Source organism: Melospiza melodia, chromosome 13, assembly GCF_035770615.1.
Source record: "Melospiza melodia melodia isolate bMelMel2 chromosome 13, bMelMel2.pri, whole genome shotgun sequence".
Lineage (NCBI taxonomy): Eukaryota > Metazoa > Chordata > Aves > Passeriformes > Passerellidae > Melospiza > Melospiza melodia.
The window spans coordinates 7,065,886-7,210,064 of NC_086206.1; the positions used below are offsets into that span (position 1 = coordinate 7,065,886).

A 144,179-nucleotide genomic window follows, 5' to 3' on the forward strand; every position below is an offset into this window, starting at 1 on the left:
TGCGCTGTGTGTGAGGGCACAGCACGACGGCGCCATCCCGGAGTGTGTGAGGGAACAGCGGGACGGGCACGGTCCCGCTGGGCTGCTGGAACACCGAGGCTCTGCCGTGTCCCCTTGTGCCAGTGACTGCTACAAATGTCACCATGGTCTGGTGGCCTGGGCTCTGAGTCTGCCACGGGCCCTCCGATTTCCCCTAAAAAGCAGCCCTGGGGACGCGATTCGGTGGATATCCCACGGGAGCAGCAGGGAATGGCGCTGCCCCCAGCTCTCCTCTGCGTTTCGGGGCTCCCCAAAAGCGCCTCGTTGTGCTGAGCCCCCCGCTCCGCAGCTCGGTCCACAGTCTGCAATGGGGACTAAATCCTGACCTGCAGCCACGGCCCTGTCTCTGGAATCAAATAGAAAAAAAAACAACCCGCACTCCCCCAAAAAGCTGACAAAGGTACTGGCCTTCATCAGACTAGGTACAAAGACGCTTTAAGCGTCAAAACAGCAATGCAACTATTACTGGCACTCTCATTTAATAGCTTCAATCACGTTAAAAAAGGAACTTCCACACCTCAAATTTCAGCCTTTGTTGTTGATTGGTCACACTCTTATTACAGGCTGTAGGTTTTCCATTCGTACTTTAAGATTTAATTTACCTGAAGAAAAACCCCAAAAGCTGCTCTGTAAAGATGAATAAGCCACAGCTCCCTTATCACAGGGAAAATAAATATTTTTTTTACCAAATATTTCTGGTCTAGTTTTAAACAGTAACAAAATGTGTCAAGTGCTTACTTCTTTAACAACTTTGGCAGCGAATGCAGAAAAAATTAGCGGAGTGGAGTTAATTTATTTATTTTGGATTTTTCTATGTCGCACAGGAGCCCATCCGTCCTGCCTGAAACCCTCGCATCCACCCTCGTGTTCTGAGAAGCGTGTTCAGAGCGATTGAAAATCTGGGCTATTTCGGGATCACGTATTTAGCGGTTCAGAAGGTAGGATTTGGTTTGTCCTTCTCCGTGGGCAGCAGAGGGAGCCCTTGTTCTACACAACAGCAGCTGTGCTCCTCGTTAAACCAGAAAACAAAACAAAAAATTGTTTGGGTTATTTTTTGGGGTTTTTTGTTAGGTGTTTTTTGTTCTGTTTTGATTTTTTTTTTTTTTTGCCGAGCAGTATGTTCTCCCAGATGAAGCTTTAATCTATATCGTACATCTCTGCTGCTGTAAATTCATGCTCCATTATGCCACCATATGCTTGGCCTCGCTCAGAGAAAGCTGCAGTAATCCTAATACTTCATCTCGCTTTATAGACATTTGTGGTGCGGCTTTCACTGCATATTGTTTGCTCACACACTTAAAGGTTATGTCTTAATAAGTTGTTCTGGGTGAGTTTATTAGCAGGGAGCTGGCAGCTGATGAGTTTTTGTGTTTTGAGAAGGTGTCGTAGTTATTGCCAATTACGATGTGAGGCTCAGGGAGCAAAAGAGTTTGTGGTTCATTAAAGAAATCTGGAGGCAACAGTGCTTTAAGTTGTGTGTTGTTTTTGGCTCCTCAGATGCCTGGTTTGTTTTTCAGCTGCTCCCAGGTACAGATAATTTCCTCTGCAAACAGGGCAGCTCTAACTGCAAAAGCATGGAAGGATGGACCAAGGCTTTTCAGAGTCAGTTGAACCATTTATTCTGCTCAGGACCTTTAGTTGTAATGCAGAAATAGTGGATTCCTGAAAATTCTCAACATTTTTGATATATCCACAGAATTCTGTGTGTCATTCATATCGATGAAGGATGATAAACAGAAAAGAGATGCTTTAAAAAGACTGGTTTTTCTACTTTTTAAACTTATACTCTGTATTATTTAGGAATGTCAGCTGTCAAAAATGCTCAGTATGTATTGGTTTGCAAGTAATAATGCCCTATGTGTAGATTATTAATTCAGCAGAGTGCTCAGGACTACTTGAGATATGTAAAAATCTCCAGGAGATCACTTTCAATAAGCAGGATCCTCCACAAGTCCTTTGAGACTCAATTTCAAACACTAGAGGGATCAAGAAAAGCTGCTGATTTTCCCCCCAGGTTTTAATCACTATAAATGGTGTCTTTATTTAAGTAATGCTCACATTGACCTCGTTATCACCCTTGGAATGACACCACATTAGAGTCATAACAGAATGCATGAAAAACTCATGAACAAAATGTCTCATTCCTCAAGCAATTGTAAATAAAGCAAAATCTTGTTGTGACAGCACTCTGCAAACTCTGGGTTTGGCACTTCTGCTTGGAAGATACACTGGAAATCCTTGCTTGATGAAATCCTTGCTTAGTCATCTCTGGCCTAAATTAAAATTTTAAAATTATTAACAGAAACATTGCTATAAAACAGACATTGCAATGTCTTCAAAAAAAAAAACATTGCAAGATTTTTCCACCTTACAGAAGCTGAAGTAAGATACTATAAGAAAAGTAATATTAAAAAAAAAAGAAAATTGAATTGTATTTGATGAGAAAGAGATTAAGAAAAATTCACAGCAAGAGTAGAAACTACAATCTTCAATAATTAACAGTGGTTTTAAAGCATCTAATTAGTAATTATACAATAACAGTGTGCCTGTTCCAAATCCTACTGAAGCCATAGAAGATTTCCCCTTTAATTTCCATTGTCCCACAAACAAACACACCAATGCAGACAAAGATTATTTACATTGCAACACTCTGAATGATGCCTCAGCAGTGGGCTCTAATAAATAAATAAATGTGTCCTGAGAATCATTGTGCCCAGGCTGGATCATGGTTTTACAAAGTGTTGTATGCAATAATAGCAAAATACAGTAGAATGGATTTGGAAATGGAATGATGTCCATATGTGAAGAGATGTCAGATTGTAGAAGACAGGAGTGAGAAAAGGAAAAATATTACTCTTTACAGTTACATTTATTTTCAAAGACTAAATAGCAAATGTTTTGTAGGAACATAATCCATATATTGCCATCAGATGTGAGGAGCACATTCAGGTGTTTCCTTATGCTATATATATATATTATATATATATATATATATATATATATATATTTAAAGTGGGATACAGAAGCTGTGATTGTATCTTACAGATTTCAGCAGGAACTGAATTGGGGTCTAAGTTCAACCTGCAAACTACTTGAGTTCATGTGTGATTTTCAGTCCACTGAAATAACTACACACACATATATATATATATATACACTATATATATATATTAGTTTGCCATCACTCGTGGATTTGCTCTGCTACACAGGTGTCCATGGTTATTTTAACCTGGCTGAAGCCATTAATGGGATTTTTATTGCTATATAGATATATGCTCTGACATCCTAATTTTTTAGAAACATCTGGTTTGAGGTTTTTGTTGCATTAATAAGAAGTAGAACATGAAAGCCTTTGAATTTTTTGGCTAAAATCTTATACTTCAGGTTGTTAATTGTCCTTCTGTGCATTGTACTTGTCCCGTGGGAAGCAGCTGTGTGTAATGAGCTGGAGCACAGCAAAGCAAATGAAACAGGAACTCTGCATTATCAGCACATACATGAAGTGAGAATGGGCTGTGGCTTAAACCAGTTCCTGGTTTTCTTTTGGAATTGTGATATTTTCCTCTGAAAATATTTACTATATTGTTAAATTTCTATAGGATTAAGCACTTAGTCACTTGTTTGTTCGTTTGGTTAATGAGGAATGTTGACTGTATTGCTTTACTGTCCCTTCTTAAAGACTTTTTTCCCATATTTCAGTTCAGAGTAGGAATTAACTTGAACGGGCCAACTGTAACTGTATTAACACTTTAGAACCATTGATTCAGCTGAGCAGGTTCAGCACTGCCTGTAAGAGATCAGAATTGTCTTTTTTCCTTAGCTCTCCATGCAGCTGGACATTGCTTGTTCTGAAACACGTTTCCCAGCTCCCCAAAAAATTTGAACTATGGATTACAGGGAGCAGACAATTTAGAAATATCCCTCTAAGTTTAAAGGAGAGCTGTTGCTGTTTCCAGTAGTATTATTTTATTTGATCTAGTACACAGATCTAGTAGTACATAGATACACTAGTAGTACATAGATACACATAGATCTAGTACATAGATATCTAGTACAATTAGATACTCTCAGTTTTAAAGAAGTGTTCATTTAGTAGTTTTAGAACTGTCCCTACATATAGATGTGGAAGTTTACCCTTGTTGTCCACGAGAATTACTTTTGCTTAAAAAAAAAATCAAAACAATCTGAAATTAACCCTTCTGTAATATTCTGTAAACTACATTAATTTGAAGCATGGGTCTATTAAAAGATATTACTGTGGAAAAAAGAGATGCACTAAGCCAGCAGTTCTCTCCTGGTAGGAACAGACATGAACTAGGGCTGGTTTTTTACTTATTTTTGGAAATGACACAGGTATGAGATGCACTAGATAATTTTTTTCACTGTTAAGTATTTATTGCATTCCAGCTATGAAATTTTGCTGTAGCTTATGGAAAAATGCCTGCTTTAAAAGGTCTGCAACACTATTGGTTTCAATTATTTATTTAGGAGACCATGGAATAAAAGAAGCACATTGATATTGAAATTTCCCACTTTATCTCACTCTTTCTCCTTTTAGCTGCTGTTTCAATGAGATAAAAAGAGAGAGGAATAAATGGAGGGCAGATTGCACAGAAAGCTAGAGGGGGGTGATTGAAAGACTAGAACAGGGAGAGAAAATGTGAGACTGGGGTAAAAGGAAGTGTTTGCTCTTGTTTTCTTTTGTCATTTGCCTTTGCTGAAGTCAAGGTGTGCTGAGAAGGCCTCAGCTGACCTTGCAGAGCTTTGGCTGTTCCACAATGCTGAGAGCTGTTATGGGAGAGAGGAGTGGAGTCAGACAGAATGGAATATCCTGAGTGTGTTGTGAGAAAAGCAAGGATCTGCTGCCTGAGCCCTGCTTCACATGCACTTATTTCCAACAGCACTAAACAAGAGGTAGAATGGCAGCCTTCAACTTTTATCAGTACACATTCATAGCAAAGGCTGCTTTTACTGCTCTACCTAGGGTTAAGGTTAGAGTTATGAAAACCACAAAGCCCAGAGCCCCAGGCACACTGCAGCTGAAAAAGGCATCTCATGGGGAACAAAATCCTGCAACAACATGGCTTCCACCACAGCGTTTTGATTGGAACTGAGCCTTCGAATGAGTGGCCGGCCGGCACCTGAAATTCTGCATTGTGCAGGTGCCTCCCAGAGCCAAGCTGGCACCAGTGCCAACTCAGGCTGGTTTCACAGTGCCAAGTGGCTCCTGCAATCTGCCATTAGGAACTTGGACTTGTGAGTTTTGTTTGCCAGAGAAAAGGAGTTGGTGGAGGGGGGCTGTGGCCCGGAGTGGCCGTCTGGCCCCTGAAGTCCCGCATTGCACAGGACGCCTCACAAGCTTGCACCAGTGCCAACTCGGGCTGGTTTGTCAGTGCCAAGTGGCTCCTGCAATCTGCCATTAGGAACCTGGCCTGGTGAGTTTTGTTTGCCAGGGAAAGAGGCTGGAGTTTGTGTTCAGTTTCCTGTGCTGCTAAGTGCCTGGCTGTCTGCTGGGGTTCTGCAATCAAGGTCACCCCTGCCCCATCCCTCTCTTTCCTCACCCCCGCCAATGACTCCCTGCAGCTGCATGTGGGTGCCCAAACAGGGGCTTTGGGGTGACACACAGACATTGCAGGCTGAGGGGCAAAGATGGGGGGCACTTACAGGTGGAGAGCTGACACTGAATGTGAGGGGTGCAAAGGACACTGGGTACCAGTGGGGTTAGGGTACAGGTGCCACCCTAATGGTGGGACTGCCCCAGAACCCTCCCAGCAGTTATGCCAATTAATAGGTAGGAATGATGTTTAGAGGCCACAGAGTTACAGGTAAGGGTTGAGCAGTTTTTTAGGGGTTTTTTTAGGTTTTTTCAGGGATTTTCAAGGATATTTGAAGGGTTTTTTTTTTCAGGAATTTTTTAGGAATTCTCTGGGAATGTTTAGGATCCCTTTAGGGCTTTTTCATGGCTTTAAAAATAACTTTTAGGGTGTTTAAGGGCTGTCTTACTACTAATTGGAATTGTTAGGGGTGGAATTGTTAGGGTGTTCTTGGGGCTTTTTTAAGACAACTTAAAAGTTTTTAGGGCTTTTTGAGGACTATTGAGTCCTTTTTTAGGACTAGGGTATTTCTAGGATTTTTGAGGGAATTTTTAAGCTTTTTTAGGGTCTTATCAGGGCATTTGAAAGATTTTAGGGGTATTCTCAGAGCTCTTTTAGGACTATTTAGAGATTTTTTAAAGGTGCTTTGGGGATTTTTGGGGGTGTTTTAGGGGCTTTTAAAAAGCAGGGTATTTTTAGTGTATTCTGAGGCTATTTTTAGGTTTTTGTGGGGTGTTTAGGACACTTTGAAAATGAGGGCTTTTTTAGGGTCCTTTCAGGGTGTGACAGAGACTGAGGGACAGCTTGAGGGGCATTGTGGGGGCTTGAGGGGGGCAGAGGCTGGGAGCTGAGGGAGGAGCAGGGAGAGGGGACAGTGGGTGACACACAGAGCTGCTGAGGGTGGCAGGGGCAGCTGGAGGGTGACACTGAGAAGCTGGGGCTGAGGGGCAAAGGAGAGGGACTAAGGGTGACACACTGGAGCTGAGGGGCAGCTGAGAGGGGCCTTGAGGGGCACAGGGGGGGCTTGAGGGTGACAGAGCCTGAGAGCTGGGGGGCAGAGGGAGGGCTTGAGGGCTGGGCAGTGCCCTGGAGATCAGGGCTACAGGGCACAGCTTAGGAGGCAGGTTAGGGTACAGGTGCAGCACCCCCAGCCCAGCCAGCCCCCCTAAGAACAGCCTTGTCCCCAACAGCAGCACAACACAGCAACCCTGCCAGTGACACCCGACTGGAACCCACCCAATGAGACAGCACAGCAACCCTCACACCAGGACAGTGACAGAACTCTCAGAGCACATCAAGATCCATTGCAAAAAGGTAGGGAAGACATCAGAGGGTGAGAGAAACAGGTGGGGTGTGGAGGCTGGGCAGGTTTTTTTCAGGATTTTTCCACAGCTTCAAGGATATTTAGGGGATTCTTGAAGGCTTCTTAGGACAATTTTGGCTTAGCCTTAGCCTAAGGCAGCCTTTGCTGCCTAGGGTTACACCTAGGGTTAAGGTTTTGTAAACCACAAAGCCCAGAGCTCCAGGCACACTGCAGCTGCAAAAGGCATCCCAAGGGGAGCACAGAACAGCCAAAAGATCTTCCTCCATGGCTTTCTTGTTTTAACAGCCTTAGACCACAAGAGTGAGGAAGCTTTCACAGAGGTATTGTGCCTCACTGATTCCTTGGCTGTACAAACAATATTTTCTCTGTATCCCCTTTACAGCAGCTGCAAGCTTTGGTTCCTAAATTTTCAGCATTAATATGCTTGAGTATTTTTAACGTGTAAGTGCACAAAATAGACATTAGATAAATCAGAACGTTTGCTTAGGTTTGTGTCACTGTTGCACTTCTTGAATTTTCAAAGATGAAGGTGAGATAATTACTTGAAAGGTGGTTTCTCCCCTTGTTGGTAATATATTAGTCTTTATCACTGAGTAAACCAGAATATTTCTTACAATAACTGTTCTGATTGCCACCCTTGTAATTGTGATGTAGTATAAGATACCTCAAATGAACCACACACCAGGACATTGTACTGTTACAGTGTTTGGAGATATGTATACAAATGTTATTTTCAAAGGACTGTTTACAGAAACCTCTTGTTTGTACCTTTCTGTTAAATGTGCTGATGTGTAATACTTTACAGTTTGCTTCCTCCTGCCTGGGAGCAAACCCCTCTCAAGCCCAGGCAGTCTCTGTGGAGGAGGGTTGCACTGGACCCTGGATCTGGGTCAGTCCATCTGTGGCTTTCAGAGCTGCTGCCCTTGGCAGATGTGGGCTCTCTGATTTTGTAGCAGTTATCTGCTCCAGACCCTGGGAGCCCTCACATCCCACAGGGCTGCAGTCCAGTGATGTCCTCCCAGAACTGGGCAATCTGGAATGCCAGGTTCTCAGCAGCCCTTTAGGCCAGATGCTGAGCAGCTCACAATAAGCCTGCCTGGCTTCTGCTGAAAGCTGGGCAGAATGGAATCAGAGGCATTTTCTTTGCCAAATCTGCACATTCTGACCATGTAATTTGTTCTTCTGATATGTTTTGCTGAGTCAAAAATAATTTGGGTTTCACACATAGAGAAACATGATGACCAAAACAAAAGATACTGAAGTAGTGGAGAATTACACTTGTGAATAAGAAAGAGAAGCAAGAATGAATGGGTTCTTTATGGTTATTGCAAGATACAAATAATTGAAAAAAATCAGAACAAGATTTACTAAAATTTAGTGTTTGGCATATGTGTTTGTTGTATTTTATGTGTTGAATGTGAAAACAGCAGTCTGCTTCTCACAGACATTTTGTTAAGGCACTATGGGGATGGAACAGAGTCTTGAGAAAAATGAGCATTTAGAGAATAGGATAAAGTCATGCAAAAATCATTATTTTTAAAAATTTTTTAAAATATTTTTTTCTGTGTTAGTCACAAGTCAAAAAAACTTTATCATGTGCAGACTTAGGGGCTTAAGAAAAGCTTTTCTGTAAAGGTTTGCAAACTGTTTAGGGACATTATTAATGATGTGCTTCTACTGGTAAGCAGAAAGGCACCAGCCAGGGAAAGCAGAGAATACCTTTAGAGTGTGATTAGTGACAATTGATTGTGGCTGTCTTGTCAGATTTCACCACACCTCAGGTTTCCCTTCTTGCTGTGGTGGTACAGCTGATTTAATGTCATTATAAGTCATGTAGGAGGTGTTTCCAGCTGTATTTGTATGTTATTGTAATTAAAACATTTGCTCTAAACTTGGATTTGTACATAGCACACCATGCTAACAGCAGAAAGGGTCTTCCAGCTGGTTGAAATAAACTGGAAAGTAATTGTTATAAAATAATGAAAGATACTGAAAAAGTCACTAGCTTTTCCCTATTGGATGAAGAATTCTGCTTTTAGCATGACAGAAGGTGTTTCTTGCACTTATTTCAGCACTAGATTGCAAGAAAAATTTGTGACTTATAGACAGAAAGCTGCATAAAGAACTAGGAAGGATTACACAACAACAGCTGCACTTCTGAATAATTTAGGTTTAATTTGCAAAATTATACAGGAAAGGATTAGGGCTTGTACTTGCATTTGGGAAAATGGAGCTACAAGTGTTGCTATGAAAAGTGGCAATGTACAAAGCATCTCAAATTGCACAGGGGCTGTTGTGTCACTCTGGGCTGGCTCCTGCAGACCTGCTTGCCAGGACACTTGTAGAATCCTGCCTGGGGAGTAAATAGTGCAGGAAGAGCTTCCTTTGGCTGCCATGCAGCAGAGCAGAGCCCTTCCTGAGGGTTTAAACTTGTGCTTGACGGGAATGTCTGGCAGGTGCACCTGGTGCCACACACATCTTGCTCCAGAGGGGTCAATTAATTCTGTTAGGATTATATATTTACAGTTATTTATAGTAAAAGATCTTAGGGGACTTCCAGCCCCTTTCTTCTCCAGGAAAGCCAGCTATTGAGTATGTGGCAGTCAAGAGCACTCACTGCTTCAGGCATATTCTCCTTTTGATCAAAAGCAAAGTTGATTGTCCCACTTTTCCCAAAGCCATCCAGCTCTTCAGCTACAAGGTATATGTAACCCAGGGAGAATGTCTTGTTCTTCTCTCCTGCCTCAATATTGACACTGCAGTCCCAGAAGGTTAAGGCAAGGTTTTCCTCAGAATGTTTCCTGCTCATATTTCAGAGGAATTTTGATTTGTAAACTGCAAATTCTCCATCAAATGCTTGTCATGATGTTTCTGTAAAAAAATTATGTTTATATATAAATCACTAACACGAATTCATAACATTGACAGAGCTTATGATTTTGTCTTGGCTTTGCCATTACCTGGTCACATAGATGAACCTCAGTAAGCAGCAGGTTGGTTTTGCCTGATGCTGTGTGTGACCAGGAGAGATCTGTGGTCATGTGAAATCTCTGGAAATGATGCTCACCTGCACTCCAGGCTTGCAAGAATCTGCAGCCCCTGAGCCTGGGCAGGAGGTTTACTCTCAGGTATGTAGGTGTACCCTGAGGGTTGTAAATCCTGAATTTTACAGAGAGAAAAGAGGGAAACTTCAAGTTACTGTAATAAAAGATGCACACAGGTAATTCAAGGCAGGACCAAAACATTTCTTGCTTTAATGCAAGAACTGGTGCATTTTGACAAATCCAAATTTAGAAATAAGAGAAATAAAAGATTTTGTAAATGGGAGGATGGTCTGGAACATTGAGAGAACCTGATGGGACTGCAGAGAGTGCTGTTCAGCAGTCAGGGAAAGGAAGCAAATGATATGTGAATGATGTATTCTAGATCTCAACAGACTTGTGAAGCAGAAGACCTGAGGAGCTTGTGCTGTAAAGGCACCGTGGTCAGGAGTTCTGGAGGCGGGCTGAAGTCAGGAGGACTCTGACTATTCAACATCCAGGGCACCAATTCACATTCCCACTGATTTGCAGGGTTGGTAATAGGATTAGAGAGTCTCAAGTATTTCTCTGTGATTACCATAGGGCAGTGAACTATAAAACAACATACTTTTATTTTTTTAATAAACAATGGTATAAGGTCTCTATTTTTTCTAAAAAACCTTGTGCAATCTCCCAGTTTCATGTCTACATGCTGATTAGGATAACATAGTTTGAGTTCTGCATTTGAAATCACGAATGAGGCTCATCTTTAGTCTGTTGAAACCACATATGTGTTTAAATTACTTCTCTGTGGAACTTCTGATGCAGAAGTGAAAGACCTTGCAAAACATAGCACTGTTCCTGTATGTTTTTACAGAGGTAAATCCTAGTGGATGTAGAAAACAGAACTCACTAAAACGCTCTCACAAAATGTTTTGATCAAAATTTGATGTAATAGTAATTGTAGATTCCTTGTAGTATCCTACTACCAAGGAAACTCTTGGGAAAATCCTTTCATCTTGAAGCCACATAAATCTTTGTGACCAAATTATGGGTTCTTCCTATCCCATTCCATTCTTTATTGCCCTTTGCTCTGTACACATCCACAAGTGTAAAATTTTCTATTTTAAGGCCAAAAAAGAGCCCCGACAAAAGCACTGAAGATAACATCCCATATAGGAGGTGCTTTTATAGAGACATTTCAATGTGAGGCATAAATGGAGAGATTGTGTGAAGCTGATGATTTGTTTCTCCCTAATTGCTTGCAGGACAAAATGGAGAAGGTCACTCCCTGTTGAGCACTTGGATTTTTCATTCTGAGTCTCCCATAGGTTCCTACTTGATCCTGGACTGCCAATTCCCCAAAAAGACAACCAGTTTCTCCAAAAGGCTTACAGGAAAGAACAATTTTGTGTCCGTGAACTTTTTCACAGTCTTGAGTGGTATACATATACATTGTTTTATGAGAAATGTAAACATTATTCATACTCATGAAATTTGAGTAATGTGACCAATACAGAGTATCTTTTATTATTTTGCTGTTCTTTAATCTCAGAATGATTCTTAATCTTAAATGATTCATGTAGTACATAAACATAGCCAATACCCATTTTGTATTGTTTTGGACTTTATTCTTGAAAGCACTGATCTGTTTTGAAGAGGAATTGCATAATCTAGTGACTTTTTCTACAACATCCCTGATTTATGTAGTCATAACATGGCGAAATTTACTTTTATTGGGTTTTTAGTTTTACTCTAAAAATCCAAACAGGCAAATAAATGTTGGGTTATATTTCTCTCTGGTTATCACCAGTATCATTCTTTAGTCAAGCTACATTTCATCAAGAATTTGTTTACCTTCACAAATCCGGAGATATAAGGGAGCTGATTAATTGTGACCAAAGATGTGACTTCAGGTCAGTGACAGCCCTCAAGTACAAGCTGAGAGCAAAACTGGCATACCTACAATAGGTAGCTGTCTAGAAATCAGCAATTAAATGTTTTCAGGGGACACCGGGGTGCTAGGAGGGCTTGCTTGACATGTGAGAGACTGCAGGACATCACCTGCGCGCTGCTGCCCGCGGCCGCCGGAGGAGGAGAAGCGAGCGGCGGCGTGTTCCATCAGCGGCATCGTTCGGGCAGCGCCCGGCGGGGACATCCTGCGGCCGGCGCACGGGACGCTTCGCTCCGAGCGCTCCCGGAGCGGGGGAAGGCAGGGCGGGGGCGGGAGCGGCCCCGTGTGCCCCGGCCCCTCCCCGCCCGCCCACTGCGGGGAGCGGCAGCGGGGCCGGGCAGCGCGGGGAGCGCCGCGCACCCGCCCGCCCGCAGCCGCCGCCGCTCGCAGCCGGCATGGGCCCCCGCGGAGCGCGGCGCGCCGCCGGCTGCCTGCTGCTCTGCTGGGCTCTGGCCGCCGCCCGCGCCGCCCCGCGCAGGACACCCTCGTTCGACGGGCACGTCGCGGAGAACCGGCCGGCGGGCACGCGGGTGCGCGGGCTCAGCATCCCCCTGACGCGGCTGGGGCCCGAGCCCTGGTGCGCCAAGGTGCAGGGGCGCCGCTGGCACCTGCAGCTGCTGGGCGAGGGACACTCGCACTTCCAGGTGTCGCTGGACGCGCGCACGGCCCGCGTGTGGCTGCGCACCCGCCGCCCGCTGGACCGCGAGGCGCGGGCGCTCTACTCGCTCCGCCTGGGGCTGTGCTGCAAGCGCTGCGCGCCCCAGGGCGCCGCGCCCGCCGAGCTGGCCGCGCTCACCGTGCGCGTCCTGGACGACAACGACAACGCGCCGCGCTTCGTGGGGCCCGGCTCCGCGCAGCTCCGCGTGGAGGAGACGCTGGCGCTTAAATCCCAGGTGTGGCAGGCGCGGGCCGAGGACGCGGATGCGGGCGTCAACGCGGAGCTGCGCTACTTCGCCCTCCCGCGCAGCGCGCACTTCTTCGTGGTGCCACGCAGCGGCCGCGTGGTGCTGGTGAGCTCCCTGCTCCACCTGCGCGCTCCCATCCCGCTGCGCGTCTACGCGCGGGACCGCGGCCGGCCCGCGCTGCTCAGCGAGCCCCTGGAGCTGGAGGTGCTGCCGCAGCCCAAGCGCCTCCCGCCGCCGCCGCCCCGCCGCCGCCGGGCCGCGCTGCCGCCCGCCGCGCCCCTGGCGCTCGCCCTGCCCGAGGACGCCCGGCCGGGCACCCGCCTGGCCACCCTGGCCCCGGCGCGCTTCGCCTCCGCCTGGTTCGAGCTGCTGTCGCCGCCCGTCGAGGAATCGCCGGTGAGCGTGGAGCGAGAGAGCGGCGAGGTGACGCTGCGCGCCGCCCTGGACAGGGAGGCCGTGGCCGCCTGGGAACTCGTCGTCCGCGTCCAGGAGCGCCGAGGTGCGTGTTAGGCAAAGTCTTAGACGGAGTAGTGGTCTGGTCCCATCGGGGAGGCTGAGGACAGCTTGTCTCCAGGTGACAACAGTTTGTCTCCAGGTGACTGCAGACTAAGCATCTAACTTAGGTGGTTTAGCATCAGGTGTCATATGCAGTGTTGTGGAATGTACTTTTGGTCTTTTAAATCTGTAAACTATTATCATTAAAAACACTAGAAGTGACAAGAGGCACTATGTAGCTTAGGAAAAGTGGACTGTACAGCTGTGTGAAAATGCTTGGAGCAGTAAGGTGTTTAGCAGAGTTTAAGTGTTTCACCGGTAAGAATTCTTAGTTGTTAGTGAGTGGTCAAGACACAGTACAGGGGTTTGTTATTAAAATATTCTCTGTAGCGCTCATCCTGTAAGTGCCTAATTTGCAGCATGCAGCTGAAGCCATTGAGTTTTGAGTCATTATTAAAGTTGAGCGTGTTTGACTCACAAGCATGATGTGGGGTTTTGCAGGACTGGAGTCCTTGTGTTTAGGTAGCTGTTCTTTTAAAAAATACCTCAGGAGTTCAATGTACACCATTAAAATGGCATGTCTGTGACTTATACTGTCATTTTTCACAAGCTCTTACTCAAATTAAATGGAATAGCTAATTTCATTTGCTGATTACATATATTGCTTTTTAAAATTCTCTTTTCCTTTTAAATTGTGATGTTGGCTAATATTTTTCACCTATGAAAATACCGATTAGTTTAAGCATATTTTTAATTTATGAATGGTGGATATCTCTGCCCATTCACCATGTCGCTTTTTTAATTTTTATGTTACTTGCGATTGTAACAATATTGCAGAGATTGCCCAGAACGAGTATTCTGGAGAAAATCTTATCAGAAGACATGAGTTGCTTGGCCTGATTTCATCTTGGAGGGGTCCAGGAAGGGTTTGGCTCGATGGGACTTTTAGTGCTTGTGAGAGCGATGAAGTGCTCGGCAGTGCAGCTGCTCAGGGTGATTTCCCTCAGCCACAGAGCAGCGCGGGCGGGAGAGATGAAAAGCTTCCCACGCGATTGCTCTCCCTTATCTCGCTGCCTTTGGCTGAGGGGCAGCCCATAGGAGTGAGGCAGTTTATTCCTCGGTGCCTGGCAGTCCCTGAGGATGCCTGCAGGGCTCTAATTAGCGCCGGCAGTTTCGGTGACACGGATCCTTCCCCCTGTGAGGCGAGGCTACCCCGGCAGCTCCTTTCGCTCGGCTCTGAGGAGCCGCTCTCAGATCCTCCTCGCCTCCTCCCTGGGGTTTTGTCGCGCCTGTCGCTGTCGCGTGTTGGTGTCAGTCACTCGCACCGGCTTTGTGCTGTGTTCCAGCCTGAGCTTTGGCTGCAGACCAAGAGCTTGACAGACCAATTTCCAAACCGCAGCGCTTTGTGTGTCCTACCCCCGCTAGTCACTCTTGAGCAAGGCCGCCTGCCGAGGGGAATGTCATTGCTCCGAGGCAGTGACAGAACCCATCGGGTCAATCCGAGCGTGCTGCTGGGCTGTTCACCGCTCTGTCATGGAGCTCAAGTTCCAGCCCTTTGCTGGTGTCAGTTCCCTCTGTCAGGATCACGAAGATGTTGTTGGAGCAGTGGTAGCTAACCTTGCCCCGGGTTAATGCTGGTCTCACCTTTGTGATCGGTTTTTCCCCTACCTAGTCTGAATATAGAAGTCTGAGATTGCCTGGAACAGAGCTTGTCATTCTGTCATGCCTGAGATTTCACTTCCAGGGCAAGGCTTGCTAATGGAGTTTAAAAAAGTCTGAAACAAGTTTTAACTTAATTTCAGGGACTTTTTTTTTTAACCATCATGTACTTTCACTAAGTACTTTGGGGCATTTTCCACTAGCCTAATGTATTAGTGCTGGTAGTATGTAGTAGTAAGAGAATAAATCTCTAAGAAATATGTAGGACTAAGTTCTGACTCAGATTAGTTAGACAGCAATTAATTGTGGACAGACAAATGCCATACTTTAGGTAGTGATGATTTTAAGTTTCTTGGTTCAAAGGAGACCAAATTCAAAATACATTTAATACTACTGTTTTAATCAGTTAAAGGTTAATAAAAACTTGGTACTTTCAAAACTCTTTCAAGTTGCAGAATGCTTTCATACTCCTTTCATACTACGTTAAAGCACATTTAACATAATCTTTGAAACAGATTTAGAAAGTTCTGTCTCTCTGCTTGCTCACAGTCCAAACTGCAGTAATCTGTAGAAAGAAAACCAAAAGGAAGGGATAGGAGAAAAGATGCCTACCATAACTATGTGTTTTTCTTAGTCTAAAACAGGTGCAAAATATTGCAAAAGCTCCAGGAGAAAACACAAGTTTTTAAGTATTTACAGAAGTGAACTTTCAGGATGAACTAAAGTGTGGAGATGGCTACACTGAATTTTGTTGTGAATAAAAGTGCATGTTCAGGTTCTTTCTCCAGTTTATTTACTTTGCTTTTAGCATTTGTGGTCACTTATTTTACATTACACATAACCATAAACATTTCAGTAGCTGTGGGTTTCTAGCATTAGAGTTTATGATATCAGGTGTCTATTTATTCTCAAGTGGTATAAAGTTGTATTAATTTCTTCAAATTTTTTTTTTTACTTTCCACTCTTCTTGCTGCCTGGTAACTGTGAACTGTAATGAACCAATAATGAATTCTGTCATTACTCTCTTCTTTAACCCAGGCAATGACGTTGAGGATAAGACAAGATGTTTAAATACTTTAGCATATAAAGTCTACCCTCTTTTGCTTTATCTTTTCAGTGTAGTTTATTGAGATTCATATGTAATGTGCACTTCATGACTTACAGCAGTAAAAAGTGCTTAAAAGCATTGTGCCACAAGTGATCCTAATGCATCTCTGGGCACAACTGTAGTTTTGGTTTGGTTTTTTCTTTTTTGGCTGATGGACCATTCTCAAATTAGTAGCAGGAAGATGGGTATATGGTAATAAAGCAACATTGAGCAGTTTATTCCTAGTTTGTGACAGCCCCCACTCTTTAGCTCATAAATGGGACTGTGTAGATGTCCTTTGCCTGAATTCAGTTTTCTTCAAGTGGCATGTAACAGGCTGTATGTTTCTTTATTTTCCCCCTTTAGCTAAAAGAGAATTTGGAATGTTTTTCTGTTTACTTCCTCTCAATTCTGTCCTGGATAATCAGCACAGCAGTGTGTGCAGGGCTGGGGTTCCAGATGCAGCCAGACCTTTAGTATCTCAATATCCAGATTTCTCCCACATGTTGATGACAAGGAGGGGTTTTCTCTCCCTGAGTTGCATTTTGTTGAAGGTATGAGCTAAGGGAGCTCACTGTGCTTGGCCTGGCAGATGCCTACCAGGGTAACACACTCACTCATCACTGCCTGGGTATCTCTTGGTAGACCACAGACTTTGTGCTGGTTCACCCATGTCAGGGGTAGATTTAAGGGGGTTTTGCAGTCTGAAGAACTTTTCAGCATCCAGGGTAGAGGTTTTTTGGCAAAGCTGCAGTTGAGCTCTAAGATTTTTGTTAGTGATGTGCACAAATCACTACCATAATTATTATCATTACCAGTGCATTACATGCTGAGGTTGCTTTGTGACCAGACATATTTTGCTTATCAATGTAATGGTTTTATTTTAATGTAGATGCCTGAAAACAATCCTTTTTTTATTCTTTGAAATAACAATTTGGTCTGTTTTACTGCTACAGTAAAATTAACTGCAATCTGTAGAGGAAATACTATGTTACTAGTTCTGCTTATTCATTGTGTGATTAATTCTCTCTTTTTTTGATACATTGTAGATTTAGTTTTATCATACTTTTTGTTTTCTGAAGGCAGCAATTAGTCACTAAAAGTAGCAACAGAAAAATCTGGACTTTTGAATGGATGGGTTTTGTTTGGTTTCTGTTTTTTGTTTGAGTTTTTTTTTGTTTGTTGTGGGTTTGTTTTGTTTTGGTTTTTTTTTTAATGGAATGGGTTCTCCTGTGCCTGTGGAGGAGTTTCAGGGCCTGGACAAGAGAGGACATAGTGCCTTGGTTGGTGTTTCAGCTTCAGGTGAGCTCTTACCCAACCTAAACTTGAACAGTGCCAGGCTGGGATCACCCACAACCTCCCTGAGACACCTCTTCAAGTCTCTCACCAGTCTCACAGTAAAAGATTTCTTCCTAACATCCTAACCTAAATTTCCTCTCTTCAAATTTGTACCCATGACTCCTTTTCTTGTCACTGCACTTCCTGACAAAGGGTGTCCCACTGGCTTCCCTGCAGAGTCCTTCAGATACTGGAACGTGCTGTGAGGTTCTGCCTTGGCACCAGACAGAAAAATCAATCTCAAGAGCTGAAAACACTTGAAATTGAAGAATGGCCTGGCAATATTTATGTTTTTTGTAATTAGCAAACATTTCATCCAAAAGAAAATAAACCAAAGCACAAACTTTACAATCTCAAACCAAAGGGAAACACCAGGAACACCCAATGCATTAGTTTGTGCCATGAAATGCTAAAGAGAATGGCAGAATTTCAGGGCTTAATGTGTTTTTTGGCACATGGTCCTTGAGGAGGAGGAGTTTCCTCTGGTGACCCCACTGATCACTCAGCCCTGGGTTAAATTCTTCAGTTAACCTTGCCTGGAAGAACTGATGGTTATGCTCACATTTTTTGGTGGCATTTCAGGATTTTATGCCATTCAATTTATTGGGACATGATTTACTCTTTGCAAATGCATAATGCTATTTTAAGTTTCTGCCCAGTGAGCAGAAGGTAAAATTTCTTAGACTGTCATACACATTAATATTTCAACATGGGGTAGCATTTAATTTGAGAAGGAGCCATTATTATTCCATTAGTGCTTGGGGGAAGTGCATTAAAGATCCCACCTCTCTAATCCTGCTGTCTCAAGCTCCCTTGACCTTACTTGATCCATGAGCTTTAGCTTTGTAATCTCCTGTCATTCATTTTTTCTCATCAGGGGATTCACTGAGGGTGATGTTTGACATGCCTTCCAACAGTTCACAGCATCTCTTGTATGTTAAATATGTTTATCCTGTTTAAATCAACATAGAGAGTGGAGATCCCAATTTTGGAATATTTCCACCTTGAAGGATTTTGTGCTTGGAAGTCAAGGATCATCTGTTTTAATTTTATCTGAGGCCTTATTCCCCTACTAGCTGTACTGATTCTGGGGGGATCATTCCTAAGAATTAAGTAGCTTCTGGGTGATGTTTTGCCTTTTACATTTCTTATTACCTCTTTCATGAATTACAGCTGTCAACAGTTGCACTTCAAGCTGAGCTTAAGTTGAAATCATTATCTATTATCCAGCAGATGGGTTTCATTAAACAGCAGTGGGTTTCATGCACTTAAGTAAAAAAAAGTGTGTTTTGTGAGCATTCAGGACAGCTCTGGGTGTTTACAGGCTTGGAGTGTTACTGATCTGTGGCAGAAAGGAATGTCTGAGGAAGCTGTGGAGCACCATCTTGGTGTTTGATCAGTCTGAATATTTTGAAATTTCCTGCTTTTTATTCCAAGCAGTCAGATTAAAAATATCTTTCTGAGACTGCTGTGACTTGAACACCAAAGCTGTTTAGATCTTCTGGCGGTTTATCATCTCAAACATTCAGTTTCTACAAAGGAAATGAACTTCTTTTTTTCTCAAAATCCAACTAAATTTCAGCACAAATTTGACCATTTGATAGAATAAATAAATTATAGAACATCCAGGCCAGGCTGGATGGGGCCTGGAGCAGCTTGGTTTAGGGTGAGGTGTCCCGCCCATGGCAGGAGGTTGGAAGGAGATGAGCTCTAAGGTCCTTTCCAACCCAAATCATTCTAGGATTCCACAGTGATCCAAGGATGTACAGCAGGCTCTGTTGGTGAAGCTACTGATTGTGGTGGCATTTTTACTTTTTTTTCCCCTTTTTTAAAATTTTTTCCTCCTTGCCCATGAAAGACTATGGAAAAACAAGCTGGATTTTCCCCAAGAACCTCTAAGGAAGATTTCATCAGAACTTGCCATCTCACAGTGGCACAGAGGCTGCTCCTGCTTTAGCCAAGTCCTCTATTTATGATAATGCTTTTTGCAATCAATAGTAATTCATTAAGACACATGTTTTGTTATTTAAGGATGTCTCTTGTGATTATTAATTTGCAGTCATTATTTCACATCTGGGCACGCTTGGTTTCCCCGACTGCCACTGTCAGAAGATTGATGCCACACTGGCAGTCCCTGATAACATGGTCATCACCTTAATGTCTTTTAATTGATTATTTATGCTAATATCCTTTCTGCCTGATCATTGAGCTCCTCTGGTGCTTTCTTTACTTTTGTTTTCTGGTTTGCTTTAACTTTTATTTTAAAAGCTGTATGATGGTAAGGAGCAGAGACATGCCAGGCTGTCATTATTCTGTCTGCAAAAAAGATGAGGCATATTAGGAGAGAACATGGGCTGTCCCCAGCTTGAGCCCATCAAAGTTATCTCTTTAGAAGGTTTATGTTTTATGAATGAGCAAACTACTGTACTTAAAAGTAGCCCATCATATACCTCAGGAATTTTCAGAAATGACAGTAGAGAAATGTTTGTGCATAATTGTCCTATTTTTTGAAGGATATACAGTAGGACTGGGTACAATAACCAGTAGCTTTTATCTCATGTTATGGTATGAAAATGGGAAAAGAGATTTCTCCTGATTGCAGCTAGAGGCTTAGGGCATTAAGATTTTTTTCTGAAGATGTGTCTTCCCAAACTCTATACTCAGTAGGTATTTTACATGAAGACATATTGTAGAGTAAGGTTTTAAAATAACACAATATGATATTTGCTGAGGGTCTTCAAAACCTCAATATCCCCTCAACCAACTCCAAACATTTAACTTGGAGTAACCCAAATAAAACCCCCAAGTTTTTAAAAAACATTTGCCTATTTAGGGTAAAAAGTGGGAGCAACCTAAAAAAACCCACAAGCCATAAAGAAAAATCCCAGCTTGAATACTTAATTTGCTGATGGATTTAGGGTAGTATGTAATAGCAGTAGTAACCTCAAGGCTTGCAAGACTTTTAACACTCTCATAATCTTCTTTTAAAAGTAAATTGTAATGACCTGAAAATGCCAGGAGCAGCCTAGCTTCTCACCCATTGTGGTTTAATCATGATAATATAATACCTCTTCCCTCAGAACATTCAAGGAATGTATAATGTTTGTCCACAATTGCAGAGACATGTTCAGTCAACTACATATTCTCTATTGTCAGATTTTTAGAAATCAGAATGTCTGGCATTGTCAGTTTTATCAATTACACTGATGCAGAGAAGCCTACATTTTGCATGAATATAAGGATTTTATTTCCAAGTCTCGTCTTATAGAATTATCCATTGGATTTTTGAGAGAAAAGACAGTCATATAATCCTAATGCAATCAGAAGTCTGAGAATACATAGGATTTCACAGATTGACAGCATCTTTTAAAATGACATGGTGAAAAGAGATGGGTTTAGAGGCAGCTCTGACCTACAGTGTTTGAAATGCAGTCAGCTTCAGCAGGCTTGATTTTCAGGGCTTGGTTTAACCAGAAAAGCCCAGAGAAGTTGCTGTTAACTGAATGATTAAGTATTAAATCCTTTGTCTTCTTCCTGCCACCTTTGGTGTAACTTCATTGGTAGGTGGGGGAATATTTTTTCCAGTTGCTGTCTGAAATGACAGGATGTATCAGTTTGCAATATCTCTCTGCAATCCAAGGAGCCTTTATAACCAGCTGCAACAGCAGGTTGGAGCAACTGGTTTGTGTTACTTTATGTTAAAATCACCTCCCAGAAAACTAATGGTGAACATCACAGAAGAGATTTTTTAAATAAGCCTGGATTCAGTAAAGCTGTAAAAACCTAAAGCAGAAGAGAACCATTATCCCATCAAGATACTCGATTGGTTTTTGTAATTTTCAGTATGTTCTTCCATTCTGACAAGTCTTTAAGTTGAACTGTCCCAAAAAGTTCATGATTTTGAGAGGGCTTTCCCTTCCTTAGTTCCTCTGTATGTCTTCAATTTGATGTGGGAAGTGTAACCCAGTCTTCATAGTGTATGAGTATTAAGGCTTTTCCCTGTTTTGTTTGGTTGTTGTTATTGCAGTTTAAATATTTTAGAGACTTTCCCTGTTTTTTACTGACTCATCACCATTTATTTCCATTTTTACTATGATTAAACTTCCCAGCAAGTTATTTAATTTTTTGTTTGTTTTTCTTTTTTCTCCAAGGGATGAAAATGATGACTGATGATCTATAATATATTTCCTGTGAGCAGAAAGGTGGCCAGCTATAGTGTATTACCTCACCTAATGTGGTTGGATTTCAGAGCAAGGCAGTATAATAAATCCTTCTGTTTATCAGTTTTCAACCACAGATAGGCATGAAAAATAAGCAATTACAGATAGATACCTATGATGAAGTTTCAGCAGTGGATTATGAAGATTGATTTTGGTGATAGGGAATGAATTTCAGTGCTACAGCTTTTGTCAGTAATATGAAGTTAAAAGGAAGTAACTCCAACTGGAGGGAATATCAGAGAGGAAAAAAGCAGACTTCAGGATGAGCTGCCCTAAGAAGGATTTTTGATGATACACGAATTGACTCTAATAGGGAATTAAGCAGCTAAAGTAGGAAAAACCTCTGGACTAGAGTTTATAATTTTAGTTTTAGTTTCCTGTATAAATTGAAAAGAGAGCTGTGGAGGGGGCTTAGATTTGATACTGCAAAGGGCAAATAAATGGTGTTTGCAAATATGTGGGAAAAGCAATCTGCTTATAGAACCTGTTTTTGCTATTTTCCATGTTGAAGAAAAATAAGAGGAAATATACTTTCTGATTAAATAAAAAGATGATTTTACCCTTTTGAATAGGAAGCATTATTTTCTCTATGACTTTTAAAAATACTCATTTTTGACATAAGATATTCCAGTGTTATGTTCCTGTCATGTTCATGAGCAGCAAGGGCCATTTTGTGTTTTATCTCCTCTTGCTCAGTATCTGTGAGAAAGCAATTTAAATTTTTCTGTTGTCTGAAGCTAGGGAAGAAAATCTGTCAAATGCAAAATCTGTGTATGCCAACAGTCTAATTAGCAGAACCATTCTTTGAGTAGGATTTCTTTTGAATGGATGACATTGTGTAAGTATCTATGGTGTGCCTGGCTTAAAAGTCAAACATCTAGCATTTAATATTGAGACAGCTGTAATTGCTATTGTGTTACACAAAAGTTTGAAAATTCTTTTTGGGAAAATGAAGCCTGGGTCAGATTTCTGACTTAGGATCTCAGTAGTGGCTGACTTGCACTGCTGGATGTAGTGGCAGATATCTCCACTGCTTGTCAGGGCCTGGTATTGGGAACAGATAATTTCAGTAGAACCTCTCTGTGTGTTTGTAGGACTTAACCCAAATCCACAGAGGATTATCAGTTTTAAGCTGTTTCTGCTAAGATTTGAGTGGAATTGTAACATATTTTATTCTTCTATAATGTAGCAATATTGCTGCACATATAGTACTAATAAACTACATTAACCATAGCATATGAATGCAGATTCATGTTCATGTACTGTTACTTTTATGTACTGAGGTACATATTTAATTAATGTATCTGTAAGGTACATATGGGGATGTTTTGATGGACAGAGGCATTGAGACACCTGAACTATATGGAGGTATGTATTTCTAAAATTTCTATCCATCCACTGTCTTAAAGCACGAAAAATTTTCATAAGTAAGGGAGAAAATTAATTTTATGTACCTTATTCAAAATAAGTTGAAAATCTGGTTTAAGGTCTGTTCTGCAGGCAAGCAGCTGTGTCAGTTACAAAACACAAGAGCCTGCCTTTTGTGTGTGCCATGGTAATTACAGTCAAACAAAAACCTGGAAATACTTGCTGTGCTAATTAGAATGTGGAGTTATGCTTAAAAAAAATCATGTACTTTGAAATCCTTAATGCATTGTCCTGCTGGACACCCACATGTTACCCAGACATTATTGTTGCTGTCAGTCTCTTCATCACAGTGGCTGTCCCCTGGCAAGCCCTTGTCCCATCATGCTTCGCTGGGCACCCTGATGTTGTTTCCACAAGTTGTCAGGTCACATTTGGAGGTCTCTGCAGAGAGGTCCAGTCCTGGTCGGTGTTTCTGCTGCAGTTTTTCCTTTGATATATGGTATGCAGTCAAGGGAAAACTCACTTGCAGTCATTTTCCCCCAGACTGCCTTTATCTGGGAAATCATGATGATTTATTCAGCATTTTTTCTTACGAATCAGATTGTCTGGGGTTGATGGTGGAGGATAATATACCAATAAGAACTGTGGAGGCATATGCAGTGGAAATGGATGCTGGTCAAGAGAGGCACTTAAATGTCTCTTCCATTACCTGCACTGCAGTTCCTGCTGACTGTCCTGATAGTCCCAACAACATTCTTTAGGTTATTCACATGTTTTAGAAGTAACCAACATATTGCTGAAAGCTTTGGTCTTGCCAAGATGTCAGACCAACACTAAGGTCTCCTAAATGCTAAAATACAAGTAGCTGGAAGAATGTGCCCAAGTCCTTTGAGTTTTTGAATAATAAAGTTTTCTAGAGCATGTGAGGATTAAGCTTGGTGCTTATGCACTTCTGCACAGTTTTCTTACAACTGTTTCTCAGTTATTAATATGTTCTAAGTATCAGCATATTGATTTTCAGTGAATTGGCATTGGTTAAGTGATGAAAGTGGGATTTGTAACCAAATTTATTACTGCTTCTTCAATAAAAATGAATTATTCTTAAATTGGGACTTACTTTTGGACAGAGGAATACATAATACATGCATGTTAGGAACTCTAGCAGGACTTGAACCCGAGTGAGTTCAGGGGCTGATTAGGAGAATGATTTCCAGACAGCAGAGAGACAAACATCAGTAACCTTTCTACTCCTAGCAGGGTTACCAAGGTAGCATTCAAATCCTCAGTAGGTCTTGCTATTATAGGGGCAGATTTTCAGAGGTTCTTAACCCAGCTTCTAATTTAGTGCTGCTACTTTAAGCCCACAGTGTGCCCAGGCAAACTAGGCTAATGTGGGTATTTACAAACTTGGGGCAGCTTCCACCAGAGCTGTTCTTTGGAGAAGAGACTGGCAACTTTGACATTAACTTCTCTCTTTTGCAGCTTCTCTGTTTGGACACCTTTTAATTAAAATATTAGGAATGTTCAAGCAGTCACTGACTGCATTTGGCACTTCTCATGTAGAGCTCACCCTGCTGTGTGCTGCTGTGGTGTATTTTAGCTTTGGATCAATGTCCAGCACGTTCCCTCCTCTGCATTTTCTTCAGGCGTCTTGGACTGGCTGACCTGGGACTTTTGGGACACACATTCTGACATGAGAACACAAATATTTAAAACACATCTGGTACTATTTAGTATGGTAGTGAGAAGTAATATACATGCTGCTGCTTTTGACATATTTGAGGGTTTTTAAAAGGTTTTTCAGCTTCTTGTGGCTTTTTTTGTGCTACACCCAGGAGAAAGCAAAGCAGCTGCTTTCAGAGTCTGTCTGAATGCTGAAGGGAATTAAACCTGGGTGACTGCAAGGGAAGTGCAACACCAGAGTGGGCAACTGTGCTCTCACCTCAGTGCCAGCTGTGTTTTGTGGTGAGGCAGTTTGAGTTTGTCTTTGGAAACTTTGGTTCACAGGCACTGTTTTAAAGAACATCTGCCTACAGAAGCTGAATTGAGCATCCTCTCACTGGGCCTCGCAACACTTCTGTCTGCAGAGGTACAGATACCTAACACACAGAGGGTCCCACAGTCAGGAAGGCTTTGCAAGACTTGGATGTACATGGGAATTGGGAATTTTGCCATGAAAATGTCAGAACACATGTTGCATGTATCCATGTTCTACAGTGGTGCATGTTTAATGGGCAAACCCAATGCAGCTTCTCTTTCAGGAAACTGTTCACTTCTGTAATTTGCTGTTTGATAAATTAGATATTGGGTTTTGCTGTAGGCAGTGTTTTTTTATATGTGCTACTGTAAAACTTATATTCCCTAGAACATTAGATTCTGGGTATAGGATATAATTATATAGAAATTAATTTGGCTTTAACAAGTTACTGTCAATATACATTTTGTTGCTCTTAAGAGAAACAAAAAAAGGCCATGTACTCACTCACAGGTTTAAAATACAGATGAATTAATACAATTTTACAAGGTGAACTCAAGACAGCCTCAGTGATTATCCTGGGTGACTGCTGATTTTTTCTGTTAAGAGAATTTTCTGGGTAAAAATAGATGTACTCAAAGGTCATGATGGATTAAGTCTCAGGAATCTAAACTAAGAAACTTCTGTCTGACTTTGCCAGTCACAACACCAAGGAGTTTTCTTTACAACAGCCCACGAGCTGCTTGCTCACAGATGGCAGGCCCTGGTGTGCTGTGCTGAACTTGCCACATGCCAGCAGACAGGAACTCCTGAGTGTGGAAAGCTGAGGCTGCAGGAGGTGCTTCTGTGGGAGTGAAGGGAGAATGTCTGTACCTCACACAAAGGGACAGAATTTAGTTGGAATAGGGATGGTTTTTGTAGAGGGATATCACACTGCAGTAGAGAGGGAGAATGAGTACAGCAGTTCAGCCTAAGTGAACTTCCTGGGAGAACAGGCTTCCTTAGCCTGTCTGCAATATTAGATATTTTGGCAGCACCTTCTACTTCAATATATACTTAAATACTAAGGTCTTTGTATTATTAATCAGCTTTAAATTAAAACTGGTAGTTTTAGATGTTCCTTTTAGCATGTTGTTTCAATTCCCATAGAGCTGTTTTGAAAATAAATGCTTGTCTGTATGTTTTCATGTATGTATAAATAATAAATCAACACTGAAATCAAGTATTAACACCATCAACTTTAGAAACTCTTCACATCCATTATTAAGCTTGTGGCTAAGTGATGCTGTCAGTGTAGATGGCAGCTTTGGCCTGGGCCATGTTCAAGGAGCACAGTGCAGTGCCAGTGCAGTTCTGTTAGGAGCTTTGCTATTTCATGATTTAATTTAATAATGGTAAAAGTATAATAAATATTTTTTTCCCAATTTTTAAGGATCTTAAGGTGTTGATTTTTGGAAAATTTTAAATTTCCATTTTGTGGTGATTTGTTCTTCTGGATTTTGATTGGTATTTAATAATATTTCAACTTAAATAAGAGTGAAAACTATATTAGGATTTCAGTGAACTTTGCAGAAGGGCAGATCATTGGTTAGAGTAGATTAGAATTTTTTGGCAACAAGTATTTAACTTTCAAAATTCATAGTTGCTGCAACTTTGCATGAACAAAACACTTGATGCTTTTTTTTCCTTCTTCAGAAAGAGAAAACACTTTTTAGAAAAAAGGTATTTAAAGTTTGAAAATGTAAGAATGTATGACGTTTCCTAGGAAGAGATCTCAGAAGAATGTGATATGGGTGGCCCCAGTGTTGCAGTGCTTGTGCTGGTTATTTCTTCCCCACATTGTTCCTGGGTGCTGTTCATTCCAGAAGAACTTCAGACTCCAGGTGTTTCTGGCCTGTGTGCCAGCAGCATTGCAGGAGGTGCACACTCAGGTCCTGAGAGCTTCCTGTTACTCTCAGTGCCATGAAGGAGCTGTCTAATGATTTCTCCTTTTGCTGTGCCCTTCAGGGAAGGACTGGTACCTGGTGCACGTGGCACTTACTGTGACAGACGTGAATGACAACGTCCCTGAGTGGGCCATGGAGCCTTTCCCCTTCCTGGCTGTGGTTTCCCCCGAGGCTGCAGCAGGCACTGAGGTGTACAAGCTGCTTGCTGTGGATGCAGATGAAGGGATCCATGGAACTGTGGAATATTTTCTCTTGGAAGGTAAATTTTAACCCTCCCATTGCCTGAGTATTATGTCTCACTATTACGACTTTTTTAGCTTCAGTTTTATTTTCCCTTCCTCCTGCAAAAAGTTCATAAACCTTCACCTCTGTGTGTGAGAAAAAGAAACTTTTTGGATGGATATATTTCTTTGTATGGATATATTTCTTTGCAAAGTTGAATTCTTGCCCATATATATCCCTGGGTATAATGGGGACAGGAGCAGTCAGTTAATGCCAAGGCTTTGGCAAGGGGTAACAATGGGGACTGTATTTATGAGACAGTCTGTGGAGGAGTAGTTTGTTGGGTAGAGAGGAGGGTTAATGATCCTATCCCTTGTAGGAGTCATGCTTCTGGTTCATTTGTAAAGAACTTGTAAAGGTCTGGGTTGTGCAAATCTTGTACAAACTCAGTGATAGTATTTTGTGTGTCTCCTTTTAAGAAACTTTAGTAATAATTCAAAAATGTCTGAGCAGATGAGGAGCAACAATACCTCTCCAGTGGAGTATTTTCTGGTAAGGGATACTTGGGGTCAAGCAACAGCAAAGTTTTGGAGGATAAAAGATGGAGAGAGACTATTCAGAAGAGCCTGGAGTGACAGGACAAGGGGGAATGGCTTAAACTGACAGAGAATAGGTTTAGGTGGAATACTGGGAAGAAATTCCTCCCTGTGAGGGTGGGGATGCCCAGCCACAGAAGCTGTGGCTGCCCCTGGATCCCTGGAAGTGTCCAAGGCCAGGTTGGACAGGGCTTGGAGCAGGCTGGTCTTGTAAGAAGTACCCCTGCCCATGGTAGGGGGTAGAATGAGATGGACTTTCAGGTCCCGCCCAATCTAGACTATTTTATAGTTCAGTGATAAAGAAGAGTGATAATTGTCCAGAGAGTGAAATAGAATTTTGAAATGCAGTCATGAATGATGAATGTAATGACTGATTTGTAAGTTCCAAACAAACTTTTCAAGGTTAGTGTGAATGCTGATCCTAAGACAAAGCCAACTTGGGAATTAGCACTGTATTCTCCTAATTTTAATCAAATAAAAATATTCGAATAGATGACAATTTGTGGACATGTTCCTTTCAGGTGGTGAAGACAGATTTGAAGTTGAGAAGGACACTGGCTGGATTAAAAGCACAGGTTTGCCACTGGTGAGGGACAAGGAGTATTTGCTGACTGTACTAGCAGCAGACAAGCTTGGCAGCAGAGGGTCCCCAGCCTCTGTGTCTGTGATTGCCGGGTTCCGGCCGCCGCAGTTCACCAACATCTCGTACTGCGTGTACGTTCCTGAGAGCACCCTGCCAGGAGAAGTGTAAGTAACAGCTCACAGCAGGGCAGGGAGGTTCTGTCCTGCTTTGGACTTCTCTCTGATCTCCCCAGAGCCTTGGTATTGTTTGTGAATCATAAATAAATACTGTGAGAAGCAATTCAGGTCTCTTAATAGAAGTGATCCCAGCACAGTTTGGTGTTGTATTGTTTTAGTCACCCTTTTACAGGGAGAGGTGCTATTGAATAGTTGTGCTTTCTTACTTTTTGAAATGATATGGAAAGGATTAGAAGTTGATTGTTTCTTAACTTTCAAACAAAATGCAGAATAGAAATTAGTACTGTTACATCATGAAGAAAGATATCCTGTGTGAAAGAATACATTAACTTTACATGTCAAATTTGGAAAAGTGCCTTCACTCCCAAGAGAAAATTGGAAAAACCAAGATTCTTTTTCCTGTCTTCATCACAATGACAAACTGAGCTAAAATGAAGATGCCACAGTACTCCCTATTTTATTTCTCCATCCTTTGTATCTCCATGTCAATTGAAATTTCACAGAAAATGTTAGTAACATAAGTCCATCTGAATGCTCAATCCCTTCTTTTCCAAACTGTTTTTTTTTCTTACAACAAACATTTTCTCTTCCACTTGAATAGAGAATACTTTTGTCCAGTCAATGTGTTCCTTCTGTGGCAGTTCAAATATTATTATTATTATATTATCTGTGGTGCTAATGTTCAGTCTGGAGCATTCAGCTTTACAGTGTCCAAATAACCAAGGACTGTTAAGATTTAAAACAAAATCTTAGTAGATAACAAAGTTTTTTTTTTAAAGCTGCAATAAAATTAAATTGCACAGGCATAAAAGAAATGGAATAACTGCAAAATACTATAATGTCCAACTGGTACCTGTTGTATTGGGTTCAATAATGTTTAGAATTAAAAATAAAATTATTCATAACTTTTTTATCACTATTACAAATAGGTTTGCACACCTTAGATGATAGTAAATTAGTCAGCTGATCAAATGACTTGGCAATATCCAAAAAGAATGAAGTATTTTGTGTGGTTATTGCATCTACAAAGGTCTACAAAGGTTTGAATATACACAATGAAAGTGTGAAAGTTGTTTCTGTAATGTGTTGTCCAGAAATAGCCATGAAAATCCATCTGGAATCCTAAAATTCTCTTATTTAAATTGGGCCAATTACTCAAGTATGAAGGTGTAGTGGTTTTAGTTTGCCAAACCAGAGCAGAGTTGCTGTTGTGCACTGAACTTCTGGGTTTAGGATTTCCTAATTAGAGCCTGATTTAAGGCTGCTGCTGAGCAGAGGATCATTACCAAATCTTTCCCTTCCTTTGGTCTGCCTGTCACACCAACGAGCTACAGCTGCACAGGCAGCCTGAGATGAGCAGGTACAAAGATAAAAAAGTTTTCAGTTGGGTTGTTAAATGTGCTCCCAGCATGGCCTTGAGATTTTCAGTGCTGGCAGGAGAGGAGAGGTGGCTTGAACATCTAGTTAGGGCAGGGAGCTGGAAGGAGAGCAAAATAATTCCTGTGGGCAGGAATGCAGTCGTGCACCAGCTGAAACTGCCTGTGAGACCTCAGCACTGGAAAATAGGGGAGAAAACTGAAGAGAGATGATGACCCACAGCAGTGCTGTCCATTGGTTCAGCAGTGCACCAGAGGGAAGTGAGGCACAGCAGCATGGCAGTGCAGGGGGGGAAAGGAGTTTACACAAAATGAGTTTGTGTGTTTTTGACTGTAATTACCACAGGATCATGTTGGTGTGTGTGTTCTCCTGGGAGATGGAATTGTTTTTCCTAAGAAACTTGCATGTTAAAGCAAAAGAACTTGAGGAGTTAATTTTCTGGTTTAAATATTTTAAAAATATTTAGTTTTAAATTTCTTCTTTTAGTTCTTATTGTGGGTGTTTCCACTTGAAGGCTTTAAATTCATTGCACTTCAGTGGAAAAAAGATAGTGTCAGATGAGCTAAAAATATATGTCCAGTGTAAGCTGTAACACACACTGCTGTGAGGGCCTGGCTTTTATCCTTTTGCTGTTATCTATTGGAACTTTAGGATGGTATGACTGCAGCAAACTTACTGTGCTGTTATTAAAACAAATCTTTTTCATCTTGCTTTATCTTTTAGTTTCCTGCCTGAAAACCATCACTACCACAGAAGGAAGTTGAAGTAGGCAAATTCAGTTGCAGCAAAATTTAAATCCTCTGTTCCTGCATTTTTAATCCTTACTGTGTTCTGCTTCCAAGAATCTTTATCTGTTTAACCCCAAGGTGATAGAAGCTCTATGTAACAAAATGCTTGAATTTGGTGTTTAGATACAGCTGTCACTGCCTTCATTGAGGATACCTCTGAGCAAACCTGCAGGGTTGCACCATCACTACTGATATGCATTGCTTTTGTCATATTTTTCAGAATGTCATGTTATGTCCTTGAGTCCTCTCTTTTTATTTCTTTTAATGCAGCTTTCTTACAGTCACTGCTGTGTCCTATCAAAAGAAATCCCTGAGCTACAGTTTGCTCACTAATCCTGGGGGTCTGTTCAGCATTGATGGGGCCACAGGAGAGCTCAGTCTAACTCGGAGTGTGGATTATGAAGGAGACCCCCACCAGTTCCTCCTTTTGGTCAGGGCAGAGGAGAGTGAGGAGCAGTTCAGCACTGCTGCTGAGGTAGGTGTTCCCCTCCAGCAGCCTGGCTGCAGTTCCACTTTCCTTCATCCTTTGGAATCTGGGCAGATTCACCAGGAGCTCCCATTTCCCCATGCTGGCTATTCTGCTGTCCATTTCAAAAGTCTTTCTGTCTCTGGGGAGATGTTGAGGAGTGGTTTAGATGCTGTTGGATTTCACTCTTGCAGATGCTCTAAAGGCTGTTTCTGAGGGATCAGTATGCCATCCCATCACAGACCTCAAGTTTTATCTGGTAACACATGGAGATGGGTGTGGCCAAGCCAGACATGAGGTTTTGTCTTACTCTACTTTCATCAAGTATGAGGTACATTTGAGATTATTCCACTCTGAAACAAAGGCAAATCAAAGAATTACTTGTTTTGTATCAAGAACACAAAGTGAACTCGTAAAACAAGAAAGTAATATAAATTCACTGATACTAAAAGCTGAGGGTTTGTGGTATTTTAGAAAGCTGTTTGACAGCAAAAATATTTCTTAATATAGTTATTACAGTTATTGTAATAATTCAGAGATTCACTGAGCTAGGAAAGGCATACTGTATGAGTTTGTTCCTGCTTCAGGAAATAAGAGAGGGAGCTGGAGACAGAATTATTAGGATCAAGTGTGAGGACACAGAGAGGCAGGAAGCAGTGTGCCAGTGTAGCAAACACTGGCTCTAGCACACCAGAGCCTGATAGTTTCAGTTGACCCTTGTATACTACAAGATGAAGAATGGTAAAGTATGACTCAAAAGAGCATTATGAGATGATTTTAAAATATGTTTAGCCTAGAGGTACTTTAACTTGTACCTGCTTTACACTGATACAACCTCAATAGTTGAGAGAGCAGCTCTAGTTCATGCATAACTCTGCAAGGCTCATGGAATACAGCTCTGCTTGATGCTCTTTAGTGCAGAATGCCTCCAATGACTGCATAAAGTGCAGCATGAGCCACTAGAAAAGCTCCTTTACACACCCCTTACTGTTGGGAGTGTAAACTGTGGACTTAAATTTGACCCAGGAATAAGAAAGCATTTGTAAAGATGTTAGAGGCAAAATTGTATCTCTTACTTGGTTTTCCAGAACCATAGAATATCCAGAGTTGGAAGGGACCCACAAGGATTGAGTCCAGCTCCTGGCCCTGCACAGACACCCCAACAATCCCACCCTGTGCCTCAGAGCATTGTCCAAGCACTCCTTGAGCCCTGTCAGGCTTGGGGCTGTGATCACTTCCCTGGAGATCAGTTCCACTTATATCTGATTTGTGCTGCTGTAATTAAATTCAGAACTTGGCCTTAGAGATTTATAATGCTAAAATGTAATATGCTTGGCAGTAGAGTTTTTAGTGTTACAAATCACAGAAGTATTGCAAGATAAGATAATGGAAAAAGGGTGCTTGGCAAGCAGATGGTGCATTTTCCTTTAAACTAGTAATAAGGAATAATCAGTGGAGATGAAGGGTGAGTGGAAAACACTGCTGCAGGGTCAGGGACTTGGCAATTGCTAGTATCTTGGAATGTAATATTTCAGTGGCACTCAGCAGAAAAAGAGCAATCTAAGAAAAATGTCTCATCCTATGGCTGCTGAAGACTTCAAGGATGTTTTGGGGAAATTCTTCCATGTGGTATTTCAAGGATGTTTTTGGGAAATCCTTCCATGTGGTATTTCCAGAGCAGTGAGGTTGTTCCCTTGATTCACTTTGCTGTTTAACATTCCCCTCTTCCCCATTTAGGTTTTCGTTGTAATCACAGATGTGAATGACTGTGCCCCCGAATTTCATCAGTCGATTTACAGCAAAGTTGGTGTTCCTGAAACAGTTCCTATGACAACTGCCCTTCTCCAAGGTTAGTGCTCCTGGAGCCATTTATTATGTTCACTGTGTTTTTCTCCCTTGCACCACTTAGAATTCAGTTCAGAAAGCAAAATTACTTGTCCCAGCGTGGGTTGTTGCAGCTCTCTGAAGGCAAATGACACCTTGTAGATTCATGTCAGAGTTATTTACTGGTGCCACAGCCCAAACAATTCTGGGGGACAGGAATGCAAAGGAAACGGATTTTCTTTGTGGAGTTTTGAAGTATCAGAACTTTGTTGTGGCTGGTATTACAGCAGCAGGCTCATAGTAGCAGTCTTGCCACATTTCTTGAAGGAAGAGAGTGATCCTGGATCAGAATTTATGGACACCTCAGCTCTCCTTCTCTGCCTGTCTCTGAGAGTCCTGTGTGAGCTTGCTGTAGGAGTTCTGCTCTCCTGCACTAACAGCTTCTTGCACACTTTAACTGTTCTGTGTGAGCTTTTGTTTGGATGCTTGACAAGAAGACTTTGCTTCTTCCCAGGGAGACCAAGAACTTGAGCTTCAAGTAGTGGTGCTCTGTAAAGTGTGGCAAGGAAACAAATTTGTGTCTATTAAGATGTACAAAGGCCTTGTATTAGTTTTTAACCCTTACATAAAGTTTCTCTAAATCTTGAGGGGGGGGAAAGGAAATTAAACTGCTGGAAAACTGCTTTTCCCTAGTAAACAGGCTTTTATAACCTCCTATTGTGCTGCTTAGTGATTTATCCTATACTAATGGTATTTTATTTGTTACTGGTCTGGTAAATGTGTTTTTAGGTTATGAATAGGATCTGACAAACACATAATGGGCATCAGTTGAATAATATATGTAAATATCCATCTTTAATTTCCCAGTGTATGATCTGAGTGATTTTGAGTCAGCAGTGAAGGTCAGGTGGACATGAGAATATACTTCTCTATGTGAGAATGCATTCTTGATGGCACAGGACTCTTCAACAAAGTCAAGATCTAGCATCTTAACTTTTGGTTTTTTAAATTACCTATTTTTGAGTAAGGGTTAGTTCACTAAAAAGCACAAGGGACAGCAGAGTTCTTCACTGATTTCAAACACCACATGCCAAGGCAAATCCTGTCACAGTACCAGTAAATGCAATTACCATTCCAATTCACTAACTTGGATGTACACAATGTCTTTCTCTCCTCTTCTGCCAGTGACAGCCACTGACTGTGACTCCAAGGAGAATGCCCAGCTGCTGTATTACACTCTGAGCCAAGATTTCAGCATTACCTCTCATGGCACTGTTTTCCCAGCCACAAGGTTGGACTATGAGCGCCCCAACCACCTCTATGAGTTCATCATTATGGCTGTGGATCAGGGGGAAGAGCCCAGGACTGGCACAGCAACTGTTAGGATCCATGTCTCCAATGTGAATGATGAAGCACCTGAGTTTTCTCAGACTATGTAAATACATATTCCTCAGACTCTGTTATCTTTTACTGTTGCTTTTTGTGTTTTGGTTGCATGGCTGATCACAGAATGGCAATTGGCTTTGGTTCAATCCAAGCTGAGAGCTGGTCTCACAATTGTGGGGTGATATTTTGACTCTGAAATTTGTAACAAAAAAAAAAAGGTACCATATAAACAATATATCTTATTACATTTTATTTATTATTATTTATTATATCTCTTTAATGCACTTTTATTTTTTCCAGTGTGTACTGAAAGATATGGTGCAATAATTTCAGATTATACAGTTCAGGAGCACCTCTCCACCACCAAAGGAAATCAGGCAGAAAAAACAGGCAACAGAGTTGTTGCCATCAGCCCTCATCTAAAGGCATGGGGGAATTCTGCCTTTTAATTAGGCAGTTTAAACTTAGAGTCAGCAGTCTGCATCCTTGGTTTATAGCTGTCAAAGAAAAATGCTAAGATGACACAATCCTAAATGGCAAATGAATTACAAAACCCACAAGATAAGTGCCATTAAGTGGAGTTCACTTAATTTCGCTTTCCATCCCCTACAAATTGTATGTATATATTTTTTTCTTCTAAATACATGTGAGCACTTTTCTTCCATAGCTGGGACTCAGCAGCATCCAAAGCAATGCCAGAAGTGCTAAAGACTTGCACTGAGGCTTAGTAATAGAATTTCCAGTCAGTTTCTGCACCAACTTCTACTCTTAAAAGTAGAAGTTGCCCAGAACAAAACCAAAGCAAAGATTTCAGTGATGTTAAGCTTGGGGTTTAGCTGAACAAAACATCAAAGCTTTCTGACAGGCCTTGTTTTATGTGCAGATAACCTCTGGCTTCAAAATCTTGCTCCTTTCTTTCCTTTCTAAACATTGCTGAAGAGATATGACTTGGAAAATTTGATCTTCTGGAATTTATTATTGGATTTATCTATATTTTCAAATGAACCAGGTTATGTTTCTCCCTCTTCCTATTTTTCATTTAATTTATTTTACTTTTCAGAGATATTGAATATTTATCTGCATCTGTTCCTAATATTTTAATCAAAAGCCAGTGATACTGTTTAAAATGCTGTAAACATCTCTAACAAATTGGAAACAGAAAACGAAGTTTAAAAAAAATCCCCGCCAGCTTTTGTACTTAAAGTTTACTGAAGAATATGATTAAAATTAATATTATTTGAAATTATCAAACCTTCACAAGAAGCTTTTTTGTTCTCTGTGCAATAGCAGGGAAACTACTGTTGTGTGTATGTGTAGATAGGCATTGGAATTGAATTAATCTCCTGGAATACAAATTATCTCTAAGTTTTGGTTAACTGGGCTTTGATTTTGCTTTATCTTTCCTGTTATGAAAAAAATCCTCAACCCAGAGGTAAATTTCAAACATAATTTAGAATTTAGTTGAAATTTTCCATGAATTGGAATCATTGTGAACAAATGTAAATTGGGGCCTGTTGAGAGACTGTTTGCAGTTAGTGCTGTGCTCTGTGGCAGACTAATACAAATCTAGGTGATGATGTTGTCCTTCTGGCCCTTTGTTCAAACAGATTTACAGCCCAGTATAAACCCATGATTCCTTGCCATGGGCTCTCTTTCATCACAGTTATTCTTTAGCTCAGTTAGGAAATGCTTAAGGCTACCACTCTCTTTCATGCTGTCAGTTTTTACTTTCTCTTTTTTAAGAGATCTCTTCTGAACTCCACTCTCCCTGTATTTCATGTAAAAAATTATCAGTATTATTGTTCATTTGCTATTGAGATGCACAGTTAAGACAGTGTGTTGAGGTTTGTGACTGAGCTAAACCAGAATGATTTACTTCTCTTACTCCATTGCATATAAAACTGGGGGAAGAAAAGAAGCTGTTTCTATGGAGGTTTCATAGAAAACACACAAATCTCTACAACAAAAGTGAAGCAAAAGGTTTTCTGTGCATCCATTTTCTTTTCCTTTCAATTTTTTGCTGTGCTCAGCATCTGGCCAGTGTGTCCATGAGCACTAACCCAGTGGTGCATCTGTGTTCTGGTGGATCCAGTCAGCTGCAGTTCCTCTTACAGCTGAGCTTTGGGATATCTCCTGTGGACAGCCCTGCTGGGTGCTTAGTCTGCCACTGCTCAGTGCAGGCAGATAAAATAATAAATATTTGGGACTTTGCTAAAGCAGGGGCTTTTCTACTCCAGAGAGCATTAAGCTTAGGCTGATAATGCCTCTTAAGAGCTTACAATGTCAGTGATGTGTCTGGACTTGAGCAGAGATTTTTGTAAAACTGACATTATGCACATATCCTCTACATCTCACTCTCATCTTAGTCCTGCTGGGGCAAGGACTGCACTGAGAGTCTTTTGAGGGCTTCTGTCAGAAAGTGCTGTGATGGGAACTGCTTTAACTTAGCAAATGTTAGCTTGGAGTCTGTGCATCAGGAAGCTCATTTTTTAAAATTAATAAAACCCAAGTGAATTCTTCATTTAGCACAAGTCTTGTTGCACAGCTCATCTTCAAGGCTGTTGCAAGTTTGGAGGGAAATATGGGGGTAACAACAGAAGGATGTGGATGGCTGGATAGATCATCAATGCTATCATTTCACTGCTTAACAAAAAAGCATCATATCACTGTAATTGTATTAGAAAATTACAAATTCCTGCAGTGCCCTTTGAACTGCTAGTAAGTGTTGTAAAGCTTAGTTCTGTACATATTATATCCTGGTTAAATTAATGAGTGTGCTGTTGTCTGGGTTTTTTAACAGCTACAGGAGCTTTGTTTCTGAAGATGCAGGCCCAAACACACTGATTGCCACAGTTAATGCTGTTGATCCTGATGGAGATGGTGTGACATATGATATTCTGTCTGGGAATGAGAGAGGGAACTTTGTTATTGACCCTAAGAAAGGTAATTGTGTGTTAGCTCTTTGCTGCTGTGGTCATAATGTTGGTTCTGTTGTGATGCACCTTGAATTTGGTCTTATTATCTGAATAAATTGAATACCATATGCTATCTTTGAAGCCTAATTTTAAAAAGGGCAAGAGAAGAATGTATATACTCTCTTATAATGATAAAAAATTATATAATTTCCTCAAATCTGTGTATAATTGACCTCTCTTACCTGTTCAGTGTTTGCTTTCAGTCAGTAACTTAATAGAGGGCATTATTATAGATAACAGGTCACTTAAGAAACAGTAAATTAATAGAGAATGCTATTATTGATAACAGGATGACATTCCAAAATGTCAGACAAGTATCTGAATAGAATTTAATATAAGAAACTGGTCATCTGGGATTTTAAATGAGGCTTTTCCCACCCCATGCTTGTGTCAATGTCCTGATTATGCTGGTGAGAGCAAACATTTCTTGGCTGAACTTATCTACGTTGTGCTGACACAAAATGAAGTGTTTGTAGGTGGAATGAAGTGTCTGTAGGTGGAATGAGATTACCACTGTTTTATTTATATAAAATCTGAACTAACCAAGTATATTTTTCATTTAACATTAATCATTCACATGACCAGTGTTGTTTAGCCAAGAACACTGCATGCATAAGAAAAAAAGATGTGTGGAGAAATACTTTGCAGTTTAAGGCACTTGTTCTGAAACGCCAATATTTACATCTTTTTACTTCTTTTCAATAGTCACATATTTTCAAAACAAGAGAAGAAAAAAGGTTCCCACCACATTGGTGTCCTCATTAGAAAAAAAAAGTAAATAAAATAAGTGCACAAACACCAACATCTGAGTAGGTTGGCATATCCCTTTAAATTAATAGGATTTATTTCCCGTTGATTGCTTGAAAAAACAGAAGAGGATGTTTTGAGATTGAAACAGGCAAACAAATTGAAATCCTATTGAAGGATTGAAGTAACTTAATTAACTTCAGTTAAACTACTTTGTATTTTGAACTGCAATCAAAATCTGAACTTAGATTTTCTAAAGCAGAAGCATTGAATACATAGGAAGGATCAAGCTGCCCTTACTTATTCCTTCACTTTACTTCATAGAGTTCACTTAACATGAAATTTTAATTTCAATGCAATCATGGTTTTTGCAATATTAATGTTAGATGCTGAAACATTCCCAAAAATACAGTCTGCAGGTAACTTGCAAACATTGAATCATGACTCTGAGTTTACTATGAGCTCCTTCACTTCCTTTCTGACTTAAAAATAGAGTTGCAGGTTCCAAGAGTTAAATTTCTACAGATGCTTTGGCATCTGAAGAGGAACAAAGGTTTTGAAAATGTCTAAAAGCTACAGCATTAATATACATGACACTTCTGAAGACCTTTTTTGTGAGAAATAGATTTTTTTGGTCAAAGCATTTCAATATTTGATTGATAGCATCTCTAGGGATTAGCTCCACAGTTTTAATATAGAAAATCATGTATAAGTACTTTTTTGCCAATTAATTCTATAGTATTTGAAACTTAGTATTTGAACATTAGCATTTTTTCCAGAACACTTTTAGGCTGTTGTTGCTGAATAAACCAGTAAAGGTTTATAGAGTGGCTTACAGCAGTTTCTTTTCAGGAGTGATGTCAGGGGAGTAGTCTGTACCCTCTTGTAGAAATATGGAGGTACAGTGGAGAAGTGTCAAAGAAAAGTGCTGCAACTAAAACAATACATTTTCAAGCAAATTTAGTGACATTGATGCTGTGAAAATACTCTGCTGTGATGACAATTGTGATTATTCCTGATGAATAACAGATGTGATGGATGGTGGAGGAAAAGAATGGCAGCCCCTCTCTGCAGGATCTCAGGCAGCTGTGGTCCCTTCTGCAATGTAGCACCTCTTTCTGGCAGTGCCTGTGTGTCCCACCCAGCAGGCTGTGTCCTGGGGGAATTCAGAGGTTTCTCAGCCTGTGTCTCTGTAGCTCAGTGCTGCTGTGACTGAGCTGCAGGAAGGTAAACTTGAAGGAGTCTCAGCTGAGCTGTCCATGGCAGCTGCAGATGGATGAAAGCCATTATGTGCAGGGCAGCTGAGCTGTGGCTGTGGGCTCAGTTTGCTCTGTAGGCAAACCTGCAGACAAACCTGTTGTGATGTCTTTATTTTGTTTTAATGTGGGACTGCAGTAAAAATACTGTCGTTAAATTAAACAGCACAACCTTATGCTTTATTGGTGAATAGGAAATCCAGAATGCTTTGTTGCCATGTTCACTAGTGAGGATAATGGGAATGGGTTAATGCAGCAAAACCCACAGCCTGTTGTTTTCACAGGGCTGGTTAGACTTCGTGCAAGCCCATTTCCTGAGCTGCAGGGGACAGAATATGTGCTGAATGTCACAGCTACTGATGATAATGCCTCTGGAGGGCCCCATCCTCTCACAAGTACTGCCCAGGTTGTTGTGAAAATTGATGATGTCAACAACAACAAACCTGTCTTTCAGAAGGTAAATATATGAGCCTCTGGCATTTGAACTGGACTGTGCTGAATGTTTTAGCACTGTTGGCACTGCAGGTGTGCAGCTGATGAGCTGGTCAGGAGGTGCTCTCCTTCCCTCTGGGCCCTGTCTTCTTCTTTTCCATCCCCCCCTAAGGCTTTCAGGGTCTATTCTGCTCTTGTGGCAGAACAGCTTCTATGAGCTCCTGTCTGTTCCCTGGGCCAAAGCTCATCCCTGGCATTTCAGAGGGTGAGGCCAAGTGAAACACTTCTGGAGATCCCATGTGAGCAGGAGTCCACAGGGATAGCTGCCTGTGCAGTGGGCTTGTTCACAATACTCCAGAACACCTCTCTAAATTACACAGGCTTCCTTTGCTGATTGTGTGTCTGCAACTAAAGAAAGAGAGAAGAATGAGAATTTTAGCTTAAAGAGTGAAAAATCAATTAGCTGAATTGTGCAAAATCAATGCTTGAATTTGGTTTAATATGAATGTTAATTCATATTAAAGATCTGTTTTCTATATTCAGGTGTGGTACTGATGGCTCAGATGTTGATGAGCAATGTTGCGTATTTTGAAAAGTCAGCAACTATTCATGTCAGTCTTAGAAATTCTCAGTAGCCTCTCCTTGACAAAATTAATTTGTGTAGAAATCCCTTTTTGAGCAAAACAATTCTGTGGTTTGGGCAAGTGTATGCCCTCTTTTTAAATTAGACCTTTGCTAATATAGAAAAATATTTGCATTTGGAAGCAACTTTAACTTTTTCTCCAAATATTTGCATTAGCTGGAGATGCTCGGTGGTCTCATGTTTTGTGTTGTTTGTATAACTACAAAATAGCAAGGGAAATTTAAATTAGTTGTGGTAAGATAAAGCTTTAACAGCTGAGCATGGCAGTGCAAGTGTAGCTAAATAATTATTTTTTCCTCTGCTAGTATACCTTTGAATCAAATGGCAAGGGAAGTCCTGGATTTTTCTCTTTTTAAAATTGTTCTTTCTTTCTTTTCCTCCCCTCTCTTAGTGCCAGTATTATCGGGAACATGCTTCTGTCCTGGAAAATCAGCCTGCAGGGACTGTTGTTCTGCAGGTTGAAGCCACTGATGCTGATGAAGGGGTCAATGGAATAGTGAAATATGGCTTGATGCACAGAGATGGTGTCCTACCAGCATTTAGTATCCACCCTGACACAGGTAAAGCAAATGTCAGTGCTGATAATGGCACAGATAAACCATCTGGTGACACTGTTGGGGAAAGCCTTAGATAAAATTAGACTTCATGTTTTTCATTTAGTGTTTTGACTGCAGACCAAATACAAACTGTATTAACTGCATGAACAAGACTTCCATGAAACTAAGTTTCATACATGTCCAGTACTGAACTAAAACTGATGCTTTCCTTGAAATGTGGAAGTTCTGCTTTGTGAAGTTACTTGTGTGCTTTTGTAACTGGATTTAAAAACCAAAACAAACCTATTTTATGTGTACATTATCTTGCAGCATTGCTAATGGGATATAAGTGATTTATCCAAATGACAGCAGTCTTACAAACAGCAAAGGAATTAAATCTTAGAAGGCCAAAACTAAGTTCAGGCTGAATTTCTGGAGGATAAAAGATATGAAACATTCCTTTACCCTGTACTTACTAATTTTTTGAGAAACTCATTCTCTTAGCTTGTACTTACCTCCATTTTCTAAACTTAAATTACACTTCCATTCTAATTCAAATTCCTCTGGTGTGTGGATGCAAATGTAACTAAAGTTTGAGTCTGTCTGAGCAGTAAAATGTCAGCTGTTGCAACTGTTAAATCTCAGGGTTGGATCCTTGCACCTGATGTTATAGGTGTACATAACCTACTGCATTGTATCCCAATGTATTGACAGAAATAAAACATCTGCTTGAAGAATGTTGCCAGAAGCACAGAATTTTAACTCTTTGATATTTAATTTGTTTTCAGGAGTTCTGACAACTGTTCAGGTATTTGATCGAGAAAAGCAGAGGGAATATCCCATCACTGTGACAGCAACAGATCAGGCAGCGGAGCCACTCATTGGGATATGTCAGATCAATATTGTCATCCTGGACCAAAATGACAATGACCCCAGATTTGAAAACACCCACTATGAATGTAATTGAGAGTCATTGGATAGAGTTTCAGTGCCCTGAGTGTGAGCGTACCCCATGTCTCTGATTTTTGGGTTTTTGCCTGTCCTGGCAGTAGAACATGTGACAAATTTGATGCATCCAGAGATGCACTTTGCTTATTTATTGCAGAGCTGCTACTCACTGTAATATGTGTTGTGTAACATATAGAGCCTTGGCTCATAGGCCTGCATTATGGGAAAGTTCCTTGAAACAATAGCCATGTCATTCATACAGAGCAATTATTCTCTGGGTTAAAATACAGTTAAAAGAAGTATCTGATAAGAAATAAGAATTCCAGGTTATGAATGGGGTGATATGAAGTTTAGATATGATCTGTAGCTCTGGAGTGATAGCAGCTCTTTAAAATACTCAGTGTATGTGGCTATTGTTACAAGGAAGAGAAAATGATACTAGACTAATAATGTATGGCATTTATTTCTTAATGACTTACTAAAATGTCCATGGTAGTTTAGCAAATTGATGATCAATTTGAAATATCCTTCCCTTCCATCAGATTTCCTTAGAGAGGACACAAGAGTTGGGACCAGCTTCCTGCGTGTTGCAGCCCGTGATGATGACTACAGCTCAAATGCTGCTATCACATATTCCATAGCAAGTGATGAACCAAATTATTTACAGATTAACCCTACCACAGGCTGGGTGTTTGTGAACCAACCCATATCTCAGGTATGATGCTTTCTTTCTTTTTTAAGCTGAATATTTCAATATATCATAGGAGGGACTGAGGTCATGAGTTTGAGTTACCCCTCAGGTTAAAGGATCAATATATCTGTTTAAATTAAACATGAGCCTAAGGCTTTTAGCTGCTGAGTTCATGGGCTGTGAATTGGATATGAGCAAGCCCTGCTTTCATCTGGGAAGCAGCAGCCCCAGCACTGCCTCTGAGACTTGCTCTTCCCATTTCCCTGGCTCTGGCATGCTGATTCCAAGGGTTGGGGGGCTGAGGTCAGAAGCAGAGGAGCAAGGACCCAGGTGTAGCACTTTGTTGTGTTTACAGGCATTAAGTCTAGACACAAACCTGAATGGGAAGAAGTGTGAAATGTTGGTCCTGATATAGATTTCCAAATTGACATATGTCAATTGTGGTGCATTAAGCATAGCTGTCCCTCAGGAAGGTGAAAGCATCATTCATGTAGTTATCTAAAACTGATCAGTTTCAGCTATTTCTAAATACCTACACAAGCAGTTTGAAATTTTCAGGTTTTAAAGTAATTTGTTTTGAAACTGAACTGTTGTTGTAGATGTCAGTCTTTAAATAGATACTTTTACTACTGAAATTGAACTTCTAAATAACTGACACACAAAAGTTTGGTGAAGGTGTATCCTTTTTAATGTATTTTCTTTAATGAATCTAAGAACCCTACAGACCTAATAACAAGAACTGTTAATAGGCAAGTTTAACAGTTTGCAACAGGTCCTTCACAAGGAGATTTTTTGGTTTTGTTTGGTTTTAAATTTTGTGTCACATTTGCTTCGTTTTTTTGAGACACATAGCAAAATCTTCCAACCCTCCTAAGTAAAGTAAATAGAATTTTTCATCAAATTTACACCTAGTCCATCTTCAGATCTTTTTCTTCTGTGAAGGCTATTTTTAAGTGTACCTTTAATTGTGTGTATTAATTTATTTTGGAGGCCTGCTGAAAACCTTCTGTAATGAAACCTTTTTTACTGTTCAGAAGTCATCTATAATTCGAGAGATTACTGCTACAGATGGAGGCAACAGGAGCAGTAAAGTTGAACTTGCTGTAACTGTAACCAGTGCAAAAAACCAGCCTCCACAGTGGGAAAGAGACAGCTATGAAGTTGTTATTCCAGAGAACACGACACGGGATGCCTCAATTTTGGTAAGGTTGTTTGTCTGTCTGTAGCTCTCAGGATGCAGAGTAACTGAACATTGTTTATTTGCTTAAATAGTGAGCTTTTATAGGAGTTTTGTGTTTTGTAGCTGAATATCTGGGAGAATGAAAGCACAAAAGCTTTTAGAAATGTTGCTGTACTTGCAGAAGGGTTGATTACCCACACTTTTTGAACTGTGCAGACAATCAAAGCAACTTCTCCCCTTGGAGATCCCCGTGTCACTTACAACCTGGAAGAGGGGCTTGTCCCAGAGACCAACATGCCAGTGCGTTTCTACCTGACTCCAAACAGACACGATGGCTCTGCTTCCATCCTGGTAGCTGAGCCCCTGGATTATGAAACAACAAAGAGCTTCCAGCTGCGGGTGCGAGCTCAGAACGTGGCTGCAGTTCCTCTGGCAGCATTCACCACGGTCCATGTCAATGTCACAGGTGTGTGAGCTGCTCAGTGGTGCCACAGTATAATCCTGCACTGTTTGCCTTTAAAGTTTTATAGTTTTCTCTCTGTGTGCTCTTTTTGATGTTCTAGATGTCAATGACAATGTGCCATTCTTCACTTCATCCATTTATGAAGCCTCAGTAACAGAGGGAGCTGAGGTGGGGACGTTTGTCACTCAGGTGTCTGCCACCGACCTCGACCTTGGTCAGCATGGGGAGGTAAGAAAGTGGGCACCTTCCTCTCCCCTGATGAAAGCTGTGGAATGATTTCTGCAGGAGCAATGGCTAAATACTCTAGAAATCTTCAGCCTAGAAAAGGGATGACTAATAGGGAAATGTAGAATGAAATAAAGTAGATAATTACATGCTTCTCTGTGTTGCCAGGTGAAAAATGCAACTAAAACTAGTAGGTGTGAGGCAGAAAACAAAGAGGAAATATTTACACAGCCTGTAGCTTAGTTGAAATGCTTGCTGTAGAATTCCCTTGTGTGGAAAATTCTACACAGACCTACAATGAGATTGGATAAATGGATGGAAGAAAAGCTGTGTTAAAAGCTTCTGTGAGTTGGAAATCATTGGCAGTACTGCAAACTGAATCCTTACAAAATATGGGAAGTTAATACCCAAAGAGGATGTATTCCTCGGTGAATAAACAAATTGAAAATAGATACATCCTTAGAACAAGAGTGCTAACTGAAGTCAAGTCACAAAACCATGCAGATAATAGAGGGTAGAACATGGTCTGTGGTCCTGAGCAGGTTCAAATGCAGCTCACCTGTGGATGTTGTAGAAATACTTGGGAACTTCAGCTGAACTTTAGTACTGCAGCACAAGTGAAATCATGCTAGTGAAATCAGGAGCTGATTAGACAAATTATTTTCCTTACAGATCAGCAGTCAAGGAAGTTAATTGGCTTTAGACCAGATTGCTGAAGCTGCAGTTTTACCCAGCTTCCTTGGCCTGATCAAGTACTTGGACATGGGACAGTTCTTCCTCTCTTTAAGTGCTATTCTAGTTGTGACCTATTCATCAACAGGAAAGTATATATTAACAACTTCTTTTCAATCCTGTAGATAACTTACTCCCTGTTACATGACAGTGGCAGAGACTACACCTGTTTTCGCTTGGACCCCCAGACAGGCTCCATTTACACCACCTCAGTGTTTGACAGAGAGGAGAAGGGCTCCTACCTCCTGGAAGTCAAGTCAGTGGATGGCTCTGAGTCAGCTCGACCTGGAAAGCATGGGAAGCCAAACTCTGGTAAGGGACAGATGGCTGTGGTAAGTGTGATATTACTTGGATTGTATCTGAAAACAGAAGCTCTGGAATACAAGATTAAATGGTAATTTCCTTTTTTTTCATGTCTTGTGGAAGAGTGCCTGTTCTGATTTCATGGTGGCTTTTTTACTGTTTAGCTGTGCAACAGTTGTGTCAGAGCTGGAAGATAAGCTTTGCATGATGATCAAGCAAGCTTTTTGTTCTGAAATTAAAAAAAAAACTATAGACCTTCTTATTTAGAGTTTAGAGAGTGTTTTCTAGCTGGCAAAGATGTGCCATTATCTGTAGGATGCAAATCTTTGGGCAGGGCAAGTGTTTCTCAAAGCACTGCATATGTATGGTACTTAGTTAAAAGTAATTATGGAGCAGGAATATGCAAGATAGAAAATCCTTTTTTCAACTGATTGCCCTGCTTAAATAAAAAGTTAAAATTTTGTGGCTTCAGGACAAAAAAATTATGACTAAACACTGTACAACTGTCATATTAGGCATCAATGACTCAATTATTCATGTAGCATGTGTTTGAACAAATTGGATGTGACATTTATTTGATACCCCGTGCTTTTGAGTACTGTTGGTATACAGGCAGCCCACGGCCCTAAGGGATTGTTTCTGTGCTGCCTGCACATTTGTCCCATTGAAGGTGAAGGGATTGCAGGTGGCAGCAGTGGCACAGCTGGGGTGAGTGTGTGGCTCTTGTCCCTGCAGACACGGCGTACGTGCGCGTGTCCGTCAGCGACGTCAACGACAACCAGCCCGTGTTCGCGCAGAGCGTCTACGAGCTGAGCGTGGACGAGGACCAGGACGTGGGCTCCACCATCCTCACAGTCACTGCCAACGATGAGGATGAAGGTACAGCACTGCCATCCCCCACAGCTCTCTCCAAAATATGGATCAGTTTCATTCATCTCAGCACTCCAAGGTGGTGTGAGAAAAGGCAATGTCCTTCTGTCCCCAGATTTTAAAACTTCTTTAAGTGTGCCCTGCTCAGCATGAACATTAGTTCATAACTGTGAGCTGTGAGGCACGATCTCTTATTTCAGGAGACGTGCACTAATGTGAGATAATAGGAGATAATTTCTGTGCCCACAGATACAAATTTTTTATAGATCAGATAATTTTCTTACAAATAAGTGCCAATAAAAATGTCCTGGTTAGCTACAATAAGTCAGACTTCATTTCAGTGAGATTCATTTGCTTCCTCTATGATGGACAGTATAGTTTGTATTTGCTTTGTTTGTTTGTTTTATTTTAATCTAGACTTCCTAAATGCATATGATGAATTTTAGCTACACTGTTTTATCCACAAATCAGCCAGAAATTCAGCCACTAATCATGTAAAAGTACATAACCAGTGCTTATAAAAGAGAGACAGATTAGTAAATGCTTCCATCTTTTGACCCTGGAGCACTGCTAATTCAGCTTCCCTATACGGTGAAACATTGCTTTTTTTTGTTGTTGCACAAGTCCCATGTGTGTCCGTAAAATGCAAGGAAATCCTGACTGCACTGGATTCCTCCCACTCTGTAGGAGGCTGAGGCAAATGTAGTGAAGATGTGCTGCAGAAGGATTTACTACTCAAGGAACTTTTAGTTTGGGACTTAGGCTGCCTGTGAATCTGCTCTGTAGTGTTGGACAGGGGGCCTGATGTGATGGATATATGGCACTTAATTTCTGCCCTCTAAATAAAGTTAAAACAGAATTATTACTTCATTGCATAGACACATTTTGTAGAGACAAACTCCAGTTAGACACACCAGAACTGAAAATGCTGCTTAGTAATCTGACATCTGCATGTTTTAAAAGACCACAAAAATGATAAAATAAAAATAATACCACTAATCAGTTATTGTGTGATTTGTACTTCATCTCACCATCAGCCTACTTCAAGAAATGTGTGTTTTCTGACACTGTTGGTAATTGACAGGAACAAATGCTAAACTGCGGTATCAGATCACAGCTGGAAACACAGGAGGAGTGCTGGATGTAGATCCAGAAACAGGAGCCATTGTCATTGCCCAGCCACTGGACTATGAAGAAACAAAAATGTATGAGATCCACTTGTTGGCCTCTGATGGGAAATGGGAGGATTATGCAGTTATCATCATCAACATCATGAATAAGAATGATGAGGCTCCAGTTTTTTCTATCAATGAATACTATGGAAGTATAATTGAGGAACTGGATTCGCTGCCTGTCTTCGTTCTTCAGGTAGTGTATGCAGTTCCACAGATTATAATATTTCAATGAGAAAGCACAGATTACTATGGTACAATTATGTTAAAAATAACTCAGCACATAGGTATTAATGAAGTTTATTTTGACTAAGTTTTTGTCACTGAAGAGAAGAAATGGACTTTTGTGGGAGAAAAAAAAATGGGGATTATAAGTGGGATAAACAGGATAGATAATTTGTTAATCCTGAAAAGCAAATAATGGACAACTTAAAGTAGCTATCAGAATGTAATATTTAAATTACATATATGAGTATGAAGATTATAATATTATTTTAGTACTAAACTTGTTAACATTGTTAAAAATGCATATTTCCCTGCCCTGAATTGTCCCTGGATTTGCTATTTGCTGGCATGCACATGTTATTACCAAGTCATATGCTTTTGCTTGAACTCCTTTAGACTGGAGCAGCATATAGGATGTGATGCAGTCACTGCATATTTCACACTTTCTATGTTTGTTTCTTTTTCAAAACTATTGCAGGTTATGGCCAGTGATCCTGATAGTGGTGTTGATGGAGGAGATTTGAGATATTCCTTGCATGGGTATGGTGCAGGTGACATTTTCACAATAGATGAGAAAACAGGCAGCATTTACTCCCACAAGAGGCTGGACCGGGAAGAGAGAGCCCTGTGGAGGTTCATTGTGCTGGCCACTGATGAAGGTGGAGGAGGACTCACAGGCTTTGCTGATGTGATCATCAACGTGTGGGATATAAATGACAATGCACCCACGTTCTCGTGCATGCCTGATGACTGCAATGGGAATGTCTTTGAAAACTCTCCTGCAGACACCTTGGTCATGGAGATGGCTGCAGTGGATCGTGATGACCCAAACGTTGGTGTGAACGCTGTCCTGACCTACAGGATAACAGAGAATGTGAAGAACGAGTTTGGTACTGACATGTTTAACATCAATCCCAGTACTGGGACCATCCATGTGGCAGGGGGGCTGCTAGACAGGGAGAGGACTGAAAGTTACTTCCTTACTGTTGAAGCAAGAGATGGGGGAGGGCTAACAGGAACTGGCACTGCCACTGTCTGGGTTGCAGATGTCAATGATAATGTCCCCAAATTCACAAAGAAACTGTGGCAGGCAGCAATTCCTGAGAACAGTGCCATTGACTCAGAAGTCCTGCAGGTGTGTGCTACAGATGCAGACATTGGGGAAAATGCAGATTTAATGTTCAGTATCATCGGGGGAGACCCAGATGAGAAGTTCTACATTGAGAATGACAAAGAATGGCAATGTGGCACTGTTCGACTGAAAAAAAAGTTGGATTTTGAGAATGCCCGTGAAAGACAGTTTAATCTTACTGTTACTGTGGAAGATCTGGATTTTTCCAGTGTTGCAGTGTGTCTGATTGAAGTTGAAGACTCAAATGACCACAGCCCAGCTTTCCCTTCTCAGTTTATTCAGACAAACCCTGTGTTTGAAGATGTGCCTGTAGGTACTACAGTAACCACAGTGAGGGCTACAGACAAGGACTCTGATTTGAATGGGAAGATTATCTATTCTATAAAGTCAGACTCAGACCCCTTGAGACAGTTTGTGGTTGACCAGTTTGGTCACGTGGTTGTGGCAAACGCCCTTGATCGTGAGACCATTCAGAAATACGCTTTGATTGTCCAAGCTGCAGATCAGGGGACGCCTGCCCGCACTGGAAGTGTCACAGTGTTAATTAACTTGCTTGACATTAATGACAATGGACCAAGGTTTGAAGCACCATACATGCCTGTAGTTTGGGAAAATACACTGAAGCCTGAGGTAGTGCATATGAACCACACCTCAAAGCTGCTTCATGCGTTTGATCCGGATGCTGAGGAAAATGGGCCACCATTTACCTTTTCATTGCCACCAGAATATCAGAATTCATTGGACTTTTCTCTTACTGACAACAGAAATAACACAGCAACTATAACAGCTTTGAGGTCCTTTGACAGAGAAAAGCAGAAGGTGTTTCACCTGCCAATAATTATAACAGATAGTGGGATTCCAGCCATGAGCTCCACAACCACCCTGACTATAACAATTGGTGATGAGAATGACAACTGCCATGAGTCTGGCCACAAGGAGGTCTATGTGTACAGCTACAAAGGTAAGGGCTAGCTGGATGTGATTCTGGATATTAGATCAGATTCATGAAATAGTGGAGTTTTACACTAAATTTCTTTCTTGCAGTCTGTTAATTTGTTTCTTTAATGGTTTGCATACTTCAAAACTGCAGCTGCTGTTCTGTAAACTACTAAGTAAGGTGGAGTAAATGAACTGTATTTCACTTAGTCCACTTGTTAAACTTAGACCTTAGTGTGTAGAAGATTATCTGCCAAAGAACTGTTAGCTGCAGACAGGTATATATTGAGCTTGCAGTAAAAGCAGTGTTTTTATAAACCCATAAGATCTATTTTCCATTAGTGAGTGTTCACCTCCAGAAGGTATTTTGCAGTTACATTTTCTGAGTTTAGTATGCCTAAATTACAAAAAAGATATGACCAGATCATACTGTAGAAATGAGAGAATGAAGCATCCAGGTTGGCTTGGCTCCAGATTTGAACCTTAAAAATCTCCCATGTTGCTGAACATGGATTATGGATTTCAAAAGTCTCTTTCCCTGGATTTGTTCCTCTTGCTGTTTTAGAGAAAATAGTTGTAAATTCCACTTCTGTGCCAGCCTCCAAGGGCCTGGAAAAATCACCAAGACCTGGCCCAGCTTGGTGTCTTCCTGCCCTTTTCCTTTTCCCAATCATGTCCTTCTCTCCCAGCTGTACCCCATAAGATGCTCTCCCTCTTTTGCTGGGTTCCACTTGTGTGCTCTTCAAAATAAGAGAGTAGCATGAAACATTTGGAATTAACTCCTTATGTTGTGATTTTTAATTTTTCTTTTGTCTGAGAGTTTTTAGAGAGTTGTATTTATCTATGATTCTAGTGCTGTTTTGTGCTGTTTCCAGCTTTTCTTCTTTCATGTGGCATCTCCAGTGTGCTCACATTGCCAGAACTGGCAGAAATCATATGACAGGCTATGCATTGTTTTAAGAATCTTGGATCATAACCATCACTAAATCGAGCAGGAGTCTGAAAATAATAAATGCAGTAATGAATGTCACAGAATATAAAGTGCACTGAAAAGCAAAAATTAAATGCAGATTTATTATAATTTATCTCAACAGGAAAATGGTCAACAACAGTGCTTGGGGAAGTGTTTGCACCAGATCAGGATGACTGGGACAATAAAACATTTCTCTCTGAAGGAAAACTGCTCAAGTGAGGATTGTATTTCTGTCAAAATGAGTAATATTTATGATTCTGTAATTATTTTCTCACCATGTATTTCTCTGTGTTCAGGATGTGCATAAAGCCAGTATTATTGAGTGTAGTAAGGGATGTACCTTTTGAATATTCTTTTTCTTTTTCACTTGAGTTACTAGGTATTGAGAAATTTTTGCATTAAATATTTTTTCCAAGACAATGCAAGATCACACCATGATGTTGATTTTTTGTCAGATGTCATAGTTAATTTACTTTAAAATGCATGTTCTGTAAGCTCCAATTTAAAAATAGACAGAGTCCTAATGCTTGCTTTCAGATGTTAGGGTTGTTGGAATACAAATCCTGAATTTAAAAGCAAAGAATGGAGTAATTTCATCAAAAGTGGAAGGGAATTTGGTGCTCTCCTTTGATGGCTAAATTTACAATTGCATGTGAAAACCATGACTCAGATTAGTGGAGGTTTTTTTCTGTTAATTGAAATGTTGAATTGGACCCTTAATTCCTACTTAGATATTATTTGTTCGTATCATAAAGTGAGATGGTTTATGGTATAACTGTATGCTGTCTGGAAGGGAAAAAATGGATGTGAAGTGAATTTTAGTCTGTGCTGTGACTAAAAGTTTACAGCTTTATGCAGCCCAGAATTAAAGACTTTCTGTCCATCAGCAGCCCCTGGCCTGTTTCCATGCTAAGAGGTCACTGTTCCATAATAATGGTCATGGAATATTTCCATAACTGCTGATTACTGGTCCTTTGAGGTGTCCAATGAAGATGCTGTGAGAGATTTTATACAGACTTACCCTGTTCCAGATAAAGATGTGAGAACATGGAATGATCAGAGTGGGTTTGTTTTTACCCCTATTACTGACCTCAGAGGCTTGCCCATGATGACTGTGCTGAACCACCTGGTTCAACTGCACACTGCTTTTGTTCAAATCTGGGAAAGCTGAGTGGCAGGAACATCTCTTTATAAGATCTGCAGTTGTCATTTCTCAGTTAAGGTGGCTGAGCTGCCTTTCTGAGGTTGTTGGCTAATTCCCTTAAGTTTTGGCCCTACAACCTTCACAGTAACATTTAAGGCCTTCTGAATGGTGTTAATGAATAAAGTGAGTCCTCAACTTTGATTTGTTAAGATTTCCTAACTGAAGGTTTCTGTCTAGATCTTTCAGATTAAATCAGAGGACTGGGTCTTTGCTGATGGTGGATAACACTCCTCAGGGAATATACAACTTAAAAGTTAGAGTTTCTGATGGAATTTGCCCAGATGTTATATCTACAGTACAAATCCATGTCAGAGACCTGGAAAATGAAGCCATACAAAACTCAGCCACTGTGCGTTTCTCAGGTTGGTTTTATTTTCTGGTGAGGCTTTAGATCAGCTGCTTCTCTAACTGAATGTTTATGTGGTGTAGGCATTATTACATCAATACTTGATTTGCTTATCACTGTAGGCTACTTTCTGGTATGTTTCCATATTGTTAAGTAAGAAATAAATTGAGAAATTAACCCATGAGCTCCCAGGTTCAGGTTTGTCTATTTTTGAATCCCCTGACCAGGTGTCACAGCAGAGGAGTTCATAAGGAGAGATGAACATGGCAAAACGAGACATGGAGAGTTCAAGGAGTTCCTTGCAAAGCTGTTGCCTGCCAAGCTGAGTGATGTGATTGTGTTCAGTGTGATGGGCAGGGATGGACAACAGACAGATGTGAGGTTTGCAGTCCGTGCTGGCTCAGCCTATTACACACCTGAGAAGCTGCATGCGGAGATGGCAGCGTTCAGAACTGAGGTTGGTTCTCACCTGTGCAACTCGGCCAAACACTGAGATTGCAGGGTGTACATCCCAAACCTCAGTGGAAAACTACACTGCATCTACAGATAAGGGTTTTATTGCTTCACTCAGGACAAAAACAAGTGTTTAATTCAGGATTTCTCCCTTTTTAGTGCCATACATACCGGTATGGTGTGGTTGTACTAACTTCTGGTTCAATGAATAGTCACTGCAGAGCTGCAGAATAATGGGTCTGCAGTGCTGCCATGGGGCAGATAGTGTGTTTTCTCCAGTCAGTGTTCCATTGTGTCATCCCCAAATCCCCACATCAGCTTGTGTTTGGACACTTAGAATGGAGGCTTGATGTCACCCGAGCAGAAATTCTGCAGTACAAAAAGGTGACACTTCAGAGAAAAAGTACTGCCGGAAGGAATGTGTGCCTTAGGGAACACTTGCAACAGGTGAGATGGAGACAACCAGTCCAGTGGGTTGCACTTATCTCACCAAAGGACAGCTTCAAATACAAAGTGACACTGTCCCCCAACTTCTTTTACTGTTTTCAAGGAAAATATTTTTGTATGGAAGATGTTTTCCTCCCCTTCTTGGTGTTCCCTAACTGTCCTGCTCTCAGTTACAAACACAGTCTGTCTTGGCCATGGCTGTATTTTTCTGTAGCCCTGCACAAAGGCAAAGTGACTCTGCTCAGCTTTTCACTTGCCCTGGCCATATTTGGGTTTTATACATGGTACATCATATGGATGATTTTTCCAAACAGAAATCAGCACTTTCCATTTGTGTGAGTATGGTGGGGTCTGCCTGAGTCTGGGAAACAAACAGGGCTGTCTTAACTTACTACCTGCCTCCTCCTTGGTGTATCTTGAATGGCTCTGTGGATTATGAGAGTCTTCAGAGTGACCAAATAAGAAATGCCAGAGACAGAGAGTATTCATGAAGGGTAATGACTGCTTCTTTTGCATATTTATTGAATTACTGCTACAATAATACAGAAAATCCTATAGATTTCAAATATTATCTGCCATAATACACGACACCTGAATTCATCAAAGTGGTAACAAGGGGATTGCTTCACGTATTTTAATGAAAAAATATGTTTTTGTTAATTATATACCACCTTTCAATATTTAATGAATAGTTCTAGTGAGTAATCACCAATAGTTTACAGAAAACCAATCATAGCTGGAGAATTCATCCAGTAGTTTTTCTGTGTGCATAACTATAAATATAGAAAATAAGTAATTAGCACTGGAATTATTCATTGAATTTCTACATAAATAATATGTTTGCATTACCTCCTGGGGGTATAGTTTTACAACAGCAATTTTTATTTAGCAAAAAAATAATCCATCCTAATACTTCAAAGGAGCCAAAGTTGTTTTTATACAGTTTTTTAATAACAGTATTACATAGATGTCTAAATGTGCATTACAGACTCTCCAGTGATGGTGATAAACGTGGGCAGCAGACACAGACCTGCATTGACAGGATGCATCATGTCATTACAAAGTACACTCTGTGCCTTTGGGGCAGGGCATCAACACATGTTATGATGTTTGAGAATATAGAGACAAAGCATTATAAAGATCAAAGTTCTTGCAGTGGTGAACTGAGATGTCTACACAAATGAGAAAAAAATAGAAGCACTTGAGTATTTATGTATTTGTTTTGATCTTTTCAAAGCTTATTTTTAAGATATTTGTCATATGTTTTACCATTTGGGAAAAAAAACCTCCACATTCAAGCTCCAGTGTTGTTAGTTTTACATTTTTATACCTTGTTCATTTGTGTACCACTGTCAGAGTAGTGAGGTCTTTTACCTCACTAACCCAAACTCAGGTTTTGGGTACACATTTCAGTGTATTTGAATCATCAAATACAGATGAAATTCTGAAGCTTTATAACAGACACCTGTGCAAAATTCCCAAATAAGTGGAAGGAACAAACTGTGATAATTTAGGGGTGCAGGCTGAAGGACAAAAAGCCAGGACTGATGACAGCTCTGTTCTGGCCTCACACTGTGAGCTCCCTTCCCTCCCTCCCTGCCAGTGCTTCCTTGCTCCATTTGGAATGGAAGTTGTGCTCTCAGAGTCACCATTCCTACATTACCAGAGCTGTGGTTACACAGAGGCTCTTTTTATTTGATACTTGGCTTTCAGGTGCAAGCCAAATGAACAATAAAAACAGTGAACCAACAAAGATGAATGTAGCATAGAATACAGTATCCAGTATGCTGAACTGTGTTTTGTTGCAGACAGCTTGACATGAAATGTAAATTTATGGGACACAAATCATTAGACTAAATCCAAGTTGCTACACAGTTGTCTTGTCAGGTCACTGTCTGTGGACATGATTATTGAAAGCAGCTCAGCTGTTTGCTGTGTCTGTATCCTTTTGTGTGAGAGAATGTAAGGAATGATATCTGAGTGTTACTGCTGAGGAAGGATTTATCCTGGCTTGAGCTGAAACACTCCTGTTGCTGCTGTTGAAGTGCAGAGAGGTGTGATGCAGATGCTGCAGCTCAGAAGGTGGAGTTTCACTGCTCTCAGAGCTTTGGAAATAATGTAATTAGACCAGTACAGATGGTCTAATAATGTCTAATAATGGTCTTGGAAATAATGTTGTTAGACCAGTATATGTTCACGCTTAGTCATATCAGTGATCAAGTTTTTAGGAAATGCCACTGCTGTAATTTTTTAATGAAATGTTTCCTGAATTTTTCAAATTATTTTTCTTCCCTGTATAATCAGGGATGTTAGTAAGTAATGCTCAAGAAACTTAACACTGCATTAAGTCTCTGGTGGCTCCGATTTTTCAGAATTGAGGCGAAAGCCTTCATTAGGGTAACAGTGGTGCTGTCTTTTCTCTCAGATGCAGTCAGCTCTGCAACTGAACATTTCCCAGATCGACGTTGACGAGTGCAGGAGTGCCAACTGCAGTGAGGGCTGTACAAACCACCTGAGTGTGAGTGACATTCCCACAGTGCTGGACACAGGGAGTGTGTCCTTTGTGTCCCTGAGCACCTCCAGCCACGGGCTGTGCTCCTGCTCCGCCCGCGAGCGCCTGCACCAGCCCTGCTCCTCGTACCCCCGCAGCCCCTGCCTCAACGGGGGCCTTTGTGTCGACACTCTGAACGGCTACAGGTGAGCCAGCCTGCTCTGCACATCATTTCTGCCCTCTGGTTTTAAGGTGTTGAGTGGTACCTGCCTCAAATAACCATAAAGATATGTCTGACTGGAGAAGAAAGAGAAAAACCCCACACGTGCATTGGGGTGTAAACCTAACAGCAACAGGGGCTTCATGATGGCCCCCATGGGGCTGTGGTCCCAAAAAGTGCATGAGGAACAAAGAAAACCCTGGGAACACAGAATTAACACTTGTCATTTGTTAAGAGCACCTAATTCAGGATGAAGGCATGTGTGCCCTGTTTTTTTTTCTCTTTTCCAGCAGAGTAATAATAGAAGTGAGTATCAATGGCAACAGCAGGGATGTAGGAGTGAAATATAGTTCAAACAATGGGTAATAAGGAGCCTAAAAAGCATTAGATTGGAAATTTGCTTTATTATAGCATCACCTGGCATGCAGCAGTATTCCCTTAGTGAAATGAATTCCAGCTAGGAATTAACCTCCCCAAGGTTACTCTGTAATAAATTGATGTTTGATGTTCTGTGTTATTTAGGAAAAAAAAGTTTGTTGTTCTCAAAAACTTGGCCTCAAAAATACTTTTTGTTTGAGGGGGTTAGTATAAGGAACAAAAATACTTTGTACTCTTAGAGCATTTTAATAATTGCCAAACAAACCTAATATTCCGCTAAAATCTTTGTTTTGCTGATTTTTTAAATGTGATTTAAGTTCTGCATTTGCTGCATGTAAAACCCAAAAAAAGCTGAACACGGGGGAATTTTGACTATTTCTTTTCTTTATGGTCTTTCAGATGTCTTTGTCCTGCTTCCTTTCATGGACCAGACTGCCAGCAGACGAAGCACAGTTTCCATGGAAATGGTTATGCATGGTTTCGTCCCATCAGACCTTGTTTTGAAAGCTCACTCTCTCTAGAGTTTATTACTGTGGTTCCAGATGGACTTTTACTATATAGTGGCCCTTTATCAAATCCAGAACCTGGGAGCACAGAAAACTTCATTGCAATAGGTACTTCTGCAAAAGGATGTGGGAAAATTAAATGTCTTTTGGGAATGGATTGTTTGTGACCAGTGTAACAATTAGACTATGGATTCTGTCTTTCCACTTGATGAGGTAATTTATTTTGTGGTGTAAAAATATTTTGAAGCATTTCCTAACAAGTCTTTCTCCTTTGATGTCTATTTTTGTAGCCTGCACCTCTGGCTTTGGGCTCATCACAGAGTTGTAGAAATGAAGGGAAAAGCAAAACAGATTGATATATATATAAAAAAAAAGAACCTGCCTAGAAAAACTATAGTGCTGTAAAGGAATTTAGGTGCTTTGAAGATAGGTATTACATGAGTAGTGCAGTCTTAGCTGCATGTCATTCTTATCTAGTTTGGTGAGAAAAGAAATCCACTTAAACTCCCTTTGGTCTTGGGGCAATTTTGCAGATTTTTTTAAACTGGCAATGATGTGATGGGTGAATCCAGCCCCACCTGCCATTGTGGGAAGATTCATCTACAAGTAGAACTCAGTGCTTTATGTTGACACATATTTAAAAGGTTACTGCTGCTTATTTTTTGTGAATTAACACCCAAGATGAACAGTATGGCTGGCATTTTATATTCTCCTGATTAATTGAAAGGTAATGTGGTTGAATAGTTAATAATTTACGTCCCCTGCCTTTTTTTTTGCCTTGCTTTGCAGTTACTTGTAAATTTGAGTGGAAGATGGGAAAGAAGAAACCTGCATATATTAATTGCTTTAGAGCATCATAAAATTGCAGATTGCTTCTCAGGAATTAGTTTCAGTGTTTTGACAGAGAAGTGGAATAATCTGAAGTGTATAAGTAAACAATATACTGAATGAGTACTTCTGCTTAATAGAAGACATAGGGTGTAATTCTAGTTATTTCTGTAGTGACCCCCCTGTATGTGACTAGCAATAACCAGTAAATCAGTACAGTCACTAACTGCTGAGTTACCAGAAGTGACATTTTGTAGCTGAATTTAATTTCTTGTTCATGTTGTATTAGAACTCTCTAGTGGTGTTCCTGTGCTGAAGATGAGCCATGGCTCAGGTTCTGTGGTGCTGCAGTTTCCAAGTCATCTGAATGTAGCAGACAAGAAGTGGCATCAACTGGAAGTCAGAACTAATGGTCAGGTCAGTTATTGGATTGTTTATTTTCACATCAGGATATTAACATTTCTAAAAATATTTCCCTGTGCAGATACAGGAGGGCAGAAATATCAGCCTTTCAATAAAGAACAGACAATAGATATTGTCCTAACTGCTTGTAGGTTTGATGACTAATAGAAATTTTGGGACAACCTCATTGTTCCTCATCCACTGATGTTGTAATCCATATTCTGGATCTTTACCTTTTCTAAGCTCTGCTGCAGCACATGTGGAATGTGGCCACTTGAATCCATTACTTAGGAACAAAAAGCAGATATTTATTTACTTGCAAATGCAGTTACAGGTCTTGTGTAAGTGGTTAAAATACTCAGAAGCACAAATAAAGTTGAGAAGTTCCTACTTTGCTAAATGGTTCCATTTTGGCTTTACTGGTTATTGCAAGATGAACAGAACAGGGAAACCCCAGCCCTTTTTGGATGACAGTGTGCAGGAAGCTGAGGCTGGGTGCAGCAGGGCCAGCTCAGTGTGTGTTGTGCAGGCTGTCAGGTTCACTCTGGATCGCTGCAGCGCTGCCGTGCTCTCCGAGATCGAAGGCGTTGGCCGCTGGCTCTCCACCGAGGATCGCACGGACTGTGAAGTCCTGGGCTCTGTTCCACGGACAGCAAGGTACATTCCTGCAGCTTCCCTGGCAGGCACTTTGTTCTAAGGCCTGTGAACATTTGACCTGTTAGACTGAAGCTGAATTATTGATGGCTAGGAGCACAAAAAGCATTTCCTCTTTTCTCAGGCCTTCTAGACCAAGCCTGGACCTCAAAGAACTAAACAAATTTTAAGTTTCCACTGAGTAGTGTTGCAGTACTAAGTGACAGCCCCAAAACTCTGTGGCTGTTAGTGGAACTTTCGTGGGTCCTGTGCACCACCCTCCACCCACAGGATTTCTGTCTGTTTATCAAGTCACTGTGAGCCTGCTCTTCAAAACCTCGCAAATTTAGGCCAGTTGACATCAGAGTCCTGGGTGCAGTTGGTGTCCCACAGTGCAGGGTGGACAAGTAGCAGGGGGGTACAGTCCAGAGAAGAGCAATGACTGATCAGCTCACCCTGAGAGTAAGAATCAAGAATGAAGGAATTGAGGTCAGTTAACAGAAAGAAGGGAGAACTAAGGAGAGATATGATAAGTCTCAGTGTGTATAAAAGAATGGTACAAAGAGGATTTAGACAATCTCTTCTGTGCAGGGCCTAAAGTTACAGTGAGGAATATTCAGGTTATATTTTAGGGAAACCTTTGTACTAACAAAGTCACTTTAGCTGTGGAATAGATAGTCCAAGCAAGCATTCTGATGAGCATTGGGATTAAGCATTGTCCACAGCTGCATGGAGCTCTCCTGGCCATGAAAGGAGCACAAAGAAAGGGAGAGATATAAGGATAAATGAAAACAAAAGAAATTACTTGATAACTCTGGGAAAAAGAAAGTATGTGGACTAAAATGCATGGAGTTGTTTGGCTTGGAGAGATGATTGGGAGACAGTGCAGAGCTTGGACATGTTCACCATGCCTTTTAGACCACATGGATCCAACTTTTAGACTTCTGAGTTTTGTCATACACAGAACAGCCTTTGTTGTAGGATTCCTACAGCATAGGATATCTGTGTACACACAGAGCACTTGAAGGAGAATATGGTGTCTAGAATATCACAGCTGTTTGTGACTTGAATGCAAACATACCCAAAATGTAATAGTGTCCCACAGTTAAACTTCCAGCAGGTTTCACTGTCATGTTTAAAAAAATACCCTTTATTTTAAAGGGCTTTATTTCAGAGAGAGAAGATAAAGTAGTTGCATTCTACTGTTATGTTATAGAGCCTTTGTTATTTGGAAAAGCCATGTATTTAATTATTTATCTGCCTATGTTTGAAGGTAGATGCACATCTATTTTCATTATTGATATGATTTTTAAAGGTATTTGAATGTGAACCATGTTCTCCAGCTGGGTGGTGTGAAGGAGTCCATCCCATACTCCTACCCACAACTGCTACACAAACATTTTTCTGGTTGCTTGCGCAATTTCATCTTGGATACTCAGGTAAGAGCAGAGTAATGTTTGCTTTAGCGGAGAAGAAAATTTTATTCAACTTTTGGGAGATTCATATTTCACATGAAACTTCTGCTTCCATCAATGTATTCCATGCCCACATGCATCAGTGTAAAATACAAGAAAATTCTGGGGTTTTCTGTGATAATTAGAATAAGTACCTTGGAAAGTTATTTCTCAATAGAAGGAGATGTATTAGTGAGGCAGGAACTGTGTGTTTGTTTATCCCCTGTTTCATGCAGCTGTTTTCCAAGCTTCTTTGTGCATTCAGGGAACTTCTGAATGGCAACTGTATAATGGTATATTTATGCCAGCTGTCTGCTTTGTTAGGAAGTATTAGGGATTTTTTGTTTTTGTAGTCAGTTGAGTTTATTCAAAGGCAAAATATGTTCCTGATAAAATCAGCTGAAGTCTGAATGTCAAAAAGCAAACTTAGCAGCTTAAGCAATGCAGACGAGGAGCACACAGTGAAGTGGTGCAGCTATTTCTGTTTAAAAATGAAATCTGTTTCTCAAATAATAATTTTTTGTCATGAATTGTCTCTTGAAGGTATACGACCTTCAGTCTCCTGCAGAGTCCCTGAACAGCTTCCCTGGCTGCTCGCTGACGGATGGGAGCTGTGAGACCATGGGATCTTCCTCCTGTGGTGCCCATGGGAGGTGCCTTGGGGACTGGGGCTCCTTTGCGTGTCACTGTTTGCCAGGCTACCACGGCTATCGCTGTGATAAAGGTGAACCTGCTTTTCTGCTTCATTAGTGTAGGCTGCTAAATCTTACAGTACAGGAAACTTCAAATATTTGCAGGTAATGATTGTTGAGGTGGCTTTACATTACATGCTGTAAAGCCATGTTGTAGTGTAGTTGCCTGTGATTGTTGACAATTTCTTTTCTAATTCCTTTTGAGAAATTGCTTTCTCAGTACAGGATCATTTCTTTAAACCTGAGGGTGTTTGTGCAATGACTGTATAATGACATGGCTGCATGACAAAAAAATTGTGAAAAAGTATTTTATTTTGCTACAGTTGTTTGATTTGCATCTGTTTACACTTTTAGAAATATCTAATAACCTAAAAAAATATGAGTGTGCCAGTACCACTTTCTGTGAAGAATAAGAACCATGCAACTGGAATTAGAAATCACTGCTCCTTTGCTTCAGGAAGAGACTCTGCTGGCCCAAGGATCTATGCTTTCGGAATAGAAGGATTTTTAGCTCTCATAGAGCCAAAGTTTGCAGCAGAAAGACAATTATAAAATAGCAGGTTGTGAAATTTGATTGTGGTACTTGGTCTGTAGGCTCTTCTCTCGGTCAGAGGTGCTGCTTCCCTGCTGTCACCCCATGTGAGCACTGTAAGGAGGAGCATTAGCAGGATCTAGTTGGGTGGGAGAACACCTCTTTACAGAGGAAAATGAAGTGTGAGAGTGACTGGAGAAGCTGTGGAAATAAATACAGGAGCGTGTCTCAGAGGACAAATGTCTCACACATCCACACTGCGCATCGCAATTGTGCATCGCAATTGTTTCTTTCAGCTCTCATTATGACATGAAAGGGCAACAGCAATGTTTCCCTCTCCCCAGGAGCTGGTTTAAAGGTTTCTCTCCCTTGCAGTGGCCCAGGAGTACAGGTTTGAGGCGGGCAGCCACATCCGCTACCAGCTGCCTGTCAGCGTGTCTGCGCGCAGGACGCTGCTGCAGGCCCTGGTGCGCACGCGGCAGCGCGACGGCGTCATCGCCTCCGTGCTGTCCCGCGCCAGGGACGAGCACATCACCCTGCAGGTGAGGCCACCACCCGCACAGTGACAGTGACAGTGGCACCAGAGCCACACACAGCTCAGAGATACACTTGCTCAGCAGGTGGAAACAGGACAAAGGCCTTATGCTGAGCACCAGAGTCTGGGATGGGTTTTATGGATAGACACATCTAATCCTTTACTCGAGATACTGACCACTCAGCTGTGGTGTCCCGTTGGGTTTCAATGCCCACATCAATGCAGGTTCTGTACAGAACAGGATGAATGGGATGTGTACCTGCTGTCCTTGTGAACCATGTGACCACTTCTGCATAGTTCAGACTCTGCCAAGTAAGGTGCCTGTGGCAGTGTTAATGATGTCAGGCTCTCAGAGGGACAACCTTCTCATTTTATACACACCACTGAACAAGTCACCTCTTCAGCCGTGTTGGTTTGAGCTGTCACTGTAACTGTGATACACCAGACTCTCAACTATTAGAAGAACCCCACAAATTTGTGCAAGAGAGATCAGGGTAAAATTACTCCTAAGGTGACTTAGATACTACTGTGAGTATATTGCTACCACATTTAGGTTGTCTAATTCAGTAGTATTGGTATTTCTGTATTACACCTAAATGTGCAGTGTAAACATACCCTAAATTTAAGCAAATACTTTAAGATTGAAGTTACAAGTCAATACAAAATGCCAGGCAATGACTTTTCTTTTCTTTCTTGCTATTTGTGAATTATCCACAAGGTTGTTCAGGGACTCTTAGTGGTCTCATACAATCTGGGTGATGGAAACTATTCTGTAAGCCTTCCCTCCTACCACATTGATAATGGTGAATGGCATCACATCACACTGGAGAGAAATGAAAATGAATTTACTCTTCGCCTTTATGAAGGAGGTGGCAAGAGAGAGATTACTAAAGCAGCAGGAATATACAAAGAGATTGTCATTGACCCCAGCAGCTTGGTCCTTGGAAACACCTACCCATTCAGTCAAAACAGGAGTTTTCAAGGTAGGAATTCTCAATCTCACTGTTCATAATATGGACTTGTAAAAATAAAAAAATAGTGCAGGAAACTTTCTTGTTTATGGAAAGCCCAAAGTACACAGATTTCCTGCACGACACTTTGCAACAGGGATGCATAAGCTCTTCTGACCAGAAGGTACAGCAGGGAATTGCCTGCAAATACACCTGGCTACTGGACCTGGAACAATGATGGTCACCTCCTGCCTTGGCTGCAGGGCTGGTACCTGGAGATGCAGAAGCTTCTCCCAGACAGACTGTGCATGGCTCCCTGCCTTGGATAGGCAGAGCTGGTTCAGTGCATGGTTCTGTCTGGTCCATTTGCCAACTCTCCTTCCCTCCCAAACACATTGGTTCCCATGCTAAAAGGAATTTTTCCATCTTACGTGTCATTGTATAGCACCCACCAAACCCTGGTTTATTACCTCGGTATTACTGGATTTTACACTCAGTCAAAGCATTAACTAAAATTAGAAATACTTTATTGAATTAGAGCTAAAAATCTGAATTTTTATCAACTGAGTGGATAAGGTCACAGTGTGTGTTAAAAGCAAATCAGTTTCTGCCTGGAAACTGAGTAATTCCACAAAGGAGAAATATAAAGAACTGGAAGTTTGGGATATCCATGGCAGCTCTTGCTCTGAGCTCAGCTGGAAGTTTGGCCTTTGCTTAAACCCACAGTGCAAGTAAAGCAAATCAGCTTTTATTGCCAAGGAACACACATCACTGCTGGTTAAACCTGCCTGGTGTCTATAGGTCACCTCTCTCCCATGCCCTTCACCTCTTTAACCAGGTCCTAGTAAATCCATTCAAAGCAAGCTGGTCATCTTTTCACCACACAAAAGTACTTCAATGAGTAATACAAAAGTGCCTGGAGAGAAATTAAATAGAGTAATAATTGACAACTTAAAAGTATCACAAATTAAAGATTGTTTTCTATTGCTTTACTAGAAGTATTCCAATAAATAAAGTTTATGATATGAATTAGGGAGTATATTTTGAATTTTTTATTTATAGGAGTAATAGTGTTTGTTTTGAAGTAAATAAAGAAGTCAAATGGTTGCAGGAAGATAATTTTAATTAGGATTATTAATGTTGCTGTTAAGTAGCTGAAACTTTAAGGACTTCAAAGTCATAAAATGTACTTAATTAATCAAAGTGTATGTTTTCATGCTGAGGCATCTCGTGCATACAAAGTGAATGTCACACATCTTCAGTACAAATTTTCTATCCCTGATTGAAGACTCTCTCACCATTATTTGTCAACCCTGTGTTCAGCACAGTCCCAAACACAGCCCCACACCAGCCCCTGCAAGGAGAATTAAGCCTGTCACAGCCAAAACCAGCACAGACTTGCAGCAGCACTTGATTCTCATGGAAAACACTGGGAATCTTGATCTAAAACTTCAGCAAATGCAGTCCAAAAATGAAGGACAGTGCTATGAGAGTTTAAGTGAATTCAGTCCTGGATTTAAACTTGGATAGCCGGTGTCCTTTGTTAAGTATAAACTGCCAAATCTTACAGCTGCTTCAAATGCTTCTTACAGCCTGCTGAATGGTTTTTAAAACTGTCTCTTTGTGCCTTGCTGTAGGATGTATGAAGGATGTCAGATTTAACAACTACAGAATCCCTCTGGACACTCATGGGAAGGAGCTGGTGTCAGTACTGAGTGCCCAAGGCATCAAAGAAGGCTGTTCTTCAGAGGCCTGTAGGAACAACCCTTGCAACCAAGAATTTATTTGTATTGATTTGTGGATGATGCATGAATGCAGGTAATTGGTGGAAATAGAAGTACAAAACCCTTCAGAATGAGGTGGGAAAGGGTGGATGTTGAAGTGTACAGCTTGAAGGCTGGCACTGGCAATCTCATCAAATCCCTGAAACCACAGTGGCACACAAGGCTGGACACCTGCACAGCGAGCAGGATACTGTGTCCTTAGAGACACCAGCACAGCTGATGTAATCAGCCTGGCTCCAGGGATTGTGGAGCAAGTTCAGCTGCCTATCTAATGGAAAACATTTAAAGAACAGCAGCAAATCCAGAATGCCTGTAAACCCTGGAACCAGGACAGCAGGGTGTGTGAGCTGGAGTGGCACAGCTCCCTGGCTGTGCTGTGAAGCTTGTGCTGTGCAGTGTCAATGCTTTCTCTTGTCAGGGTCTGATTTCTTGCCCTGCCCCAGGCTGCTGCCTCTGTTCCTCCCAGGCTCCTCCAGCTGCTTTGGGAACACCACACTATTGAGCTCAGATTCCTGTGCTTGTGCCTGGGGTCAGGACAACACTAATTCCTGTGGTGTGCAAATGAACACTTTACTTACACACACCTTAATGTTTGCACACTCTCCTGACTGCCACTGTCCACACAAATGGAATTCTCTAACTCTGGAGACTCAAAGAACATAGCACTCCTTGTCCTGCCTAGCCAGAACTGCAGAGGCCAACCCAGCTGGCTGTCACAAGAATAATCTTTCAGAAAGGAGTGGAAATACCTGAGTTCTGAAAGCCCAGATATAAGGGTCTGAAGTTGTGGAGCTCATGCTTACGGCTGCCTCAGGACAGGCTATGACCTGTCACGATTTCACACAACTTACTCCCAGTAGTGCTTTGGAAACTGTGCAAAAGTGTGTTTTAAACCCTCAGTGCTGCCTGTCACGGCTGTTTCCCCTCACAATAACCATTCTGCCGTTGTGCCCCGGTGTGTGCAGCTGCCCTGCAGGACACATGATCCTGGAGAACGCCTCGGGCCGGCAGTGTGTGTACACGGCGTGCGCCGAGCGGCCCTGCAACGACGGCACCTGCGTGTCCCTGTCCCCCAGCACCTTCCAGTGCCACTGCCCCGATGGCTACGGCGGGCGCCACTGCGAGGTCACGCTGGCCATCTTCCACAAGGACACCGGCCTCAGCTTCACCTCCCTCTTCGCCATCTGCGTCTGCTTCCTGGCACTCCTAGGTAGCTACGGCAACTACGTCCTGTACTACCTGTGGTGAGGCACGTGTCCACCTGTCCTGAGCGGCCATCACCTCATCTCCTGCTGAAACTCCTCAGGGAGACCCAACTCTGCCTTCGTTCCCTTGCCCTCATCCCATCACTGATTTCTCATCCCTCTGTGCATCCATCGCTAGGTGAATCAACACTTGTGAGCTATGGAAGGTCTCTGCAGTTTTGTTTTCTTCACATTTTCACGTCATTGCTGAGGAATTGTTCAGATGCATAATTAGAAGCAAATGCAATTGAACAGCAAGAGTGGAAATTGCGACCAGATAAGCATTGTTTAAAATACTGCTGAGTATGAAAAAGATTGTTCAGTCTAGGAGAAACTTCTTGTCTGATAGAAATATACTGGTCAGGAAGGAGCAGACTTTGCATCTTGCCAGTTGTGTCCCACCTCCTAAACAGCTGATTTTGTCTTCCTCAGCCATTTTCAGGCTTAGGTATGGGATCTAAAGAGGAAAACCAGAAGGATGTTACTCGTGAGAAAGGATCACATCTTGGAGTCTTTCTTGTTTATTCAAATGTTATAGAAGTTTCCCTGAGTAAAGACAGAGGATTTTTCTCCTGGCTGTAAGCATTGAGGCAGTTTTGTTCAAAAGCTGTAGTAAGAGTACGGAAATACCATAGTTTTCCCCAACTCTGCTAGATACTATGTTTGCCATGCAAACATGAGCAGCAAATTTGTGGGAAGCTAAGTGGTATTGCAGCTCTTGGAATCCCAGATAGCTGAGGCTGATAATAAATCTCTGTTTTACAGGAGAGCAGGGCATGATGTCTGTGTACCCCAGTTTCAGTCCCAAGGTCTTTTAGATGCTGCTCCACAGAACTGCTGCCATGTAGATATTCTATAAGATATTCTAATTTCTTTAGTTCACTGCACTGCTAATTTATGGTACTCAATGCTTTGAGGTCTTACTCTGAGCTTTTATTGATTTTTACAGAGTTGGTAGCACAGTGATACACAATTTCTATTTACAGAATGTTCAGTATCTGATGTTGAATCTTGTCAGTTGTGTAAATGCACTTCAGCATTTAAGGAAAATGTTTAAATTAATGAATGCTAAGGCAAAATGTGCCTGATTCTTGTTTTCTAGTAAAACATCTAAAAGTAATCTCCTCTTCTGTCTTGTGTCTTCTTGTGTTTCATTTGTGTATAATTGTGTCTGTTTCTGTCAACATGTTATTTTTAGTTTGTCTCCCTCTGTAATGCATTTTCTGTGACAGAGTTCAACTCCACACAGGACAGAGACAGGTCAGAGACACCACTTGGTCTTTAACCAGCTTCGAGTTGGGCTTTAAAGGGTGCTGCAAAATGCTCTTTAAAGGCTTTTCTCCTTCGGTGTTTGATATTCACCACACTGGACAGTGCAAAGCCCAGGCATTTGGTGGGAAGCCCCTGCTGTGCACGGGGGTTCTGGTGCCTGCATCACCTGTGCTCTGCTCCTGTGTCCCCACAGCTCTGCTCAGTGCTGCCTTCCTCTGGGCTCACTGGAGGACGCGCAAGGCTCTGCACGGAGGCGTTTACCACGGATCTGCTCATCCCGAGGATCTGGAGGACATCAGGGAAAACATCCTCAACTACAACGAAGAAGGGGGTGGGGAGCAAGATGAAGTAAGGATCACTGTTATGTTACAATTAAGAGGGGACCAGTGGCTCACTGTGCTAAGGAAAATGCATTTTGTGCTCTGTCCTCAGTCTTCGTTCTGCTGATTCAGCCCTGCAAGGGGCAAATGAATTATTTGGATGAGGGTGCATGTTTCCTAAGCAGAGATAAGTGCCTATCCATTTTTAATTTGTCTTAGAGCCAGTGATCCTGAGTGCACATTGATGGGAGCCTGTAGGGTGAGTTTAGCAGCAGGGAACAGCTGCTGGGTTTGGTTTTGGGGCTCAGGAGACACTGAAGTTCTCAGGGCTCGTTTCTGCTGGAGCTCCAAGGGCTTGGAAGAGCCTGTTGTCAGTGTTGCTCATGGCCAGGCTTTTCCAGACCCTGCTCCCAACAGCAGGTGTTCACACCTCCCTTGTTGGGAAGGGGAGGTGCTGCATTGGCTCCTCTGAGGCCCTGGAGCATGTGGTGGTTGTGGAAGAACCTCTCTGCATTTTTGTGTTTTGAGATAAATACACCACTGAACACAAGCTGTTTATACTTAGAGCAGAGCAGATTATGCCAAAAGCAGGTATTATTAACATTCCTGCTGGCTGTTCTAAGGTTTTCATGTGTCAGTGAAGGCAGAGCTTGGAAGGAAAACAGTGAATATTATAAACAAGTACTCTTAATAGATTATTTATTGACCTATAGATGAGTTCTATATTCATAAAAGGTAGGAAATGTCATTGCCAACTGATCATTTCATGGATTCAGGGGGTGGTGTGAATCTACAGAGGTAATAATAGTCATGGTACCAGTGTGAAAGCCAAAAAAAGTCAGTGATTTAAAAATATTCTCATTTGCAGAGTATCCTTATTTTCCTGGTGAATTAGTGGGAACGTAATAAACACAGACATTTCCCATGTGATAACATAGACAGCTCTAAAGCCTGTTTTCCTTAATCAGATTAACTTCCTCTGCAATATTTTGCAATTTTACACCCAGAAGGTCTCTTTGAGGAAATCTACAGTTACTGTATGACATGTTTAATTACTTTTGGAGAGTTCTTAAAATGCACTTCTTATTTTAAGCATTGGAACCAAATTAGTGACTTGATGATCTCCATCTGAGGTTATTACTCTGCCTGAAGAAACAGTGCTTGGAGTGAAGCCTCTCTGGGTTCTGTGTACTCTTCCTAAATTATTCAGATTTAACAGTTGCTGGGACTGCAGCTGAAACTTTTTAAGGTAAAACCTAGTTGCTTGTCTAGATTTAAAAAACCCAAACAAACTAGCCCCAAACTACCTAGAATTACACCACCTTAGTTGTGTTCTAATGTTACTTCAACAAAAGGATCCTGCTTGGATAAGAGAGTTTCATTTTTGTAATGTTTGTGGATGGTAGGGCTATGAGGACAAGGGGTTGTCATATGAAGGAGTTTCTGCATCTGAAATAAATAAAGTTTTCTCCCAGAGAAATTAGGAGCTCATAAAAATTGCAGGAGGTCAGTGCATTGTTGATTACAGACTGAACTCAGCTGACCACCAGATGTTGTTAAAAGCCAGCTCTGGACCCAGAGACAGGGCTTGAGTTGGGTTTGTAAGCCAAGAAGGGTTTATTATCAGAAGAAATGTGTCATTTTAATGAACAATTAGTAGCAGTGAAGGATGCTTTTATTATCACCCAGTTCAGTGAGGGGAGGATCCTCAAGTCTGTATTGGAACAACTCCTACTTGTGCACGATGCAAAGCTGCTCCATGTCACAGATTCTCCTGGTACCCCTGCTCAGAGTGGGGCTGGACTGGGGCTTGCACTAAGTCAGGACATGCCTAGGGCAGGGATCTGGGCTGCAGGTCTTGGTGTTCATCACCAGCTCTCCTAAGTCTCTGCAGGAATGGGAAGAAGCAGCTCCTGTCCCAAACCCCATCCTGCCACTTAGGCAGCTTCTTGATTGCAGATGAGGGGAATTTAAGTTGTTCTCAGCCTCCAGGGGAAATTCGGCAAAGCTCACTGAGATTACCTCGGTTAATCTCATGATTATGCACAATGCCACATGCTGGACAGCTAAAGAAATCTTTGGGGAAGTGCTGATTCCACACCTCTGTCACTGATGGCTCCTGTTACCATGAACAGTATTAGCAACAGAAATAATTATTTGTTTGCTCTAATGAATTCTGTCTCCCTCCACCTGTCTGCATTCTGCTTTGGCCTGTAAATCAGTCCAGGGATGCAACCTTTGGTTGTAGGGAGGCAAAGGATGCTGGGGACAAGACTTGTTCATTGCAGGGGGCACAAAGATTCTGATCACTGAATGCCATTAACTGCTGGCATTGGCAGCTTTGTGCCAGAGGCTGTGGCACAATTCCCAGACAGCATCTACTGCACTGAGCTGGGAGGGAATTAGTGACTTTTTTGGGAGTAAGTAGTTTTTGGCTTTTACACTTGTGCCACTGCCATGTAACATAATTAGGCATTATTCCAGAGACTGGTAAAATTTTATCAGAAATCACAGTACATTTTTGAACTACTACTGCAGAAAGATTTCTTCAACATGCTGTTTGTGAATAACATGCTGTTTCTTATGTCTTCTGCCATGCTTGTGGGATCAGTGTCCAGTCACGATTAGACACTTTGGATGTGAATTTCAGAACAAAAGCTGGGGTGTTTCTGTCACGTTTATTTAGCTTTAGGATGAGATCAGACTCGATTCTGAGCGTGCCCGCAGCAGTGCAGAATGCACAGGTGTTCCTAGGCTGCCTCAGGTGCACTGCAGGAGGCAGAGCTGGCAGAACCCCCAGCCCTTCAGGTGCTCACAGCGGACAGACTGACTCGCCATCACTCCTTCTCTATTCCCACCGGAACACGAACCTGTGGGACCTACAGAGAGTATTAACTCGCTGTGCCCCGTCTCTCCCCGCAGGACGCCTACAACATGGCAGAGCTGCAGGTGTCCATGCAAGGCAGCCCGGCGTACTCCGCGCACAGGAGGAAGGAGCCGCCGGCCGCCGTGAGGGCGCGGCGCGGGCCCGCGGGGGGCGCGGCGCTGGGCCGGGCGCTGCCCGCGCTGCTGAGGGAGGCCGAGAGCCGCGCCCCGGGCCCGCCGCAGGATTCCCTGCGCGTCTTCTGCACCGAGGGCGCCGGCTCCAGCGCCGGCAGCCTCAGCTCCCTCAGCTCCCTCAGCTCCGCGGGGCTGGGCGGCGGCGCCGGAGAGGACATCCACGAGTGGGGACCCAAGTTCGAGAAACTGAGGGAGCTGTACTCGCACAGAGAGGCGGGAGACCTGTAGCTCCCCAAGGCTGCTCTTGGCAGGTCTGGAGGCACAGGTGAGGCACGGTTTTTTATATTCCAGCTCTGTATTACCCCCACACGGCCTTTTTTCCTTGTTACAACAGGGATTCAGATTCCCACTAAGGAGGCACATTGGTTTTTTATACTCCTGCTCTGTATTACCCCCACACGGCCTTTTTTCCTTGTTACAACGGATTCAGATTCCCACTAAGGAGGCACATTGGGCAGCCAAGGTGGGTAGGAGCTCACCTTGGCACATGCTGGACATCTGCATTTTGGTGTATAAACCTACTGGGAAGAATAAAGAGAGAATCTAGGGTATGCAGTTATTCACATACTGTGGTTAAGAAGTACAGGTCTTTTTTATCACTGAAGTAATGCCGGACTCTTGAGGGATCCAGTGCACACGGCCTGAGGTGAGCTGGAGCTGAGGGAAGCATGCTGGATATGCTGCTTCTGATGCTTTGAAAGTTATTTGAAGAAAAAAGCACCTTGTCTTTTTCTCATATAATGAAGTCCATGGTGTATTATATCCCTCTTGTTTCCCACAGTGCCCAGTGACAGCCCTGCTCACTGATCACAGTGCAGGTGCCAGTCCAGGGGTACAGGAAAGAAGCAGAAGGATAACTGGAACTTCACTTATACTGTGCTGAAATCCCTTTATGCTGCCATACAAAGGCAGAAACTGGATTTAGGCATAACACAAGAACCCAGCTGCTTACAACTATGTAATTTTCCTAAGGAAAAGGCCAGGTGTGCTGGCTACATGCCTCAAACGGGCTGGTCAGGAATTTAGTAGCAAACAAACACCACAGTACATCACAATCTCTCATTCCTAGCGAGCTGCTAAACTGAGCCTCAACCAGCCTGAACTGTGCCATTTACATCTACAACTGTGTCCCTCATGTTTCCTTAAATTTCCTTTGATAGAATCATTGCAGGACATATCTGGGGACAGAGAAACATAGGGGAAAACTAACAGCAGTAGCAGGGGGTGGAATTTTATGCTCTAAATTAATCAGTCCCTTTTGGAAACCATTTAATGTCCAGCTGCTATGCCTGATTTTTCCTAAACTTGACAATATTTGGAAAAGGTGCCACTAAATTAATTTTGATTATTATTTTTTTAATTGAGACCACTTGTACAGATAAATGGAGTACAATGCAGCAAACTCTAAATCTTAAGCTGTGCTGTTTCTTCTATGTATCATATGTGTATTATATCTATTATAATATGTAAACTATATGTAATATGTACATTATATATTATGAGCTAATAATAGGAATATATCCTAGTTTCTAATAATGTTTCATTAAAACAAAGCATGAAACAATGTACTGTAACAGACACTGAAACTGCTTTGCTCAGTAGCTTGTTTTGGGAAGTCTGGCTTTTATTTTTATACATCTATTAAAACCCCTAAGTAGGTGAATGCTGTGTGCAGGCCAGCTCAGTTTGCATGTTTCCCAAATGAGAAATGTTCACACAGTACCTTGTTCTCATGTGCACTTGTGCCACTCTCTGGAAGAGCCTGAGTGCACCATCAAGCACTGCAGGTGCTGGGCATTGTCCTCTGGAAAACCTAAATCCAGTTTTTACTCACACCCAATGGTTTTGGTTCACAGACAGTACAATCTCTGTGATTTTGTGGTTTTACTGACACATTTATTTACCTGGGAGGAAACCTTGGCTGAAACATCTTGCAGTGTTCACCAGGCCAGTCTGCCAGCTCCTGTATTCCATCATCTCAGCAGTCACAAACAGGGTATGCAAAATGAACTAAATATATATAATATGCACAAAAATCTGTTCTTTCCTAAAGCAGCAATAAGTTTGTCTTCATACCTTGTGTTCTTCCCATACCTATGGACATGCTGGTGCTTTGGCTGGTTTTAATTTAATTTAGCCTGTAAGCTGCTTGGGGCCAACACTGTCTTTGCCTGTGGAGTGTCCTGCCTATCTCAGGCACCATATAAATAATAAACCAGCCTTCTGTCCTGGGTGTCTGAGCCTTGTTTGTGTTGAAGGATCACTGAAGGGTGGACTCTGCTGAATTATTTCTCTCTCAGTTGTGATCAGATGTGAGTCATGGGTGCTGTGCTGCCTGAAAAGCTTCTGCTGGTGGGCTCAGGATGCAGCTACCCACCCAAAAAGCACTTTGGGTTTCCCCAGGGGAAGGAGACCTCACCAAAGCTCTTCCTCCTCCCCCGAGGAACTGATCCCTGGGTGAGAGTGACAACAAGCACAAGTGGTGCCCAGGAACCCTAAAGGTGACAAACATGGGGCACACAGAGCACAGAGATGTTCAGGTGTCTCAGTGCTGTTCCAGATGTTGCTGCCCTGCTCTGTAACCAAACAAGGAAACACCCCCAGAGCCCCGGAGCTGCCTCTGCACTGTGAGCCCCACCTTGCACAGAACACGAGAGACTGAAACAAAGGGCAGGAAACATTTCCAAACTCCTCCAGGAGCTCCTGTCGATACAATCTCAGTAATAGGACACACTCATTTGCAGCTGTCATGCCCTATTAAAGCCTACTCTTCCTCTTTCCAGAGATAACTAATTAGTTCACTTAATTTATCTGTTCTAATTTGCATGCTGCTCTTTTAATTACTGTGCAATTGCTGAAATCATAGCCTCGTTTGTTCTGCATTTGCACAGGCACACACAAATATTTCAGTGCCTCTGCAGGAAGGCTTATCCCAGCACTGCCCTGGCTCCCAGGGAGAACAGCTGGCTCTCACAGAAAGCTCTGGGTCAGGGGGGAAGGAAAAATATTGAATAAAAAACCCCATTGGGTCCCTAGGTAGTGGGATTTGCAGTAATCTAGTACTTTTATTAATCTTCTTCCATGTTCTTTACAGACTTTAAACATATAGTAAGAACATTTTATTTAGCATAAAATGTTTGTAAAGGTCTGAAATTTAAATAATCATGTGGATATTAGTATTTAATCTGGCTGCCTGTCAGCTACATTAATCTTGGTGTTCTTCCCCTGTTAAAATAACATTCCAAGTACATAACATGGACCAAGGAAAGCTGATTGCCCTGAGGTCTGACCTACTGACCAGCAGGTTTAGGAGGGAAACAGAGCTGTAAAGAAGCAGGATTAGGTGGGCAGAAGAAAGTTGAGCATTTTCTTAATTACAAGAATGCTAAAACCCATGGCCATCTCCTGGGGATTTACAGGAGGTTCCCTGGAGCACAGAATCCCCTCTTGTGTGACTCACATCCCATCAATTACATTAGTCTCTAATTAATGCTGGTGACAAACTCCCCCAGCCCCCTTTAGACCAGTCCTGCACATGGGCAGTTTTATCTCCAGCTCTGCATTTCCTGCCACAAGAGTCACATCAGGCCATCCTCCTGCACATACAGAACTTGAAATGTGCTCTGCACCCCCAAAGAATGCACCCTTTAGTATTAAAAATACTAAACCTGAGCTACAGTGTGGAAACAAGCAGGTCCCTGGTGGTCAAAGCATTTCATATATGATTTTATAGTGATATAATACACATAATAAAGAAAGAAATAATATTTATTTACATGGATATACTGCCTCAGTCTACTGACCTTACTGGAGGTGACATGCATGGGGTGATGACTGATAAAAATCATGGCTGTACCTTTAGCTTCTAACAAAGGAAGCCCAGCAAGCTGTTAAAACACAAAGGTGATTCCAGAAGTCAGTGCTATACACAATATAATGAGCTTGAGAAACCAAAACTTGCTTGGGAAAAATATTTTGCTTTCCTCCATATGGACTGAAACAAAGCTGATTCCCAAACCAGCTCTTACTCAGCCCATCCCAACATATAAACAAGCAAAAAAAGTGACTTTCAAATTACACAATTTTATTTAGTATACAATAATCATTACATCTCTTTACAACAACATATTATAAAATAACTATGTTAGATCCCACCAGCAGAACACTGAAACAAGAAATTAAAATACACTTCTGGATCTCAAAGGCTTTTCTCTCCTAAAAAAGTCCTGGCTCCTTGATAGCATTTTGTCCCTGCAATCTAAAACCAGTAATTGGTACCACAGTGGCACTGACCACATGCAGCACAGAGTCCTTGTGGCCACCAAGGAGCAGCCTGGGGAGCCTCAGGGATGGAGGTGCAGCTTCTGCCCAGGCCTGGCTCAAACAGGGCAGGGAGGAGCTGGGACCTGCCCTCTTGGAGTTACTGTCTGAATGCTGCACCACAGTCCCTGGAGTAACCCTTGGTGTCCAACCTTTCTGATTATCTCTCATAATGCATCTTTCTGTATAAAAAACCCCAAACAAACCAGATTGCACTTGGTAGTGTCCATGAAAAGGTTAAATTTCTCCTTTGGCAATATTAGAAACTGCATTTTTGAAACAGTTTAAAAATAATGACTGTTCTAGTCAGGATTTCTTAGTCTCAGCTGTTACTAGAAGTACATTGTGAAGACAGCAGGCTATCCCTGGGCCTGGGAATCCCTCCCTCCACCAAAGGGAAGTCCCTGCACCTCTGCAGAGATCCAACTGCATTCCAGAAGAAGCCTTACAGCCCAGACACCCTTCACCTCCTGTGTGCTTGTTTGCAGTCACTGAAGGCACTCACTGAGGGATTCACTGACCCAGGCTTGCAGCAAGAACCATGCATCATTACAGGCCTAATTAAAGTTTTAATACTGATTAAAATGTTTTATTATTGTATTATGTTAAACTGCAGTGGTCTCCAACCTCATTAAAGGATACAGGCTAGGAATTAGTCAGGAGTTTCAGCTGCTCAGTGTAACAAGCCAGCTCCTGTCAGCATGTGATTTAACACAGCCTCCTGTGCCACAGAGAAAGGCAGAAGGATGTTGAACATTGTTTAATGAGTATTTACTGAATATAAAATTGTTTGAGCATCTGACATAAGCATCTCCATCTCTTTGGTAATTTACCTTGGTACAGCTGAAAGGGAAAACACTTAAATCATCTGGAATTGGAGCCCAGCTCAGTTGTGACAGCTAATCTCATTACACATCTTGATTAAATTAAATGGGGAGTGTGCTAGCTGTAGCACTTTAAGTTTCCCATCATTAGAAATTAATTGCAGTGGTAATTACTATAACTGAGTTATTTGCACAGGCCACAAACAGTCTTATAGGTGTTCAAATGTTAATTCAACCTGGGCCTAGAGGCACTTCATTATTACAATTCTGTTTTTCTTAACAGACAAATGAGCCGAGTGGATGTCTAATTCAAGATGGAGAGTACTGTGAGGCTTCCAAATTTGATTTTTGATTTCAATCTAAAACCAAAGCAGTGCTAAAAACACAGCAAAAGTTATATGGTACCTTCAGAACATTTAGAAATCCGATACAAAGCACAAAGTTCAGGCTGGTAAAAAGACAAAGAGTACAAACAAACCACAAAATTCTCAGCATTGAGGTTTGGCTTCACTTAATCTCCCACATAATTTTAAAATACTGGTAGTCTCTGTTTTAGGCTAAAGAAAAAGGACACAGTGATTTTGTGCTAAAATATAGAGCTTTGTGTCTGAAATAATACAAAACAAAGCTCTACTATCTGAATGTATTTGAAATACTGGTTTCCTGCTGCTTTAGAGATGAGTTTTTCTTTGTCCAATTTTGCTATCCTAGTGGGATTCATACAAGGAGAAAAAGGATCCCCTGTAGCTCAGAAAGTATATACAGGAAAGTGTTCTGAGAATCCAAACTGAGAAATTTGGATTTTTGTTTGTTCTGAGTATTTTACAAGGATACAAACATGCAACATGTATCAAGCATGCTCCAGCCTTTTTTCTCACTAAAAATACATAACACTCCCATCATTAAACACTTAATGTTATAAACCAGTTTGTTTCTGATCACTAAAAATGCTGGACCAAAGATTATTTTTCTTCAAAATTGTTTCCTTAATCCACACTCACTGATTCTGCAATCACACTCACAAAATTGGAAATTCATATCCACATACATTCCCAAAGAATTCAAAAAAGAGGCACTGAAAGAGCACAGGGATCTGTCAAAAAGGATCAGACTGTAAGACAAAATTTCATTTTGTGACTATGTTTAGGATTCACAAAGGCAATGCTTACTCAGGGCAGGAGCAGCATGTGCTGCTTTCACTGAATTTCTACCATTTGAGAGGAAAATCTGAACTGCTGAGCAGATTGACAGGCTGGCACTCAGCAGTGCTCCCACTGCTGCCCTTGTCTTCCAATCAGTTAAACTGGGGAACAGTTACAACCTAAATATTCTGAGGGTCAGAATTTAAATCAAAATGGTCCCTGCTAGCATTTATTTATGAAAATGTTTGCAACATCAATAATGTTATCAAAATTAAACTGTCTTAAAAAAGAATCACAGTAATTAAACAAAAAACCATTGGTGAAAAATGTCTTACAAATGTAACCTGTTTGTAAACTTCATTTTCATTTCCTAATATGGTCCTAGCAGTCAAATACTGAACTTGAAGTCATGGTTGGAAATGTTATTTATGCTTGGCAAGTTTGTAGACGTGGAATGTTTTGTTCTGAAACACTCTGGTGAAGTGCATGGTGTAAGAAGGAAGGTTTTTTCTAATTTCCTCACAGAAGCGAGGATACAACGAAGGTTTCAAATCAGGTTCATTCTCTCCCAAGCCATCCATGATCTGCAATGAAATGGAACAGATGGGTGAAATTTCTTCAGCCAACTCACAGTTCCAGGCAATAACAAGTTCATAAAAACCTTCACAATATATTCACTGGGTCAGGCTGGCCAGGTTTGTTCACAGTATGAAACAAGTGGGAGGAAGAAAACAGCTTTAAAGCAGTAAGACTTATTGTCTTTACATGGATGAAGCTGCTTTGTCAGAGGTCCAGGTCTGCTTGGGGTTGTGCAGCCTGCTCTGGCTCCAGCTCAGCCCAGAAATGCCTGAGAACTGCCCTGACACAGCGTGGGAACAGAACCACACCTCGGGGAACTGAAACTCTGAAGTGATTTCCTGAAGGGAGCCTCCTCTGCTGTGTGCTCCTCACCTGCAGCTCGTCAGGAAGTGACTTCTCACCCTGCCCAGGCTGAGATTCCCCAAGTACCCTTAAAAGCAAGCAGTGTTAATCTGGCCATTTTGAGAATGTCTAAAGGCCCAGCAGGTTTTCCTTCCCACAGCGCACGCTCTCAGGAGCTGTGTTCCAGAGCCACGCCAGGCTCTGGTGTGTCCCTCGCTCTGAGTGTCGCACTCACGTGGCCGTTGGCGACGTCCAGCAGGTCGCGCAGGCGGCAGCCGCGGCTGTGGCGCCGCTCGTAGCAGATGCTGTCCTCCAGGATCACATAGTCTGTGCCAAAGGAGCGCAGGATGCCGTGCACCTCCCCCGGAGAGCGCTTGGCATAGATCTGGTAAATCTGCACAACAGGGGAACCCAGCTCCAGCACACAGAGCACACACAGCACAGCACAGCACACAGAGCACAGCACACAGAGCACAGCACACAGAGCACAGCACACAGAGCACAGCACACAGAGCACAGCACACACAGCACAGCACACACAGCACACAGAGCACACAGCACACACAGCACACAGAGCACACACAGCACAGCACACACAGCACAGCACACACAGCAGAGCACAGCACATCACGCACAGCACACAGAGCACAGCACACACAGCACAGCACAGCACAGCACACACAGCACACACAGCACACAGAGCACACACAGCACAGCACACAGAGCACACAGAGCACAGCACACAGAGCACACAGAGCACAGCACGCACAGCACACAGAGCACACACAGCACAGCACACAGAGCACACACAGCACAGCACACACAGCACACACAGCACAGCACAGCACACACAGCACACAGAGCACAGCACAGCACACACAGCACACACAGCACAGCACAGCACAGCACACACAGCACAGCACACACAGCACAGCACGCACAGCACACAGAGCACACACAGCACAGCACACAGAGCACACAGAGCACAGCACAGCACACACAGCACACACAGCACAGCACAGCACAGCACACACAGCACACACAGCACAGCACACACAGCACAGCACACACAGCACACACAGCACAGCACACACAGCACAGCACACACAGCACACACAGCACAGCACACACAGCACAGCACACACAGCACACACAGCACAGCACACACAGCACACACAGCACAGCACAGCACAGCACAGCACAGCACAGCACACACAGCACAGCACAGCACACACAGCACACACAGCACAGCACAGCACAGCACACACAGCACAGCACACACAGCACAGCACAGCACAGCACACACAGCACAGCACACACAGCACACACAGCACAGCACACACAGCACACACAGCACAGCACCCCTCACTGCTGCTCTGTTTGCTCTGAGCTCTGTCTTGAGCCACACAAAGAACTGGCACTGACAAACTGTGATTGTGGTCACAGGGGTCTTAGGATGAGGGAAGAGATGAGGATTTGACTCCATATTTCAGAAGGCTTGATTTATTATTTTATGATATATATAACACTAAAACTATACTAAAAGAATAGAGAAAAGCTTTCATCTCAGAAGGCTGGCTAAGCTAAGAATTGAAAGAGAAAGAATGATAACAAGGCAGCTGTCTCAGACTCTTTATCCGAGCCAGCTGACTGTGATTGGCCATTAATTAGAAACAACCACATGAGACCAATTCCAGATGCACCTGTTGCATTCCACAGCAGCAGATAACCATTGTTTACATTTGTTCCTGAGGCTTCTCAGCTTCTCAGGAGGAAAAAATCCTTAAGAAAGGATTTTCATGAAAAGATGTCTGCAACAAGAAACCATGTGAATTAAATATAGAAACAACCTATGAATGCTTTATTCAGTAAAATCCCCATGTGGAGATGTGTGTTATGGTGAGGATGCTGCTGGCTACACATCATAGGATGGTGCTGTCAGGCATTGAGAATGTCTCAAGTCCAGAGAGGGTAGGTGAAAACAGTCTCCCATCTCCATGTGCAGTTTCTCAGGGTGATTTCTGTATCAAATGCTGTGTGCTGCTCTGGGAACTGAAGGGAGTATCAGGGAATGCTCCATGTGGGTTCAACAGCCCAAGTGGGCACCAGGATCTACTGATGCCACAGTAGCCAAAGCAGTGCCCTTGGGGCTAGCTGGGCACAGAGCTGCTCAGACACTCAGCAGCTGCCAGAAGTGACTCAGGAGATCCCAAAGCAGGTAAATCCTGGGCCTGTGCCTGACAGTGAGTTATCCATGAGTAAAGCACACAATGCCTTTTGCAGTGTGCCATGAGGACATTACTGTGTTCCGGAGTGCAGTCAGTGACATGGGCAAGGATTACTATAAAAAATCAGAAATCTCTTACCTGCTTTGTTCTCTCTCTCAGATTCTTATCCTCGTAGTGGGGGTGGTTGGTTAAGGTCCGTCCCGTGCACAGTTTGACTCCTGCCAACAGCTGCATGCTCCCAGCAAACACTGCTGTGTTTGGAGTGTTTGACCTAAACAAATGTTGATAAGTCTGAGGAAGTCTCTGCAGGGGCATTTTTGCAATGCTTGGGACAGATCAGAAGGAAAAAAAAGACTGCAAAAGTATTTTTCTGCTTCTCCTCTATCCAGGGAGCAAACTGTTCAAGCAACTGTGTTTTCTTCAAATGCCAAGTGGATAAATTATGATAATACTCAACTGCAAATAAAAAATTTACTAAGCACTATGAGGAAATCTAAGGAAAACCTGACCCTGAAAATTTCAAACTATTTCTGTACTTCATATCTATCTCAGGTTCATAACGCCTCTGACTATTTGTAGGTTTCTATATTCTAATTCTTTTAATATTTCAAGAAACTTACTGTGACTTAAGTTTCAGTCTGATAAATATAAGGTACTTTACATAAAATGAATTATTTAATCTCAATGGTAAAACTTTCTGTTCTTGTCCTGGCATTCACCATGTACTTAGAACAAAAACTTTGTTCAATGAGACATTACTCTTCCTATTCTGACAACTGTGGGAGAGAAACTATGAAAAAGGACATTCCAGTTGCAAAAAGCTGGGGCAGAGGATGCCAGAACAGTGCTGTCACTTTTTTTACTGTAACCTTTGAAATTCCAAATAGCAGCCCTGGTATCTCAAGATCACTCAAGTACCAATAATGAAAATAATTATTTTTGCTTACCTTCTTCCCAACAAGTTTACAATCTAAAATATTTGCAAAGACACAACAGAAGGGCAGAGCAAAAAGAAAGAGTAAAAATGCCAGGCCATGGACACTCCTGTAATCAGGCTAATTGGAACTGGCCAGAGTATGCTGAAGTGTCTTCTGGTGCTTAGCAGGCACATAACCATGCAAGGGTCTGGGAAGACTAAACCAACACACATTTAATCAACTAAAATGGAATTAGAATGTGAATAGGTGCCTAACATCCCCATGCACACACTGAAGTACTCCAGTAACTGTGACACTTAGGGGTGCACTTCAGGGAGCTTGGAAACTGCAGCTACACACTCAGTCTGCTTTAAGCTCCATGATCAGCTTGAAAATGTTGAGACAAGGATTAAATTTTATTATCGCCTTTCAAGAGATTATGCTTAGCAAATGAATTAATAATTACAAACCCTTCCTAAAAAATCTTGCACTGGTACATTAATCTCATCTAGGAAGGCCAGGGATAGTATTTTAATAGGTCAGTTTAACTTTCCTGATAGACCAGTCCTTCAGCACTTTATAAAACCAATTTCATTTTAAAGCCTGAAAATATTTGATCTCTTAAGAAATTATTAATTACTTAAAATATTCAAAGCCACAAGTGTCCTGAAGTACGTGTTCCATTAAAATAAATTAATTCCTGTTAGAATTTAGTACTATGCAAATGGGATGGCCCTGACAGGCTGTCAGGCAGGATTTCCCTGGAGCTGTGGGAAAGCACAAGTGTGCAGGACTGAGCTGCAAAGAACACGGGCTGGACTCACAGAGGGACTGGGAGAGCTCAGACACCAAATAAAAATGATGATGCTTAAAGCAGCTTCAGCATGTTCCTCTGCTTATGCCTGGGCCAGGCAACTTCTAATGTGACAAGTAGGTTCTGTGGTTGTTCAAGATTAATTCAAATTTTAAAATCTGTCTGGCCTTACCAGGGCAACCCTGCTCTTCTGATTGCAGATTTGCATTATAATGGGCTCTGTAGCAGACTCAAACTTTCTTAAACCCACTCACACAGCCCCTCCCAACAAGGACCAGAGGCAAAACCACAGGATAAAAATCAAACAAACAAAAAAGCCAAACCAGCCTGCAGGCTCTTTTCTTTAAAACAAAAGCTAAAGGGTGTAGTGCCCTTTATTAATAACCTACTGGCAAAAATGCTTGTCAAAAATGTAGAACCACAGAACACACTGAGTTGGAGGGGACCCACAGGGCTCATCCAGTGCAACCCCTGTCCCTGCAGACCCCCAGCAATGCCCCTGTCCATCCCTGGTGTCCAAACCCTCCTGGAGCTCTGGCAGCCTCAGGGCTGTGCCCATTCCCTGGCAGTGCCAGCACCTCTGGGGAAGCAGAGCCTTGCCCTGATCTCAGCCCGACCCTGCTGTGGTCACAGGGAGCAGAGACTGGAGCTGCAGCCCCCAGTGAATCTCCCTCAGCAAATGGATCATGCAGAGGATTCAGGGCTCCATTCCTCCCCTTTCCAAGAGCATTCACTCCTGCCCAGAAGGGGTGAAATACAGCTGAGTTGCATCTTTACTAGACAGAAAGAGTTTTGCCAGCACTTTTTGCTCTCCCTATCCCTTGAAGACAGTCAAGGGACCCTTTCTTCTGTTCAAACAACTGCATGAAGTGCTTTGGTCGGGGTGGAGTTTAAAATCTGGTGTTCCAGGTAAAGGCAGATGTTTCCCTGAGATTTACAGGTTTGAAGTCCTAGGAAATGATTCTCCTTCAGACACATCACTGTCCCTGTTTTACTGGGCAGCTCAGGTGTTCCAGATCAGCTACTGGAACCCCTCTTTCCCAGTGCTGGATTTCAGTGCCCTGGGCAGAGACCCTGGGAGGTGACACAGAGCCCCAGGCAGTGTCTGCCCTGTGCAATTCCCTCCCCAGGAGCTCTTGTGGGTGCCCCTGCTGCGTTCTGGGCACACAGGAGCCCGAGGAGCATTCCCAGGGCCAGCACGGCTCCTGCAAGCCAGGGATGCTCCTGCCTCCTGCAGGGCTCTGCAGCCAGGGCACCTCCTGTGCTGCAAACCCTGAATGACACTTCTCTATTACTCTAAAACCAAACCATTTTTACAACTGTCTCAGCAAATGATGTATAAAATGAAAGGATAATTTGTTTTTATAGCTCTCTGCCAAGCTCCATACCACACTGCCCAACCCGCAAACAATTTATTCTCTAGGAAATGTCACTAAATAATGACAAGGACTTACAGGTCAAACTGATTTACATTATATAATTTAAATGCCATTCCAAGCAAACCTGATGGCATTTTGAACAAATAATCTCATTTATTTTTGAAGCTCTAAGCTTTCAACAAGTTAATTACAGCTCAGCTAATGGGTAAACTAAGCACTATATTATAGTGTAGGAGCCTTTTCTTTACCTTACAATTAAGAATTTAGAGAATTATATAAATACAAAAGAATAACTCATTAAAAATGAAAGGGTTTTACAGGAAATACTTGCACAGACTCTGAAAGTGGTAGTAATTCTTTCTCTTAAAATACTAAAGAATTATTGTGAGGTGGTTTTAGGAAGCACTAAGGAAGAAATGGCCAACATTGCAATTACAGGTTACATCATCAGAAATAAAATGGCTATTCCTAGTAGAAATCCTCCAGACTTGAACCCTTTGACTTTCAAAGCCATAAAATCTAACAAATCACAGATTATTCCTTTACTAGTGCCTGAGTATGGTATGAATCAACAAAGTGAAAGGATTTGAGAAAAGGAGATTCTGAAGAATATACCATGATAGATTTTTCTTTTTCTTCAAAAGAAAATCTTTTTATTTGCAGAATGCAATATTAAAACATCACAGATTTAGCTGCAGATGATAGGCAGCAAAGCTTATTCAGGCACACTGTCATGGTTCTTTTTTTTCCCTCTGGTTTGGAAAGACTGAAAATTGCAAAATTGGAACACGACAGTCACAAAGAAAGAGCAACAAGATGTGAATCCCAGCTTCAATTTTATGCATGCAGATTATGCTCACATAAAGGAGTGCACCTACACAGCTGCTATAAACCTACTTCTCAGCACTCTCAGGTTCATGCCTGGAATTTACTCACATGTCTGTCCAACAAAAGCCCAAGAATTTAAGAACAATAATTAAAAAAAAAGTGTAATATTGCCTTTAAAGTCTGGAACACAAGTTGATTTCAGTGTGATTACCTTGAAAATCAGGAATGTAAGTAACAGAGTTAAACTTTAAAGCTGGCTTGAAATTAAATATAGCCATTAATATAAATTAGTATCAATTACTAAGAAAGAACCACCATTGAAACATGGGTGTTTCATTTGCATAACCTTAGGAATTCTTTGGAAATTTGTGGGGTTTCCACTAATATAAAAATTTGCCTGCTTGTCCCCACACCTGGTTCAGGTACAGCTGACATCCAACCATGCTCTGCTGAATCTCAGTCTCAGTTAACTTTTCTATTGTTTTAGCTGTTGCCCAAGATTTTAAAGAACTTTTTCTGTGAGTTTTGGCAACTGCTGCTGATATATTGCACAACTGTAGACAGATTTCCCCTTTAAAGGCAGAAGTCATTGCTTCTTTAGCACTTACCAGCAGTAAACAGAGAGGGAAGTTCACGCTATTGATTTGCTCATTCTACTGATATTCTTCCCCATCTCACAAATGAGCATGTTGTTCCTGTTGTCTTAGGGAGAAAGACCAAAACTAAGAATCTTAGTGTACCTCCCAGCTGGGAACAGAACTGTGAACTATCCCTGGAGCACTGGATTCTTGACTTTTTTGTTGAAAAAAAGCTAAGAAAATGAGATGGTGGGTAGGAAAAAAAGCAGAAGACTGGGATATGCAAGATCATTATGGAAAAACTTGTGCTCTGCAATTGTACAGATACAAAGCAGTAGATCTTCCTGAAAATGCTGTGGCAATTTTAGTGAGGGGAAGAGTAAGAAATGCATCTGCAGACACTTCACAGGGGACAGACTAATAGCTGGCCATTATTCAGATTGTATATTTGGACAAGTTAATATGCATTTAGAACTATGCACACAGAAGGGTTTTCTTGTTGTGGAGAGATTGCAAGACAGATGAGTTATTCCTAATTCACTGCTATATACATGACAAATTAGAGCTTTTCATACTGAGTTTTAATAATGAATGATTAGTTCCTGACACCAGCCTTGACAGGTCATTAACTACAGCACAACCATCAAGTGTTAGTAAAGTAAAAGTGTTCTCTTACACATCAAACTTAACAAAATCTGTCCCACTTTGAGAAACTTACCATAAATTTTGTTGACTTGTATTTAAAGCATAGATAATTAACTCTTCTTCACAAGAATAATATTTCTAAATACAATAAATTCTAACTAAAAAAATGCCCCTCTGTAATTGTCTGTCATGACTTGGAATGAAGAGTTGACAAGGACCAGTTTAGCATTCTCAGCATTAAGAACACATGAAAAATTATTCTCATTGGAGCCAGTCAAATCCAATTCATGGCTGGGAATAACTCCACATGCATATTTTATGTATAAATCTATATATAACTCTATATATTGCACACAGGAGACCTGAACTATCAGACATTTACCATCTTTTAATAAAACAGTAGTGCTAAATGGAACTGGCTGGTAAACATTAGTCACAAAAACATGTCAATAAGGCTGCAAAGATTCTAAATGATGGAAAAAATCATGGCCTGCTTTCAAAATAAGTCAGTGAAGGCTTGTAATATATTTTACTTCTAAATTACTCCTTCTAGTTTATGGATTAAAGAAATACAACATTATGGAGTGTAAATATGTTGCTATGGGGAGAACAGGCTGGGTTGACTGGTTTCACTGAAGTTCATTGCATATGAAGGAAATACTCCAAGGAAATACTTCAAACAGTTCAATATTTAATGTTGTATATTCAGATTTACTTTCAAAATGTTTTCCTCTATAACATGAAACCAATTTTCTTTTTTTAAAATAATTGCTGGAGTTGCAAATAAATACAAGTCCCAGGAATCTCCCTGTTCAGAAACTTAACCTGAAAGTTTTTAGTGGCTGCTCTATGTTAATAGAGAACACATCCCTGCAGTTCACAGCCCTCCAGAGAACATCCTATCTGGCCTTCTATCTCAGCACCTCCTACATGAAGCATTCCAAACTGTTTCCACCTAAAAATCACCTTCCTATGCTCTGTGAGAAAGCAGAACTGATGAGGTGGGGCTGGAATGATTAACTCACACTCCTGATAGACTACACCTATGCTTAGCTGTAACAAGTTCAAGTTGAATTAAAAGATTTTGGAACACGTGCTGGGATTAATTCTAACAAGCAGAAACAACTTAGATTGTTTTCAAGTCCAACAAACAGAGTGCAGAGTACGAATTTTCCAAGCTTTTTAACATTTACAGAGTTGGGAAGGACAGGTTGGGTGGGGGCTGGAGAATAAAATGATTGCACTGCAGAGGTCTATTCATGTAAAGTAGCTCTAATATGATAAGAGAAGCCTGACACCTCCAAATTTACCTCTTTTGGCTGGGAGAACTGTGTCCTTGTGGGAGCAAAGGGATCAGCACAGGGAACACAGCAGTGACATTGAGCCCCAGCATGGGGCTGCTCTCCACAGCTGCTCCCCTCCTGATAACCCACTCACCCTGACTATCCTCATGGGTCACCAGAGTTCACTGCTGAGCTGGGACAAATAAGGAGAACACTATAACTAAGAACATTAGATCTACACAAATAGCATTTAACTGAAATAGAGAAAAAATCCTCTTACTTAATCCAGTTCATCAGCTCCACAGTGTCTGGGTCATAGAATTCTCTCAGCTCTGATAGTTCATCCATTATTCCTGGCCAGAACTAAAATGGAAACAAAACAGAACAACCTGAAGACAGAATGAACCAAACAAGTTTTGGATGCTGAAATGTATAATTTCCTCTTAGCTGGCAAACAATCTTGTCCAGCTCATTGGGCAAATTCCAAGACACAAGAGTATCTATCTGCCCTTCCTAGGAAGGAGAGGGGGCTGTCACTGCAGGATGAACACACGGTTTCAGAGTTGGAGATCTGCAGCTCCTGCCAGATGACCAACAGGACTAGAACTTCCCATTATCAATAATGACGACACAAGGAAAGGCCCCAGGAATTAACCTTAAGTTTGGAAAGGAAACATAAAACTAAATTTTAAAAGGTAGGAAATCTGTATCAGAAGTAAAGACTATTAGATGTGCTGCAGATGCTATTAATGGTATTTCAGAAGTTTGAATTAAAAGAGAACTACTGAAGGCAAAAATAAAACTGTGACTGAATGACAACAACAAATAGGCCATCAGGGGGAAGCATTTAAAAATTTACTATAGACAAAGAATACATAAATCAAATCCAGAGGAGAGAAAAAAGGATGGAAACTGATTCTGAAAAGCTTAACCCTCCTGTCCAAAAAGCTAAGGGAACAATGATTTATTTAAGGGTTTATTGTTTAGGCAGTGAATATTTCAGGGCAGAAGGGAGCAATTAAGGAAGATAATGACAATGCTAATGACAGATTGCTGTGCATCAGTCTTTACTACAGAGGATGCTATGCAAAAACCTATTCCAAACCTGCTTGCTTTCGATAAGAAGGACTGCTGGTTTGAAAACTGAAATGCTACAGGACAAAGTCTAAGAAAACCCACCTGATTATCTAAAAAGCCATTAATCATCCCATTTTAATGCTCATCCAAGAGTTCAGAAGCAATTTGAATGTGGTGCTGCTGAGCCCCTAAGCAAACACAGGCATTCCTTCACTCAAACTGTAATTACATGGCAGGCCTGGGGGCAGGAGGTGTAACTGGGCCAATTAAGAGTCTCACCAGTGTACCTGCTTGCTTAAAACACTTGTTCAAGGGCTCCTGGCACCTCCCAGGGGGAGCCACGGCAGCATCACAGCTGTGGGGAAGCTCTGGGAAGTACGACAGTACAACAGATTCATTTCTGCTCTTCAGAAGCTCTCCCAGAGATTAGTAACTCCAGCTGTTGTGAAAGGAGATTGTGGAGTCTCATCATGAATCCAAACTGCCTCTCTTCGTTACTGAAATGCCCTGGACAGCTGCACATTCTGAGAGCTTGGAGTCCTTCAGGGTGGAGACACAAGGAATGGGCTCTGCTTTGCTTTTCAGTGCACCCTGCCCTGTAACCTCCTGGGGAACCAGTGGCTGTCCCACCAGTGCCACAGCTCCCTGCTCACTGCTGGGGCTGTTCCATGGCATTCCCTCTGGAAAGGTTTTTTAACTCACAGAACTGCAAGTTTTGAGTGAGTACAAGCAGTTTCCACTGGAGGAAAATTTTGGTCATGGAGCTTGCTCTTAGTGAATTGAAAAATTTCCAGGTAGTGTTACATTTGATTGGTAGAACCAAGAGAAAAGTAAGGTACTTCAGGAGTTCCAAATACAAGATAATGACAAATAAAAAGTAAAGCATATAAAAATATGCTTACAATAGCAGTGACAGAACTTTGTCTTGTAAATCAAGTATATGTCAGATTGAGAAAAAGTCTGGTTACACCAGGAGAGGATAAAAAGAACAAATGGAGCACACAGGGGATGCAACAAACTGCTCAGAAGAGAGAGGGAAATGTGAAAGAGGTTTCCAACTTGTAACAGTGCTTGTCTCTGGGGCCAAAGTCTTCAGGAAAAGAAACCAGTTGTCAAGTGGCTTAAATTAGCCCTGAACTGAAGCTGTTCATACACCAAAGACTGCTCAGGTCATGGGTATTTGTTGCAGTATGTGCTGTGATAAATGTCCATGTTTGGAGCAAAAGGACTTGGCCATGATGAAGATAAAAATGCAGCTGCAGAAGTAACAGGAATAGAGTGTTTACTCTTAGAGAGAAATCAAGATTATTTGGCAATCCTTGGAATTAAAATGCTCAAGCTCAGAGACTCACCTTAAGTACCAACAATTTATTCAAAATTACTGACATGCAAACACAAATTGATGAGCATTATTATGAAGTTAAAATACAAAATACAGATAAAGGTGAAACCTACCTAAAAAGTGTAAAAAGTGAAACATAAATACTACTTGGTACTGCTTTATGCATGTGTTATGTTATCTGCAGCACAGCTAAAGTAGGCATGGAAATACTTCAGCATTTCACTTTATCTGAAAGATGTTTGCACTGTAATAATGAAAATCACATGAAAACAGGAATACAGATGTCTTACAGGTCTCAAAACATCCTGTGCCTGAAATCTGAAAGACATCCAGCGTTGTAGCTGCATCTGCATCTCAATAAATTATTGTTCAAGTGATGTATTTGGGGCTGTAGTAGCCACATGCCTCAAAAGAGGCTTTCATTGGCTTATTCAGGATTAGGTTAATAATCCCATAAAAGTCCTATTTTGAGGAACTGCACTGAAGAACAGTTCTGACAAATGTAACAGATACTGAAACACCAAACTGCCTCCCTACAAATGCAAGAGAAGCAGCCCTGATGGCCAGGTAACTTTGTGGTGTACAGAGAAACTGCCCCTGCAATCTGAGCAGTCAGTGACTCAACAGAGAAATTCTTCTCTGGAAAAGAGAAAGATAAGTGAGTCTCTGTTCCAAAAATCTCTTTCCACTGCCTGTTTGTAAGGTGTTAGAGAATATAAAACCACATTGTCACAGAAGCAATGGGTCCTTTCTGGATCTCTGTAAGAATTCTTGTCTGACCACACCAGGGCACCTGGGACAGGAGCCTTGTGGATCCCCTCCAGCTCAGAATATTCTGTGATTCCCTCAGGTTTCTTATCAACTCTTTCAGCTTTGCAGAAAAGACCCACAGAGAGATCCACTCCTCTGGTAGCTCAACTGCAAGAACTGATTCAGGACAAAAAACAACTGAGAGGTGACAAATTTCTCATTCCTACTGTGAAATTTGAAAAATAATATTTTTAATGTCAATAAAAATTATCTCCTCTATTTAGAAGAAACATGAAAATGATGCTTTTCAGGCAGACTGAGCACAACTAATGACTGCTCTAAAGCCCATGAAATCAGTGTTTTCTGTTGACTTCAGAATTGAATCTGACAGAATTTAGGAACTTTACATCTGCTCATGAAGAGTGGGAGGAAAAATATTCCTAGTGATCTGTCACATTAGACTATCAGAATGTCATGCTCCTGGTATCCTCCATGTCAGAAGAAATGACATTTTTTGTGTCATATTCAGAGATGATGAAAATAGCAAATGACTTCCTAACCATTACATGAGTGGACAAAAAGAGTCCCCTAACAGAACAATAAGACAATTTAAGTGGAAAACAGTATTTTTTTACTTTTTGTTTCAGTTTTAGAGGGGGGAACACAATACTGGAGTGAACTCTATTAGCAGCTTTCTTAACTGCCTCACTACTGCCTTTTGAACTGCAACAATGAAATGAACCTTGCCTTTTTCTGAAGGGAATTATTTAACAGATGTATTTTCATCTCAGACTAGTTATTGCAGAAACAACAACTCCATCAAAGCAGACTCTGAAATTTTTGTCTTTGTGACTACAGATGAAAAGAATGGTTTGCCCATTAAATCAGTGTTCTAAATCTCACTGCTATGACACGCTGATAATCTTGCACATGTTATTGATTTAGGTATGTTTGATGCATTTACATTTAAGTGTTTGACAATAATATTCTGTTTCTGGAACAGACAGAAGACAAAGCAGGTACTTGACCATTTAATAATTCTGTACTTTAAAACAAATGAGATGAGGCACAGCAGTAGAGATTACTATTATTTCTGCTCCTACAATAAATCATGACACAATGTGACAATCTGCATTTTATCCACAACTTAGTTAAAACCAAAAGAGACAGCTCTCCATAAAATTATGCCTTTAAATAACACCTGCTACTTACACATACAATCAGATAAACATTTGTATCTGTGAACAACTATTTTGGATCAAATTAGCCCAACTGATCCTTCACAGACAATTCCACAGGCACAGCTATCCTCATTTTTAAAATTCAGTTACAATTTTTGTATGTAGTTACTAATAAGACAACTCTTCTAGGAGAAAGGAAAAATTTCATGCAACTAAAATATGCTAAAACATTGAGAAAAAAATTTCTTACCTTAAATGAAATGTACAGTAATGTAATTATTGGTACAGAATACTTAATCACCTGTGTCTATGAGAAATTGAAAAAAAATTGGTTATTTTGATGATACATTTAACAGACTTAATTTTTAATGTATTGATATCTGAAATATTTCACATGTAGTGGAATTTAAGAGATTGAATTTTAAGCCCATATTCTGATTTTATCTTCAAGTAAAACCCTAATTACAGACTCATCACAAAAGATGGATTTGTATCTTTAAATCTATATTCTACAAGGTGGAAAACACTGTCACTCAATGTAATTGACTGCAAAGGTCTCCTCAGACTGCTGATGATTTCTTAATACGGAGATTTTTTTAGTAAAATTATGGCTGTTTTTCATAGCCACATCTATATTGCCATCTAGTGTGTTCCAATGGAATTGTTTAATATAGAAACCACCAGAAAATCCATTTTACTCACTAAATTTATACACACATCCAGCAGAGATACCTGCTTTGACAGAACCACAAGCAATACTCAGCCCTGAGCCTTGACTTGGTTCAGCCCAAAGCCCAGTGGATGAAAGGCTGAGCACAGTGCTCACCCTCTGGGATGTGTAGAGATGGAGACACTTCAGGATGAGCTTCCAAACCTCTGCACTGCACAGGCCAAAGGATGCAAACACACACATGTGGGATGTCCAGAGGTACTTCATCCTGGAACAACACAAACTTTTCATCATCACTGGGAGCTCTGCAAAGCTGCTAGTGAGAGCAGTTCATGTCTAGAGAAATTCTGAACAGTTTTCTGGGACTTTCATGCCTTTGAAATAACTGAGTACAGGATTAACACTGCACTTTGCTATGCTCTCCTGAGAACATCTCTCTTCCCAAACTTCCATTCTTTCTGGCAGAATTTTGGGAAATGCCTCAGTCTACAAGTAGAAATACACCAGGGAGAGAAAGAATGTTCATGATCCTATCAGTTTGTGGTCAACATATTTAACATTCTCATAAAAACGTACTCAATCATCTGAACAAGCCCTTAAAATAAAAAATATACCTCATTGTGCTTAATGCCAGACATCCAAAAAGAACTGTGTGAACCAAGCTGTAGGCAGCCTCAGGCTTCAGTGTCACTGTGTATTCTTCCATTTTGTCCTTCAAATGGACTTGATTTGAACCACTAATTGAAGAAAAAAAAGTGTTATATTAAGTTCTATAACATATTTCATATAATTATCTGCATTTATAAAGTACAGAATCCTTCTGGGGCCACTAACAACAACCACTGCTATGAGCCCACAACCTTCTATGATCTAATTTAGCCTGATGCCACCAACTCGATGCAGCATCAGGTATTTTCATGTGCAGATTTCTGGAAATGCAGTGGGTTTAAATGAGCTGGATTAGAATGAGATAAAATTCTTTACAGCATGGCAAACTTAGTTTCTTGTTGGAAGCAGCTACTGCCATGTTCAGATGGCTTTTGATGAGTGAAGAATTTAGAATATAACTGTGATTTGTGGGGTTGTGCTGCTCTGTCTGGATGTTACCATAGCCATAGATTGGAAGCAGAGTTAGGGAAAATGAGCCCTGAAGGGAGTGGTTATTGCTTGAGGTGTCAAGCCTTGTGGAGGGCCCTTCCAATAAAAAGCAAAAAATGGAGCTACTGCAGTTTGTGGGGTTTTCCTATTTTCTTCAGAGCAGGGGATAAGTGAGATAAATGCATTAAAAATTAGGGATGTGTCTGGCATTACATCTAGGGTTGCAGAAAATAAGAGCTGCAGAATCTTTATTTTTAAAAATGACAGATCCAGTAAGTTTTTAAGGAGGCTGGTTGAATAGTACCAAAATTCTGTGATTCCCTCAGACTTCTCATCAACTCTTTCAGCTTTGCAGAAAAGTCCCACAGAGAAATCCACTTTTCTGGTAGCATTTACAGATGACTGACACTGGACAATTACTACTGTAATATGAAATTGTCATACCATAGTTTTGGAACATCTTGGATACTCTCCCTTTCTCTTGCTCTCTCCTATTTATCCAGTCTTCCCTAAAATCTCTGATACTGACACTAATCACGTGACACTCCTTGAATTTTTGCTTAATCAAGTTTTATATGATTCCTTCTACCTTTTGCCCAAGTTGTACATGTAAAACTGAGAGCTCTATAATGAACCTTTTTTTTTTTTTGAGTAACATTTCTGTCTGATTTTCTTCTGTGTTCTGTAGATAGCTCAGAATCCCACAGATGAGCTCTGGGAACTGCCAGCAGTGTACACAGTTACAGCTCCTGCCCCTTCACACAGACCACAGAGCTCAGCACAGACTATTCCAGCTCATTTCTGGGCAGGTAACACCCAGGGAAATCTGGGCTGTTTTGAGGGCAACACCTGGGAAATCTGTGATTTGGGGTGCTTTGCACAGAGAAAATGGGAAGAACTAAAGAAACTAACAATGTTTTAGATAAAAACATCCTTCCCCTGCTTCTCCTCATCCCAAAAAACCCAACCAACATTATACATACTGCAAAACTTCAGCAGCAAAAGCTTGAGTGAATCTAGGGAAGGATGTTCCTTTGGTTACATTTTTAGCTTCAACAGGAAGTTACTTATTCTGTCTGATTTCTCTCTCCTACACCCCACTCCTCAGTGGCTGTGCAAAGCCATCCTGTATTTGCTGCTGTGTTCACCTATCAGTTCCTCAGCCAGCTGAAGAAAATAAAATTGATAAAAATGTGAATTTTCTTAAAACTGGATTTACCTGAGGTTCCGAAAGGCAACAATTACAGCTGCTACTGTCAGAAGGAAGAGAACAAATCCATAGACGTAAAACAGTAAGGTACTGGAGAGTCTTGAGAAAGTATTTAAAGGTAATAAACCAAAGGCTTCTTCACAAAGATACAGGTTAGCATCAAAATCTCTAAAAAAAAAAAATAAGCACCTTTGTCCATCATGCATTTCATAACTTGATGTCAAAAAGGATCAAAGTTTCCTTTCTTCTCAAGAAATTATAAAGTCACACTTGTGCAGATTATTCTTACAGCAAGTATGACATAAACATGAGGTAAAACTGTGATTTATTGCACACATTTGAAACAGGAACAACCTGAAGGCTTCAATTAAAGAAGTCAAACAAAAAAGCAAAACTGCAGCTAAATCATACCTTGTTGCTCCAAATCCAAATTTTGCTTTCAGGAATTTGAATATATGCTCATCTGATTCAAGATTAAGAATTTTCTACAAAGAGGGGAAGAGAAAGGAAATTATATTTTAAATATCAAAAATGTCACACAGTAAACAGCAGTTTTTTTTCATTTAAATGCAACTGTGAAGCAACACAGGCTTACTAAGATGGGTGCTTTGCAATCAAAGAAGCATTCAGTTTTAACTGCATGCATTGAAAAGAAAATTCAGTGAAACACTTTGCAAATGCTCAACAGTATAGATCTACAACTGACATAAAATTACAGGTGAGCTCCAAGCTAACACCAAGTTTTGGTGTTAATTTATGAAGTTTCCAAATTCATATATCAAAGATTAGCAAAACTATCTTTAATTTCTAAAATGCAGTTTCTGAGATGCAGAAAAATCTCACTGCAGTTTTTGTTTAATGATATTCCTGAAGATGGTTAACAAATAGCTTTTAACATAATACAATGCGTAATTTTTGATATTAAAAATTATTTGCCTACCTTAATGAATTTATTTATTAGGAGAGTCAAGCACAAGACTAGTAGAACATGGAGGATAAGTTTCCCGAGCCTATTAAGCAAGCCACCCTTTTTTAGGTTTTTCTACAAAGAAAAAAATATTAATATTTCAGTCATTTTTTAATTTTAATGTATTTGGAACAAAAGCATCACAGGCTATTTGCAACAGCTCCTCTGCTAGTTCTGAGCAGCACCAACTTTGCATTAGGGTCATTTAGGCAAAAATAGACACAGAACCAAGTACCCAGAATAAAGATAAACTTCTTGCACAAAACTGAAGAGATAATGCCATAAAAGCTTTGATGTGGCAGAGTTTTGGGAGCAGCCAAACAGCCTTTCTTTGGCAGCAGCCCTGGTGTACTTACAGAAGTCATTCCCTAATTGCCACAATCTTGTGTGCCTTTTGAATACCTACTCATTACCACTAAACATGGCAAAGGGATCTTCTGGCTCTGTCACTTGATAGCATTTTGAGCAATTCTCCAGTTTCAAGCTTCAGATCCAGATAAGCTGCTCACAGTTAACTGGGAATAGGTGCAGAAAACAAGAATGGCCCTGTAAACTCCTTTATTGTGGTCAGAGGCTGTCACCAATGCCAGAATCAGAAAAAAAAAAAGAACTGTAACTACATTAAAAAAACCCTGATCTTTGAAAGAAACAATGGATTTCAGGAAGCTGAACTCGACATGAGCCTAGCTGTCCAAGTTGTTACAGATTATTCTGTTGGAGGCAGATCCATAAATTCAAGCCAAGTCCTGCTGAAACAGGTGTAAAGTCCATTTATGCAATTTTTTTTTCAGGATCCAAACTGCAGCTTGCACAATCATTAATGTTAATAGCAATCATGGAATTATGATGTCTGATGTGATTGGTTAAGCTGCAGTTAGTGTAATGGAATTCATTATTTGATCAGGCAATGTTTGGGTTGCTGTATGCTATAGTAATTCCTTTTAATTAATATTACTAAATGAAAATTATAATGCATCTAAATTATTCATTCACACACACACACACACACATAAAAATACTCTTTATTTAGTACTACAGAAATATTTTGGTACCTACCTGGATTGTCCTTGCTATTAAGACAGAAACATTAAAACTTATAAGTAATGATCCAAGAATCATAGAATTGAAGAACTGTAGGACACAGACCAGCAGTAACCCAGAAATCTGAATGATATAGAGCCATGTAACCTGTAACAATAATGAGATTTTTATGCCTACAAAACTTTACAGTCATAGGTGCTTTTCTTTCAGTATGCTTTATAATTTATTTCAACATCAATTATTTTGCAAATAATGTATCATCTTGCAGTGAATCATTACATTTAAAGCCATTACTGCATCCTTTTTATATTTATGTCCTGAACTACTTAGGTTAATATTTTATGCCCATTTTATACTTAAGGAAGCCTGATCCTATGATCAAGCAGATTAACTGCTGATTATAGATGATTATAACTGCAGTGTGAGGAAAATATTAATTACTTAATATTTGGAAGATGGTTTTATTTTCTGTAGTCCAAGAAGTGTTTCTGTAGCCTCTGTGCTGTCTTTATGACTGAAGAGTTATGGCTCAGTGCAGTTCAGCAAATAAACATCACCTACCTTCTCAAACTTTCCAGTAATGGTTCAGTATAATCCCTTTTGGGTTATGCTAAACTCTCAGAGTTCAGCTCAATGTAAGCACTAAAGCCCAGCTGATTTTCTACAGTGGTACCAAAACAGACATTTTACCTCACATAAAGATTCCAAGTTCAGTCTTGTGTTACAGCAGTGGTGTAAATCAGTATCAGAGAGCCCAACAAACTCCACCAGTTCTAAGTAGTGTTTTTTTGAAAATGAGTACAGACACAGTGGTGTGGTGAGTCTGTGTTGGAATAACTCAGCATAAAGCTGGGAATTTGCTGACTTTTTAGGTAGCTGACCAGTCACATTAAATGTTGACTTTAGCTTGCAGCTGCTGATATAATAGAGTTAAGAAATTTAAGTAAGCCACATTTATTTTGATATGCAGGCCCCTACTCATTTTCAGTTAAATTAATACAATCAGTAAAGTTCAAGTCTGCTTCAAATTGAAAATGAATTTACATGAATTACTCTTCATCCTCCTGTAACCTTTCCTAAAGTTAGAATCTTTTTCAACCAGTGCAAGCTTTCACCATGCCTAAAATGATCTTGGTAGAATTTCACAGCTATGTTAATGTCAAAGACAGCGTTTTCATCTTCTACAGTACATTTCTGTTTTGTGAGATTGACTGTCAGTGATCCCTGACCTTCTTAGTAAGACTTGGTTTATTTTCTGGCTTATCCAGCTCAGCAACACAGCAGAGGCAATGCTGTTATTTTGTGGTGAATGCCAATGCAGGAAGACAACAATTGCTTCTCCCCAGCAACCTGGTGTTCTGCATCCTCCTCCTGTGCAGAGCTTGGTCCCAAACGAGGATGCACAATGCTTGAGGCAAAATTCACACACTGCTTTGACTGCAGCTTGCACAAAGATTCCCTGTGGTACTTTTTCCTTCTGGCAACTTTGAGAGGCCATGCTAAAGCTGTGGTATCAGATCAACTGTTAGGAAGGTGTTTGGAAGTGTCAAATAGTATCTAAACAAAAGCAGACAAAAATTAAATAGACATGAACTGGTTCAAGTGAACAAAAACCAGAAATGGTGTTGTTTCCATCATTCACTGTTAGAATTGCAGGGTTTATACACTGGGATTGCTTCAAAGCACAAGGCACACAGCACAATCTGTATTACTCTGGCCATCCAGGCCACTAGTTAGGAAAACACCTTAAAACTGTTGGCTTTGTGAAGGCAAAGGAACAAAAGCAGGTTCTTTCCAAAGAGAAATTTACCTTTGCTGTGGGAATCATGTCCAAGCAGTCCAGTATGAACAATGCCAATGCTTGTATCAGCATCATGAACTGGTTAAATTGCCAAGTCAGGCTAAAGAGAAACGTTGCTATGAATACAGCCATGAGTGTGAGCCTCTGCAAGGAGGGAACAAAGTTTAATTTTATAGTTTTCTTGGTTAAAACACAAAAAATCAAGCAAAAAAACCCCAACCCAAACAAACCAAACCAAAGCCCATCTTAATCTGCTTTTATTTTAAACCACTTTTAAAACACTGAATTTTCTAACTGCAGTAACAGCTTAGAGGATAACAAATATTTTATTAGAGCTACAAATTCTTGACTTATGCCTGTGTTATTCTTGACTTATGCCAGGGAGATCCTGGATAGTTTCAGCCCCCAGATTAAAATGCAATACCTGTTTTACTGTGGTATAAATAGCAGTTGGTTGATCAAAATGAGGAATGGTAACTTAAGAACTGTTGGTCAAAGAAACTGTATCAGCCCTTTGCTTGAGGACAGTTCTCTGTTCCTGAGTTTACTGTGTCCCACTTGTCAGATGTACTCACCTCCTGAGCAGGCTGTAAATGAGCTCTGAGCAGGTATGTGATGGCTGCTATCTGAACAGCAAAGAATGGCAGTGCCCAGTTCTCCCTTAAAGGAATGGTGAATTCTACCCTTGTGGTATCTACTCTGTACAAAACAGACAGTTTCACAAATTTAAAATCAAACAAATACTTGGTGACAGACAGCTTGCAATTTCAGGCATCTTTGTGCTATTTGAACTCCTTTTTTATAAAAATGGAGGCTCTACACTCCAGTTCTTTCAACACATCTGGCTCTGAAAATCAATCACTGTGAAGCTTCTGCAAGTTATCCATTGTTTCTACATCTCAAATGATGGACTTCAGCTTCACTAACTAAAAAAAATATACTATGGATTACATCTTACTTATGTATGGGTAATTTAGAAAAGACAAATACACCCCAAACTAAAAGCACTAACGAAATCCAGCTTGTGGATTTCCACACCACAGGTCATGTTACTTCATTTTCTGGTTTGCAAATGCTCATAGAAGAATATAAACAGAATATAATTTTCACTGTGATCCCAATGACTTGAGCATGAAGACAGTTTGCTTATGAGCTTTGGGTCATTTTTTGAAGCTTTTGAACATAAGAAGTATGTGAGGGAAGAATTCCCCAAAGAATGGTCATTTGCAAAACCTGATTTAAAAGTTAAAAACAAAGAATAATTCTCTTTTTCCCAGTGTAGAGAAAATATTTGCTAAAACAATAATTCTCTTTCTCCCAGTGTAGAGAAAATATTTGCTAAAGCAGCAAGTAAGCAACAAATCTGAAACATGCTTAGCTGGAGGAAGAACGTGTCTAAACGGAATTACTCAGCAGCCTCAGATGTAATTAATCTGGACAGAAAGTCTTTATCCAAATCCATTCTATGCACTTATTATATTGCATAAAGTAAACAAGCTCTCACTGTTCACCAATTATTAAAAGATGGACAAATTTGCTCCAGATATTCTGTAAATGGAAGAGATGACCTCATGAAAGAAATGTGTGAAATACTGTACATTGCATGTGGCTTTTAATTCCTTTTATATTTGGAGAAAGAAACACCCTGCCTCCATACACCTGTAATTATTCTGTAGTGAATGTGCTTGTAGGTAAATTCCTTTAGAGCTGCTCATTAACATATCAAACATTTCTGGTAGAACCAAGACTGTACTTTTAATTTCTTGAGTAATTCACAGGAAACAGCCAATGTCACCAGTCTTAGCTTCATGCCAGCAGCTTGATTCTGGCATAAAGCCAGTTCTTAGGTTTTTATCTCCAAACTGGTGGCTCTTCAAGTGATAAAGCACTAGAACTGCCCAATTACCATGGGTTTTCTCTGAGGCTTAGTGCAGGAGGTGGCTACAGGAATATGAGGAGAGAGAAGCTGAACTTGAGCTGAGGCTGTGCAAGGAACCCCTGAGGCAGGTGTGAGGCAGTGAGGAGACACCTGAAGGGCTTTCCTGCAGATGTCTTTACCACTGAGAGATCCTAGGCTGGAGAAGACAGGGTACATCACCTGGAGCTCCAGACACATCTGAAAGATGCAGTCCATTTTCAGAGACCACTTTAAGACAAAATTTTCTACTCAAACTTCCAGAACCTTTAAAAACCCAGTCTGATACGTCAGCTCATTTCTGATTATTTTCTAATTATTTTTTGTTATTTAAACATTCTTTCCATTTTCTGGCTAACTGGAGAGAGGCCTTTTACTTTCATGTTTTGTCCAATTAATCATGCAGTTAAAGCTTTAATGCCTTACCTTTGAAACTAGGCAAAATATTAGAAAGATTAAATGTTTCATCTCACTTACCTGTTTGTAATATACCAGCAAGCTGCCAACAACCCTGAAAGCCATGTTCCACTAAGAAGCCAGCTTGTTACATACAGAGCAATGACATAAACTGCCTGAAGTCCAAACAAAGTGTAGATATAAAAATAAACAGGCTCTAGGTATTGCTGTAAAACACAAGAATACTGATGTTGACATTAAAACACTCACGGGGGGGATTATATTTAGTATGAATTAGGTTTTGCTTTTACAAATTAAAAAGTTATCAGGAATATTTCTAATTAGAAAATATCTACAAAGGGGAGCTAGGATTCACTGCAATCTTCATAATGCACTTACAATCTAAAGCCAGAAATAAATGCCTACCTGAATTGGAAGAATCCTATACAGAATGCTGAGAAACACCTCCTGGTAAACATTCATTCTTTCAAGTATGTTAATTGTCCTCACAGATTCAGTTTTATTGTCATATACTAAACCATGTAAACCTTAATGATAAAGAGAAATTGAAATAGGAGATTGTCATTTTCCCCCTCCATCTTCATTTGAACACTGAATAACTTTTTCAAAGGTATTTTAGGATCTCTCATCAGAAACTGCAAACTTTGAGTCAATGATTCAGAACATATTACCTCTGAATCAACATGACCTTCTGAGGTCTTCAGCTTCCCTGCTTCAAATGTGACTCACAGTGCTAATTCAAGTACTATATATTTAGTAGTGTATAAAACATTTATTTTTACACTTCCATCCCCAGCATAGAATCTGTGGTACATTCTGGATCCTGAGAACTGTTCTTGGCACTACTTTAATCACAGGTGAAGTCATTATTGAAAAATGTGTAGTATAAGCAAAATTGCTAAGGAGCAACAGCTAAATGTCTAGAAAACATGAGACTGTCTGAGAAAGCCCCATCACTGTGTATGATTTCCTTGGAAGCTGCTCCTTGTGTCACTTACTGTCCAGGAATACAGCAAAAAACATTGCCCCTTCCCAGAAATAGCTCATACTTCAAATTAAACAAGAGAAGAATAAAAATGAAAGCAATAAACTGTATAAACTGAATAAACCAGCAAGCTGAAACCTGAGCAGATATGAAAGCTGTCCCTCAAAGTGATTGCCTCCATCAGCATGGGAAGGTGTGGCACAGAAATCAATGCATCATTGTGAAATTTATTATGTCCATAACTTAGTGGCTCCCTGGCATAGGAACAGAATAAATCTGTCTCCAGTACAATTGTTACACTATCTTTCATAGTTATGGAGTGCCTTGTTCTCAATTATATTTGGAAAAAAAACCCCAACCAAACCTACAAAGTCAGCTGCAAAACTTACTTTACAGTTTACAATACCTTGCTGAATGGAAGCAGCCTGAATCATCTGTTTGTAGTAGGAATAATAAAGTCCACACTCAGTTCTGAATGAAATCTCCCTTTCGACCTCCTGCAAGTGAAGTTCAACGGGAAATTCATTTTCCATTTGCTTTTCACCATCATCCAAAGCTGCCTTCAACTCCAATTCCTGCAGCACCAGAGAAACTGACCTCCAGAGAGGCTTCAGTCCTTGGGTTTCACACCCTAAGCAACTCGGTTCAACCAAAGGTGAACACACAGGGACAAATTAGGCTGAGAGGCAATGGGGGTAAATAACTCTTTCAACTGGGGAAATGTACAAGCTCTTTGTGATTCTGATCTGCTGCCTGGAAATACTGTGGGCATTTCACTATTTTTTTGCAATATGACAAACTTAGATTGGCCCATTGGCCCACAGCTGGGCTGGAAAGCTGCACATCCCTGCTTTGAGCATTTAACCTTTTCTCCCAGATGCAGTAATCCCACTGTGCTCCACGGCTCTGCCAGCTCAAGGCTCAATTAATTCAGTGCTCTGAGGGGGCTGCACCATGGTGGCAGGGATATTTCAGCTGGCAGGGGATGCTGCTGCCCACTTGTTCAACATTGCAGGAAGCCAGCTGCCATCACTCATTCCTAACCTACAGCTGAAAGGAAAAGGGACTCTCTACTTGGCTTTAGGGCTGGTGAACTTCTTATTTCTAATTAAAAATGTTCAAATCATTCAAATTATTATTAGGTACACTTCAATGCAGGTACATTTCAAACTATGCCTTTTTCTTAGCCAATACTGCAGCAGATGGGGTCTAGTAAGATCTGAAAGCTCTTTGCTGTGGAATGCATTTCCTTTTGTTACCTCATTAGTTGTGAAGACCTAATGAAATTTAACAAATCCACAGCTTTGGGCAACCACATTAAAACAAAGATGGCATGAACAACCAATCTGATGAGAACTAACAATTGTCTTATACAGAATTGTTCTATTATTAGTGATCTTTTCAGTAGTTTGTATAATAACATCCCAGCAAATTTATCTCCTAAGCAATAAGTTAGAAAAGGTCTCCATCCAGTTAGAAAAAGTTTAAACTGAGGTTTGAAAATCCAGTGAAATCCCTGTATGTGGTATATGCAAGTCACTAAAAACCTTGTCTGATTTATAAAAATAACTTCATGAATTCATCTTTCTGTACAAAAGAATGTTACTGAAATAACAGAATACTACTTTTTCAGAGACTTTTATGAATGCCAATCTTGTTAATGCAACCTTGCACAGATCCCCAAGACTTTCAACTTTCTCATACAATCCCAACTCTTACGCTGGAGCAGAATCAATTCTATTTCAGAGCTAACATAAAGCTTGACAAAAAAAAAATCATGTTCTTCTCTCCTCTGCTGCCCAGTGCAGGTCCTTCTCTCAAAGCATGTGTTTTATTGAAGTCAGTTGTTGACAAAGCAATATTAGTTCTGGTCTGAGAAAAGTCAGTAGATAAAACCACAAGTGATTTAATCAAAGTTCTCAATTAAACTCTCCAGCTGCCCTGTGACATGTAAATCATCATCACACCAAAAGCCACACACTTAGCAAATTGAGAGTGCTGGATTTTAAACAAGCTCTAGTTTCAAGTTGATCACTACTGGAAAGTTTTCTAATACCAAAAAGTGGCTGACTCTTAAATGCTCATAAAGGTAAAAAAAAAGGGAATGCTAACATTTGGAATTTATTAAGGGGGAGAAAGGAGTCACAGAGGGGGATCTAATTAGCAAAAATGCATTCAAACATGATTAATTTGTAATCCTGGTACCAGCTGTATTCAACCAAATGCTATACTTTATGAGACAAACTCTAGTGAGTTTTACATCTGTTTCATGCTAAGATAACATCTGTTTGATTCACTGAAAATACTTTTCCAGTTCTACAGCAATTTATACTTTTCCCAGCCTTCCATGTCAATAAAAACATACAGACTTATGGGTAAACACTGTGAGAGCACATGCTTATCTGTCTGTATCTTCACTTTGTGAGGGGGTAACAAAGAATTTATCACTGTTCCAAGGGAAAAATAAAGAACACATTCCTCTGGGACACACAGAGAGCTGCTTATTATTTCAATTTATGCAATTGCATCCTCATAATATTAAGCATTCACAACCAAATACAAAGGACTTTCTCTCAAGGGCAGTGCAAAATTTCAGAGCTTATGATTTCTCAAACTCCTTAAACAAGTCCTTCAGAATGCTGAGCAAGCAGCCAAAGCCTGAGTGGAGTTTTTCTAAAAATAATGAGTATAAATAAAGCTCAGATTACTTTTCTTTTTTTGAGATTGCTAAAACAAAATTTGTGTAACTGAAACTATTTATTAGTTTTTCAATTTAAGACCAGGGAGATTTGAACATTTTCTCAACACACAGCGGCTGTCCATGTTCCCAGTTGAGAACAAGCCTTCAGCAAATGTATTTAATCCTTTGAAAGCCCTCCTGGATGGTAACCTAAAGCCCATCTCTTGGAGTGGTGTGCTCCAGATCAGATCTGATCCAGAGTAAAAGCACCCCTAGCACCTTGACAGGCACCTCTGTGCAAAAAAACTGCCCAAAAGAACTGCATGCCCTCCTTCCCTCCATGCCTGAGCACTCACTTTGTGCAGCTCTCATCACCTGTTTCCCTGCTTTTCTTCATGCAGTCACTCTGTCTGGGGCTGGAAGGGACCTGAAAGCCCATTCAGTGCCACCCCCTGCACTTGGAGCACCCCAGGTGCTCCAAGCCCCAGTGTCCAACCTGGCCTTGGACATTTCCAGGGATCCAGGGGCAGCCACAGATTCTCTGGGCAATGATCTTTGGTTTGCATTCAAAATGTAGAAAGGGAAAATATGAGCAGTTCACAGACTAAATCCTGGCATTCCTATCCTGAAAGACTTAAAATCTTACATTTTCATTCCTGACTTCCCGCAAGCAGCAATTTTATTAAAGGAAAAATCAATATCAGTGTCTAAACTCTTACTGAGAAGGGATGAAGAAGAAATGAATGCTCTGAAGTTTATCTGTTTTTCTTACACTATTAATTTGCTACATGGCCTTGGCTTATTCCTGTTCAAAGTGTCTTCAGAATTTGCAGTTGAACAAGCAATGGCTGACAGGAGAAATGGCCCCTCATTTTGCTATCTGCATAGCAGATTCTGTTCCCAAAAGATGCTACACTGGAGGGGCAGCCACTAAACTGCTACTGAAAATCACTGAAAATAGACAAGCCATTTCAGATGTGTTATGCCAGAACATTTACAGAAAACTGAGAAAGGATTTTTGGATAAGAAATCTGTTTTGACTTCCACCATCACAAACAGAAATGTTTGTTGGTTTAATGTATATGAGAAGAGATTCAAAATTTTTTTCTCAAAAATTAGTTGATCAATTTAAGTGATTGTAACCTGTGATCCCTGCTGGAAGGGGACACAAACACAGCTCCTGACTAGGTATCATGATATGCTGAATCTTTTCTGTTTCTTTTATTTTGGTCATTCTTTCAGGAGGTCTTGAAATTAAAAGAAAAAGGAAGAACTATGTATTTCCTTCATTGCATACACCACCCTTCAGGATGTGGTTTTTCAGTTTTTCTGCTAAGAAGACAATGGTACATCTATCTCCTGTGACCATGGCTAATGGATAATAGCAGGCACATTTAGCAGCAAACAAGAACAAGGCTCACACACAGAGCAGCAGCTGAAATCAATGCACTGTTGAAAGCAATATTCAAAATACAGCACAACAGTCGAACAACAACCAGACAGTTTTTCTACTTGGGTGAACCATTGCTGGAAGACACCCAAATCTGAACTGGCTTTTGATGAATTGCAACTGAAATTACAGAAAGGCAATCACTGCAAGTGTGTGTGCCAGTCCTGACTCAAATTATTTAGGAGTTAGGAATCATGACTTTGCATAATACTCTTTTTACTTCCCATTTCTAGGGTTGAATACAACTGCCTACTTTTTAAACATGCAGTTGTGGTGTTCATGTATCAGTGGGGTCTTCAGAACAAAAATTCCACCTTTTGCACCTAAAAGGTGTTGGTACAAGTATCTGCCTGGTGCAGAAGTGTCAGGAAAACACTGCAGATCTTCTTCAAATAGAAGAGTACTTTCATATGAAAGAAAAGATGACAGAACAGGTCTCCCATTACATCTCTGTAATAATTAAGTTGCTACACAGATCCTTTTGGGCATGAATTCTTATCATCTGACTGATTGTAGCTTATTGGATGAAAGGAACAAAGTTCAGGGGAATAATAAGTGTTACATAATTTTTATATCAGATTTCAACAACATAAATCCTCAAATTTGCCCCATTTACAGCCAATTCAGCATGACTGAAGCTAGCAATTGAAAATACATGGAAATAGAACTGACTTAGAATTTTTCTTTTCTATGTTGCAGAGCAGTGATGTTGCTCTACTGTATTTCACAAGCATGGGGATTAATAAAACACTGGATGTGCACTTGTAATGCATCCATTTATTCTATGTTATGTTTAATGAAAACATAATGAAATGAGATCACCCCTGTATTTCACTAATCAAGGCTGGCAATAACTGTGGGGCAAGGATTAGACTGCAGCTCTTCCTTCTGAGAATCTGGGCAGGGGTATGGACTAAAATAAAACTTACACTTTTCAAACTTTTGGAAAGTTCAGTTGATACCTGCAAAAGTAGATGCTTCGGGCAAACTATAAAATGTTAGAGAAGAAAGCACCTTTTCCACTTATTTTCCATGTGATTTTTGAGGGTCTTATCTTTCTCAGTATTATGTGCTGTAATGAAAAGATTAGCCAGTTGAGAAGTGCTGGAAAACATGGACACATCCCTGGAGAGACCACACTCCTACACAGGCACAGAGGCAGCTGTGGATTGTTTTACAGATATTGGGATGAGCCTTCCTGCCTCAGCTTTGCAGCAAAGTTCAGACTCTTCCTATGCCCTCTTCTCTTCCCCTGCCACTCCTAAAGCAGAATTTTGTTTGAAGTGAGCACTGTGCAAGCCCCACATGCACGCTCTGGTGGAGATCACATCCCTCTGAAGAAGGGACACTGTGAGACCAGAGAGAGTCTGCAGCTCTTTCTCTTTCTCCCTGCTGCCAGATGAACTTGATGCTTTTAGAATCTTTCCATCAAACTGGCTGAAATTGCTCTTGTAGCAGTGTTATCACCCATCCATTACCCCCATGGGGTGAAAGAACAGCTACAAAGACAACAGAATCCAGACTCCAAAAAACTAGAGGGGTTTACTTCAGTTCTGATATCTAGTGGCATTCTAGTGTACTTAAAATGAAAACAGTAATCATCAAATAAAACAACTGTTTCACACATTGAGGGAACAACTTAATTATAACTACAGAGCTGCTTATTTCAGTCAACTCTGTGCTCCTCTGGGTCAGCCTGACAGAATAAAAAAGATGCATCCATTATGTTCATACATTGCCACAAGCCCATGCCTGCTTGTACTTGGAAATATTCAACACCTTGAAATTATTCACTACTTGCTTTTGGAAGGAAAAGGCAAACCCAAGGTGTACCTTCAATAAATTGAGCACAACCTCTCTACATAATCAAGGGAAGATAAGGGTGGGCACAGCACAGTGTTATAGGTATAATATAACAGCAGTTGTTGCAGGAAATGCAAATTATTTGCATTAGGGGAATATAAATGTTTCTGGGTCACAAAAAGTGTAGCATAGAAAAGACATATTGCAAGGCAAGTATTCCAGTTAAATAAATGTACTCTTTGAACAATACACTACACAGACCTAGCAGAATGGATTTTAGGCATTTGAAAGGGAAATGACTCACCTGTTCTTTTCTCTGGTTAAATTTAGCTGTGGGTACAGCTGCATTATTTTCTCTGCAGTGATTCTATGAAAGAACTAGTCAGTCCTGGGTCTTGGGAATGATGGGGTTGACATTAGTGAATGGCATAAATATGTGTTGAGGTTTGCACATTCAGAATGACATTATATAACATCAGTTTTGTCCCTAAACTGTATTACAAAATAATATTACAACAGTGGAAATACAATTCAGGAACTGTGTGCCAAGATTTTGCATACTTTTAACTGCTGGTTTTTATTTTAATTTTAGATTGCTTTGGATAAAAGTAAGATGATACTAGAAAAAGATATAGCAAAATGTTGAAATTCTATTGTAGATAAAGATCAATTTTTGGAAGAACCATAGCTACAACTCAAACAGGAGCTCTCTAGCAGTATTTTTAGAGAAAAAAATTGGGGACAGGTATTTATAGAACTGATGAAGTATGGTGGGAAGGGAAGCACAGCTTTTTTTAAATGGAATTTTAAAAAATGAAATATTCTGGTCTTGAGCAGGTTGCAAGACAAGTACCCAAAAAAATGAAATTTCATAATGCTCATATTAATGCTGCAGAAAACTAGGATGAAACTAGGAAAATGATTGTTACCTTGATATTGGAAAACCACAGGTCATTTTCATGCAGTGTAGCTACATAAACAGAAGTAAGGAGTCCAAGAGAGATGGCAACAATTCCACCAACAGTTACTGAGAGTATGCTCCACAGCTTTCCACCTGGAGGATCTTGGAAGAAAAATATTTCAGTCTGTAAGTGTGAAACATATTACTGAACCTATAGAGATTTTGGAAAGCCATTTATCCATTGCCTATGCTAGCACAGTTTACATTCTGCAGGTTACAGGACACCTGGTTTTAACACATCTTTTGTTTTTATTTTCCCATATTAGAAAATCAGAGTATTTTATTTACATACAAAGTGAAATAAAGTGTGCCTTAATTGGTATACTTTAAATTTAAGGACACCATGATCCTATACAAATTTAGCTCCATGCCATAACTAATTTGTAAATCTGAATTGAAATATCATCCAGAACTTTTTAAATTCAAGCAATACAGCATGACTGATGACAAAGCAAGAAATTCACAAGAAAGGTCTAAAAATAGCTGCCTTTTTGGGGGGGTTTGATCAGTTTTTGTAAAAAACAACAGTGAAGGTTCAGAAGCCTCAGTAAATACCCACAAAGAGACTGAAGGGCAGCCAAAGCAGCCTTTGATGGTGGTGCCATGCTCTGAATTGCAGATGGGCTCCTGGAGCAAGGGCAGGGATGGGGTGATGGCAAAGAAAGGATGTGTGACCCTCCAGGCCTTCCCTGTGCACTGACATTCCTGGGGCTTTTGTATTCTCAGTGTTAATGTAAGGTTTAATATGGATTTGAGATCTGGAATTGTATCTTTGAAATGGCTTTTTCATACTGTGTGTGACATCTGCTTAAGGGTTCCAACTGCAATTCCCTGGAACTGAGGGCTGGGCTGCAGGAGAGCTGTGACCTCTTATTCTTTTTGTACACAGCCTAAGTGAGTTTGTGCAGAAACAACAACAGAACTTTCATCTGCCCAAATGCAGAGAAACATTTAGAATTTAAATCCAAATATCCCTTAAAATAAATTAATCTAAAAATGTCCCCAAAAAAACAAGGAACTTTGTCAGCTCTAAAGCTCTAATTCCATACAAAAATTTACCTAACCAGTTAAATTCAAATTTTATATGCAACCTGCCTATTTATAAGTACATTTCATCAGTTCTCTTCAATCCTTTTATGTTACCAGTGATTTGGACTGTGATTCTTTGAGGAACTTTGGATGGCTCCATACAAGCTGATAGTGTGTCACCAAAAATAAATTGAAACAATTGTTCTCACCAATTTAAATTAAGATTTTAAAACAGAGATAAGATTGACATGCAGCAATCTGCATGAAACCCTCTGTCTCATGCAATTAATTTTGGTGATATTCAGTTATGGAAATGCATTTGTCACATGCCTAGCTCTGAGCTGTGCTTAGGACAGATCAAAACCAAAACACCACTAAAAAGCCATAATGTCACTTTGTTTTTCATTACCCACCAGGCAGAATTTTCCCATCAGGCTTCACATTTGTCTCCTCTGAAGGCTGATCCTCAGCTGCTTCGGTGCCTCTTCCAACCCTTCTCTGTCTCACGGTTGTCATGGTGTCAGTCACTTTAATTCATTATTCTTCAGCCTGACTCCTAAATGGACACACACAAGCAATGCATCTTCCTACCCAAGCAGTCACTTGATACTGTATGAAATATGTGAAAATAAAACCACATTTACTCACATCACAGACTTTGACTTCTAGAACTCTACTGTACATAAAGGCTGTCTTATCAAAATGCAAGGTTTTTCTTTAAAGCTGTACCACTCAGCAAATGAAAGTACAGAAAACATTACTTTAGAATTATAAAGACTAATGTTCGCCATTTTACATACTCTCGAATAGGTTTTCAGAATGATTTGTTATTTTGACTGCCCTAACTTTTTTAGCCCTTGACTCAAAACGCACACCAGGCTCCCCTTTTTTAAATAACCTAATCCCTTAAAAGAAAAATTAGTTTTTTCAGCCGAAAATATGAAGCCAGTATTTAAATCTTGACTTTCGGGAAACACCCAAAAAAGGGGGTCAAAAGATGCAAAAATGATGCCAGAGAACACCTGTGTTATAAAAAACTAGAAACAGCATTAAAAGAATACCAGAATTGAGACCATCACAAGCCCGAAAGCTCGTGCAGTCCCTGCCCTGTCAGTGCCAGGTGCCCTCGGCTCTCGGAGCCTGCACGGAGCCGCTGTCCCCGGGCACGGGCGGGCACTGCCATCCCTCCATCCCTCCCCGAGGCACCGCCCGCTCCATCCCGGCAGCAACAGCTGCTCCCGGTGCCGGAGCCGAGCCGGCGGCAGCGGCGCCTCAGCCGCGCAACTTTGAGTGCAGCTCCGGCAGCGGGGGAGCCTCGGCTGCCCCTCACACACCTGGGGAACACGCGGGGAGCCGCGCGGGCTCCCGCTCTGGAGGAGCGGCTCCGTGGCACGCCCGACCATTCATTAATTCATTAACAAAGGCAAGGTGCTCATCCCCGCCCCGCCCGCGGTGCCGCCGCTCCCGCACGCCGCTGCCGCAGGGCTCGGCTCGGCCGGGCGGGCAGCTCGCAGCCGGCCCCGCCGCCGCGGAGAGCCGGGCCCGGGGCAGGGCAGGGCCGGGCCCGGGGCTCCCGCGGCCTGCGCGGCCCCGCCGGCTCCCCCCGCCCGCTGCCCGGCCCCGGTACCTGCGGCCGCTGCTGCCGGCGCTGCTCCGGGAGCCGCCCGGGCCCCGCCGCGGGCACGGACAGGAAAGCGAAGGGAAAGGGGAAGGGAAAGGGGAAGGGGCGGGCGCGGCGCCGGGCGCTCGGCCCTGCCGGGCGGAGACCGAGAGCCGGGGCGGGCACAGGCGCCCGTCACAGGCCCGGCCCCCGCCCCGGCTGCCGCTCCATTGCCGTTCGAACGGGCCCGGGCGGGCTGCGGCGGAAATCCGGCACGGGCGGGCACGGCCCGCGCTCCGAGCACCGCATCCCCCCGGGAGAGGGGCTGCGGGGCCGCTCCCCCAGCGTCGCGCTGTCGGAGGATGCTCTGCTCAAATAGCGCCCTAGAATTGATTTGTAGTGTTTTTTAAAATGTGTTTCTCACCGCCCCTCTCCCCCCCGATATAGTTCCCTATGTGTGTGATTTTAAAATTGAAGTTAGAGCTGAGTGTTCTGTTCAAGGCATTATACGCTCCCCTGTATTTCTTGCTTAACTGCCCCATAAACGTTTAGAGGGGGAAAAGACCTTTTGTAGCTGGAAGATAACGGCAATGCCAGACTTTGTTCTACTTAATGGGAACAACCTACCCCTGCAGTAAGTCTTGATTGTGAGTTTTATTTGCACTGTCTTTAGTAATTGTAGAAAAAGCCATGCCCCATGAAGCTGTAACCAACAAACCAGCTCCAGGTCCTATCACGGGAGGCTGATTTCCCAAAAATCCACACAAATTCTGTGGAATTGTCTGTGAGAGTTCATTTCTTCACGACAACATTTAGTTGATTTTCTATCACAATTTTATAGTAGAGTAGTACTTCTACTTTTTTTTTTCTCTCATTCCACAACCTTGGTTCATTGAAAAACTTAGTATTTCGAGCAGGAAGAGCCATGAAATTCACAGAAATTCACATACTCAGAGGCAGCAAGAAAATGATGTAGTAATCATCCTGGTCATTCTGAACTTTGAAAGCATTGACACTAGAAATCAGGAAATTTTTCAGTATCTGCTCTGCGTGCTTATTTTGTTTTGTAAGTTTTTTTTTAGAACCAACAGAATTATCTTCCTCTGATCAAGTCCTCCAAATATTTACACATTTCTACTGTAAGTCAATTTACAACCATACTTATTTTGGTTTTTTTTTTGAGCAATAAGGCATGTCATACATTTGTGGGAATGCTTAAAATAAGAACGAAATCTAAATAAATATGTGCCTTACCATGGGCAATAGATTTACCTTCCTTTTGTCACTGCCACATCCTAGGTGTCATGTGTTTGTTGAAATGAACACATTGTATATGTACAAGAAATTTTACAGTGTAGATAAACACCTTGAGTGCCTGCAGGTTTTTGTGCAAAGCAGATAATGTTCTTACATTTCTAAGAAGGGCATGCTGTGGAAGATATTTCCTGGAATAACAGTTCTACTTCTCCACTACTTGTAAAGAGACCAATGCAAAGTAAATTCTACAAGAACAAGCAGTTACTGAAATGGTTTAGAAAACATAATCAGTGAAGTGCTTCAGAAATGCCAGAGAAGGGAGGAGTTGTCTTAATTCTCCTGTGTTTTATGACCCCATGCATGGATGTAATGGATTTGTAATGTTTCAAGTATGAGAATCCAGAAGAACTAAAGAGCTTCCAGATGGATATTAATATCATTAATATCTAAAACTTGTATTATAAAATGTAAATTAAAAGTCACCTAATTGTAGCTTGCAATCAGTAATACTGATGATTATATCATAACTGTATTGTTATAATACTGTTGCAATGCAGGCTTCTTACTTGCCAAAGTAACAAAAGGAAATTTAACAATATTCTGTTTGCCCATTCTCTTCCAACTAGATCACAGTAGTGGAGTGTTCATGTTGGCACCAATTTAGCCATAATCCCAGCAAATGCCAAACATCTACAAACAGGAAATGGTTGGAAGAAACTTTAAATTCAGTTTATTTGTGTTTTCGCTTGGATTGTACTCTGGAAAGAGCTACCATGAACTGGAAAAGCAGGAGCACTCAAATTCTGCCCCAGTAAATTTTAAGTCTAAACCTGCAGTGTTTTGAGTGCTGTTCAGCAGCCTTGTGGTAGGTGGCAAACATGCCAAATTTCTGGGTTATCACTTCTCTCAACTTTTAAAACTTTTGGGCAAAAAAAATCTTGGCTTGAGCAACTGTGGATTTCATTAGCCAGCTAATCTTAGGTCGGGTCTAATGGTGTGTCCCTTCCTTTGTGTGACAGCTCTTCTCCAAACCTGCCTCAAAGGGATGCAGAACAGAAGCTCCCTGTGGTGCATCAGCTCTCTGCAGCAATTCCAGCCCGGAACACTTGCCAGAGATCTGGGACAGGGACTGAATCCCAGTGCTGTGTGCCAGGGCTCTGGATCCTTTTCTCCCAGCTCCCAGGGCTGTTCCAACCCTCACAGGACCCTCAGTGCCCAGTCCCACCTGTGGTCACTCATGGCCAGGTTATTGATGGGGGAGAAGCTCCTGAGGAGGCTCCTGGGCTTTGTTCAGCTGAACAAGGAAGGTGTTTTAGCCCAGTGAACAGGATAATACCTGGACAGCACATCCGACTACAAAAAGCTTTTCCCCCAGGTTTTGCATTAGAGAAAATGTGAAAAAGCTGCATAACACAGCATTCTGTAGTGTTGCATCTGAAGCCATTTGTAGTTCCAGCCTTTATTTCAACATATTTGGTCCAGGGCCTTAATAACAATAATGAGAAAATGGAAAAAGATTGCTTGTTTATGTAACTGATACCAGCAGTGGGCATCCTGGCCACACTCTTTTCTCCCCAGCAACACCAACTGACTTTATTTTTTCCTGAGAAAGATGGGAAGAAAAGCTCCAGCAAGGCCAAGAAATATGCTGTATATTTAAAAATAGGTTTCAAGATATGTTTTAGCTTATGTGATGGAAAAGCAGAAGTCAATCACCTGAAAAAAAAGCTGATTAAGGCTTTCACTCTTATTTAAATTAGGGAAAAAATTCCTACTAGTTTCATTATGAATTTTGAATTTGCAGTTCTTCAGCATGGTGCCACCCTAACTGCATGCAGGCTTACAAATATTTTGACTTAATAGTTTCATATTTCTTTATCACAATTACTTTGATAAAACTTGTATTAGCAGTACTTAAACTAGTAATAACATCTAATACTAATAATTTCATACGACAGTAAGAAATGGCAGTAAAGTATTTCAAATACTTTTTGTCTCAACAGATTTCCCTCTCTCTAAACACTGGTTCTGTGTTTGGATTTTCTATATTCATATTTCATAGAGGCCAAATAAAAGTGACTAAAGACTTTAACAAAAAAAGTTTATTACCAAAATACAATATTAAAGTCAATACGTGACAAACTCCTGTAAAGCAAAATAAATTATTCTACCATTGTACAGTATTCCAGAAGGTAGTTAAAGTGGTACTACAGACTTTGCTTCATCCTTCCAAAGAGTTGCCTATCAGGAACACAATCCTAGAGAGAGCTTAAGGCATGCAGCTTAATGTGCTGGATAACTTTATAAAACAAAACTCATCCTATGTAATAAGATACAGTATCAGAATTAACTGCAGTCTTTACATGTCAGTTTTCTAAATTTTTTTATACTTTGGCTATAAAAGCAGTGCCATAGTGTTACAATACCTTTTCTTAAAAAAATACATGTACCCATGTCCATGAATATCAAATGCAAATGTAAATTTCTATTAAATATATCTTAACAAATGTTACTTTGAGCACCAACTGTACATTTCTTCAAATGATTAAATAAGTGCTTATGAAAGAGGAAAATACAAGAACTCTGACTGAATCCCACTCTATTCTTCCAGGTCAAGCATAAATCAGGATGATGAAATATGCACCCATTTTTCAGTACAGCCAAGTGTGAATGAAGTTTGCTCTTTAGTGGAAGTACAGGCATTGCAAACAAAGCTGCAAGGTACAGTTTGTATCACAGAATAAAATCTAATTTGAACAAACAGCACGTGAATAGCTGATTTTGTCTCTGAAGAGACAAAAATAGTTTAAAAGCTTAAAGAAAGGGGAAATTTGCAGTGTCAGTGACTCTGAAATGTGCTTAAAACCCCTTACAAAACATGCAACCAGGCCAGCCATACACTTGAAAGCAGATAACCTGAGAAACAATTTGCTTTCAGAAAAACCAAGCCTATAATTATTTCACATGCAGGACTTCTGACAAAGTCCCTGAATTGTGAGTGGGTAACTAATTGCAAGCAGCATGGAGACAGCTAAAAAAAGTAAATCTCTGTGCATATGGGAAAGAATTCTTTGTTGGCATTTGTCAGGACTGATAATGGTTTATAGAGGCAAGTAGCTTTCTGCTTTACAGGAACACATGGTCAAACAGAGCAGAGCAATGAGATGGCAAAGAACAACTGTGAGCAGGCACATCCTGCTGAGGATGTGTGACACTGACTCCTGGGGCCTGCACACAACGCTGCTCGTGTGCCTTCCACACACCAGGGCTGCTCTTCTGCATTCCAGGTTATTGCCTCCTGAAATTTTGCTTCATTGCCCTCTCCTTTTTAGCTTATGAATGCAAGTTTTTCCTTTTTTATCTTTCACTAGCTGAGCAACTTTAACAGAATTACACAAAAGTAACAGTGTGGTAAATATTGTTTCTGTGAATACTGACTGGTAGTTCAGCATTAGTAGGGATCTCACCGTCATTTAATTTTTCAAACAAATGGGACTTCTGAGTGAGAAAGCTGAGATATAATCCAGATGATGTAGTATTTTCACATTAATTCTATTCTCAAGGTATAATAGCAGTGTCAGTAAGACAATATGAATACCCCATTTAAAGTTCATTATCTCCTCTGGAATTTGGGATCATGTAAATAAATAATGTGTTTTTCAAACGTAAAATGCAACTGTAGGAATATGAAAAATAACTATTAACTGAAAATAATGTATAATTAACTTCAAATATTATTTAAAGTATCTCAAAAATTCAACACAAAAATGCTTTGACCTTATATCCAGACTAATTCTTCAAGTAAAATGTGTATGTTCTGCTATCTAATTCATAAACAAAATAATACCTATTTAACCTAAAAGAAGAAATCAAATTGAGGAAATTTCTTGAAAACAAGTATCAAATACACTTGAAGTCTTAGTGCTTTTACCCTGGCCTCTGCATTTTGTGCTGCTTCATGAAGCTGTGACTTCTGCTACTGTTTTATTTTCCTGGTTGCCACTTCCAGGCAGTGCTAGCACAATACAGACTCTCCATGTGCCAGCCTCTCACATCTACAGCTGATTGCTGCTGCTTGAAGGGTGTAAATAAAGGAAGAAACCACTGTTTTCCAAAGAGTAAGGAACTTTATAAATACTGAGCTACCAAAGATCAGGTCACTGCATGCCCATGTCAGCACCAGGCAAGCTGCTGTGCATCTGCCATTCATTAGAAGCAGGAATACATGCCTGAACTAGGAAGTGTAAATCTGGCTGCCAAAGGGCTTCTTTGGAAGTGATACTACACTTAATGAATCTTTCAAAGAAATTAAGTAGCCAGATTAATCAATAACCTCAACCAAGTTGCCAGGAAACTAGCCAGTGTATTATTCCACATTGATGTACAGATGAGTATCTTCTACTGCCAACTGCTGGAACTTTAAAAATAACAAACCAAAAAAACTCCACACTAATTTTAGAAGCTGAAGGTTTTGAAAGGGTGAGATTTCTATGTTTTTTAGACAACAAAGTAATCCCTAATTCCCTTTATCAATCCATACTATAGGCACTAGTAAAATTTATTCAGTAAGCGACTGGATACAGTTTTGGCTTAAGAAATTGTTTGCCATTTCTTTTTTTAAATATGATTTTCTACAGGAAGATTATCGTTCAGCTCATTATTTCCACAGTTGCAGCTCTGACAGACAAGTGGGAAATTTGGCCAGCCAGTGGCATTTCAAAGAATGCCAAAGCACGTGGGCGTTTCTGAAAATCCCAATTTGTGCTCACCTACATCTTTTGGAATCTACATAGATTTCATCTACATCACTTTGTGGCAATTATTGTTAATATCATGTTCTCATCAAAAACATTGCTCATCCATACTGCAAAACAATCACCAAAAATGGAAAGTGACATTATAAGCTTTTCTTTTTTTATAAGCTTCATGGTGTCAAGAAAAAACAACAGGTTATTGTTATAAAAATAATCTGTTACATACCATGAGTTGAAAAGATAGGAGTTTTGTACTTAGGATCAAATCAAACAAATAGTTATTAACAGAATGTTTCTAGGCCCTTCACCTCCTGCTGCTGTAAATCAATGGAAAGGATGGCAGTCTTTGTTGGAAAATGACTTGGGAGTTTGTAAAGCCTTAAAAATAGACTGGGGAAAATGGAACTCCTGTGTGTGAACACAACACACACATGCCCTGGCCACCTCCCCTCTCCCCACCTCCCAGGCAGGGGGGTTTACCAGATCACTCTGTAACAGTTCTATCTGATCTGCTGCCAGATCAGCTTTCAAAAAAGAGGGTAAAAACCTTCTTTGCTGAATTACATGGAAAACAACAAAGAGGGAGGAAGAAAAAAGCTTTTCAAGGGATTCAAAGCTTTCACACCTTTGGGTTTTAAAGTACTGTGCTAATGCATTATTACTGACTAGTACCTGACAGGAAATGAAACAAACCAACAATCCTACATTCTTGGCACCATAAAAAGAAGTAACAGGTTAAAATGGATCCTTCTATTCTCCACACCTTGTATTTATCTCCTAAATGATTCATCAGTCCCTGGTTCAAACACTGTACTCCTACTGAAACAAGAACTCAGGATGGGAAATCAAGTTTTGCTTGCAATTCTTCTCTTTAGCAAGTTTCTCAGGCAAAAATTAGCAAAAAAAGAAAATATTCACTCTAGGAAATCCTCTCTGAACTTACTGCTTCACCTAGTTTGTATTCTGAGTCGTGCTGTGGTCCTTGTTTAGAATGATGTTTATGATTTCACCCTCATGTTCTTTCATATGATCCAGCAGATTTTCTTTGTTGGTAGACTCAAAACCACAAATGCAGCAGCAGAAGAGAAGAACACAGTATTCTGTGCCAAGATGGGGTAGAGTGGAGTTCTTTTCTAAACTGCATGAGGTATTCATCAAGGTAGGTTTTTCATTTTCATCAGAACCTGAAGTTTCATTTGTAGTCTGGTTAATGGACTCTGTAAAAGACACCAGGTTGTCTGAACTTCCTAGTATAGGTACTGTACTTTCATCTGTGCCTTCTAACAAGGTCTTGTCAGTGAGTTGCCCTTGAAACCTGAAATAATAATAAAAACAAAAACAAATATTACAATATACAGCTGTTCCTTTTAGATAGGAACTTTATTTTGGATCAGGGTTGGGTTTTTTTAAAGATTATAGGTGTGACAGTAAATCAGACATACCTACTGCTTTGTGAAATTGCATCATTAATAGCTTTGTTCACTTGTTCATAGTTGTAATTTTGGTCACTTGCATGTTTCCACATGTGGGACTTCAGGGATGGAGGATGGCTACATACATATCCACAGAGAGAACATCTGGGGGAAAAATGGAGAAGGAAAAGAGAAACATTTCAAAGTCAATTTTATTAGTTTAGTAACGGTTTAGTTCTTCCACAAGGATGAGTAAGCAGAGAGATCCATGTGAACCTTCTTCTTGGTCCCATTTTCAGTTTCATAACTGGGTCATGTTAGTTTGCCAAGTTTCATCCTGAAATATAAGACTATTTTTAGGATCTGAGAACATTCTAATTTTTTTTTCAATTTCCTAAAGAACTGAATTGAAATCTTATCTTTTTGGCCTGAAAAAGCTGTTCAAACACTGCAGAAATGCAGTACTGCTGCTGAGTGCAGAAACAGGGCATCTGGCAGGGAGGTGGTGAGCTCTCTCTGCCCCTGCTCTGAACCAAGCAGGAACTGTGTAATTAGCACTAATTATGTCAATTGAACTAAGTAAGTCTTTCCTGGTACAGCAGGTATTAGTTTATTATGGATCACAGAGTTCCTGAAGTTGGAAGGAGCCTCTTGAGGGTGCACAGTCCAATCCAGCCCCTCAGGCAGGATCAGCAGGCTGCTGAGGGCAGTGCCAGATTCTGAACAGATTCACAGATCAGGATTCACACAGGTGATCATTTTCTCCATCAGCTCTGGTACCACAAGACTAAATTTTCTATTTCTCTGTAAAACATCATCTTATGCAGTAAAGAACAAAACCCTGAAGAATAAATCCTATTGACAGGGAGATGCAGTGTATATTTATGGACAGAAATAACCCAAGGCTGATCAAATCCTGTATAACCCTTTTCATGCACAAATATACATCAGAGGAGGTTCTTGATGTGCTTTTTAAGATGATAAATTAGTCACCTCAGCATGAAGGAGATGAGTGATACTGCATGACATCACTTCAGAGCAGGATCTGTCTTTTTGTCTTTTGGATAAAAAAGCCCTTTTGCTCAGCTGCCTGCTACTTGGGAAGGCTTCAGTTCCCCAAATCCCATGGAAAAGATCAGAATCAATTGAAGGTGACCTTGTGCTAATAAATTATAACCAGGAATGCAGCTCTGCTCAAGCAATGTGATCCCAGTGTGCTACTATGATGAGTCTTAAAATTACCCCAATGCAAGTCAGTTTTTGTAAGTTTTTAAGACCCTTTCAGAAATGTAACCTGGAAAACACAAGAAGGCCTACATAAAACCACATTATACACTACAATTCAGTAAGGCTTTATGACTTTTCTTAATGACAGTATAGTCCTTAAATGGCCTGCAAATAATCATACACAGAAAACAACCTCTGCTGAGCAGAAGATTGCAGAGAACAGCAGAATTCTCCCAAATGAGGTGAAAGCACAGCACATTACCTTGCTTGTGGAGCAAGGTAATTCTGTCCTGCTGGGGAACAACAGGTGTGTCCTTCTAGCTCACTCTTCCCTAGGATCCTATTTGTCTCTTTTCCTTCTAATTTGGAGCCTTACAAAGAAAATTGATGCTTTCAAAGATAGGTGAGTCTATTCTCAGATTGGGAATCCTAATATCTCTAATGAGGCTGTTACAAAATACATCATTAGATAAAAGGCAGACCTTATAGTTAATTTATAGATAAAATTAGGCCAAAATAAATTTTTTTGTAAAACACAAAGATCAACAAATAATCTTAATTTCATTTAATGTGCCCACTAGTCTCACCATACATTTGATTTTCTGTGCCAGTAACACTGCTTGGTCAGTGATTTGGGAACACAATCAATGAAGCCACAGCCCAGTGTCCATTTTTAGTCCCTTTTAAATACTCTCATTTTTTGAAGCTCACTAATTTACTCAGGTGATTTACTAATACAATTTACTTTGCTGAGAACAATATCTTTTGAGCCAAATACTGTTGACTATTTAGACATATAGTTCAAATCAGACACAAACAGCTTTTAGTATGCTGCTCTACAGTTAATGATCACATACTTACAGTCCATGCAACTTTCTCAGAGAAACAAAATTATTTGCCACTAAGTTTAGTAGTAGAAGCCTTTCAGTTCCATAGCATGATCTGCCCTACTGCTTGATTAATGCTGAATTATTAAACTTCACTGTTCAGGAGTATTCTGCATTGATACACTGAGGAAACAATTCTCTTGCAGCTCTGGATAGACTAATTCCTTGGGGATCAGGGACCAAAGTGTGGAGGTTTCCAGTAATCCCTGGTAATACCAGGAGCAATACTGTGGGAGTATGACAGCTGAGCAAATACAACTTAATGCTTCTAGGAACATTTGAGAAAAATGAAGTGGAAGTACTTTTAAATTGTAGAAGCAGCTTTTCTTGAGAAGAAACCTCTATATGAGTGTGCTTTATTTAGACTTTTCATATTGCCCTTAAAATCTTCCACTGAGAAATATTCAGAATATTCCCAATTTTCTTTTCTTTCCCTTCCCAACTTCTATGTTTTGTTACAAATTAGTAGTAGACAATTACACACATTTGTACCAACTTTCTCACATATCTATAAATCACCCATATTTATGGACAGACTGTAAGGGACACTCATCCCTTAATGGCTATTCATGATAAATCTTAACTAGGAGATGCCAGCCTGGATTCCACCAGACATGTACATGCAAAGGCTGTGCCTAGACTGGGATACTAAAGAAAGCCAGGGAATGTTCCTGGATGCTGGAATTTACCTGTCTATAATGTTAAATGTTCGAGGTGCCATGGTATGGTTTTGGCTCATACAATCTCCTAAACAACTCCAGCTAATTAACACGGCCCAGAAACTACTTGCAATAGGCAGTGTGTGTGCAACCACCACATTCTGGAAAGCAAACGCTGAACAGGTCCCAGAGGGAAGTCATGGACATGTTTAATCAGCCTGGGAATGCCATGGCAAATCCGTCAAAAAACCCCAAACAACTCTGTGGACCGAAGAATGACTCTAGGAGGGAAGGGAACAGGATCTGAACACTGCTTTAAGAGCCCCATTACATACTTGAACTGTTCCAAAAGCTGCACTGCCTGATGCTCCTGGGGGTGGTGCCTCATGTGGCACTTGAAGCTATTCCTATGTGTGGTGGCGAAGTCACACACGCGACATCTGAAGAGACAACAACAAGTGACTGCTCTGACCATTCCCTGCCGGCACTGCTCCCAACCCCAGCAGCTCCCAGGCTGCAAAGGTGCCTGGAAAGGCTGCAGCTGAGGACTAACCATATTTGCACAACTCCAAGGTATGACATTAATCACTGTTGGGCAGTGAGAATCTTCTGCAGCCCAAAACAGCCTGCACCTTTCAGCAGGCATCACCAGGCTTAGAGGTTGTGCTTCTTCCTGAAATCTCTCTCACGCCCCTCTCCTGATGTGGGTAAGCAGCACCAAGAGCAAGGGAGGTGAGGGTGCAGGTGGCTGGGTGCAGTCCTTCCAAAGGCATAATGTGACCCTCAGAGCTGGAGGGGAGAGTGTGTGCCCTACTTAATGCACCAGCAATGTTCTCAGGACATTGTAAAAGCCAAACCAGTAATAAAACACCAAGTTTCAGGGCTTTATTGCTGAAAAAGAAGTCAGTGACAAGATCAACATATTCAAATTTAAGTGCCCTAAGCGTATCACATCATGCCATTCAATTTTTTTCTTTTTACTTCTTCTTTACTTTTATACTTTGTATAAAACCAATACATAGAACAGTCTGGATCTAAACTCAGATCCATGGATTTAGATCCCAAAGTATTACACGAATTCCTTATTCATAAATATCAATTTACTACCACACAACCTTCCTGTATCTACCATATTAAAACAGAAACCATCAAGCTCAGCTAAAATTCTTATGTATTTGTTTGAACTTTAGGTCCTTCTTTTTTTTTTTCAAATGGTAAAATGTCCAGTTAGAAAGTCTGTTCTATAATGTGAAACAGTTTGAGACTGCTGCATACTTAGCCTGAGAATACTCACTATATTTTTGAAAGGATTTAATTGTGCAGTATTAAAATCCAGAACATATCAAATCTACAGAAACATATCCTTTAAGGCTCAGCACCTTAGTTTCCAGGAAGTTTTGTCAAACAAATCTAAAGTATGTTTACAGCTCTCAAAAAGGCAGCAATGCAGTAGGTTGCTGTTTGACACTATGGAAGGCTTGAGGAATTCATGTTTCAGAAGGAGAAATACCATAAATACTGGATCATTATGGTGTTCAGATGTGGCTCAAGTATCCTGCCAGGTTTTCAGATTTGTCTAAGGGGTTTATGAAAAAATTATAAGAGAAGCAAGGCAGATGGGTTGATTTGTATTTAGTATGCAGCAGTCTGTATCACCAGTGGAAAATTTCCAAGGGTTCCTAAATCAAAACAGGCTGCTAACACCAATTTGATAACTACCACGTACAAGACACTCTACAGTATCTGCTGCTCCAACCCCACTAAGTAATAAATAATGGTAATAGTGAAGGTTCTGAGGAGAAAACAATCTATTTGTATTCCACACTTGCTGTCTGAGTAAACATCTTGTGAATTTTTGCTGGTGTTATGGGATATCATTATAATGCACAAATCAAAATACAACACATCTTAAGGGTTTGTTCATCTAAAAGAGAAAGTTCCTGGCTTGGCTCAGCCTTTCAAGGTGTTGAGTTCCCAGAATTTACACTAAAGACAGGAGTTTACATGAAGATCAGCTCAAAAAATCTATTGACTCAGATCTACTTTCTAGCCACTAGAGAGGGACAGAGATCCACACTGTATAAGCACAGATTGAATCTGGGGCAATTTATACAGCAACCAATAGGAAAATGCAGGATTTATTTTTTTGCTGGGGACCTCAGCAGTAGTATTACATGTGATTTTAGGTACCCAAGTTCCCATATAAATCCATATGATACTCTTGTAGAAAAATTATAAAATATGATCCTAAGTGAGTATGTTACTATTGTTAGAAACCAGTGATAAAGATGAGGCACTTGGTGACAAGGGCAGGATTTCCCCACACTCTGTAGCAGCTGATGTATAAAGCAGTAATATAACAATGGAGAACATTTTGCAATAAAGCAAATCCAAAATGAAGTTAGGTGTGCAAGGTTTTTGAGAAATATATTATTACTGTTGGCCAAAGTCCAGTATTATAACAGAATTATCTTCCTCTCCACATGTGAAAGCTTCAAACTGAAAACAGGCAGAAGACTGCCACAGCAAAAGATGCACTCTGGAAAAATTAGCAAATCTTAATTACATAGTTTGAGTGAGGCAGCAAGTGTGTCTCCCTCAGTGATGTGCAGTACAACAGTGTAACTGCAGCTCCTTTGGCAGGGCAGGGCAGGGCAGGGCAGGGCAGGGCAGCAGTGCCCTGGCAGGCTGAGGCTGAGCAGGCACTCACCTGTACGGCTTGTCCGAGCTGTGGATGCGGCGGTGGTTGCGCACTCCCACGTACGTGGTGCTCGTGTAGTCACACACGTCACACCTGAACAGCTTCTGGGAGGAACACTTGCTTCCTGTTGGAGCAAAAGCCATTGCTTTAGAGAGCTGCACTCAGCCTTGTAAGGAACTCTCAGATTATAACTTCATCACAATTGAATTATGAAACAGGAATTTACATTTTAAAGTAATAGTTTTGAATGTCGATAAAGAAATATTTAATACTTTTAAAGTATTAAATAAGACAGCAGACACAGAGGTAATAAAGGTATGGTTCATTTTACCATTCTGTTCTGCCATTTACAGGAATTATTCAAATTTTAGGAAAACATTATTTTTCTCAATGTGGACATTTTCCTTCTCCCTGCAGTTGGGTGAAGTCCTGTGTTACAGCAAAAGGTGATAATATGTGGGACTGCAGAACCCAGCAGCCTCAGTGCTTTGCAGAATGCATCAAATCAAAGGAAAACACTGGGACTGAGAATGGATGAGTGTGATCGTGGTCACAAGGGTTTTCAGGATGAGAGAGATGAGAATGTTGATTCCATGATCAGAAGGCTTGATTTATTATTTTATGATATCTATATTACATTATGACTATACTAAAAGGAAATAGAAGGAAAGTTCTCAGAAGGCTGGCTAAGCTAAGAACAGAAAAGAATGAATAACAAAGGAGCTCTCTCTGACTCTGAGAGAGCTCAGTCCTTGATTGGCCATTAATTGTAAACATCCAAGATGGGCCAATCACAGATGCACCTGTTGCATTCCACAGCAGCAGATAACCATTGTTTACATTCTTTTTCTGGGGCCTCAGCTTCCCAGAAGGGAAAATCCTAAAGAAAGGATTTTTATGAAAAGATGTCTGCTACAGATGAGTTTCAAACTGGCAAACACAGAAAAGAAAAGCAAAAGACCTCCCAAGGCCTCTAAATCCTCTTTATCATCCAACATACACTCACACTTTCTGAAAGATATGAGATGATAAAAAAATAGATATTGACCAGATGTCTTAATCAATAATTTGGAACTTCTCCAAATTACTAAAAAGCAATTGTAACAAAAGTAATTTTTTCCTTCCAGAATGAAAAAAACTCTTGAAAAATTAATGGTTGCAGAGACAAAGGCTAATGACTCCTTATACAGGGAAATGTGTGCCCACCAGTGCACAGTTGGGACATTTTTGAGACATAAGTGTGTACACTTTAACAGCCCTGTTCCCTCACTGAATAATGGCACTGATTTGGGTTAAGAGATTAACATTTGGGAAGAGGGATGGCATTTTTCATGCAGGTAATTTTCCCATTCCAGCCTATCATGCTGTACCTCATGTACTTATTTTTTAGGCTGAATTTTCTCATTATCAAAACAATTAAGAGTCATGATGGTAAAACTCTTTTAAAGAGACATTTCTGTTCCCACAGGCAGGCACTGAATTATGCCAAAAAGGGTTCTAGATATATTATTCTGATGAATACATTCACACAGCTTCAATATAAGGAAAAATTACAACTAATTAAACTTTCACTTCAAAATTTAGCACTTTTGGTTCAAGATACAAAGTAATTAGGTAAGGCTGATAACCCCAGAGGGTTATTGTGAAGAATATATAGTATATCATATAAAATAAAATAGCAGTCTGAATGCAAAGATAGGGAAATAAAATTGGAATATTTCTGTGTGTACCAAGATAACCACAAATACATTTCCTATATTTAATTTTAAAACATGACACAGTTCTCACTCTTTAGCACTCTTATAAGAAAAAATATGGAAGTAATACGCAGCAGGCACTCTTTGCAAGTCAACCTTAAAGCAAAATATACTGCAATTTTTCCTACAAAATGCTCAAAATTTATTAGATTTGTTTTTCTTTTAATGTAAAAATTATCAGAACAATCCTAATTATTTACCTGAAGACTTTGGAATTTATACTTCTGCATTATTCTTTTTGAAAACACATTCATGTAGAAGACCTCGATGGATCAAGGACACTCACTGGGCTGCAGATCCATGGGAGAGCAGGGGCTGTGCTCTGCTTGAAGGGGTTTTCCATCTTAAATTCTGCAGCTTTAGAATGAACTGCTTCCAAATGTATTTTCTGTTACAAATCTGGTACTTCAGTGGGCAGGCAGTTTAAAACCAACAGTATCTAATGAGATTTTTAGTGCATTATGCAAACATATTTGCCACAGCATAGTTCTAAGATGCTCACACCCAGCAGCACACACTTAGGAGCAATTATTTATACCAATCACTACTTTATATATATTCCTTCCAGAAAATGCACATAAATTATAATACATCACATACTCTCTTGCTGTTACAAAATAGCATTTGTGTCCCTTATCCCTCAACTGGCTTATTTCTTGTGGGTTTGGGGGCTGTTTTGCTTTCTGGATGGAGAATATCAGGTCTCCTACAAGTGAATATGGAAATGCCAGATCTTTGCTGCAGCAGCAGTAACAGGTGCTCCTCTAATGCTGCTTATTACCCTATTCCTTCATTATTAGACATTTACAGTCTGATCATACCCAGTGTCATAATGCTCCTTTTAATTTATTGTACAACCATGATGAATAAAGAGACTTTTAGGACCAACCATTTCATAAACAAGAAATGAAACTGTTCCAGCTCAGGCATCTTTCACATCAACAGATGCTGTGCCATAAACTTCTTTGTTTTGTGTGGCTTTATAGGGATGACATCTGTTTGACAAGAGATTGCTGTACTGCAGTGGTGCTGCAATTTGATTATAAATTGGTTCTGAAATAATTTAAGCATTCCACAGTATGAGTTAATAAAAGTTTAAAAGGAGAACTGTTTTCATTCAAGCCACATTACTAAATTTCATGTGGGGTAAACAATTAAAGTGCTTAGCTGGAACACTTGTATAAGGTAATAATAAGAAAAAAATATTTATAAAACATTTCTAAATTAATTGAAAGCAGGCAGATTTCTTGAACAGGGGCTTCCCTTTCATGGAAGCTAAAGTACAAAATCAGGATATAAACTGTAAAATAACCTCATTACACATACTAATTTCCAAAGCAGATAGGACTATTGATTTTCACATTACCAGGAGTTGAGCTCAAAAAGTCCAGTACTTCTCCAAACCTGACAGGTTTCAGGCATTGCAAGGTAGTTATTCCTGTATCAGGACATCTTCAGGAACACTGGTTTACAGCACACAAAACACTGCCAGAAGTAACAGTCCAAGCTGTGCTTGCAGATATTTGTACCTTACTAAAGGAACAATGTTTTATTTCCTATCACTGTCATTACACACTTCTGCTACTGCTTTTGCAGAAAATTCCCAGTATGTAATGGGAAATGTTCCCACTCCCAGCAGAGCCTCCCTGGCCATTTCCCTGTCTCCCCCTGGCTCTCAATGGCTCTCTCAGGCTTAGGTCCTGGGACGGACTGAGCACTACAGATCAATTTCCTGAATTTAAATACCTTCTGCATTGATGAGAGCAAAAAGGAGCTGGGAAGGGTCACTCTACGTGAGGATGAAAAGGTAATTAATTTTAACTCATACACTGAAAGCCAGAAAAGGAGGCAGTGTGAGCTGAGAGAGCAGAAGGCAAAGTTGGGAAATCATTCTGCTCTGACACGTACCAGGTTGTTTTGGGCAAACCACTGCCCATCCACCCTGGCTCCTGCTGGTCAGAGCCTTTTTTCACAAGAAACTGCATCCATTTCAACAACTTTTGCACTCACTGAGCAGCTGTAGAGGAAAGGGTAGAACCCAGAAATTACCACAGCAACCTAAGTACTATTAGAGTGCACATTTTGCTATCTAAACAAACGAGAGAGCACAGATAGGACAGAAAAGAGCTTTGTGCACAAAATGGGACTACTTCAGCTCACAGTTGTTCAGAGACTATCTAATTACTAGTATTTATCCATAATGCTCTAAAATTGCAAAATGCTAATAATTACAGTGTTGCCTTCAAAATAAAAATGCTGGAAATATTTTCAGTAGCTATAACTCACCAGAGAAGAGGATGCATTCACACTGCAATGATAGACAGTGGCTTTCCAGGACACACAAGGGATTTTTGATAGACAGTGGCTTTCCAGGACACACAAGGGATTTTAAGGCCACATTTTCTCCTGAACTTTAGAATTTGGTTATTTTTTTCCCCCTATTTGATTACCTTAATGCATCAAGGGTTTGTTTGGCTTGTTTTTGTTTTGTTCTTTGGTTTCTGTTTCTGTTTTGCAAACAAACCCTATTAAATTAGAAGCAGATACACAATTAAACAAACATGAGGCTCTAAGCAACCAGGTCTAGTGGGAGCTGTCCCTGCCCATGGCAGGGCTTGGAAAGAGAGGAGCTTTAAAGTCCCTTCCAGCCCAAACCATTCTATGTCTCTATGAAAATGCATACCTACTGTTACCCAGGCAACTCCTACAGATACAGGTTGCATATTTACAATGTCTTACATTTGCCTCACTAGGGCTAAAATAAATGACTCATTTTGGACATTACCATAATCAACAGAAATTTCTGAACTCAGAAGGGATGGCATTGTATGCATATGCTGACAGTAAACTACATTACCATGGTGAATTAAAAAAAAAGCCTTTCTTTTGTTTAGGTCATTTGGAAAATACTGAAGGAAAAAAAGATTTTCTTCTTAAAAATCCAGAATAATATAGCATATGAGTTGTTTGGCACAAGAAGGGTTTAATTACTGGGGCTAAAAATATATCAGCTAACAATAAATGCCACCTCAAGACTGACTATGGTAAATTCTGCCCTCTGGAAAGAACACACATTTAAGGTTATGAACAGGCATGGAAGCATTTCAGCACAAGAGATCTTAAAACCAGTTACACAAATACAGCAAACAAGTAATGTTATGAGTAAGTTTTTGTAATTTCAAGGGTAAATATAAGCAGTACCTTCTCTATCATCTGCTTCATTGGAAACTATGAGTTTGTTAGCTGTGGCTGTGGAGAAGAGATCAGGAAGACTGTGTTGTTCTCTTTCATGATTTCGCAGCTGGCTCTGAAAAAACAGTTCCTAAGGTTAAAAAATACACCACAAACATACAGTGACAAACACACAGACTTGGGATATTGCAATCATCTGTGACATTGTTACTCAAGCTTTGATGACAACTGGTCTGAAATGCATGTTAATGTATATACAGATTATCCCTTAGGTGATATTACTACAAACAAAACAAGTAAATATCATGGATTAGTAACATGAAGGACTGGTGAGAGTGATTGAGAGGATTCTATGATTTGTGTTTATTTAGAAAATAGATTTCCTTCTTTCCCCATTGCCACAGACAAATGGCCACATTTCTTCCTCCAAAATTACTGTACTCCAAAAGCAGTATGAGATTGTGTGAAAATTACCTCAATTTTCATATTACTGACTGACTTAAGAATACACCAGTCCTGTTTCTACTTGCTTGAGGAGGAGAAAAGAGAGCCTTTTGCTACCCTACCTGTGTATTTTTTCAAAGTAGGACTAAATGACAATAAATATGGGAAAATTTGCATGACCAGTGCTTCCAAGAGGTCCAGCTGTACAGCTGGGTACTGATGCAATCTGTTCTGTATTCCTGACTACTGAGCTGAGTGCATAGGAACTCACTCACTAATGCTTAAAATAGCAGTGAGAAAAAGGGCAGAAATGTATTATTCTGCTCTGGTTGTAATCTTTCAAATCTAAGTTCTACAGAACATCCAGAGCAACAAAACAGCAGAAAAAATAAAAAAAAAATTCTGCTTCAATGTTACCCCCAAGTGCCACACTCACAAGAGGAAGGCATGTTTGAGCATTCTTTTAAAATTTCAGCTATTAAGTTCTTTGATGTTTCCATTTCTTCCTGCAGTTGCTATGTGTGGGCAGAAAAACAACACAGTATTATTATGTCCGTAATACAGATGTCAGGAAAAAAGTTATGTGAGGAAGAAGCAAGGTTATTTGAGTGGGTAAAGCAGAATAATTACAGTTGAACTGTACATTCAGCACGTGCTGCTGGCAATAATCCCTAATGGTAATTACAACAAAGCCAGGATGTCAGACTGAGATAAGTTAGAAAGAGGGATTGGAGCAGGCCCTGAGCCTGCAAGGGCTCCTTGGTGGTCAGAAGCCTAAGATGGGAAATGCCAAGTCATGGTGAATGGGCTAGGAGCCCCTCTTCTGCCTTTGGACCCCTGCTTATCTCTCTGTAATCTATAGGTCACTTTCCTTTAAACTGTCCTTGCTACTGGACAATTTCTGTACCTCATATAAAGAGCTGCTTTTGCCCAGCTCAGGCAGAAGAGCTGTCACTGGGAACCTCCACAGAAGAATCAATAAAGATGCTCCTGTGGAACCCCACACAGACTTCTCCTCTCTCTCCCTGGTGCACCTGCCTAGCACCTAGCAAGCTGAAGAGCTGAATCACAGTGAGCTGATCATCACTAAAGAGCTGATATCACTTAAGCTTGCTGAGGTTGCCTGTGGCTAAGAACTGCTTGGGAGCTTGGTCTGTCCTGAACAGGACTGCACTATCTGGACCCCGCGCAGCCTGCTGGGGACACCCCAGACTCCAGAAAGGTTGCATTAAGGATCACCAGTTACTGAGAAAGCAGTGAAAGAGGGTATTTAGGGATTGCAGAGAGGCTGTACCTTGTAGTGGAAGGACTCGTCGCACTGCTTGCACTGGTACATGCGGGCCTTGCAGTGGTTGATCATGTGGCTCTCCAGGCCCTTGCTGTCGCCGGCGATGTGCTCGCAGATGGGGCACTGGTAGGGCTGGCGCTGGCGGTGCACGCGCAGGTGCTGCTTGATGTAGCCCTTGTTGCCGCTGCTGTAGTGGCACAGGCGGCAGCGGTACGGCCGCTCGGCGCTGGGGATGAACTCCACCAGGCTGCTGCCCGCCCCCGCCGCCGCCCCCCCGCCCTGGCACTGCGCGTTGTCCTGCAGCTCCTTCAGGATGTCGTCGTCGGAGGCGTTCTGGTCCGTCCTCTCCTTCAGCTTTTCAATGACGGTGAGCAGTGACATGCTGATGCCCATTTTAATTGGTGCTTCTGACAACTCTGCTCTGTCTTTCTTTATCTCAACTATTGCACATTCACTTTGGTTTAAGCCACTGAACTCCTCTGAAGGATCCTTAAGTGAGGACGCCGCTTTGGAATGAGCCACGCATGGGCCATCAGCTCCTCCCTGGCCTGCACCTGCATCCACAGCATCTTCTCCAGTCAGAGCCCTGAGGCTGGACCGTGTCAGTTCAGCAGCTCTGATTGGCATTGTAACAAGAGCTTCTGCTGCCAAGGAGTGCAGTCTCAAAGATTCTGAATTTGTCCTCCTTCGTGCAGGAGGCACATTTTCGTCAGCTGTTACATTTTTATTAGCGCTCAATTCGTTATCTTTCTTCTCAGTGTTATTCCACTCTATTATTACTTCCTGAATCGCATCTGAATGATAAACTTCAGCAGGTTCTTCACAGGTAACAGACGACTCCTCTGAGATAAATTTTTTTTCTGTTTCAATGTCAGTGTTCATTAAGAATGGCTTTTGTAAAACACTTTCTTCAGCACTTGGCAAACGCTCTACTATGACATTAACGTGACCCTTTTTATTTGGACTACAACTGATGATTTTCTGTGCTGATGAAAGCAGGCTGTCAGTTATCATATTGTCTGGTTCTGTATCTGATACAGTCTCCTCTACAACCTCTGTAGTAGGAGAATGCACCACAGACTCACTTAATATCTCTTCCTCTTTTACATTTGTTCCTATGGGCGATTTACACGACAGCTGCTCAGAATTGCAAATCTGAAGCTGAAGAGAAGGCTCACTATGGATATCAAGTTCACTGTTTTCCAAAGAGAGGACAACTGTATCCACACTCTGAGGTGTATGAGTTACAACTGTCTCTGACAAGCTGGTGTTTTCATTTTCTTCCTCAAAGATGGGGTAGGAGCAATCAACCTCCCCCGCGTGTTTCCAAGCGTGTGTTTTCAACATCCTCTGCTGCCCGCAGGTGTACCTGCAGATTAAACACCTGTACATGCCATACTGCTCGTAGGTGTACCACTTCCTCCTGCCCATTTCAGGCACAGGAGCAGACTGAGCTGCATCCTTACATTCCACATTTCCTGTCTGATCAGTCCCTGATTTGACATTTCCTTCCACTGGCCCTTGCAGAAATGAGCTGGTGACATTGACACACTGCTGCACTTTTGTCTGGATGCTGTTTTTACCACTGTTCTCGTGGTGATTCTGGAAGTGGGATTCAAGTTCTTCTTGGCTTTTGGAGGCAAAATGACATTCTGAGCACATTAATATCACTTCATTTTTCTGTCCATGTTGTTTTATATGTTCTTGCAGAGTTAAAAGCGAAGGTGACAGAAAATTACAGAGACCACACTGATAGCACGTCACCTTTTTTTTGCTTGGTGGAAGACATTCAGTCACAATATAATCTGCTTGTAACTCTTCAGTCTTTTTAGTAGCAATCACAGAGAGCTCGATGGTTTTAGCTGGGATTTCACAGAGCTCAGCTGTGTCCAAGGACTGCACAGAGGCGTCGGCATGGGAACGTTTCTTCCCTATTAAAAGGCACCTTTGTGACTTCTCACTTTCAACTATTTTGCTCAGCTTCTGGATCACGTGGATCAGGGGGTCAGTTTTACATTTTCTCTGCTCTTCGCTGCTCTGCAGTGTTGGGCCAATGACTGTTTCAGAAATCAGCACAGCCTCCTGCTCCCCAATATTTGGCATCAATACTGCAATGCTGCTTCCTTCTTCCATAATACCTAGGAGGGTTACAAAAATACCTGGGGGTCACAAAAATAAAGATTTATACCTGCACAATAATGAAAACACAGCCCACTGCTATTTACATTGCTCTCTCTACCAAACAGGGAAGCCCAATTCCACTAAACTAATCAAAATTTTCAGAATGGCTACAGAAGATAGCCAAAGATATTGGGGACATTTAGTGATGCTTTTCAATGCAGCTGCAGAGAATAATTCCAAAAGAGCCTCCAACAGGCTGCCTCCAAGTTGTACATGGGTAGGACAAGTATTTTCAAGTGTAAGCTGAAGAACAGTGTTACAGCTATTCTCTTTTTCCTTACAAGCACTACACATTTGAATGCTAAACTTTAAAGTATCAATTGACAGTAACTGGTATATTGATGTTTAAAAGCACAGCAGAATATGAAAATATATTCCTGATGTACTTTGATGCATCAATGCTCCTAAAGCAAATGACAATTTGCAGCAATATAATTTACAAAAATAAGCAGTTTTTTTCCTTGAAATGTTAAAAGAAGGTAATTCTGCCATTTACTTGCAGTTAGTCATTTCACTATGACTATTTTAAAGACCATTCAAATGTCAAATCATACTTCTCATTATAAATGTCATTTTCTAGAAAACTTACTAATTGCAGCAACAATTTCTTAATTGCAGGGAAAATCAAATGGTACTGAAGTTATAAACAGCACTTCTTTTCTGTTTTGAGGGAAAGCTACAGGCAGTTACTATTTCCAATTACCCCTCCTTTAAAAATATCAAACCATAAACCACAGGCAATAATGTGCAGTGTTTGAGGTCAAATTAGAAGCCAATATACAAAAATGTACATGAAAACATACTTTGTGATGTGGGCAGAGCTGTGGGGTGAGGGGTGAAGGAGCTGGACAAAAGGTCTTACATTCAAAATTTACTTCTCTAAAAATGTCTAGAAATACCCTATTCAAGTGCTTATAAATACACACACACATATATTTTATATGAAGTTTTTATATACTACATCTAAAACTGAGAACATAAAGAGATGAGGGATATTTATCAGTCATCCTTGAAAAATTATGCCAAGTAAATTCATATGGATTTTTTTTTGCAAGAAAGATACAGAGGCTAAAAAAGAATTTCCAGAACTGGTCCTAAAAACCCATGAAATCCACTAATTTCTACTTGTGGATTTAGTGTAGAGCATTAAATTGCACAGAGAAGGGTCTGTGATGCCCCTTTCCTATTACAGAAAATCTCTGGGCAGAACTAAATAAATTACCATCATCTGCCATTCAGCTTACAGTTCAGGTAATCATCAATATAAGCAATGTTAATTTTTTAGTATCATCTGCACCTCATGTTAAATACTTCAAGTTGAAAGCTATTATTTGAAAACCCTAATTCAGTTCTATAAAAACACTTTGGTGTTTGTTTCAAACTGCCTGTAACATGTTTTGAAACCATTGTGAGAAGTGAACAAACCTGCTTTTTTCCCCTAAACACAGATTTAATGAATGCTCAAAGCAGTAATGTCTACTCGAAATATTTTCAAATTGAAAATGAGTTAGGGAAAATTGATGCTACCTTAAATTACCCTTGGTATTTTAAAACTTTTTAAGTAATGCTAAATAGGCAAATATTTTCTCTACCTGGAAGCAGCATAATAACTAAGGTGAAAAATCACTAACAGAAGATCATAAAGGAAATATGCTGCCGTGTACTGTTGCTATATCAAAAAGTCAAACAGAGAGAGGACTTTCACCTGTATTATCTGGGATGCCTGGAGCTGATCCCTGTTACCAGATACATATGTGTTATGTCACTCTTTGCTTAGAGTTTGATTGTTACTCTTGCAGACTTTGGTTTTTAGAGGGATGGTAAGAGCTGTACACAAATTTTCACAAAGTTAGAAGGGACCCACAAGGATCAGCGAGTCCAGCTCCTGTCCCTGCACAGCCCCAGCCCCAAGAGTCACACGCGCCCGAGGGCGCTGTCCAAACACCCGCACAGTAATTACACAGCAATGTCCGGGGATGCCAAAGGACGGGAGGGAAGATGCAGCCCCGAGCAAACGCCTGCGAGCTGCCCATTCCAGCCCAGCCCAACCCCTGGGCCGAGCAGGGCGAACGCCTCCAGGGCAGGAAGAGCCGAGCACGCTTCGCGCAACCTGTCTGGCAGAGCGCGGCGCGATGGTATCGCGGCCCCCGAGGGCAGGGAACGTCCCCGGCCGGCCGAGCCGCGCCGCCCGCCCCGCTGCGAGCCCGCAGGCGCCGCTCCGCCAGCGCTCCGGCGGCGGGGCAGCGGCAACCCAGAGGCCCAGAGCAGCGAGGAGCCGGTCCGCCGGGGCAGCCAGCAGGGGCGAAGGAGGGAGGGGACGGGAGAGGAGGGAACGGAGGCAGCCCCGGGCCCGGGAAAGCTCCGGCGGGAGCCGCTGCCGCCCGCGGCTCTGCACATGGGCTGCGGCGCGGCGCCCCGGGGCCGGCCCGCCGCCGCCACGCCTGGCGCCCCGCCTTGCGCCCGGCCACCCGCCGCTGCCCTCCCACCACCACCGCTGCCGCCCGCGGGCCCCGGGCCGGGGGCCGGGCCGCGCCACCGCTCGCCGGCACTAACGGAGAAAGCCCCGGGAGCCTCACCTGCGGCCGCCGCTTCAAGATGGCGACGATGGAGCCTCTGTCACGTGACCCGCGGGCCCGTGTCAGGTGACCGGCGGGGGGCGCTGCCGCCGCGTCAGCGCCGCCTCCCGTTACCGTGGAGACGGGGTGGGACAGGGACAGAGCCGGGGGACTCGGACAGGGGGCAGGACAGTGTGTGTGAATATGACCGTGTCACCGTGCACGGGACAGTGTGTGTGAATATGACCGTGTCACCGTGCACGGGACAGTGCGTGTGAATATGACCGTGTCACCGTGCACGGGCAGCAGTGTGAGCCAGGACGGTGTGTCCCGTCCAGGCGGGGCAGGGTCGCAGCCCTGCTGTCCCCGAGCCCCGGGCTGGCCGGTGCCGCTGAGGCTCGCTCGGGCTGCGGGCGCTCCCTGAGGGCTCAGCGGGGCTCCGGGCTCTCCTTGAGGGCTCAGCGGGGCTCCGGGCGCTCCCTGAGGGCTCAGAGGGGCTCCGGGCGCTCCCCGAGGGCTCAGTCGGGCTCCGGGCGCTCCCTGAGGCTCTCTCGGGCTCCGGGCGCTCCCCGAGGGCTCAGCGGGGCTCCGGGCGCTCCCTGAGGCTCTCTCGGGCTCCGGGCTCTCCTTGAGGGCTCAGCGGGGCTCCGGGCGCTCCCTGAGGGCTCAGAGAGGCTCCGGGCGCTCCCCGAGGGCTCAGCGGGGCTCCGGGCGCTCCCCGAGGGCTCTCTCGGGCTCCGGGCGCTCCCTGAGGGCTCAGCGGGGCTCCGGGCGCTCCCTGAGGGCTCAGAGGGGCTCCGGGCGCTCCCCGAGGGCTCTCTCGGGCTCCGGGCGCTCCCTGAGGGCTCAGCGGGGCTCCGGGCGCTCCCCGAGGGCTCTCTCGGGCTCCGGGCGCTCCCCGAGGGCTCAGTCGGGCTCCGGGCGCTCCCCGCAGCTCTCGGGACGGCTCCGGGCGCTCCCCGAGGGCTCAGCGGGGCTCCGGGCGCTCCCTGAGGGCTCAGTCGGGCTCCGGGCGCTCCCCGAGGGCTCTCTCGGGCTCCGGGCGCTCCCCGCAGCTCTCGGGACGGCTCCGGCCGCTCCAGCCCAGCGCCCTCCACACGCCCACAGCCAGGGCCACGCTGGCGGCGCCACACGCTCCAAAACCCGGAGGATCTCACAAAAGGTGTTTTTCTCCCAGCACGGTTTTCGATGGTAAACACCTGTAGTTAAAAACTCCCTAACCTCCAGGTTTTGGGTATAAAGGTGTCAAGAAGGTTTAGCAGTTTGAAGTGGGCAGAAATTGAGAGATTTGCATAAACACTGCTTGTCGGGGCTACCTTGGCAGCTAAGTACCAGCAATGGTACATGTGAGATATTTCATACAGACTGAAAAGTTGGGGAATGGTGAGCTTCAAAAGTGACTTCAAAACCGGCTGGGTAATGGCAAGTAAAATGCAATCTTCATTTCCAGAACAGAGACTGAAGTGTATTGATGTGGAGATTTGGATTTGGAGGGATCTGGTAAAATTGTAGGAACTTTTTGCAATGATTGAACTTTTTGTTAATGATTGTATATTGTTTCATAGACATTTGGTCTTTTGAAGTAGATGATCTTTTAAAAATACTGTCAAACCAGAGGTGGTTTGACATTTGACATTCAAGAGGTGGATTTGACCATCCTTTCAATAGGTATCTCTAATTTTACTTTTTCCCTTTAACTCCTTGAATGATGATGCTGTGTTTAATTATATCATGTTTAAGACAATTCAACTAATATCCTACAATATCTGACTTGGTTAAAAAAATGGTAAGCCTTTGATAAGACTTATTTATAAAAAATAAATTGCTGTCAGGAAAATGCAAGGGTACAACCTATCTCCTTAACACCTATTAAATGCATTTAATTAAAAAATAAAGGTAAAACTTTAGGCAGTATAGTATTCACAGTGTCAAAGATAGTAACAATAATCATGGCTACTTGTTTCAGCTTTTTCTGCCACATTAAGTAGAGCCTTTTTATAGAAAATGATTATTTTTCGTGTACTCTGTTCCTTTAAAAGCTTTGTTTCCACATGTGTGTATGTTACAGGTTAATTAATCAGTCACCTGAATTGAATCACTCTTGTACATACAGGATTCTCACTCTAATTTTTTCAACCAAAATATGCTAGGGTCTGATATATCTGAATTAAAAATGCTGGGTTGGTAATGAGTAATCATCTCCATAGACTCTGTTATTCTTCTTTGTTGTAATTAAACCTGGACTAAGTTAAAGATTTCATTCTCTGTGCAGATATGATTGTACCAAAAGACAGATTTAGATTTTACACTTTTACATTAGGTTGAAAGGCTTCTTAACTCACAAAGCTATTTTCCTGTTTTTCATTTTCATTGCTTTCAAGTTGAAGGAGACATGAAACCAAATGAAATCTGGATAAGGCACCTCTCCCTGAGCAGCAGAGATGAAGCTCTTGTTTTGAGGATAATATGTTCAGAGTGTTGATGTTTTTGTAAAAGTTTATACCAAATTGCTTCCTAAGTACTGTAAATATGTACAGAATGTCGGTGGCATGAGTTTTATGGTAAACATTACAAGCTTAATTTAAAAGAGTAGCACATAGCCTAGAAACACCAGGTGAATTTTGAGCTACATCAGCAAAGATGCAATCTGGAAGTGAAAACATGCAAAGTGTGCACAGGGTTTTGTGTGCACTTTTAAAATAACAGAAATCTACAGGTAGGAGCTTTCCTAGAAGGGACCTGTTTATTCTTTGTGGCCTCAGTCTTGAAACTCTTTTCAATCATCTAATGAACAATTAGGCTTGTTTTCGTTAATGATTTGTACCAGCAATGAGTTATATAATTGTCAATGAAAAATCCAGTTTAGCCCATGAGTTTTCTACATTTTCATGCCTGGCATTTCCCAAACCATTCCAAAAGCTGTGTAATTTTCACATTATTATAATGTATAATGTAACTGGAGTCCCTGGCTGTATTGAGTGGGCATTAAATAAACTGATTTGTGCAGAAGAGAAGTGAACCTTGCATGGAGCCCTGGTGGGAAGGGAGGCTCTGGCTGGTGCATCCCTTCCTGGGTGAACACTGCCAGGAGTGCTCTGTGAGCTCTTGGAGTGGCATGAGGAGAAGGAGAATTCTAATTTAATATTTCACCTAAATTTCAGTTCTTGGTAGCCTGGAGTTGACCTTTATTGTGAGGTAGATCCACCATAAAAAGATGCAATTTGCCATTGCATTACAATATGATTGGCAAGTAGGGAATGTTCTGCTATCTTTATAAACTAACTACTGCACAGAAGCCTGGATTTAGTTTTTAAAATTCTTTTTGGCAGACAGAATGTGTTTCATATTGTTTGTATCTGCTCATAGCTGTCTTGTTTCTGGGTAAAAAAAAAAGTTTAGTGCGCATAAAATACAACTCACTATCACATGAAAAATGAAATGTTTGGTTCCTCAGAAAATTTGGAAGAATTTGCACATTTCCACATAGGAGTACAAGTATTGTACAGATACTTTGATTTATCAGACCAGCATTGTGGGAACCCTAATTGTGAAATGGAGCCTTAGGGACGTTTTGTCCCTTTAAATACAGAAGTTTGCAAAGGTGATGCATAATCTAGGAAAATTCAGAGAGTGAGAGAAGCATGGTAAGAAAATTGATAAGAAAAAATGATGCTGTGTTATTTGTTTAAGAACTAGGACTACATTGTATTCTGAGAGAAAATCCTGCAGGTGGATTGAGAATTGTTAGGTGTAGAGAAATTATGCAGGGAAGAAGGAGCACTGTGTCTCTGCATTTAGACAATACAATAGACCATGATAGACATAGATGGATAATAAATAGTATAAAGGAAATAAATTGCACTTGAAATACACTTCTTCTGCCATTAGATTAATTAGTTATTCAGGGGAGTTGAATAATGGTTGCACTTTCAAAACAGGTACGGGGAGTTTTAGATTTCTTTTTTTTCTTGTATAAGTGTAATCACCCTCTGGAACTACTGCTACAATAGATGGTGGAAAACAAAACTTTGCAAGAATTAAAATGAGTATTTAAAACCAAGTTTTTGTATATAATTAAAGAACATGTAAAAGTGTTCCAGATAGAATCCGAGATGTAAATATTGAAATAACATTTCAGTACTATTCAATATATTTACATTGTTATATGAAATAACATTTTTAGCATTGAGGCCAGCGTTGATGGGAGTTAGGAAGGATCTTCCCTTGGGACAGGTGTGTGATGTTTTGTGCTCTAAGGTTTAAAGTGCAATTTCCTTTGGGCTGGTTGTGCTGCTCTGCTGCCCAAACCTCACACAAAACCCTTTGGTGTAGTTAGCCTTAGTTGTCTTTTTGTTACAGCCTCAGAGCTCTTTGTGCCTTGGCAGTGAGGCATTAAAGCCAAGAAGAATTTATATTACTTAGATGGTTTATTTTGTTTTACACAGCCTTTTCTGCTGTGAATTAGGAAAGTTCTGTGTTAAGTGATATTTCAGCTGCAACAATGACATCTAGGGGCTGATTTATATTAATTTAATTTAGATTAGTATCTCCTAGTTTTGAGAAGATGGTTACTAATATGTTTACTAAATCTAAATTATTAGTATTTGCTAAAAAGCTATGAATCTGATATATGTCATATATTCAGAGAATAACCATGACATTTTTAACTTCTTATCTTTTTGTCTTTTGTTTCCCCTTGATCTGTCTTTTAATTATTTTAGTACTGCTACCACTGCAAATCAGTGAATCTCTCATTACTTTAGACCTTGTATTTTTCCATGACATGTTATCAAATGATGAGATTTTTTTACTCTGTACTTTAGGTGTACTTTTCTGTGAATTAAAGGGAAAACACTTTGCCTCTGCTTTCCTCCATGACTTATTCTGTCTCCTAGAATCACATCTACTTGATTTTGTACAGCAAATGAGACTAAAAATCCCTGTATTCAATCCCCTGCTTCCCCAGCTTTATGGGAGTGTAGACATAGGATTGAGTCCAGATTTAAACCCTGTGATTCAGGGCCACCTCTAAGCTCTATGTAAATCTAATTTTATGTGTGCGAGTAAGTGTATATGTAAAATACGTAATTGCAATTTAGAGATGATTTAACAGCATCTGTCCTGTTATTTGCAAACTTACTCTCATTCCCTTGAATCTTAGTTATTTGACCATAAGTCACTTATTTGGAATTGCTTTTTACAGAAAAAAAATTTCTATATTTCTTTCTCATCTGTTTCTTTACTTATATTTACAGGAATAAGAGAATGTAATTTTTTCCCCCAAAATTCTCCTCATGCTATTTTGTAGAATATTGTTATTATCTTCAACATATTCCCGTCTCATTGGTCTTGAGCAGAAGAGGCAACCAGATGAGTTGAAAAGAGTGAGGCATTGTGGAGAGCTTCACATTGGCTCAAGGCAAGGTACTAAAATGTTCTCTGCAGTAAATAAGGAGTTTTTTTAAATACAGCTATACCAAAAGCAACTTATATAATTTGTCATTTATATAGAAGTTACACTAGCACAGCAATGCTTTTCACAGTTTCTGTATCTCTTGGTTTCATCCATGAAGGAAGTGAAAGCTTATTTCTGCCAGTGATGCTGGCAAAACATAATTAGAACTGCATTCTGTGTTCAATCTTACATAAAAATGTCACCCAAAATCACATTCCTAACTGCTCTGAGGGTGTTGGGAGATGATTTTGATGGACCTGGTCAAAGTACTGCTGTGGCACATCTGTCTCTTGTTGGAAGGTGTGCAGTGAGTGGAGAGCAGGATAAACCTGGGCTGCAGTGAGAGTGAGGGAGCAAGGACCTTACTGCCACCTTGTTGTTCTTCTTGGAGGGGGAAATGATAAACCTGCAGATTTGCCACTGTCTGCGCCTCTCAGGGCTTCTCACAGCCCTCAGAACAGGCAGCTCCCTTACACCTGGGTTAATATAAAGTGTGGTCTGTGTACCTGTATGAGATCTGTTTTAAATTAGTAAAATCATAGATTCTGTGTGGGATTTTACTGCTGAATTGGCCATGGGGAAACTCCACTTAGAATAGGGACAAATATTATTTATCTAAAGAGCAAATACCAAGGCAGTCCACAGAGGCTTGTCACATGATGTACAATATTGCAATGTCCAGTATTTTTTTTCTTTATATCACTTTGCATAGATACTGATATTTTTGCCAGCTCTTACTCCAAACACTACTTTACATCTGTAATCCAACTGAGGGAGTGCAGAATGGGATTTATTACTGTCACTTGGAGCAGGGGGAGTCGTATGCACAAAAGATTCCAACAGCAATGACAGCAAAGCACCTCTCTTTTTGTCTTGTTATAGTCAGAGAAAATACAGAAGTGCCTTTTGCATTCTTAAGAGAAATTCTCGGAATGTGAAGTGTTGCATTAGAGCAGGTACACAGTGATCCCAGTTGTTACATTTGCCATTCAGAAATGCCCCAGTGGCTGTGCTCAGTGTGTATTTACACATCCAGGAGATTCATTTGTGAGTGATAAGCTGCAGTGAGCCTGGAATCAGATCATGCATTACATAAATTAATATTTCACCTGTGAAAGGAGATTCCCTAAAAAGAATTGGACTCCCTGGAGTTCTAATATCGCTTATAGCCCCATAATTGATTCAATTGGTGATATTTTTTTACAGTTGTAGTTAAAAGGCATTATTTTTCTCTCCTTGTTAAATTGCTCAGTGTGGACTAAAATACCCTAATTTCTGGTGTAAGCAAGAAATTCTGGTGTAAGCAAGAAATCTAGATATGTACTACATGCTAGCTTCCAAAAGATAAAATTGCACCAAAAATTTGGAAATCCAATCAAGAGTGAAACTCTGGTATATCCATGACTTAATTTCAGTATTAATTACCAATGTTGGACAGAATCAAAGTATTAAAACTTTCTGCTCAGCATGGAAATGAGATATTTTAAATCAAGAAATAAGAAGTGCCTTTGGGTACTTCTCATATCATTAAAGGGAATCATGGACCAGTCCTCTGTCCTTCAGTGAGTGGTCCTGGCAACTTTCCTTAAATTCCACAGGTTCATCTCCTGCAGACTTTTTTACTTGAATTGCAATCTGTGTTTTGCCAAATGGGATTAGATAGAGTTTTTTAATCAAACACAGAGCTGCTTGAGATGGGTTTTAAACAGTAGATTGTAATTTTTGAGTATGACATTTTTCAGATAACTTCAGGGTAGCAGTCCCGTTAACCTAAGCACGATAAATTTTACAAAATTTATATAACTGACCACATATTTGTCATGTGGGTGATGGTGTGAGGCTTTTGCTATGCTTCTGTAGAACTTTTAGGAGTACAAACATATTATTTCTGAGCATCCATAGAAACACAGAGTACTGCAGATATTTTATAGTAAAGTCATAGTTCTTCATTGAAATATTCATTTGCTTTACAGAATCTTAAAAAGGAAAATTTGCGCAAGTTTCCTGTTTGGGCTACAGAACTTACTGTGCACTTGTCCCTTCAAAATCTCTGTCAAGCTATTGACATAAGTGTGGCAAACTGGAGTTATTCATCCTATTGTGATTTTTATCTGAAAACTTAAAAAGCAACAAACAAACAAACATACAAACAAACAAACAAAAACCCTGAAAAGGTAATGGACTGAAATTCCTTTGCAATTTAGCTAAGTTTAAATTCTCATTGAGGTGTAAAATTAGGACTGCATGGTTTGGCTCACTTTATGAACATTCCTTGGCACCCAAAGTTTGTTTTTTCCTCTAACCCTCAGCACTGTGCATGCATGCAGGTCCTGTCTGTGTGTCTGTGTCTGTACTTCCATGTACACAGAGGCAGAAAATCAGTTTTTCATTACAAATATGCACATGGAATCTGCACATAGTGAGCATCAAACAACTTTATGAAAACAAAAGAGCCTGTTCATTCTTAGTTATTCAATCTTCCTGCTGTTTATTAGATAGGAGGAGACCAAAATGAACCATCACACTTTTCTGTAGTGACCTTGAGGTGGCAGCAGCATTACATTCAATTCTGCCATGCACCAAGTCCATTAAAGGTGAAAGTAAAAGTTGCAATAAATCAAAATAATACTGATTGTTATAATTTTATTACCAGAGCATTAAGTCAATAAAACTTATCTGAAATGTCATTTGCATTGTATACAATTTTTACTAGTTATCAAGTATGTTTTAAAAGCATGTTTAAAACAACCAAATGAAGAAATTGGTGATAAATTGTTGAAAATCTGGGACTTGTCTAATGATGTAGTAAAACTAAAGTCTGTTTTGATCTCTTGTATTGTAAAAGACTGTTTCTGAAAGCATTTGTTAGTACAATAATGTCTTGTGTTTTGACTAACTATATTTAATGTCCTAATGTCTGATTAAATATTTTTCTGCAACTTGTCAGGTCTTTTTTCATTCATGAGTTTATGTAGGAAGGTCATCTAATTATATGACACCCTTTCAGTGAAGGAGAATGTGTTTGTTTCTTTTAATAATGAGGAATAATGAAACTTATTTATGTTGGAAGTCAGGGAAATTTATTGGAGAATTACAACATGAGAAACATGAAAATTAAAAAACCCTTTTAATAGCATATTCATTACTGAGAAGCTTACAGGTAATGAAATAGTTGTGTGAAAGCCAGGGTGCTGGGTGATATAACTCTGCTCATGGCAGCTTTCAGGCCAGGGTTATTTTGCATTTCCATGCTGTCAATTACTGTTAGGTTACCAAATTATGATTAGGTAATTAGTCAAATAGGAGGCACTGGAAGAAAAGGAATTGACAAACTCATGAGCCAGCTTTGGGCTGGGAAGGTAGCTGGGGTGTTGGGATGTCAGGGTGTTGGGCTGTTGGGATGTTGAGCTGTTGGGTGTTGGGATGTTGGGATGTCAGGGTGTTGGTGTGTTGGGGAGTTGAGATGTTGGGATGTTGAGCTGTTGGGATGTAAGGGTGTTGGGGAGTTGGTGTGTTGGGGTGTTGGGGAGTTGGGGTGTTGGGATGCTGTGGGGGCATTGCTGCTCAGGAGCTGCTGCTCTGCAAGACCAGGCCAAACCTGGATTAGAATCCAAATAACATTTCTGTTATCCAGTGAAATGGTGGGGAAGCAGCAACACTCAAAAGTCTTTTCCCTAACAAATGCAGAAAAATAATGATAGTGGTGTGTTTATATCAGTTAAAATCTGGTGTGAAGGAATCCTTTATGTAACAGATGCTAAAGGAGTCACAATAATTGCTTAAAGATTGCTTATGTAATACATAAAATAATTCCATGTAATTCAATGAAAAATAAGATTAACTTGTTCATTTAAGTTTTAAATTTATTCAGTCTTTATTTTGAAGTTTTAAGATATGACCTTTTAACCTATTTAACCTTATATTCATTTTTTTCCACTTGTTTTGTTTGTTGACAACTTCTTCAACTAAGCAAATAAAAGTATTAAATATAAACAAGTATAGAAGTATGTAAACAAAAATGT

General features: G+C 41.0%; 3 protein-coding genes across 5 annotated transcripts; 1 reads left to right on the top strand and 2 right to left on the bottom strand.

Moving 5' to 3' along the window:
- Positions 1 to 12,326: 12,326 nt before the first annotated feature.
- On the top strand, positions 12,327 to 72,765 carry LOC134424154 (neural-cadherin-like). The gene is made up of 33 exons (XM_063167678.1): positions 12,327 to 13,335; positions 26,986 to 27,183; positions 28,264 to 28,489; positions 30,937 to 31,141; positions 32,870 to 32,981; positions 34,142 to 34,391; positions 37,143 to 37,285; positions 39,605 to 39,777; positions 40,787 to 40,955; positions 41,720 to 41,890; positions 42,422 to 42,594; positions 43,605 to 43,772; positions 43,967 to 44,216; positions 44,314 to 44,441; positions 45,296 to 45,482; positions 46,209 to 46,352; positions 47,428 to 47,711; positions 48,219 to 49,833; positions 50,903 to 50,996; positions 52,163 to 52,347; positions 52,559 to 52,788; positions 55,657 to 55,928; positions 56,720 to 56,934; positions 57,944 to 58,071; positions 58,586 to 58,713; positions 60,005 to 60,128; positions 60,687 to 60,867; positions 61,743 to 61,909; positions 62,621 to 62,885; positions 64,490 to 64,670; positions 65,602 to 65,846; positions 67,346 to 67,500; positions 70,395 to 72,765. Exons 1-33 carry the CDS (start codon positions 12,327 to 12,329, stop codon positions 70,758 to 70,760), a joined length of 8,541 nt encoding a protein of 2,846 aa, XP_063023748.1. The 3' UTR covers positions 70,761 to 72,765.
- A 1,830-nt stretch (positions 72,766 to 74,595) lies between these two features.
- On the bottom strand, positions 74,596 to 110,517 carry DPY19L3 (dpy-19 like C-mannosyltransferase 3). Of its 2 annotated transcripts, XM_063167679.1 has the most exons (19): positions 110,416 to 110,517; positions 109,202 to 109,344; positions 107,728 to 107,861; positions 101,272 to 101,362; positions 100,286 to 100,407; positions 99,941 to 100,086; positions 98,124 to 98,247; positions 97,558 to 97,692; positions 95,763 to 95,894; positions 94,680 to 94,781; positions 94,151 to 94,224; positions 93,749 to 93,907; positions 92,046 to 92,168; positions 91,588 to 91,699; positions 91,012 to 91,068; positions 86,692 to 86,774; positions 80,106 to 80,238; positions 77,975 to 78,133; positions 74,596 to 77,402 (listed from the first exon to the last, which is right to left on the bottom strand). In XM_063167679.1, the coding sequence occupies exons 2-19, from the start codon at positions 109,302 to 109,304 to the stop codon at positions 77,241 to 77,243; spliced, it is 2,151 nt and encodes a 716-aa protein (XP_063023749.1). In that variant the 5' UTR covers positions 109,305 to 109,344; positions 110,416 to 110,517; the 3' UTR covers positions 74,596 to 77,240. The 2 variants fall into 2 exon arrangements, with proteins under 2 accessions (XP_063023749.1, XP_063023750.1); XM_063167680.1 differs by lacking the exons at positions 74,596 to 77,402; positions 77,975 to 78,133; positions 80,106 to 80,238 and adding an exon at positions 82,917 to 84,607.
- A 3,215-nt stretch (positions 110,518 to 113,732) lies between these two features.
- On the bottom strand, positions 113,733 to 134,772 carry ZNF507 (zinc finger protein 507). 2 transcript variants are annotated; one of them, XM_063167682.1, is made up of 6 exons: positions 134,724 to 134,772; positions 129,973 to 132,125; positions 128,244 to 128,349; positions 123,295 to 123,409; positions 117,842 to 117,976; positions 113,733 to 117,714 (listed from the first exon to the last, which is right to left on the bottom strand). In XM_063167682.1, exons 2-6 carry the CDS (start codon positions 132,097 to 132,099, stop codon positions 117,351 to 117,353), a joined length of 2,847 nt encoding a protein of 948 aa, XP_063023752.1. In that variant the 5' UTR covers positions 132,100 to 132,125; positions 134,724 to 134,772; the 3' UTR covers positions 113,733 to 117,350. The 2 variants fall into 2 exon arrangements, with proteins under 2 accessions (XP_063023752.1, XP_063023751.1); XM_063167681.1 differs by having other exon boundaries at positions 129,973 to 132,104; positions 134,724 to 134,760.
- Positions 134,773 to 144,179: the final 9,407 nt, after the last annotated feature.

What these genes read in the sequence shown, in the direction of transcription:
- LOC134424154 (XM_063167678.1), top strand. Translation starts at nt 12,327, where the DNA reads ATGGGCCCCCGCGGAGCGCGGCGCGCCGCCGGCTGCCTGCTGCTCTGC. An exon ending in CACGGGATGCCTCAATTTTG is followed by an intron (nt 43,773 to 43,966) that starts GTAAGGTTGTTT and finishes TGAACTGTGCAG; the next exon opens with ACAATCAAAGCAACTTCTCC. An exon ending in CTATGTGTACAGCTACAAAG is followed by an intron (nt 49,834 to 50,902) that starts GTAAGGGCTAGC and finishes TTATCTCAACAG; the next exon opens with GAAAATGGTCAACAACAGTG.
- DPY19L3 (XM_063167679.1), bottom strand. Translation starts at nt 109,304, where the DNA reads ATGACAACCGTGAGACAGAGAAGGGTTGGAAGAGGCACCGAAGCAGCT. An exon ending in TGTGGTTTTCCAATATCAAG is followed by an intron (nt 101,363 to 107,727) that starts GTAACAATCATT and finishes CTTCACTTGCAG; the next exon opens with GAGGTCGAAAGGGAGATTTC. An exon ending in ATAGGATTCTTCCAATTCAG is followed by an intron (nt 100,087 to 100,285) that starts GTAGGCATTTAT and finishes TGTGTTTTACAG; the next exon opens with CAATACCTAGAGCCTGTTTA.
- ZNF507 (XM_063167682.1), bottom strand. Translation starts at nt 132,099, where the DNA reads ATGGAAGAAGGAAGCAGCATTGCAGTATTGATGCCAAATATTGGGGAG. An exon ending in ACGAGTCCTTCCACTACAAG is followed by an intron (nt 128,350 to 129,972) that starts GTACAGCCTCTC and finishes CTGTTTTTTCAG; the next exon opens with AGCCAGCTGCGAAATCATGA. An exon ending in GCAATTTCACAAAGCAGTAG is followed by an intron (nt 117,715 to 117,841) that starts GTATGTCTGATT and finishes TTATTATTTCAG; the next exon opens with GTTTCAAGGGCAACTCACTG.